Raw genomic sequence first — 121037 nt, 5'->3', positions numbered from 1 at the left:
ACAGAAACAAAAATAAAATCACCCATAATCTCAATACCCAGAAATAAACATGACTGACATTACGAATCTGCAGGTCCTGCCAGACTTTTCTATGCTTATGTGCCATCGATTTAAAAAAGAACAAAAGACCTCATATTTTTAGACCTTTTGGAAAAACCGATTATTGTAAAAGCTACCAAGTAATTATGCTACTTAGGAAATGTGATAGCAGGCTGCGAGGTGGTCCCCAATGATCCCTGCCCCCTGGCTGCCACATCTTAGTGCGCTCTTCTCCGTCATTGTACCAGGGTTGGTCTGTGCAGCCAATTAAAGGGAACAGAAATGGTGTGTGTCACTCTGAGATTAGGTTATACAAGACTGTGGCTTCTGTCTTGGTGTCTGTCCGTCCGGTCACTCACATGGGGGAAGAAGTCATGTTGCAGGCAGCCTCGTGGAGAGAGGCCTGTGTGGCACGGAACTGAAGCTTGCCAACAGCAACGGGGCTTGTGCAGTTATGTGGGAAGTGGAAAATGGAGCTAACGAATTAAGAGATCTAGCTAAATATATTCCCAACCAGATTATTGAAAATACCAGTGGTTTCTTCTTGCTGCTTATAGTAAAAATGTGAGAGCAAAGAGAGAAGTTAAAGAAGGGACTTAAAGAAGAACCAGGCTCACTGGTTTGCAAGATGCCAAATAATGCAAAATTAAATGCCTTCAGGGTGAAGATTAAATCAAGAGCACTCTTAGGAAAGCACAGTCTAAAGATTAAGCCAAGAGCGTAAATGTAAAATCTTTGTTAAGATCTGAGACAGATCAAAGGTGATGCCTCAGAATAAGACTCACAGATGATTCAAAGCTTAAAAAAATATATCAGCGGTAAGCTGGTCAGCTTGGACTGAAAGAAGTGAAAATGAAGAGAGGTCTTTGGACCCCCCAAATTCTACTGCTGGGAAGCAAGCTGAGAAAACGGCTTGGCTCCGTTGTAAACCTGTCCAGTAAAAGAATGACTCAGAAGGTGAGGCCAAGGCCTCCGAAGGCCGAGTCAAGGGCCGTTGGAAAGTCATTTCCTGGCAGGAGGACTGAGTTCTAGTCAAGGAATTTCTAACACTTGCCCAGCTGGATTTCAGAACTGCTCACCAACCAGTAACTTCTGTGTGCCGTTCATTTTCTGTCTTTCTGAGCAGGAATCGTGCTGTCTCATCAGCATTTATACTGGGCAAGGGAAGGGGGAATAACGTCTCTATTCACAGGCCTACAGATCTGGAGGAACTGCTTGTGAGCTGCGCTTACGAGCTACGTATACTCCCGTAGCCCCATCTTCGCCTGGACCTGATTTAGGTAAGATGCTGGACTTGGAGCTGATGCCGTAGTGGGTTGAGACTTTTGTGTCCCTTGGGAGGGGGTGGGCTGTGGAGCCAGCCTCCCAGATGGCCCCAGTGATCCCTTTGTCCTGGTATTCACGCTGTTGTGTTCCTGCTGTTCCCTCCTGCGATGTACTGGGGTTGATCATAGGAGCAACAGAATTAATCGGAAATAATGATATGTCCTTTCTTAGATTAGATGACAAAGGACAGCGCTTCTCTCTTGGTTCTCTGTCTCTGTCTCATCCGTTACTCTGACGGAATCATGCTGTTCGCAGCCTGGTGGAGAGGAGCCCGTGTCAAGCAATGGGAGCCTCCTGCCAACAGCTCTGCAAGCGAGCGTGGAGAGAATCCTCCAGCCCCAGTCATATCCAGAGACTGCAGGCCTGGCTGACACCTTGACTGCAGCCTAATGAGAGACCTAAGCTGCTCCTGGTTTCCGGACCCTCAGAAACGGTGGGAGAGGTAATACACGTTGTGTAAAGCTATAGTGTTTTGGGGAAATTTGTTATGTGGCAATAAATAACTAGTACAAGAAATATTCAGGGCATTTCTCCCAACAATATAAAGACGTCCTTAGGAATGACTTTTACTTTTCTGGATAGATTCTTTGGTTCCTCTAGGTGTTGATATCTCTTTATCAGGGTTCCTTTCAAAGACTTCTTTGAAATAGACTCAAATGCAAATAGAAATGCAAAAGAATAAAATCCAAACATTTCCGTATTTACCTGTTCTGATCAGAGGCTTTATTTTCAGTTGTCCATCCACATTCATTTCCAAGGGTATTGACTACAGAAAAGAATTACTGCCATTTTAAAAAGATCTGTGTTATCTTTTAAAAAGCTAAAATTTCAGTCATTAACAAATAGGTCCTAAAATTTGTGGAATAAAGGTTCCTCCAACCCCCCACTCCCCAATTTCTAACACAAAAACATTAGGGCCATTTCTTTGCCTGGCAATACGTTTTTCTTTAAGACAAAGAAAAAACACTATCAGTCATGTGTACAGGTAAAGGGCTAAAAATAGATGGTTAATTGTTTCCTTGGTGACAAAATCTAATTCTTGCTCTGAATTTAGGGAAACTACAGATGCCTTAAATCTTTAGATTCTTTGTTAATATCACTATTCTTTTATACTGTAGTCCTCGTGCAATGAGTTGGAAAAATTAGAAACATGATTAAGGAATTATTTTTTCTAGGTGTGATGATGGTATTGTGGTTGGGTGAGAGAGAGGACAGTATGTGGGGATATAGATGAATAAATATTAAAGCTAAGTAAAAGGTACATTGAGGTACCTTATACTCTTATTTCTACTTTTGTATCATTTTCCACGATAAGATGTTTAAAGATATCAACAGCTTAAGATAAAAAAGGGGACAGACTTGTAATTTGTCAAGTGATATATGAGAGAGGTGTGACTTAAGATAGCTTTAGATTTTTTAAAAGAATAGCCCCAGGGGCTTCCCTGGTGGCGCAGTGGTTGAGAGTCCGCCTGCCGATGCCGGGGACACGGGTTCGTGCCCCGGTCCGGGAAGATCCCACGTGCCGCGGAGTGGCTGGGCCCGTGAGCCATGGCCGCTGAGCCTGCGCGTCCGGAGCCTGTGCTCTGCAACGGGAGAGGCCACAACAGTGAGAGGCCCGCGTACCGCAAAAAAAAAAAAAAAAGAATAGCCCCAGGGAAGAGTAACTTGAATCCTATTTCAGCTTAGCCTGTTTATTATTGTTTTTAATAATATCCTTCAGTGAAGGAGTAATACTGAAAACTTTAGAAGCCCTACATCTTAAGTATACTAAAGAATATTCCGAGTGTCGACTGAAAAAAAAAAAAGCACGTTTGAGAGTTGTGAGTTAAGTTTTATTTGGGGCAAAATGAGGACTATCGCCCAGGAGGGAGAGACAGCATTTCAGGGAGCTCTGAGAACCTGTAACGGCTGAGAGGCGGGGGGAGGTCGGTGCTCCCCGTGACTTTAGTGACGGGGTGCGTGCAGTGAAGCACGCGTTTTGGCAGAAGCTTGTCAGGAGGAGCAGACGTCACCATCAGGGATTTCAGTGCTTTTCTAAATACGAGGAGATGCAAGAATTGGGCTCATAAAATCGTCTCCTGAAAATATCGAACTCTCTGAAGACCTGTTCTGCCAGTTTTTCCCAGAGCGCAGAGGGCCTCATCTGAACTCCTTTCAGGGGGTGTTGAAGGTCAGCCGCTGCAGCAGCACATGGTTTAATCCTTGTAGAGGTAGATGGCAAGTGCCGATTTGTAGTTGGCACGGGTGTTTAAAGATAGTGTGCAGTCAACGTGATGAGGAGTGCACTCTATAACCTGTTTATCTCTAGCACACAAGCCACTTATCCTTATTTAGAGAATTTCCCCTCCTTTTATTACTCTTCCTCTCTGTTCCTGCCTCACTTCGTAACTTTCTCCCTCACTGCCATGGACTGATGTGGGAGATCAATTGAGTAATTGGGTTTAATGATACAATGGATGCCTGTTATCGAAACAACCTATAAATGTCATTTCAGGCTGTTCTACTATTGACAGTGACACTAAGGTATATTTTGTTGTGGGGAGAAAAGAAAATAAAAAGCATAAAGCCATCTTTATTTGAAGGAAATTTTAAAAGAAATGTGACATTCCTCTTTAAAGGGGCGGGGAGTGGGGTGTAGGGGAAGAGACTAGCCTTAATGAGTTCATTGTTCCCTAGCTGAAATTGAGATCCTGAAAATAGCAAGTTCTAAAGCATACAGCAGTTTTGGACTTCCACTTAGGATCTGAAGAAATCTACTTAGAAAGCTGCAAAAAATGTTTCTCCCACCCTGACAAGAAACGGCTGGATGACAGACAAAAGCGTAACATTTTTGAGCCCTTAGGTGACTGAGGCTGCGAGGTAGACACAGAAACTGAATTCCAAAGAGGGAAAATCCACTGAGAGGAGAGACGGGGCACACAGACTCGCTTCTGTCTCACATCAATGGGAGAAAAGGTAGCTGCTATATAAGCAGGTAAGAAAAATTTAGCTAAGATTTTAACATTTGTAAAAGCCAAGCGTGGGCTATTGCATCACTTTGGAACGGGACTGGCTACTTAATTTGTGGGTCTTAGTGCAAAATGAAAATACGAGAACGCTTGCTCAAAAATGAAGAATTCAGGATGGTGACAGCAGAGTGTGAAACCAGACGCAAGGACCTTCTAAGCGTGGGCTGTTTGTGAGTGCACAGGTCACGTGCCTTGAAGCCAGTGCTCGGTCGCAAAGGCGGTTCCCACTCACCTGAAAGCTGTTCGCCCTCCGCCTTCACCAGGTGTCCGCGAGAAGGAGAGAGAGCACTGTCGACCTCCGTGCAAACGAGGCGGTGATTGGTGCCTGTGCAGGAACAAGCTCAAAGCCCCACTAGCTTCCCGGGATCCTTCTCCCCCGCAGAGCTGAAGTCTTAAGGTGCTGGGGGTGGTACACCCCAACAGGGGTACCACAGTACCCCTGTGGTACTATGGCCACAGGACACTGGCAGAGATTTACTGTTTCTAGAGAAACAGTAAAAGCAAAACCCACCTTCCTCTTCCAGGACGCAGGCGAAGACTTGTTGCTGCTGGGGGAGGGGCAGATACAGATACCAGATGAAGGCTGTCCTGCTATGGGTGGTGCAAAGAACAAGCACCCCAGGCCCACCACAGTTATCAGCCCGAGTTTGGAGGCCACAGGCAGGAGGAACAGGAATGCCAAGAAAACCTCACCCCTGAAGCCAAAGTACAAAGGGCCTGCCTGAGATTTGAGGCCAAATTGGAACAAACAGTGTCTCACCTGCTCGTACCATGAGTTTAGCACCCAGCCACAAGCAACAGCTGTCTACAACTGGGGACGGGGTCAGAGCGTGGAGGAGGACCCTCTCTCTGATACAGGTATGTGGGGACCATGGAAAGCTGAGGGGGGCACAGGGACACAAGGAAGCCTAACACCCAGCCCCTGCCCTGAGCACAAGGTAACAGCAGCCAGCCCACTGTTAGTGGAATTTGAGGCCTCCATAGGCCTGAGGCTCTGAGACTATGAGTGATACTGAATTCTATATCTAGTGAAAATATCTTTCAAAAAATGATTCATGGGCTTCCCTGGTGGCGCAGTGGTTGAGAGTCCGCCTGCCGATGCAGGGGACACGGGTTCGTGCCCCAGTCCGGGAAGATCCCACATGCCGTGGAACGGCTGGGCCCGTGAGCCATGGCTGCTGAGCCTGCGCGTCCGGAGCCTGTGCTCCGCAACGGGAGAGGCCGCGGCGGTGAGTGGCCCGCGTACCGCAAAAAAAAAAAAAAAAAAAAAAAGAATCATTTGGGAATGCCCTGGCGGTCCAGTGGTTGGAACTTGGTGCTGTCACTGCCGTGGGCCCGGGTTCAATCCCAGGATGGGGAACTAAGAGCCCACAAGCCATGTGGCATGGCCAAAAAAAAAAAAAAATCATGAAAAATTTTTTTGGCAGAAAAGAAAAAAATCAGAGTTCAGTTGCCAGGTGCAGTATTGGACATCCAAAAAGGCTGTCAGGCAGGAGAAGTATATTTTAAGACATACAAAAGCTGAAGGAATTCATCGCCAGCAGACTTGCACTACAAGTAAATCTTTAAGGCAGAAGAATAATTATACCAGAGCGAAATATGAATCTAAACAAAGACATGAGGAGCCCTGGAAATAGTCTATATCTAAATGACTAAATACATAAAAGTCTTAAAGATTTTTATTATTTATATCCCTTTAAATAATCTACTGTTTAAACAAAAGCAGTAATGTTCTATGTGATTTTTGTTTCTCATTAAAAAAATTTTTTTTTGTCTCTCTTCCCCCCATTCCCCTGCCCAGCACCACGCAGCACTGCACCACATGTGGGGTCTTAGTTCCCCGACCAGGGATCAAACCTGTGCCCCATGCATTGGAAGCACGGAGTCTTAACCACTGAGCCACCAGGGAAGTCCCTGTGATTTTTAATATGTGCAAAAGCATCATGTATGACAATAGCACAGAGTTTGGGCAGGGATAAACAGAAATATAAGGTTCTTATACAGTATGTGGCATGGTATAATATTACTTGAAGATAGACTGTGTTAAGTTAAAGGTATACCACAAATCCTAAATCTACCACTTAGAGTAACAAAACAGTAAGCTAATAAGCCACTAAAAAGATAAATGGAATACAAAATATTTAATTAATCCAGAAGAATTAAGAAAAAAATAATGTATGGGACAAATAGAAAACAAAGAGCAAGACGATAGACTTAAACCTAACTGTACTGATAATCACATTAGTTGTAAATAGTCTAAATACCCCCAGTTAAAGACAGAGTGTTAAATTGGATTTATTTTTTTAAATATTTACTTATTTATTTATTTTGGCTGCCCCGGGTCTTAGTTGTGGCGTGCGAACTCTTAGTTGCGGCATGCATGTGGAATCTTGTTCCCTGACCAGGGATTGAACCCGGGCCCCCTGCATTGGGAGCGTGGAGTCTTACCCACTGGACCACCAGGGACGTCCCTAAATTGGATTTAAAGAATAGCACCCAACTGTATGTTGCCTTAAAAAAACAGTGGTAATGGATAAACACCTCCAAAAAAAAACTACAGCTAATATGAAATATTGGTTGTCTTAGCTAATACAATGATGAAACATGTAAGAAAAGTCACAAAGCTTAGGAAGGAAGAAAAGAGCTTTGTATTCACAGACAACATGATTTTGTAATTTAAAAAAATCCAAAGTAATTTCTAAGTATAAGAATTAAGCGTCTTGGGCTTCCCTGGGGGTGCAGTGGTTGAGAATCTGCCTGCCAATGCAGGGGACACGGGTTTGTGCCCTGGTCCGGGAGGATCCCACATGCCGCGGAGCGGCTGGGCCCGTGAGCCATGGCCGCTGAGCCTGCGCGTCCGGAGCCTGCGCTCCGCAACGGGAGAGGCCACAGCAGTGAGAGGCCCGCGTACCGCAAAAAAAAAAAAAAAAAAGAATTAAGTGGCTTTAATATGGCTACTGGATACAAGCACGATACTTTAAAAATCACTTTTATTTTTATTTATTATCAGTAAAAAATTAGAAATTAAAATAGAATGGTATCATGTTTTACAACAGCATTTTAAAATCAAATAGGAGAGATAGGCAGAGAAACATTGCTGATGCAGTGAATCCCGGGAAACAGCAGAGAACGTGTTAATCTCAGGAAGGGGTGGCGGGTCTGGGGAGGGATCCCAGAGGAGACGTTCTGGAAGCTGAGTCTTAAAAGCCCCCTGCGAGGAGAAAGAGTGGGGCTTGGGGGAGGAGCTGTGGGCTACGTGCCCTGAGTCTGGGGTGAGACTGGACAAGCACCAGGACCGAGCTAGATAGAGTTTGGGCACAGAGGAGTTTGGGCACAAAGGTTTTGAGAACTTTTCCATGTTTCTGTTGACTTGGTCTAGGGACCACCTGCTCTGCCAACCCCGCCTGCCTCGTTCCTCCCAGGTGCTCCCCAGCTGGAGTCAAGGTACCAGGTGTCTAAGCCAGAAACGTGCGAGTCACTCTTGACCCCTCCCTTGTCCTCACCTCCATCCAGTTAATGATCAGGGCCTGCCCTATCTTCCTCCTAAACCCTCCCCAGGTTCACTGCTCTCCATCCCCGAGGCCACTCCCCTCCTCCAGACAACCCTCTTCACTCCTGAATCCAGTGGCTGGCAGACACTGGGTCTCACCACCTCCAAACTCTCACATTAGAGAAATCCTTCTAAAGCACATCTGACCACGTTCCCCCTCTGATTGAAAACCCTTTTCATCCATCCATTTAACAAATACTGAGCAAGAGTTTGTTACATGTCGAATTCTGTGGACACAGTGAAGAGTAAAACATAGAATTTAAAGCCGATTGGGGTGGCAGACATCAATCCAGTGATCCTCCACCACCAAAACAATATATAATTACAAACTGGGATGTGTGTCATAGGAGGGCCTGACCTAGTGAGGGAGGTCCTAGAATGCTCCCCAAGGTATCCATCTGAAGTTTGAATAGCAGTCATCCAGATCGAAGAGTCAAGGATGGGGAAAGAGCTGATGCAAAAGCCTTAGAGGTGCTTCTCTAAGCCTCAGTTTCCTCATCTGTATAATGGGGGTATTTAGAGTTGTGAGGATTAACTGAGTTACTATGTATAAAGTCCTTAGAACGGGTCCTAGGATGTAATAAGTTTGCAATAAGTGTTAACTATAATAATAACTACTAATTTTTTTTAAAGTAGAGCTGTTGGAAGCCTATCAGCAAAGGAGTTAAATGAGAAAGTCGCATTTTTTAAAGGTCATTCTGGCTTCAGGCAGCATGGATTAGAACAAGGAAAGAACAGGTTTGGGGGGTTTAATGAGGATTCTTTTGCAGGGGTCCACTGAGAGCCATGGGACATTTAAACTTAAGGAGGCAGAGGGGACTTGGAGAGATTTTGTCATTTAGGCAGAAGAAACTACTAACCTTGATGTCTGATTGGCGGTGGGCTGCCATAAGAGGTGGCAAGGGGCCTCCCAAAATTGTGGCCCTGGCAGCAGGGGGTGGTGGTGATGTTCTTCACACAGGTCAGGGGAGCCTGGAAGAGGACCGGGTCGGGGAGGTGCTAAGCCCAGTTCTGGACATGTTCAGATTCAGGTACCATGGGGCATCCAGGATGAGGGGCTGCAGAAGCAGCTAACTAGGTCTGGAGTTCAGAGGAGAAATTGTGGCTGCAGACGTAAGATTGAAATTGTTGGCAAATACATGAAAATTGGACCACAATCAACCCTTCTGGAAAAGGTGGGAGGAAGGTAATAGCTACATGATTTTTAAGGTTTCTCCTGGTTCCAACATGTGTAGGATTCCAAGTGTTGAGGTTGGTAGGACCCCAGAGACAAAAACCCCGCCAAAATAAATAAATAAATTAATTAATTAAATGAAATACGGTTAGATGGCAACATTTTTTTTTTTTTTTTTTTTTTTTTGCCGTACGCGGGCCTCTCACTGTCGTGGCCTCTCCCGTTGCGGAGCACAGGCTCCAGACGCACAGGCTCAGCGGCCATGGCTCACGGGCCCAGCCGTTCCACGGCATGTGGGATCTTCCCGGACCGGGGCACGAACCCGTGTCCCCTGCATCGGCAGGCGGACTCCCAGCCAGTGCACCACCAGGGAAACCCTAGATGGCAAGATTTATACCCCAAATAGTATAATCCGATGTTGAGAGAAATTAAGGAAGACTTAAAGGAGGTATATGCCATCTCCATGGACTGGAAGACTCCACGTGAAAACATCTATTCTCCCCAAAGTGACAGACACTACAATCCTGGTCAAAAGCCCAGCAGGCTTTTGTTTTTTTTTTCTCCTATGTGTGTGACTATAACAAGCTGATTCTAAAAAGAAAAAAAATTTATTGTGGTAAAATATACAGAATTTACCATTTTAACCATTTTAAAGTGTATAATTCAGTGGCATTAAGTACATTCACAATGGTGTGCAACCATCACCACCAGCAATTTCCAGAACGTTTTCATCATCCCAAACATACTACACATTAAATAGTAACTTCCCCTTCCCTCCTTCCCCCGCCCCTGGTAATCTCTATTCTACTTTCTGTATCTGTGAATTTGCCTATTCTAGGTACCTCATATAAGTGGAATTAAACAATATTTGTCTTTTTGTGCCTGGTTTGTTGCACTTAGCATGTCTTTGAGGGTCATCCATGTTGTAGCATATATCAGAATCTATCCTTTTTATGGTTGAATAATATTCCATTGTACGTATATACCATATTTTCTTTTTTTTTTTTTTTTGCTGTATGCGGACCTCTCACTGTTGTGGCCTCTCCCGTTGCGGAGCACAGGCTCCGGACGTGCAGGCCCAGCGGCCATGGCTCACGGGCCCAGCCGCTCCGCAGCATGTGGGATCTTCCCGGACTGGGGCACGAACCCGTGTCCCCTGCATCGGCAGGCAGACTCTCAACCACTGCGCCACCAGGGAAGCCCAATATACCATATTTTCTTTATCTACTTGCCGGTTGATGGACATCTGGGTTGTTTCCACCTTTTGGCTATTGTGAATAACACTAGTGTGACCATTGGTACCTAGTGTAGTCTTTGTAAGATTTAAATGAGTGATTCAATTTCTTTAATAGTAACAGCGGTTAGACTCCATTTTTTTTCCTTTTCCATTGTCGTTTATTACAGGATTTTGAATATACAATAGGACATTGTTGTTTATCCATTCTATATATAATAGTTTGCATCTGCTAGTCCCAAACTCGCAATCCATCCCTCCCCTCCCTCCCCACCCTTGGCAACCACAGGTCTGTTCTCTATGTCTGTGTAGACTCCATTTATTCTTTTTTTTTTTTTTTTTTTTTTTTCATTTTATTTTTATTTTTATTTTTTTTATTAGTTTCTGCTTTATAACAAAGTGAATCAGTCATACACATACATCTGTTCCCACATCCCCTCCCTCATGCATCTTATTCTTTTTTTTTTAAAGTAGCGTTTAGATTTCTCTTTTTTTTTTTAAATTAATTAATTAATTAATTAATTTTTGGCTGTGTTGGGTCTCCGTTTCTGTGCGAGGGCTTCTCCAGCTGCAGCGAGTGGGGGCCACTCCTCATCGCGGTGCACGGGCCTCACACTGTTGCGGCCTCTCCCATTGCAGAGCACAGGCTCCAGATGCGCAGGCTCAGTAGTTGTGACTCACGGGCTTAGTTGCTCCGTGGCATGTGGGATCTTCCCAGACCAGGGCTCGAACCCGTGTCCCCTGCATTGGCAGGCAGATTCTGAACCACTGTGCCACGAGGGAAGCCCTCCATTTATTTATTTTTTTAAATTTATTTTTTATTATTTTTATTTATTTATTTTTGGTTGCGTTGGGTCTTCATTGCTGCGTGCAGGCCTTCTCCAGTTGCGGTGAGCAGGGGCTACTCTTTTTTTTTTTTTTTTTTTCTGGTACGCGGGCCTCTCACTGTTGTGGCTTCTCCCGTTGCGGAGCACGGGCTCCGGACGCGCAGGCTCAGCGGCCGTGGCTCACGGGCCCAGCCGCTCCGCGGCATGTGGGATCCTCCCAGGCCAGGGCTCAAACCCGTGTCCCCTGCATTGGCAGGTGGGTTCTCAACCACTGCACCACCAGGGAAGCCCCCCTCCATTTATTCTTGAGTCAGTTTGATAAGGTCAAAATACCCTAGTAATTTGCTCAGTACTTCTTGTTTGCTCAGTTTTCAAATTTATTGGCAGATATTATTCATAGTACCCTCTAGACTTTTTAATCACTTCTCTTTTATTCTGCAAATTCATGCTTTTGTTTGTGCCCCTGAATGTTTTCCTTCATTTTATTAATCTTTTCAAGTACCAACTTTGGTTCTGTTGATATTTTCTTTTGAATCTTTTCTTTTGATATTTGCTCTTAACCTTTTAACTTTTATGGAATAGTAAACACTTAGCTCAATTAATTTTCAGCTTTTCCTCTGTTACAATACAAGCATTTAGTTATAAATTTCCCTGTAAAGCCTGGTTTGGTTGCACTGCACAAGTTTTGTTTCTGTAAACAGCTTCATTGAGGTATATTTTACATATGAAATATTCCCATTGCAAGGGTAAAGATTTTTGGTAAATTTACCAAAAGGTGCAATCATGACCATAAACCAGTTTTATAACATTTTCATCATTCTAACAAAAACCCTCATGCCCATTTACAGTTAATTCCCATTCCCACTGGCCAGGAAACAACATACATTACTTACTTAATTAATTAATTCAGCTAGCTGCAACAGGTCTTTAGTTGCCGCATGCAGGATCTTTCAGTTGTGCCATTGGAGATCTAGTTCCTTGACCAGGGATCGGACCTGGGCCCCCTACGTTGGGAGCGCAGAGTCTAAACCACTGGACCACCAGGGAAGTCCCAGGACTAATCTCCTTCTTTCTCCATAAATTTGCCTTTTCTGGGCATCTCATAGAAATGGAATATGTGTAGTTTGTCATGTCTGGCTTCTTTCATTAGCATGTTTTGAAGTTCATGTTGTATTATGTTTCATTTCACTCCTTTTTATTAATGCTGGTTTACTATTGTATAACATTTTTGTCTATCCATTGAACAGCTGACAGACATTTAGAATGTTTCCAGCTTTCAGCTATTATAATTAATGTTGCTGTGAACATTTGCATGCACATCTTTGTGTGAACATTTTTTTTTTTTTTTTTTTTTTTTTTGGTACGCGGGCCTCTCACTGTTGTGGCCTCTCCCGTTGCGGAGCACAGGCTCTGGACGTGCAGGCTCAGCAGCCATGGCTCACAGGCCCAGCCGCTCCGCGGCATGTGGGATCTTCCCCGACAGGGGCACGAACCCGTGTCCCCTACATCGGCAGGTGGACTCTCAACCACTGCGCCACCAGGGAAGCCCTGAACATGTATTTTAACCATCTACGCGAGTAACTGTGAACGAGTGGAATTGCTGGGTCATAGTTACTTTACGTTTAAGAAGCTGTCAAGTTTCCCAAAGTGGCTGCACCATTTTACATTTATCAATAGCAATGTGGGAGGGTTCCAACTTTTCCACATTCTCACCAATATTTGTTATTTGTTCATAAATAAGAAAGGCTTATTTATTATACCCTTTCTAATGGGTGTGAAGTGATATCTCAATTGTTTTTAGTTTACATTTCCCTAATGACTAATGATGTTGATCTTTTCATGTATTTATTAGCTGTTTGCATATCTTCCTTGGTGAAATGTCTTTTCACATCTTCTGCCCATGTTCTGATTGTCTTGAGTGGTAAGAATTCTTTTAAAATCTGGATACAAGTCTTTTATCAGATGTGTGATGCAAATATTTTCTTTCAATGTATGTCTTTTCATTTAATTCTGTCCTTTGAAGCACAAAAGTTTTGAATTCTTTCGCGGTCCAGTTTATCAACTTAAAATTTTTGTGTACCATTCTTTTGGTGTTATTTAAGAAATCTCTGCTTAACCCACGTTGTCAAAGGGGTTCTGTATTTCCCTGTTAAAGTTTGATCCATTTTTAGTAAATTTTTGTGTATGTTGGGAGGTAAGCATCTAAGTTCATCCTTTTGCATTTGCATATAACAATTTTCCTAACACCATTTGTTGAAAAATCCTTCCCTTAATGAATTGCCTAGCTATTTTTGTTGAAAATTATTTGACTATAAATGTAAGGATTTATTTCTGGACTTTCAAGTCTGTTCATTGATCTCTATGTCCATCCTTACATTTTGGCTGCGTTGGGTCTTTGTTGCTGTGTGCAAGCTTTCTCTAGTTGGGGTGAGCGGGGGCTACTCTTCGTTGTAGTGCGCGGGCTTGTCATTGCGGTGGCTTCTCTTGTTGAGGAGCACAGGCTCTAGGTGTGTGGGCTTCAGCAGTTGTGGCTCCTGGGCTCTAGAGCGCAGGCTCAGCACTTGTAGCGCATGGGCTTAGTTACTCCATGGCATGTGGGATCTTCCCGGACCAGGGATCGAACCCGTGTCCTGTGCATTGGCAGGTGGATTCTTAACCACTGTGCCACCAGGGAAGTCCTATACTACACTGTCTTGAAAACTGTAATTTTATAGTTAAATTTTGACATAGGGAAGTGAACGTGCTCTTTGTTCCTGTTTTTCAAAATTGTTTTGGCTATTCTGTTTTATCCACATAATTTTATATGTATTTTCATAACCAGTTTTTCTAAATTCTGTTTTACGGAAGTTTAAATTTCCTTTACTTCCTCTTTGACCCTTATTTTTGAAGTTTCAAAATATATAGGTATTTCTATAAATAATATTTTTGCTATTAACCTCTAAATTGCACCATAGAGAATGTCAGTTTTTTTTGTTTTTTTTTTTTGCGGTACGCGGGCCTCTCACTGCTGTGGCCTCTCCCGCTGCGGAGCACAGGCTCTGGACGCGCAGGCTCAGTGGCCATGGCTCACGGGCCCAGCTGCTCCGCAGCACATGTGATCTTCCCGGACCGGGGCACAAACCCGTGTCCCCTGCATCGGCAGGTGGACTCTCAACCACTGCGCCACCAGGGAAGCCCGAGAATGTCAGTTTTTTTAAAGTTTTTGAGACTTGCTTTATGGCCTAATAATTGCCAATTGTTATAAATGTTCCATATGAACTTGACAAGAATGTGTATTCTGTTAGGATACAGAGATGTATATATGTTTATTATATCAATCTTATTCAAATGTGTTGTTCAAATCTTCGTTTTTGTATTTTACTTTATAATAACAGAGAAGAGAGTTGAAATCTGCCACTGTAATGAAAACTTGTCAAGCTTTCTCTGCATTGGTAAGGCATTTTGTTTTTAACATATTTGAGGCTATTTTGGTATATGCATTCAGGTTTAGAATTATGAGATAACTATTTGTATTGATTCTATGCTCTTAAATTTTCTCTCAGTCTATTTTAATATTTATATAGCTACTCCAGTTTTCCTTTTAATATCTTTTCTTGGTCTATCCCATCTTCTAATTTCAACCTATCCAAGTCACTTTGCATCTGGTGTGTGTCTTGTAATCAGGTATATAGCTGGATTTTCTAAAAAAACAACTCTTACCCTTTGTTTTTTAACTAGAGAATACAGTTCACTTACTCTGATTATAATTTTGAGATGTTTATACGTATTTTTACCATCTTGTTTTTTTTTTTTTTTTTTTTTTTTTTTTTTTTTGCGGTACGCGGGCCTCTCACTGTTGTGGCCTCTCCCGTTGCGGAGCACAGGCTCCGGATGCGCAGGCTCAGCGGCCATGGCTCACGGGCCCAGCCGCTCCGCGGCATGTGGGATCTTCCCGGACCGGGGCACGAACCCGTGTCCCCTGCATCGGCAGGCGGACTCTCAACCACTGCGCCACCAGGGAAACCCACCATCTTGTTTTTTTATAGAAAGACAAAAGAGTTTAGTTTTCCTCTGTGTCTTCCATCTCCCCCCTGCAGACTCGGCATGTTCCCTTCTACATCTGGAATTCATGCTGTACATTTAAACAGCACTACTACTTGTACTAAACTCTATGTGGAGATTAATTTATTCTCATTTCTAGATCAAAAGGTAAAGATAAAATAACATTTTGGTTTTTAAAAGATTCTACCCAGCCATATGATATCCTACAGTTTTTAGCATATCATCCATAGTTTAAAATGTGAATAATACAAATTACCTAATGAAATGATGTTTAGAAATAAGAATGTCTTTCATGGCCTAAGAGTCATCAGGTACTCTTAAAAATTTTTTTCTTCTGAAAGTAAGTCCTAAACAAAGAACACTACATTTAAAGTACCTCAACACAACTATTTATTACAGGTCAAGAGATCTCATATGAAGTTACAAGAGTAAAACTTTCATTTAAAGTGTACCACAGTAAATCAACATGTTTTTGTTTAAAATGGAAGGTTTATTTGCTCAGTACACCAAATAGAATGCAAGCACTGTCATGACAAATATACAGAAATATGCAGATCAACATAAAATAGTAATTTAGTTTAAAGGAAGGGAAATCTCTTTAAATGTTATGACAACATACTCCCAAGAATCTTTTTTCAGTTAATTATACATTTCAATAAAATACACGGTAATGAATTAAGTGGAAGTTAGCTTGTGAATTTTTTTAAAAATAAAAATCCAACCCTATTAATCCATGCCAGTTAAACACTCTAACTAAAATTTCCAAGTAAGTGCAAAAGGAGATGGAGTTAGTTACCTTTTTTGCTTGAACAGTCCCAAGGAAAATGGTTACTACAAACACAGCAGGCAAACTGTTAAGACCGACCGATCTAGAACATAGTGTAGAACTAATTTCAGTCTCAAGTTGTGCTAAATGCTCATCATTAGTATGGCACAGTTTGGTCCATGATATGGTTTAATGCCAAGACAGATCCCAGTTTGTTACAGAAACACATAGATTACTGTTGCTTTTTTTTTGTTTTGTTTCTAAATATATATATTTTAAAAAGCCAGGTATACTTCCACATACAAAGGCAGGTTTTCCCAGGAGGAATTTACAGAAAGTAGTCTGGGGTGCGCCGGGTCACATGAGGCTCTCCACGACGAGGTGCTGGGTCAAACTGAAGGCTATAAATGGCAAAAAAGAAAGCAAATGGTTAAAGGATTTGACCCTGCAGGCAAACGAATCAATAAAGAACAAGACACCGAGGTAGAAAGAGCAGTCCTTGTCTCCCACCTTTTCTGTGTTGTTTATGACTGGAATGACCCTGGGTAGGTCACTGCAGGTGTTCTCTTTCATAAAACTATCTCACAGAGCTACGGTGAAGATTTAGGCAGACAAGATGTCTGGTTCATGTCTGGCATAAACGGTTTGTAGTATTACTATCAGTTGAATAGAAGTAAAGAGAGCAGACATGCTTGTTTTAGATTTTAGAGGAAAAGCATTCAGTCTTTCACTATTAAGAATGATGTAATTAGCTGTGGGGTTTCTGTAGATGACATTTATCAGGATGAGAAAGTTCCCTTCTTTGACTAGCTGAGTACAGCTGGCCCTTGAACCACACGGGGTTGGGGTCCCGACCCTCTGCAGTTAAAAATCTGAGTATAACTTAGAGCCAAGCCCTCTGTATACGTGGTTCCTCCCTACCTGTGGTTCCAAAGCCCCTGTGGTGCTGTAGTGTTTAGAGTACTAAAAAAAAATCCACATACAAGTGGACTCACACAGTTCAAACCCATGTTGTTCAAGGGTCAACTGTACTTTTATTGTGAAAGGGTGCTGGATTTTGACAAATACTTTTTCTGGCCTTAATGAGATCATGTGGTTTTTGTCCTTTATTAATATGGTTTATTACAAGAACTGATTTTCATTTTTGAACCAACTTCGCATTCCTAGGCTAAATCCCACTTGGTCCGTGTATAATTCTTTTTATATACTTCTGGATTTGGTTAATATTTTGTTGCAGATTTTTGCGTCTATACACATAAAGAGTATTGGTCTGTAGTTTTCTTAAAATGTCTTTGATTTTGGTATTAGGGTAATATAATCTTTAAAGAATTGGTTGGGAAGTAATCCCTCCTCTTCTGTTTTTTGTAGGTCTTTGTGAAGGACTGGTGTTAACTGCTTTTTAAACATTTGGTCAATTCACGAGTGAAGCCAACTGGGCCTGGGCTTTTCTTTGTAGGAAGTCTTAAAATTATTAATTTAATTTCTTCATTTGTTACAGGTTTCTTCAGATTTTCTATTTCTAACTGAGTCAGTTTTGGTAGTTTTTCTTTTTGTCTTTCTACGAATTTGTCCAGTTTATCCAGGTTACCTAATTTGTTGCCATATAGTTATTGTATTCCCTTACAATTATTCTTCTTTCAGTACGGCTTGTGGGGATTTTGGTAATGTGAGTCTTCACTCTTTTTTTTTCTTGGCCAGTCTAGTTAAGGCTTTTCAATTTTGTCAGAGAGAAACAGCTTTTGGTTCCGTTGGTTTTCTCTACTATTTCATTTTATTTCCACTGCTAATTTTCTTTCCTTCCATATGCTTGCACTGAGTTAAGTTTGCTTTTATTTTTCTAGGTCCTTAAGGTGTACAGTTAGGTTATGGAGGCTGGAAGTTGGAGATCAGGTTGCCAGCATGGGTGAGTTCTGGTGAGATCCCTCTTCTGGGTTACAGATTGTCAACTTCTAATTCTATCTGACTTTCAATACAGGCATTTACAGCTATAAATTTCCCTGCAAACACTGCTTTCACTGTATCCCACAGGTTTTGGTACACTGTGTTTTCATTTTCACTCATTTCGAAGTATCTTCTCATTTCCCTGGTGATTTCTTCTTTGACTGCCCCCCGCCAAACGTTATTTAGGAGTGTCTTAATTTGTACCTATTTATATATTTTCCAGTTTTTCTTTTGTTATTGATTTCTGATTTCATCCCACAGTGTCTGGAGAACATACTTTGTATGACTCCAATCTTCTTAAATTTTCTAAGGCTTAGAGTTTATAGCCAAGCACATGGTCAGTGTTGAAGAATGTTCCATGTGCGTTTGAGAAGACTGTGTTCTGCTATTGCCTAGTGGAGTGTTCTGCAGATGTTAGGTAAAGTTGTAGTGTTTTTCAAGTCTTCTATTTCCTTGCTGATCTTCTGTCTAGTTCTGTTACTGCAGGTGGCATAATAAAGTCTCCAACTATTTTTGTCTGTTTCTTCCTTCAATTCTGTTCATTTCTGCTCCATATATTCTAGGGCTCCACTGTTAAGTGCATATGTTTATATTTTCCTAATAGTCTGACTCTTTGTCATTGTGAAGTGTTCTTCTTTATTTCTAGTAACAGTTTTTGGTTTGAAATCTGTTTGGTCTGGTATTAGTATATCCAGTCCAGCACTTTTATGGTTACTATTTGCATGATGTTTCTTTTCTCACCATTTTATTTTTAACCTACTTGTGTTTTTGAATCTAAATTATGTTTCCTGTAGACATTATAAAGCTAGATATTTAAAAACAAAAACACCAACTTGATAATTTCTGCCCTTTGATTGCATTGTGTTGATGACTCATTCAGTGTTATTGATATGACTGGATTTATACCTGCCATTTTCTTTTCTTTTTTAAAATATGCCTTTCTTTGTTTATTGGTTCCTGCTTTAACTGCTTTCTTTTTAGTAAAATATTATTTTCTAACATAGTATTTCAATTCCTTTAATAACTTTACCATTATTTTTCTTTTTTAGTGGTTGCTCTGGAACTCAGAATACACAACTTATGAAATTCGACTTCAGATTTATAAATTCTAGTGATTTAAGAGGTATTTACTCCTAGATAGCATATAGCTCCTTTCCATTTCCATTCCCCATTTTTGGTATTGATGTTATACACAGTATATGTTACAAACCCCCAAAATTATTATATACACGTTTTAATATAATTACTATTTTATATACTCTTATGACCCTAAAGAAGCTGAGAGAGAAGGAGAGTGAGCGTATATTTATAGATTTTGTTAAATAACCTTCTCATTTTTATTTTCTTCATATTCTTCCTTTAATTCAAATTACCATCTGGTTTCACTTCCTTGCTTTAGTACAGCTTTGTTCCCACCCACCTCCTCTGTGCTGTTACTATCAAATCTACGACTGCATTTCTATATATTGTTTCTTTTAAGTTCAATTATACTACAAATATATCCTTACTGTGTTATGCAACTGGTTTTTAAATCAGTTAAGAAGGTGCAATTCTACCATCTTCTATTATTACTACCTTGTGTGTGCAGTTGACTTAACTCTCTGGTATCATTTGCTTTCAGCCTGAAGTGCTCCCTCTAGTATATCCTGTATGGCAGGTCTGCCAGCACTGAATTCCCTCAGTTTTTGTTTATCTGGGGATGCCCTTCTTTTGTGTTCATTCTGAAGTTGTGCTGGATAGGACCTTGGTTTTTTATTTTCAGCACTTTGAGTTTGTTTCATTGCCTTTCTGAGGAAATGTCAGCTGATTATTCAATTGAGGTTCCCTTTTGTAAGTCATTTTTCTCTTACTGCCTTCAAGATTATTTCTTCTAGACTCTCACCATTTTGACCACGATGTGTCTGACTGCTCTTGTGTGGGTACAGCCTAATACACGTGCACAGCTGTCTTGTCTCCCAGAGTTGACTGTGATGATCTCAGGAAAGCTCTTCTTCAGTATCTCTTTCCCTGGTTTTACCTGTTAAAGTTCTCCTTGCTCTCCTCTTTTGCTTGTTGCTACTAGTATCATGGGAGCTGAGAGACTTCTTCATTGGTCTCCACCATAATACCCACTGTCTTCAACAAAATACTTAGGCTTGCAATTCTTGACCCTCTGTTCTAAGTAAGGTCAGCCCCCTCAGGCAGAGGTGAGGAACTTTTTGTTCTTCATCTCTCTCTGAACAGAACTTCTATGCCACTGTTCCGGAGTTGCAGGCAGGTATGATGGCCCACTTCTTAGTGACATCCCCTGTTCTAGAGTAGGCACTGAGGCAAGAACTGGGGATACAGCATTCTCTGCCTGCCACACATGACTGGATCAGAGCCTCCACCCTAGGAGCCAGGGAGGGGAAGGGAGTCTCAGCCTGACCGACCACACCCACTGGGAGCAGAGCTTCTGTAACCCTGGACTGGGAACTGGGGGAGGGGAGAAGCCCCATCTTCTTGACCACACCCACCCAGGACAGAATGCCTGCAGTGTAGCTTCTGTACAGGGGATCTGGAAACAGGCGGGAACACTTGTGACTCAAATTCCACAGACTCTGGTGTTATACTGAGAGTTAGCAGATCCAGAATAAGTGTTTCTGTATTTGCTGTATACATTTAGGACAAATTCCAAACACTTGAAACAATTGTTTGAAATAACATTTTCCGGTCCAGTGTTTGTTCCTACTGGGGAGAGGGTTTGCCATGTTCCTTACTCCGCTATTCCAGAAGCCAAACTCCTCTACCTCTAACTTTAATAATCCACATTGCAATTTTCCTTCTGAAAGTGATTACATACAATTAAAACTTAAAGTTACTTACAAGGAATACTTCAAAGTGTCATCTAATTCCATGATAGCAGCCTGGTTCCCACAACGATAGCAGTAATTCGGCGCACTGAAAATGGTAACCACATTCCGATCGTGACACCAATTGTATCCCTGCAGCATTAAAAAAAAAAAAAAAATCAGTATTTCACCATAAAATCATAATGTTGACGTAGCTAAGTTGAGAAAACTAAACTCAAAAGTTACACGAGTATTCTCTGTGGAAATGCAGTCTTCTGTGTTACCTTATGTGGTATCCATCTTTAATATGTACATCTGCACTGAGATTCAGCTATGGAGCTCAGTAACTGTTTTTCTGCTTAATCTATGCTTGAGATCGTGGCTAGGATGTGTATTCAGATTTCTCCCACAATGACGGAAGATGTCTCAATTCTTCCTCATAAATTATGTCAATTTTTGCTTTATGTACTTTGACTCTATTACTAGGTAAATAAAAATTTAGAATTATTCTCTCCTATATAACTGGGCCACTTTTCATCAGCAAATACCTCTTTTTATTTCTAAATATACTACTGTCTTACAGCCTTTTCTGATTCATATTATTAACTATATTTTGGATAATTATCTAATTGATATACTAATACACCATTTTCCATCCCTCAATTTCTAGTCTGTGGTATCATCATGTTTTAGATTAAATCCCAAATAATGGGTGAATTTTTTGACTATTTATCCAATTTGAGATTCTCAGTATTTCAGGGAAGTAAAAATTTTTATCCATTCACATTCCTTACGATTATAATGAGGTTTATCTTTACTGTACAAATCTATGTTCTTTATTACCATGCTGTTACCTTCTGCCTCTGTTGGGTTAGTGAAGTTTTCTCTAACATCTTGAAGCCACTCCCTACTGGTTTGGAAGGATTATATTCTATTTATATTCCTTTAATGTTTAAAGAATAGTAACATCATGGTAGAGAAATGTGGCAGGCACCACCTTAACTAAGTGATCCAAATTAGTTAATAGCACGAGCACTGGGAAAGATCCCGTGACCTGATACGATGTGCCAAGAAGGACACATCATCATACTGTGATATGCCCGCCAAAAGTGCATAACCCGAATCACAAGGAAACATCAGCCAAACCATATAAATGAAGGCTATTTCTACAAAATAAAATTGCTTGTAGTCTTCAAAAATGTCAAGATTATGTAAAACAAAGGAAATCTGAGGAATTTCCACCTCCAAGGGGACTGAATACAGCATGATCCTGGATGAGATTATAGGTGCACACACACATTATTAAATTTTGCTGTAAAAAAATTTTGCTATAAAGGACATTGGTGAGATAATAAAAATTTGACTAAAGCGTTTATAGACTTTAAATTTTTTTTATTATTTTATTTTTTTGGCCGTGCTGCGAGGCTTGTGGGATCTTAGTTCCCTGACCACAGATTAAACGTGTGCCCCCTGCAGTGGAAGCACAGAGTCTTAACCACTGGACCGCCAGGGAATTCCCTGAATAAAGCACTTAGATAATGGTACTATATCAATGAAAATTTCCTGACCTTGATAACTATACTGTGGTTATTTAGGAGAAAGTCCTTATTTTTACAAAACACACATGGAAATCTGGATGTAAAGGAGGATCTCACCTGCAACTGACATTCCAACAGCTAAAAAAAAAAGTAATGTGTGAGGGGAAAGCGGAAAAGGAAGGGAGAGAGAATGATAAAGCAAATATGAAAATATTTCTATTTTAGGAATCTGAGTGTAGGACAGAAAGGAATTTTTTGTTACTTTTTTTTTTGCAATTTTTCTTGAAGTCTAAATTAATTACAAAAGAGATATAATTTCGCTCTGGCCAACTAGTACTTTCCCTACTTGCTAAAATCAGCCAAGTTTTTTCTCCTTTCATTTAGGTAATGGGGAGGAATGTTTCTGACAGTCTAAGTCATGAAGCTTTATTAGAGAGACATTTATTTGAAACAGAGATCGTCATCCTATAAGAAAAGGACATACCTCCATTACAAGTTGGTGAGCACGAGAAACCAGTGTGAGACCATTGGCATGATTAAATGTTTCAGAAATATCTTGTCCAAATGTGTAGCCAGCGCCGCGTGGTGAAATACCCCACCCACCACGATCATCTGGATCTGACCATAACAGATCACACATTGGGCCCTGGCAAAGAAAATGAAGTATGTGATGTAAGTTATGAGTACTCATATTTAACTAATCTAGGGTTACCACAATGTGGTTACATTTCTTTCTTTTTCATTAAAACTAAGTTTACCTCATGTGGAACTTCTTGTAAACGATCCAGGGCTCTTATATGATCCAGTGTATCTATGGATGGGGAGAGGCCACCATGGAGGCAGAATATCTGTTTATGAATTTAAAAAGAAAATGAATTTGTTTTATTAAATGCTAGAAGTTAATGGAGAGTAAATAATGGTTACCAACGTCAATCCTAGTAGCTTTTCTTTTCAAAATAGCATTTAATAATATTCACAGTGGAAAATGTATAATACACAATGGAAAAAAACAAAAAATGCATGATCAGAGACAGCTGTTAACATTTAAATACACTTCTTTTTTCTTTATAATCCTAGGTATTTTATATAGTATATTTCCACTTTCTCTAGAATGCGATTTCCGTGCTTGTGACGCACCATTAACTTTTCTGTTGGTTACTGCTGACATATAAAAATTTTAAATTTCTCTTACAGCAAAGACCCTACTGATTCCTGTTATTGGTTGTAATAGTTTTTCAGTTTTCTACGAGTTTTCTGAGTACATAATCATGTTTGCAAAAATATTCTTGTTATTTTGTTCTCAATGTTTATACCTTTTAATTATTTTTATTGCTCAGTGCACTGGCTAGGACTTCCAAAAACAAAATTAAATAATAAGATTTTCTTTGGGGGAGGAGGGGAGGGGAGAGATATTACTCCCAGGTCCATTCTCCAGGGATTCTAAGACAGAGATAATAAAGTTTTAGACGGCATTTTTCTCCTGATTTTGAGGAGAAGGTTTCCGATGTTTTGCTGATAAGTATAGTCAGTGTAAGTTTCTTCATCCAGTTAGTGTTATTTTACTCCTTAATTGAGGTTTCTTTTTTGCGGTACGCGGGCCTCTCACTGTTGTGGCCTCTCCCGTTGCAGAGCACAGGCTCCGGACGCGCAGGCTCAGCGGCCATGGCTCACGGGCCCAGCCGCTCCGCGGCATGTGGGATCTTCCCAGACCGGGGCACGAACCCATGTCCCCTGCATCGGCAGGCGGACTCTCAACTGCTGCGCTACCAGGGAAGCCCCTCCTTAATTGAGTTTTAAATAAAGATATAGGACTTTGTTCAAATGGTTTTGGTCTGATTTCATTCTTCTGTGCTTGATGTCTGGTTTGGCATTGGGGTTATACTAGCCCTACAGAGTGAGTTTTGAAGCTCTCTACCTCTTCCTAAGCTTTGAAACTCAGAAATGTTATGTTCCTTAAAGGTTTGGTAGAATTTGCCTATAAAACTACCTAGACCTGGTTACTCTCCAATTTCTTCTTAGTCTGATGGTCTACTTACATTGGTCTAATTTCTTCAAAACAATTTAATAATTAATATTCTGCTATAATAAATTTCATCTGTGTTTTCAAGTTTATTGGAATAAAGCTGCAACTGTTTTTGTGATTCGTAAGTGCCTCCATACTTAGAGTAATGCCTTATTTCTCATTCCCAATGTTTTATGTGGCCTCCCTCTCTTTTTCTAGATAAGTTTTGACTATTATATTTCTTTAATAGACTTTTCAAAAACTGCTTTGGGCCATATTGATCAACTATGTATTTTTGGTATCTATTTCTGCTTTTATTTTTAATTAACCCAAGTTTATTTTACTGTTTCATTCTTTGAATTAAATGTAATTTATAAATAAATGCATTTCCTTGCATTTCATCCCTTACTTACATCTAAAAGTTTTGGTTTATACTATACTTCCACTTGGTCATTTAGAAATGACTTCTATTTTATGAGTGTTAGTAGAAGACTGTGAAAGTTCCCAGGGAGGTAGATTTGTCCTACTACTCAGAATCAGAAATGGTCACTTAACACATAGTGTATAAATAGATATATCAATAGATGGAAAGGGAAGCAGGAAGATGGAGAGGATGAAAGGAAGAACTTGCTGGTCTCAACGTGTATAAAACTTACCCAGTTCCCTGTTCTGAAACTTTAAGTATAAGGGAAAGAGGCAGAAAAGGCCAAGGAGATGCAGAAAGAATGTCATGTCAATCTAGACCCTAAATTACTAATAGAAAATCTTTTCCTACTTTTTTTTTTTTTTTGGCGGTATGCGGGCCTCTCACTGCTGTGGCCTCTCCCATTGTGGAGCACAGGCTCCGGACACGCAGGCTCAGCGGCCATGGCTCACGAGCCCAGCCGCTCCGGGGCACGAACCCGTGTCCCCTGCATCGGCAGGCGGACTCTCAACCACTGCGCCACCAGGGGAGCCCCCTTTTCCTACTTTTATCTGTCCTCACATACATACCTGTCCATCTACTAAAGCTGTAAGTGGCAGATAGTCAAACAGATCTGTAAAGTATTTCCAAACATTGGCATTCCCATACTTTCGCAGACATTCATCATAAAAGCCATATACTTGGGTAATTTGTCGGCTTTCGTGGTTTCCTCTCAATATTGTAATACGTTCTGGATAACGCACCTGAAGGAAAAGGAAAAGAAACCCATGGAAGTATTTTTACTAGTGTTATGCTAAGCACATTAACCTCTGACCCATTTCTTTAAATGGTCCTTCAGTCTTCTAGTACATTAAATGTAAATTCTTTTTCAGAATAAAAAATTTTCTCATTCATCACCAGGTCCTCTTGATTAACCTTTGAAATTTTTTTTATGGCCATCCTCCTTCATACTATGTATCCATACTCCTCTCACTGGAATCCTTATTAACTGGTAACTATTTTATTATAATAAAATCGTATCTGACTCTTTGTCTCTAATATCTTTTTCATACTCAAATTATCACTAGTCTTCTTAGTCTTTCCAGAACACTATGACTTTTTAATGCTCCACGGACACAGAAGAGATCTGGACCCAAGACAAACTCTCTACAGACTAACTTCTCCCTCCCTTTTATTTCCCACAGAAGGATGTATTTGCCAACAGAACACAAAAACAGGCCCTGCCAGGCTGGAGATGAAGATGGTGAGGTGTAGGAAGGGAATGAATAACTTTTTTTGTATATATCTTTGTTATGCTTTAGTTCACTTCCTAGAACCTGTATATTTTACAGTATTATGTTGAAAACCAACTTTTTATGATGCACATGTATTGTTAAAATTTTTCATAAATAATTAAATATTTGACAATTTTGGGGAAAAAAGAAATTTTAGACATGTCAAAAAAAAAAAAAAAAAACAGGTCCTGCCAAAGGTGGGCAAGATTTCAAATGTATTTATATAGTTTCCTTTCCATAACAGAACATAGAGACATACTTTATGGCATACTTTTTGGTTAGCAGTGTGTCTGATAAGAAGTATAAAAAAGCATCAGATTCTGCAAACCAAAAAGCTGCAAATGCATACTTCACACATATTCAACTAAGCATCCATTATGTGTCCAGCACTAAGCACAGAGTTCAAATCTAGTACCAGGTCCACACAAATACATGAATTCTGCTGGTTAGGGACTAATTTCACTTAAGGAAGTATGAGAAACAGGGCAATAAACCACTATGTAACATAAATAAGGGATGGGAGAATACATTTTATGATAATTTAGAGTAGAAGGAGTAAAGCTAAGGTGGTTGAAGGCTTCATGGAAGAAGTAGGACTTGAGCTGAGTCTTGGCAGAAGGGGTAAGAAATCAGAGACAGAGTAATCGTTTGGGGAAATCAGGTAAATATTTGGAGATAGCCAGAGCACTGAAATACTCTGATCCGAGGCAGAGTTTATGCTACCAACTACGAGCAGCAAATTCAGGCTAGACAGTAGAGGACCAGCCGAGGAGTGTGAGCTCGATTCTGCAGGTAACACAGAATCACTGAAGAGTTGGGAACAGTGAAGTAACAAGATGAATGTTAAATGAGAGAGGTTTAATCTGGCAGCATATGCAAGGTAGATCTGGAGGGGTCAGATCCTGGAGGCAGAAATATTAGCTACCGCACTACTGCACTAATTAAAGTGTGAAGTGATGAAGATATACATTGTATGATAGTAAAAATAGAAAGACACAGGAATAACAGATTTTGCAAGACAAGAATTTTTTAAAAACTTATTAGTTGACTATACATGAGGGATAAGTTGACTAAAAATGATTCCAAGACTTCAGCTACGGATTACCTACAACAATAATTTACCAGAAGTAGGCAGGAGAGGTTTAATGTATCATTTTCATGTCTCTCTCTCAAGAGATGTAAAATGAAGTGTTATTTTAAGGGGCTATAAAGTGAATGGATCATAAACTAGAACATGGGATATGCAATGCCACCAATCTTGCCTTTTGCCGATTAAAGCTTGAAAAAATAAACGTCATTAACCATACCTTTAATGCCACAAGAAGAGTCACAGTCTCCACAGAATAATAACCTCTGTCTACATAGTCACCCATGAATAGATAGTTTGTATCTGGTGACTTCCCACCGATTCTAAAGAGTTCCATAAGATCATGGAATTGACCATGCACATCTCCACAGACGGTAACAGGACAACGGACCTCTTGCACATTTGATTCTTTTGTTAAAATTTCCTTAGCCTGTTAAAAAAAAATGAAATCAACAATTAAAAAAAAAATTCTATCACAAATTTTTTTTTTTTTTTGCGGTACGCGGGCCTCTCACTGTTGTGGCCTCTCCTGTTGCGGAGCACAGGCTCCGGATGCGCAGGCTCAGTGGCCATGGCTCACGGGCCCAGCCTCTCCGCGGCATGTGGGATCTTCCCAGACTGGGGCACGAACCCGTGTCCCCTGCATCGGCAGGCGGACTCTCAACCACTGTGCCACCAGGGAAGCCCCTATCACAAATTTGAAGGCATCATTTCCTGTCTATTAAAAGAAAATCTGGAGGAAAAAGCCACCTGAATGTGTATTATAAAATCATAAAACTAAAACCACAACAAGATTCCACTTTACACCTACTAGGATGGCTAAATAAAAAAGAATTACAAGTGATTTTGAGGATGTGGAGAAATTGGAACTTTCACACAGTGTTGGTGAAAATCTAAAATGGTACAACTGCTGTGGAAAACAGTCTGACAGTTCCTCAAGGTGTTAAACATAGAATTAACGTGTGGTTCAATTCCATTCCTAGATATATACTTAAGAGAAATGAAAACTTAAGTTTACACATGTTCATGGCAGCATTACAATAGCCAAAAAGTGGAAACCACCTAAATGTCTATTAACTAATGAATAGGCAAATATGGTATTATTCATTCAATGGACTATTATTCAATAATAAAAAGAAAAAGAAATGACGTACTGACACATGCTACAACTCTGAAAACATATTAAGTGAAAGAAGACAGTCACAAATGGTCATATATTGTATGACTCCATTTACGTGAATTGTTTAGAACAGACAAATCTACAGAGACAGAAGATTAGGGTTGCCTAGGGCCGAGGGGTAATAACTAAGGGGCATGGGATTTCTATGCCTATCCTCACACCCTATAGGCAGGAATGCACATCTTTGGAAAGCTAACAAAATGTAAACTGATCTGAGGCAAAGACCGCCTAACCTCAATATCCACTATCCCTTTCCTTCTCAATAATTAAACTCATTGTATTCAATCAGATAGTCATGCTCCGAGCTGAAAAACTACATTTCCCAGCTGTCTTAGTTCAGGCTGCCGTAACAAATAACAGACTAGGTGGCTTAAACAACAGAAATTTATTCCTCACAGTTCTGAAGATTGAGAAGCCGAAGATCAAGGTGCCGGTTGATTCGATTCCTGGTGAGGACCCTCATCCTGGTTTGCAGAGGGACGGCTTCTTGCTGTGGACGCCTTCTTCACATGGTATTAAGAGAGAGAGGTCATCTCTCTAGCGTCTCTTCTGATAAAGGGCACTAATTCCATTCATGAGGGCTTTACCCTCATGACCTAATTACCTACCAAAGGCCCCACCTCCAAGTACCATCACACTGGGGATCAGGCATCACCTATGAATTTTGAGAAGATACAAATATTCAGTCCATAGCACCAGCCTCTCATGCAACTACAAATGGCTCTAAGACTAAGTTCTGGTCTGTGTGATGTAAGGAGTGTTATGTGGGAACCAGAAAGTTTCCTTAAAGAGGGGGTGTGCCCTTTATCACTCTCCATCCTATTTCCTAGAATGTATATGTGATGACTGGGCTCCAGGAGCCACCTCTACCATAAAGAGGGGCTGCTCCCTAGTAAGAGCAAGCAGAGTGCTGGAAGATGTGGCAGGCTGAAAAAACACACTGCAAAGAGATACTCCCTTCCTGATCACCAGAACCTGTGTATATTACCTTGTACGAAAAAGATGTGATTAAGCATCTTGGGAGGGGGCACTTATCCTAGATTATCCCAACAGGCCCTAAATGTAATTACATATACCCTTATTAGAGAGGGAGAGGGAGTTTTGAGACAGACACACGGACAGAGAAGTCCATGTGAAGACAGAGGCAGATTGAAGTGATGTGGCCAAGGAGTGCCAGCTGTCTCCAGACGCTGGAAGAGGCAAGGAACAGATTCTCTCTTAGAGCCTCCAGAGGGTGCGTGGCCCTGCTGACACCTAGGTTTTGGACTTCCAGCCCCCAAGAGCTGTGAGGGATAAATGTCTGTTGTTTTAAGCCGCCCAGTTAGTGGTAATTTGTTACAGCAGCCCCAGGAAACTAACACAGCAAGATGTCTGGTTTCCTGATACCTCAGTGGAGTTACCACCCCTGGACTGCCTATCTCCAAGTTTTCCTGTACATGGAGAAATACAAACTGCAAGCTTGGTTAAGCCTTTATTATTTTGGATTTTCTGTTACACAAACCAAACCTAACACTAACTGATACATGGTTACACATTGGACCAAGCAACTCCACTTCTAGGCATCTACACTATGAATAAAATCAGATACATATGTATGGATATAAGTAAAGGAATGTTTGCTTTTAAGAAAAAAAAAACAAAACTATAAATGTACACTGGATAGTTATGAAAACAAATATGAAACATCCACAGAATGGAATACTAAGTAGACATTAAGAATGTTATAGAAGTATATTTGATATAATGGGTATTTGGTATATAAATGAAAAAGGCAAGTCACAAAACTACAAGATCACCTGTTTAACAAGAAAAACTGTCTAGGAGTTCCATACCAAGAAAACTGCTCTAACAATTTTCAGACATGATCATGTTAGGTTCTTCAAATAGCTCGTTCAGATCACAGGACCAAACTTTCACAGCAGAGTCATTCAAGTCAAGCCCAAAGCATTAATGCATTGGGGTTAAAGACAAAAAGTCCTTAATATAAGAACCAATTTACAGGGACTTCCCTGGCAGTCCAGCAGTTAAAGACTCTGCCTTCCAATGCAGGGGGTACGGGTTCAATCCCTGGTTGGGGAGCTAAGATCCCACATGCCTTGTGGCCAAAAAAACCATAAAAAACATAAAACAGAAGCAATACTGTAACAAATTCAATAAAGACTTTAGAAATGGTCCGCATTAAAAAAAGAAAGAAATCTCTGAAAAAAAACAAAAACCAATTTATAGAAGCCAAATCCCAAAGTTAAAAGGATCCTAGTATAATGGCTGAAGATTGAGAAAACAAGTAGCAGAGGTCTTTCAAGAGCAACATAACCTCCTGCAATGGAACTAACAACTGGAAAAAAGTCACGGCAACAAGCTTAAAAGTGAGTAAAATCATTATGTCATCTGCTTAGCAAGCATCAAGTAATTTGTTTTTCAAGTCAAATGGGAGCAAATAACCAACATTTTCCAGAAATATTTAAAACAGAATCCTCAAGTCATGTAACATTAAGAATTTTTAACAAGCTAACCCTACTTAAAGAACCTACTAAAGGAAGTATTACCAAAAACAGAGGAAAGATTACTTAATATATAGTTCCCACACAGGGCAAGTTAGGAGGCTAATAAACCATTCACTCTGATGTACACCATACACCTCAATCACGTGACATATCAAAATATTCCTGAAGAGTAAGGTTCATGTATCCATGTCACATCTGTCAAGTGTCTGTTACAGGCCAGGCACCAGAGATAAAAAGAACAGGTAAACTCTCCACCTCAAACATGCTGGCTTTGATGAGCTCAAACCAAACAAAATAAAAACTTCTGTATACAGAAAGAGATAAAAGAAAAAGCCTGGGGAATTATTTACAGCACACAGGATAACAGAATAATACTGACATCTGCAGTATAAAGATGTTTGTAGAATAAGTTACAATATGCCTCAAAAATAATTGATTCAGTCAATCCTAATTAAGAGGTCACATTTTTGAGAGGCCCAAGAAAACTATTTATATGAAAGCATTTGAGAATATAAAGCTCTGAATTAGCCTTCATTGTTTAAACTGTTAAATCAAAGAAGGTTTTAAACTATTTTTATAACAGTTGACTTAAAATGTAAAGTTATATTTTCTGTATTTTAAATCAAAAAGTTAATTTTTAAGTCTAGGTAGGGAGATTTTCTACATTGATGGCTTTTATTAGTTCCCAAACTTGTAATAGTGACACTATGAAGTTCTGTTGAAAAACTTTTATTCACTTACTATACTGATCTCCTTAAGTTTTAAGAGTAAAAAGGGGTCACGAGACTAAAAAGCTTGGAAATCATTATATTAATGCATCTGTTCTGTTGACCTACATGTAAGATGAAAGATAAGGGTAAGTCGGTTCACATTACTCCAAAGACATGTATCATTCACCTCAACTTGCTTTCAGTGACTATTTCATCCTATGACACCAGTCCAAAACACTGATGTTAGAATACATAAAACAAAATCCCAACAAAAGTCTGTATACACACTGTTAGAATCACAAAGTCAGTCTGCCTCCAGGTTCATCTATGCCAACTGGATGCACCTAGCCCAGACTTTTCATCGGAAGTGACTCTAAGCAGTAGGGACAGTGGCAAGTTCTACTCCCACACAGTGTTCTCTCCAGCGTTCTAAATCGTTTCTATGGTATGATTTTGGCTGTGGCTCCAATCTCTCTTTAATTTCTGCAAAATTTCCAAGCTTGGTTCTCCAGCTTGCCTTCTGATTCTAGGCTACTAAACGTTCTTCTGGCAAATGACATTTCTGCTTAAGTTAGCCTGGTAAACTTCCCAAGAGTCCATATTTTTCTTCTCTTTGCCTATAATTAGTTAGAATGAGATTATATGTGCAGAAGTCTTCCAGAAAAATGAGTTCTCCCATTTGAAATCTAACTGTGTAACCCTAAGACCTATATACCCTTCAGTTTCTTCACGGAGACTAGGTATCTGTGAGTCTGTGTCTCTCTAAAATGTGAAGTCTTACCTTCCACATGTGTAACGTGGAAATAGCTATGCTTTTCCAAACTCAAATTCTCTAAGGGTTGATTCTTAGCTCTGTGGCAAAATACATTATTTTATTATCATCATGTTACTGAAGTATCTTTTTCTCAGGGGGGAAGAGAAGACCTAAACTGTGGGTTTATTTTTCTCATGGAACAAGAAGCCTGGATGTAGGCAGCGCTGGGTTGGCGCAGCTTCTCAAGGGCCACTGGGGCAGCAGACTCTTTCCCTTCACCTTCTCTGCCATCCTTAGTAAACAGAATCACCATCTCATGGCCATAAAATGATGATGCATCTGTAGGCACTGCATCTGGTATCTTACTCAGCAAGAAGGGGCCAAAGGGCACATGCCGGTCTAGTCTATCCATCTCACAAAGTTTTCCCAGAATTCTCACTGGCCAGCTGAGACGCATGCTCCCTGCTGCCCAATCAGTCACTGGGATGGGGCGAGAACGGGGGCAGAGCTGCTACAAGGTGTAATTCCAATTAGAACCGAAGGAAATCTTAGAGATTATCAAGCATCTCCTTAAAGGTCTGGCAAATGGCCAGAAATGTCCGAGATCACAAATGAAACGGCATTTTTACCAAGTTTATTCATAAGATAGCTTTCCAATTTTGTTCAGAAAAAAAAATCAAACTGAAGAGCGTAAGTCATTAGAGCGTTCAATTGGACCCGATGTCTATTTTTGTGATTATTAATTAAAAAAATAATACTCAGCCGATGGTTCCAACTCTAAAAAGGAAACCTGCTTCATATACGAACATTATCATTACTGTCTCACTTTAAATATAGAAATAAAAAGCCTCAAAATGTAAATATTATCCAATTCAATAAAAAAAAATTTTAGTTTATTTATTTATTTTTGGCTGCGTTGGGTCTTCGTTGCTGTGCGCGGGCTTCTCTTGCGGAGCACAGGCTCTAGGCGTGCGGGCTTCAGTAGTTGTGGCACATGGGCTCAGTAGTTGTGGCTCACGGGCTCTAGAGCACAGGTTCAGTAGTTGTGGTGCACGGGCTTAGTTGTTCCGCAGCATGTGGGATCTTCCCAGACCAGGGCTTGAACCTGTGTCCCCTGCATTGGCAGGTGGATTCTTAACCACTGCGCCACCAGGGAAGTCCCACAATTGTTCTTTTAAGGACATATGGTTATCTTAACCCAGCACAGGTTTTATAAAACTATGAGGATGGGTTAAGATATGTGATTTACAGTGTGTGTGTGTGTGTGTGTGTGTGTGCATGTGTGTGTGTGTTTGCTTTACCATAATACTTCCTAAGCTTTTATCTACATAACAGTGAAGTACTTTGTCAGGCCAGAGCCAGGCCCCTCCAATATTTTTATCTTTACTGTACAGATTCCTGATGTCTCTAAACACTTGATTTATAGCTCACACCCTTTACTGTAAAGTGATCTTACTGTGAGATCACTCTGGCTTGCCTTCAAGGAAAGAATGTGCTGGACTGGCAGAAGTAAGTGTACAGTTCATCTGATACTTGGAATTCTCAGTGTAAAAACCCTTGTGTGTCAGGGGTCCCCAAGACCAGCCCCAGGTTTGGCAATGATTCACAAAAGAAGGTCCATACAACTCAGCACGTAGTTGTACTCGTGGCTATGATTTATTACAGCAAAAGGACAGAAAGCAAAATCAGCAAAAAAAAGGCGCATGGGGCACAGCCCTGAGTAAATCAAGCACAAGCTTCAAGAGTCCTGTCCCAGTGGAGCTGCAGAGTGTGCCTAACACCTGCAGCAACAAGCTGAAACTACACGTGTGAAATCTGTCAGTCACGGGGAAGCTCATTAGAGGCTCTGTGCCCAGGATTTGTAACGGGGAGCTGATCACATGGATACCCCCTATCATGTACCAAAATTCCAGACTTCAAAAGAAAAGCACGTGTTCCGCATAAATCACACTGTTTGCATAAACAGTGAGCCACACTTAACAGGGAAGGGTGGGAAGCCTCCCCAAATCCAAGTTTCCAGACACCCAAGACAACCTTGAAATGAGGCCTTTCTACATACAGCGGTCTTAGGACCGCTACACTAACTCTTTTCTGTGCACCGTGTAATTCTATCTCACGAGTGCTTTCTAATGTGACTTAGCACCCAAAGTTTAATTATCTCTAAGACTCTGACAAGGCCAAGTTTAAACTGCGAAGTGAAGGACTGTGGTGACGGTAAATGCCACCCGGCACAGACACATCCAGGCATAAAGCTTAACAGTATACCAGCAAGTTTAACGCATCGCTGTATACCTATCCATTCAAACTTGCTTCCTTTCTCACCCATTTAAAACATATTCTTTCTTGTTGCTATAAAGTCAAATCTATCTTAGGAAGAGAATTGAGAAAAATAAAGCTTTGGGAATGACATTCACATATAATACTTTATTTTTCCTCTACCCACATTTTAAGAATGCAGAATATGTAAATGTCAAGTCTCCCCAGCTTCTCAACAGGTGACATTCTATTTTTATTTTTGTGTTGGTGCCCACTGCCAGAGCCATAATCCCAAAAGGCTACCGTATTTGGTTTTGGCAGAGCCAGTATACAAGTTCTTTTCTTTCCCCTCTATTTACACATAAATAATCTGCTATAAAACATTAGAGGCTAGAGGCTCTTACTCCTAGACAAATTCATCTAAAGAAAGCCATAGAACAGAGTGATCTCCAAAACAGATGAGATCAAATGAAGTTCCAAATCCTACAGGGCTAGGTTAATGTAAGTAGGGTGGCCTGTCCTCCTACAGTTACAAGGTTCTTCCATAAATGAGAATCGACCTTTTTTTTTTTTTCCAATACAAAGAAATAAACGTTTTCTTTCAGTTCAACCACAGTCAAGAGTCTGTATGCCAAGCAGTGTCAAGCTTGGAAACACAAGAATAAATCCTATGGTCTGTTGAAATTAAGAAAGAATGAACTATATGTATGTACACAGGCCAAGACAGATTGTCTGGTTAAAAAAAAAAAGATTTTAGTATAACTGTGATCCCACTTTAATGAAAACAATACACCACAAACATCCTCCCTACCCCCAAAACCCATGTTTTTTGCACAGAGAGAACAAGACCTGGAAAACTACCTAATGTTTGCCTCTGAGGCAGGATGGTGGTGGACAGGGAAGGTGGGTGCAACAGTGGAGAGCATTTGCTTTTCCCCTACATTTCTGAGATGTTCAAATTTTTTAAAAAAACAAATATGTATTACTTTTTCAATCTGAAAAAAATAACTTTTTAAACTTCAAAACAAATTCCAGATGGCAATAACTTAATTATAAAGACAACCACAGTGCTATATTCATATAAGGGAATTTTATTCAGCCACTAAAAGGAATGAAGTACTGACACGTGCTCAGCATGGAAGAATCTCCAGCCAGACACAAAACATGACACATTACATGATTCCATTCATATACAATGTCTAGAACAGGCAAATCCATAGAGACAGAAAGTCAATCAGTGGCTGCCAGGGGATGGGGGGAAAGGAGAATGAGGAGTGACTGCTAGTGGGCAGAGGGTTTCTTTTCTGGGGTGATGAAAATGTGCTGGAATTACATGGTGGAGATGGTTGCAAAACTTTATGAATATACTAAAACCACTGAATTGTACACTTTATAGGGCGACTTTTATTGTATGTGAATTACATCTCAATTTAAGAATATGAGGAGGGACTTCCCTGGTGGTCCAGTGGTTAAGAATCCGGGCTCCCAATGCAGGGGGCCCGAGTTCAATCCCTGGTCAGGGAACTAGATCCCGCATGCCGCAACTAAAGATCCCGTGTGCTGCAACTAAAGACCCGGCGCAGCCAAATAAATAAATAAGTATATATATATAAAAAAAAATATATATATATATATATATGAGGAAAAACCCCAAAACTAAATGTGAAATGCTGTTGCAGCTCTGACTTAGCCTTCTTTGAAAATGACAGTGATTTTAATGCCATTTTTCTTAGAAAATCTAAGTTCAGAAATATAGTTTACATAGTCTAAAGTGCAGTGATTGTTTTGGCATTCATTTTATCTTCAATTTCTGGTATTTTGGTTTCCTTTCATCAAAGAGGACTTCATTCACCAAGTCCTTCAGAGCATTTGTCCTGAAAAAAACACTGAAGGAAAAATTTCTGCAAGATCTTCAAAGTAGAATAAAAGGCATATGTTGCAAATAAAACTACTCCACGTGAAACGTTTATAATGCATCTTCATTTTTTCTATCTATGAACATGATTTTACACATCATATGTAAAGTCGAGAAGTGATGAATTGATTTTAAAAGGTCTGTTTTCTAGTCATTAGCAGTAGTTCATGTTAGTCTAGTTTGCTTTAGTTTCTTTACCTGTCTGCTATGAAAGGTTGGCTTAGATAAGCACGGAAAATAATGATTTGTTCAGTCAGTAAAATTGGGTTTTAACCTCATATTCCTTGTAATCATGTCATTCTTTGTTATAGTAGAAAGAAACGAGCTACTTTCTATCTATGTTACTGCATTTTGAACTATATCAGTGGCCACTAGAGCTGGCACTAACCCTTGCTCAAGAGAAGTTAAAATGAAAGTTAATAGTTAAGCTTTTTGGCTGTTAAGACCACCACTTTTAGCTACAAACTATTAAAGAAAAGTAATCGAAAGAGTTTTCTCGACTCAGAAAAATCACTGATTTTTATTAGGATCTTTTTTTTTTTCTTTTTTTCTTTCTTTAGTATTTATTTATTTGGCTGTGCCCGGTTTTAGTTACGGCACGTGGGATCTTTGTTGCGGCATGCGGGATGTTTTAGTTGCGGCATTTGAACTCTTAGTTGCAGCATGTGGCATCTAGTTCCCTGAACAGGGATCGAACCCAGGCCCCCAGCATTGGGAGCGCAGAGTCTCACCCACTGGACCACCAGGGAAGTCCCCATTTTTAACCAGGATCTATCAATAATTTTCATTAAGATAGTTTTAGGCATTCAACAATTTAAGCATGCTATTTCACATTAATGAAGTAAAGTAATATCCTAAAGATACTTCTGCTTATTTCAACGCTGAGGCCAGGACCCAGGAACACAACCATTAGTCCAATGTAAAATTTACATATTTATCTACACAAACCTCAAAATTTTTCTAAGTAGGCACTGTATGATCATCAGCATAAAGATCTGCTAGCACACAAATAGGCTAAATTTCCCTCCCTACTTAGAATATCATCACCAAGGTTCTTCAGGATAAAATAAAGTTTATCAGGTCCAAGAGCCTAAAAACTTTATCTTCCTGAGACTCTACCAAACAAATGTTAAAAATAGTTCTAGGGCTTCCCTGGTGGCGCAGTGGTTGAGAGTCCGCCTGCCAATGCAGGACACACGGGTTCGAGCCCTGGTCTGGGAAGATCCCACATGCCACGGAGCAGCTGGCCCCGTGAGCCACAATTACTGAGCCTGAGCGTCTGGAGCCTGTGCTCCGCAACAAGAGAGGCCGCGATAGTGAGAGGCCCGCGCACCGCGATGAGGAGTGGCCCCCACTTGCCACAACTGGAGAAAGCCCTCGCACAGAAACAAAGACCCAACACAGCCATAAATTAAAAAAAAAAAGTTCTAGTATGGGCTTCCCTGGTGGCGCAGTGGTTGAGAGTCCGCCTGCCAATGCAGGGGACACGGGTTCGTGCCCCGGTCCGGGAAGATCCCACATGCCGCGGAGCGGCTGGGCCCGTGAGCCATGGCCGCTGAGCCTGCGCGTCCGGAGCCTGTGCTCTGCAACGGGAGAGGCCACGACAGTGAGAGGCCCGCGTACCGCAAAAAAAAAAAAAAAGTTCTAGTCACAGAATGTCCTTGACAGTGCCAGACTGGCTCTCCAGGCACACTATCTTTCTAAATCACTGTGCATACTGCTGTTGCAGAAACAAATGGCAGAAGCAATCTCTCTACACAAGTAAGACGAGTCAAATGTGCAATCAGCTCCAAAGCTGGACTGCTAATTTAAGTTCATGTTAAGAGCTAGTCGTCTTCTTGGAAGACATGCCTTAACTATTTTATGCAAACTGTTTTTCTCTAGACAGAAATTAATCTTGAAGGCCAGACATACCATATCATTCATACCCATATTTTGTGTAGCTGTTCTCCAATTGGCATCAGGATGGGTTTTATTTTTGCCACTACCTCAAAACAGGGCTTTTTCCAGTTCCACTTTGGTCTTAATTTCAGCTGACTCCTTCACGTCTTAGGCAATCTGAGTTAGAATAGGAATTTAATTTTGAGGGAGAAATCACCCTCACAATGATGTAACTTTCTATAGAATAGTATTTCTAACAGACTCCAAAAAAAACATGTTACTTAAAAAAAAAACAAACCTAAAATCTAGTCACAAAGAATTAAACAAAAAGATGATATTTACAATTAGATTTGACTTTTTATTGTCTCTTATATTCTTTCTATATGCCTGCCCCCAATGCAGGGGACACGGGTTCGAGCCCTGGTCCGGGAAGATCCCACATGTCGCAGAGCAACTAAGCCCGTGCGCCACAACTACTGAGCCTGCGCTCTAGAGCCCTCGAGCCACAACTACTGAGGCCACGTGCCACAACTACTGAAGCCCACGTGCTCTAGGGCCCGTGCTCTGCAACAAGAGAAGCCACCACAATAAGAAGCCCGTGCACCACAACAGAGTAGCCCCCGCTCGCCGAAACTAGAGAAAGCCTGCACGCAGCAACGAGGACCCAACGCAGCACCCCCCAAAAATAAATAAATAATAAAATTTTAAAAAGATGTAATGAAACTGCATTTTTCAGAGTTCTAGAACCACTATATAGAAAACCTCTTTTGAAGTACATTCTCCACAGAGAAGTCATATCAACACAGCTACTTATTTTGCATCTTTTTCCAAAAGAAAATCGGATGACATTTAAAACAAGATCAAATAGCTACTTTTATTTTTAGCTTTTCTTCATTTAATACTCATTGCTAATTTCTGGTCAGGACTTTACACCAGTAGTATCTTAATACAACCGCCCCAGGAGATCAGCAAGTACTATCATCCCTGTCTTAGATAAGGAGTCAGAGGTGCAGAGACTGGCAGCCATCAAGCTGTGGAGCCAGGGTTTGAACTCAGGCTGCCTACTAGAGTTTGCTATAAACAAACACTGCACTTGGCAGGAAAAAGGCGGGTAGAGGTAGGGAAATAAAATGGAACTTTAGACTAAGGTTAGAAGGCAGAAACTATACACCACAGAGGTTCACCACAGCTGCCAGAAGGGGGCTGCTGCACTAAGCACTGCTCAGGGGGTAGCGAGGAAGGGCTACCGTCACTCTTCTCCAGCCCATCGGCAACCCCATCAAAGGGGTGGAGGACAAAGATGAATGACAGGAGATTTTCACTTAAAAAAAATCATGCTTAGTGGAAAAGTACAAGTATACAAAGAAAGAAGTGGGTAAGATACCAGCTTAAATATACCTCAGAGGTCCTAGAGATGGGTGGTCCAATTTATTTAGGAGCTGAAGTTAAAATAATCTCTCTGAGCAAACTCAGAAAGCTTGCTCAAGTGATTAAGGCTCAAGTGTGACTGAGCCGGGGTACAACATTCTTCTCCAGGAAGACATCTTAAAATTATTAGAGAGTCAAAGGTAAAACCAATTCAACTACCAACTTTGCCCATTACTTCAAGTCTACATCTACTGTTCACAGTGAGGTTAACTGACTCAGCTACTTTCAGAACTGGATATTTCACCTGACACTAGAGCCTGAGAGATTGATTTAAAACATATATTCTAAACCATGAAATTATAGTTTATCCCACAAGAAAACTGAATGTCGAACTTGAAGCAGTAAGTAAACAATTTGTTTCAGAAACACAAAAATACCATTTGCTTGGCAGTTCTATTTACAGAACTAAATCCTCGAGTCAACATATAGTTATTTAATAGACTCACAGACACAGAAAACAAACTTATGGTTACCAAAGTGGATGGGGGGGCATAAATTAGGAGTTTGGGATTAACATATACACACTACTATATACAAAATAGATGAACAAGGACCTACTGTACAGCCCAGGGAACTATACTCAATATCTTGTAATAACCTTTAATACAAGAGAGAATCTGAAAAAGAATATATATATATATATATATATATATATATATATGTAAAACTGAATCACCTGGCCCTGAACCAAGATGGCGGAGTAGAAGGACGTGCACTCACTCTCTCTTGTGAGAACACCAGAATCACAACTAGCTGCTGGACAGTCATCGACAGGAAGACACTGGAACTCACCAAAAAAGATACCCCACATCCAAAGACAAAGGAGAGGCCACAATGAGACGGTAGGAGGGGCGCAATCACAGTAGAATCAAATCCCATAACTGCTGGGTGGGTGACTCACAGACTGTAGAACACTTACATCACAGAAGTCCACCCACTGGAGTGAAGGTTCTGAGCCCCATGTCAGGCTTCCGAAGCTGGGGGTCCAGCAACAGGAGGAGGAATTCCTAGAGAATCAGACTTTGAAGGCTAGCGGGATTTGATTGCAGGACTGGGGGAAACAGAGACTCCACTTTTGGAGGGCACACACAAAGTGGTGTGCGCATCGGGACCCAGGGGAAGGAGCAGTGACCCCAGGAGAGACCGAACCAGACCTACCTGCTAGTGTTGGAGGGTCTCCTGCAGACACAGGGGGTTGCTGTGGCTGTGAGGACAAGGAAACTAGCAGCAGAGGTTCTGGGAAGTGCTCCTTGATGTGAGCCCTCCCAGAGTCCATCCACCATTAGCCCCACCAAAGAGCCCAGGTAGGCTTCAGTGTTGGGTTGCCTCAGGCCAAACAACCAACAAGGAGGGAACCCAGCCCCACCCATCAACAGTCAAGAGGATTAAAGTTTTACTGAGCTCTGCCCACCAGAGCAACACCCAACTCTTCCCACCACCAGTCCCTCCCATCAGGAAACTTGCACAAGCCTCTTAGATAGCCTCATCCACCAGAGGGCAGACAGCAGAAGCAAGAAGAACTACAATCCTGCAGCCTTTGGAACAAAAACCACATTCACAGAAAGATAGACAAGATGAAAAGGCAGAGGGTTATGTACCAGATGAAAGAACAAGATTAAACCCCAGAAAAACAACGAAATGAAGGGAGATAGGCAACCTTCCAGAAAAAGAATTCAGAATAATGATAGTCAAGATGATCCAGGACCTCAGAAAAACAATGGAGGCAAAGATTGAGAAGATGCAAGAAATGTTTAACAAAGACCTAGAAGAATTAAAGAACAAACAAAGAGAGATGAACAATACAATAACTGAAATGAAAACTACACTAGAAGGAATCAATAGCAGAATAACTGAGACAGAAGAACGGATAAGTGACCTGGAAGACAGAATGGTGGAATTCACTGCTGCGGAAAAGAATAAAGAAAAAAGAATGAAAAGAAATGAAGAGAGCCTAAGAGCCCTCTGGGACAACATTAAATGCAACAACATTTGCATTATAGGGGTCCCAGAAGGAGAAGAGAGAGAGAAAGGACCCGAGAAAATATTTGAAGAGACTACAGTCGAAAACTTCCCTAATGTGGGAAAGGAAATAGCCACCCAAGTCCGGGAAGCGCAGCAAGTCCCATACAGGATAAACCCAAGGAGAAACACGCCGAGACACATAGTAAGCAAATTGGCAAAAATTAAAGATGAAGAAAAATTATTGACAGCAGCAAGGGAAAAATGACAAGTAACATACAAGGGAACTCCCATAAGGTTAACAGCTGATTTCTCAGCAGAAACTCTACAAGCCAGAAGGGAGTGGCACGACATATTTAAAGTGATGAAAGGGAAGAACCTACAACCAAGATTACTCTGACAGGCAAGGATCTCATTCAGATCCGACGGAGAAATTAAAATCTTTACAGACAAGCAAAAGCTATGAGAATTCAGCACCACCAAACCAGCTCTACAACAAATGCTAAAGGAACTTCTCTAAGTGGGAAACACAAGAGAAGAAAAGGACCTACAAAAACAAACCCAAAACAATTAAGAAAATGGTCATAGGAACATGCCTTTAGATAATTACCTTAAACATGAATGGATTAAATGCTCCAAACAAAAGACACAGGCTTGCTGAATGGATACAAAAACAAGACCCATATATATGCTGTCTACAAGAGACCCTCTTCAGATCTAGGGACACATACAGACTGAAAGTGAGGGGATGGAAAAAGATATTCCATGCAAATGGAAATCAAAAGAAAGCTGGAGTAGCTATACTCATATTAGATAAAATAGACTTTAAAATAAAGAATGTTACAAGAGACAAGGAAGAAGGACACCACATAAAGATCAAAGGATCAATCCAAGAAGAAGATATAACAATTATAAATATATATGCACCCAACACAGAAAGCACCTCAATACATAAGGCAAATGCTAACAGCCATAAAAGAGGAAATCAACAGTAACACAATAATAGTGGGGGACTTTAACACCTCACTTACACCAATGGACAGATCATCCAAAATGAAAATAAATAAGGAAACAAGAGCTTTAAATGACACAACAGACCAGATAAATTTAATTGATATTTATAGGACATTCCATCCAAAAACAGCAGATTACACTTTCTTCTCAAGTGTGCACGGAACATTCTCCAGGATAGATCACATCTTGGGCCACAAATCAAGCCTCAGTAAATTTAAGAAAACTGAAATCATATCAAGCATCTTTTCTGACCACAATGCTATGAGATTAGAAATGAATTACAGGGAAAAAAACGTAAAAAACACAAACACATGGAGGCTAAACAATACATTACTAAATAACCAAGAGATCACTGAAGAAATCAAAGAGGAAATCAAAAAATACCTAGAGACAAATGACAATGAAAACACGATGATCCAAAACTTATGGGATGCAGCAAAAGCAGTTCTAAGAGGGAAGTTTATAGCTATACAGTATAAGCCTACCTCAAGAAACAGGAAAAACCTCAAATAAGCAATCTAACCTTACACCTAAAGGAACTAGAGAAAGAAGAACAAACAAAACCCAAAGTTAGCAGGAGGAAAGAAATCATAAAGATCAGAGTAGAAATAAATGAAATAGAAACAAAGAAAACAATAGCAAAGATCAATAAAACTAAAAGCTGGTTCTTTGAGAAGATAAAATTGATAAACCATTTGCCAGACTCATCAAGAAAAAGAAAAAGAGGGAGAGGACTCAAATCAATAAAATTAGAAATGAGAAAGAAGAAGTTACAACAGACACCACAGAAATACAAAGCATCATAAGAGACTACTACAAACAACTCTATGCCAATAAAATGGAAAACCTGGAAGAAATGGACAAATTATTAGGAAGGTATAACCTTCCAAGACTGAACCAGGAAGAAATAGAAAATATGAACAGACCAATTACAAGTTAGGAAATTGACACTGTGATTAAAAATCTTCCAACAAATAAAAGTCCAGGACTAGATGGCTTCACAGGTGAATTCTATCAAACATTTAGAGAAGAGCTAACACCCATCCTTCTCAAACTCTTCCAAAAATTTGCATAGGAACACTCCCAAACTCATTCTATGAGGTCACCCTCACCCTGATACCAAAACCAGGCAAAAATACTACAAAAAAAGAAAATTACAGACCAATATCACTCATGCATATAGATGCAAAAATCCTCAAAAAAATACTAGAAAACAGAATCCAACAACAGATTAAAAGCATCATACACCATGATCAAGTGGGATTTATCCCAGGGATGCAAGGATTCTTCAATATACGCAAATCAATCAATGTGATACACCATATTAACAAATTGAATAAAAACCATAGGATCATCTCAATAGACGCAGAAAAAGCTTTTGACAAAATTCAACACCCATTTATGATAAAAACTCTCCAGAAAGTGGGCATAGAAGGAACCTACCTCAACATAATAAAGGCCAGATATGACAAACAAACATCATTCTCAATGGTGAAAAACTGAAAGCACTTCCTCTAAGATCAGGAAAAAGACAAGGATGTCCACTCTCATCACTATTATTCAACATAGTCTTGAAAAGTCGTAGCCACGGCAATCAGAGAAGAAAAAGAAATAAAAGGAATACAAATTGGAAAAGAAGAAGTAAAACTGTCATTGTGGGCTTCCCTGGTGGCTCAGTGGTTGAGAGTCCGCCTGCCGATGCAGGGGACGCGGGTTCATGTCCCGGTCCGGGAAGATCCCACATGCCGCGGAGAAGCTAGGCCCATGAGCCATGGCCACTCAGCCTGCGCGTCCGGAGCCTGTGCTCCGCAATGGGAGAGGCCACAACAGTGAGAGGCCCGCGTAAAGCAAAAAACAAAAAAAACAAAAAAAAACCTGTCATTGTTTGAAGATGACACGATACTATACATACAGAATCCTAAAGATGCCACCAGAAAACTACTAGAGCTAATCAATGAATTTGGTAAAGTTGCAGGATACAAAATTAATGCACAGAAATCTCTTGCATTCCTATACACTAACGATGAAAAATCTGAAAGAGAAATTAAGGAAACACTCCCATTTACCATTGCAACAAAAAGAATAATACCTAGGAATAAACCTACCTAGGGAGACAAAACACCTGTATGCAGAAAACTATAAGACACTGATGAAAGAAATTAAAGATGATACCAACAGATAGAGAGATATACCATGTTCTTGGATTGGAACAATCAATATTGTTGATATTTGTCCCAAAGCAATCTACAGATTCAATGCAATCCTTATCAAATTACCAACAGCATTTTTTACAGAACTAGAACAAAAAAATCTTAAAATTTGTATGGAGACACAAAAGATCCCGAATAGCCAAAGCAGTCGTGAGGGAAAAAAAATGGATCTGGAGGAATCAGACTCCCTGACTTCAGACTATATATACTACAAAGCTACAGTAATCAAGACAATATGGTACTGGCACAAAAACAGAAACAGATCAATGGAACAAGATAGAACGCCCAGAGATAAGCCCACGCACCTATGGTCAACTAATCTATGACAAAGGAGGCAAGAATATACAGTGGAGAAAAGACAGTCTCTTCAATAAGTGGTGCCAGGAAAACTGGACAGCTACATGTAAAAGAATGAAATTAGAACACTCCCTAACACCATCCACAAAAAAAACCTCAAAATGGATTAGAGACCTAAATGTAAGACCGGACACTATAAAACTCTTAGAGGAAAACATAGGAAGAACACTCTTTGACATAAATCACAGCAAGATCTTTTTTTTTTTTTTTTTTTTTTTTTGCGGTATGCGGGCCTCTCACTGTTGTGGCCTCTCCCGTTGCGGAGCACAGGCTCCGGACGCGCAGGCTTAGCGGCCATGGCTCACGGGCCCAGCCGCTCCACGGCATGTGGGATCTTCCCGGACCGGGGCACGAACCCGTGTCCCCTGCATCGGCAGGCGGACTCTCAACTACTGCGCCACCAGGGAAGCCTGCAAGATCTTTTTTGATCCACCTCCTAGAGTAATGGAAATTAAAAAAATAAACAAATGGGACTTAATGAAACTTAAGAGCTTTTGCACAGCAAAGGAAACCATAAACAAGACGAAAAGACAACCCTCAGAATGAGAGAAAATATCTGCAAACCAATCAACGGACAAAGGATTAATCTCCAAAATATATAAACAGCTCATGCAGCTCAATATTAAAAAAACAAACAATCCAATCCAAAAATGGGCAGAGGACCTGAATAGACATTTCTCCAAAGAAGACATACAGATGGCCAAGAAGCACATGATGAAAAGCTGCTCAACGTCACTAATTATTAGAGAAATGCAAATCAAACTACAGTGAGGTATCACTTCACACCAGTTAGAATGGGCATCATCAGAAAATCTACAAACAGCAAATGCTGGAGAGGGTGTGGAAAAAAGGGAACCCTCTTGCACTATTGGTGGCAATGTAAATTGATACAGCCACTATGGAGAACAGTATGGAGGTTCCTTAAAAAACTAAAAATAGAATTACCATATGACACAGCAATCCCAATACTGGGCATATAGCCAGAGAAAACCATAATTCAAAAAGACACATGCACCCCAATGTTCACTGCAGCACTATTTACAATAGCCAGGTCATGGAAGCAACCTAAATGCCCATCGACAGACGAATGGATAAAGAAGATGTGGTACATATATACAATGGAATATTACTCAGCCATAAAAAGGAGTGAAATTGGGTCATTTGTAGAGACGTGGATGCATCTAGAGACTGTCATACAAAGTGAAGTAAGTCAGAAAAACAAATATCGTATATTAACGCATATTTGTGGAACCTCAAAAAATGGTACAGATGAACCGGTTTGCAGGGCAGAAATTGAGACACAGATGTAGAGAACAAACGTATGGACACCACGGGCACAAAGCGGTTGGGGGGGCGGGTGGTGGTGGTGGTGTGATGAATTGGGCGATTGGGATTAATATGTATACAGTAATATGTATAAAATGGATGACTAATAAGAACCTGCTGTATAAAAAGGTAGGTACAATAAAATTCAAAAAAACTGAATCACTTTGCTGTATACTTGAAACTAACACACTGTAAATTAACTACACTTCAAAAAGTTAATACATAAAGGCCCTAAGCAACATTACACTTAGTTAAAAAACACTATTCTAACTACTTAATATTAGCTATTACTCCTCCATTCCTAAGATGCTTAATTTTAAGGGTACCCTATAAATAATAATGACAAAATCTTTCTTTCTTTAGTGCTTTTCTGGGGCATCCTGACTTCCAAACACAATCATGAAGAAAGTCTTACGGATTTTGGCTTAAAAAAAAACCCCAAAACCCAAAAACATTAAAGAATAAATAACTTCGTTACTCCTTCACATGGGACCTTTTTACATAAAAATTATTTAGTCCAAACTACATAAAAGATGAATGAGAAAGGTAAGATGGAGAGTCCGGAATAATTACAGTGGTTAAGAAAACAATGCACACAGAATTCAGAAAGTTGTCTCAGCTCACACTATCAAGAGCAACTGTAAACAGTAAACCACCTGCATATTTTATTACTTTCTGGAAATGAAAAAAACCTTACATATAATAGAAGTAACTTTCTGAAAAGTGCTAGCCTGCACGAAAAACACATACCCCATTAAACATCTCAGGCAAGCACTGTTGCCAAACTTAAGACTTGCCGTCTTGTTTCTGAAAATCAACAATTTTTTGCTTCCAAAGAGCCTCTCATCGTGAAGACCAGTCACCATCTGTCTCAACTAAAGTGAACTTCTATTTTAAAAATCACAGTCTGTCATCACACCCACCTCTCTACAAACAAACGCTTGACGCATACCAATTTACTGATTTTTGATGGGCCCGAGTCACCTGAGAAAAAGCCTGGGTGTATTACCCAGCGCGTTGATAGTCACAACACCCAGGTTCGTTTTCGGTGCATTTTCAATTTCGACACCGCACGAGATTCATCTGCCGGCCAGCTAAAGCGCCACGATTGCTAGTCCGCACGGGAAATGCTGGGGTGTCAGCAATCCCCCCACAAGAGCGTCGGCGACCCCAATCACACTCAGGGCGTGGATTCCGGGTGCCACAATGCCCCCGTCCACCTACCCCGGACCCCACAGGCCAGGACCGGGAGCGTCCGGTCCGGATCGTGGGCTGGGTCCCCGGGGGTCCTGGAAGCGCCCGACCCCACCCGGGGAAGGATGCCCAAGCCGGAGACGCAGCCCTGCGGGTTCCCGGACAGGCGCGCTGGACACAGGGCGGACATACCGGGAGGGGAGGGGAGGTGGGGGAGGGCAGAGAGAGGAGGGAGAGGGAGGAGGAGGAACGGGGTCCCCGCCCGCAACTCGCCCCTTTTCTCTCACCTTTTCGCACAGCGTCCGCACCTGGTTCTCGTTCAGTTGTTTACACTCGTTCAGCTGCTCGACCCACTGGTCCAGCTCTTTGGTGAACGCCTTGTCGTCCATGGTGGCCCGAGCCCCTCCCCCGCTGCCTCCCGCCCCCCTCCCCGCCCCCGCGCGCCCCAGCCCCGGGCGCCGCTCCCCTCGCCCGGCGCCGCCGCCGCCGCCAGCTCCCAGCGGGAGAGGAAGGAGCCAGGGAGTGCGACCCCGCGCCCCGCCCAAGCCCCGCGGGCGGCTCCGGGCGCAGGGCCTCCGGGAGACCCCTGGCCGCCCTGGCCCGTCGGGCCGCGCGCCCCAGGAGTCGGTGAAGGGCGCGGGGAGGTGCGGGGCTTCCACGCAGCTCCCGCCGGACGATGGGCGCCTGCCACCGCCGCCTCCCGCCCGCCAGCCGCTACCGGTTCCCTTGCCCCTTGTCTCTCGCTCTTTCTCTCCCCTCCCTCCGGGTGTCCGTCATCGCCCGGGCATTTCCGCCGGGAAAAGGCGAGCAGGCGGCGCCGCCGCGGCCCGGGACGCGGGAAGGGGTGCAGCGCCCCCGTGTGGCTCGGCGGAGAAACGGGCCGAGGGGCCGAGGGTTGCTCCGCTTTCTCGCTCTTCCACTTTGTGTCATCCTTTTCCACTTCGGGTCCGGACCAAGCGCTCCAGGTTCTTCCTTCACATCCTTTTCTCTGGGAATTCTGTCCCCACCTTACTCTCCTGAAGTGCTTTCTCTTTTCTCTCTCATTTTTTTTTTTTTTTAGCGCTCTGAGGGAATTGGTAAGCTTGTGTCTCTCCTCGACCGCATAGACCCGAGAGTCTAGCACTCTCCTGTAGCAGGCATTCCGTATCTATTAAATAAACAAACAAACAAATACTTTCCGGTCTTAGCTCTGTCATTAGCTAGCTGTGCAGCACTATCTCGAACCCTCCCTTTCAGCATCAGAAAGACGAGCCGATTGCTCTGTGGTATCAATGTGTCCCTTCCAACTCCAGCATTCTTCACCGCGTTTATGCAGTGTTTACTCAATTCTGATGATTTGTTCATTCAGCGAACATTTATCGAGCAACTGCTAACTGCCAGATCCCCTGGACCACAGGTGCTAACCAAGCATACTTCCTCTATCAGAATGTTGCCTGAACCCAAGTGGCAAGCAACATCCTGTATCAGAAGGCAAGGGCTCCCTCTTGGCATTGCCAGCCTCCTAGCCGTGTCCTTGGACAATCACCGGATCGCCCCCAGCCTCAGATTCCTCATTTGTTAAAAGGGCGCGTCAAGGCCTATCTTTTAAGTTGTGATGATTAAATTCTACAAGTGCTTATCCAATAGTGCAGTATGGGAGCCGTGTTCGTAGCCTAATCCTTCCTAGGCAACAGCTACCGAAAGCTTTAGAAAGGTGGCATTCGAACTGAATTTTGAACCTTCTCCCCAGGCAAAACCTTGAAGTTGCCTGGAGAAGAGGAAAGAAACTTTTTTGGAGGGTGGCAGAGGACAAATGTGTGAAAGACCGTGGTCAGTTTGGAAAGCTATAAATACTCCTAGCAACAGAAATAAGTCATATGGTGGGAAACAAGGTTGGAAGAGCTCCTGTTCTCAAGTGACTTGTAAATAGCAGCAAACCAACTGAAGGACAGGACATGAAAAGATGGTGAAACAGTACTGAACAGAAGGGGTACCTGCATGATTGCAACAGATTTACAGTCTCTGAGGAGGTTAGTCTGTACATGTGGAAAGGAGGCTGCATCTCAGCTAAACCTGGAAAGCTCAGAATGAGAATGAGAGGAAGAATGGTATTTCTGGAGTTCCTACAGAGGATGGACTGAGAACAGAAAGTATACCTTGAGGAGAAATGGGCACTACGAATAGTGTTTAGGGAGGGAGGTCCTTGATATAGAAGCAAATGTGTTTGGGATTAATGTGCAAGAACGCTCTTAGAGCTGGGAGCAGAGAGGTGAGTTTGCGAGAATAGGGCTTCTGAAATGTTTAGTCAGGTTATGCTGTAGAGCAAATAAGAATGCCTTTTTTTTTTTTTTTTTTTTTTTTTTGCGGTACGCGGGCCTCTCACTGTTGTGGCCTCTCCCGTTGCAGAGCACAGGCTCCAGACACGCAGGCTCAGCGGCCATGGCTCGTGGGCCCAGCCGCTCCGCGGCATGTGGGATCTTCCCGGACTGGGGCACGAACCCGTGTCCCCTGCATCGGCAGGCGGACTCTCAACCACTGCGCCACCAGGGAAGCCCAAGAATGCTCTTTTGAGTGTTTCTTATCTGCTAAGTGTTTCGAATGTATTTAGTACTTCAATAATCCTATGACCCAGGGGCTGTTGTTACCCTCCATTTTACAGATGAGGAAACAGAAACACAGAGGTTTAAAAATGTGTTCGCGTCACACAGATAGTAACTGGTGGACTAATGATTAATGCCCAAGTCTGTCTGACTTCCACTCTTGTCATTTGTGTTATGCGACCTCTGGACGGGAGTAGGGAAAGCTGGAGGTTTCTTGGTGATTATAATATCATTTTTCAGTATTTTGGTTATGAAGCCATCTTAATTAAAAATAAAAACTATAATTCTTAAAATCTTTCTTTCTTCACTCTTTGCTTCTGTTGTGTATGTATATGTGGTGTGTTTTCTCATGTGGAACATAACCATTATTCTCCAATCCTTGCTAATCGCTTGTCATGCAACGCTGCATTTAATCTTAGGTTTGCAGACCAGATCTAAATTTCTTTGTTTTCAAAGAAACAACCAGAAGTGTTTGTGTTTTTCTTTTATTTACCTCTTCCCTTCTGGTCACAGAATTCTTAAATCATTAATTCCAGCAAACCCTTTGCCTTAAAATTACATTTTAGATTTTGTTCCTACACAATTGTCTGGGTTATTTTAAAATATGTAAATATTGAGGGACTTCCCTGGTGGCACAGTGGTTAAGAATCCGCGTGCCAATGCAGGGGACACGGGTTCAAGCCCTGGTCCGGGAAGTTCTCACATGCCGCGGAGCAACTAAGCCCTTGCGCCACAACTACTGAGCCTGCGCTCTAGAGCCCACGAGCCACAACTACTGAGCCCACGTGACACAACTACTGAAGCCCACGAGCCTAGAGCCCTTGCTCCCCAACAAGCCACCACAATGATAAGCCCATGCACCACAATGTAGAGTAACCCCTGCTCGCCACAACTAGAGAAAGCCCGCACACAGCAACGAAGACCCAATGCAGCCATAAATAAATAAATAAATAAATAAATATTTTTTTAAAAGCCTATTTATCTAAAAGAAAAAAAAAGAGAAAAGAAAAAAAACCGAAATTGATATACGGAGCAGTGGTTGAGAGTCTGCCTGCCAATGCAGGGGACACGGGTTCGTGCCCCGGTCCGGGAAGATCCCACATGCCGTGGAGCGGCTGGGCCCGTGAGCCATGGCCGCTGAGCCTGCGCGTCCTGAGCCTGTGCTCTGCAATGGGAGAGGCCACAACAGTGAGAGGCCCGCGTACCGCAAAAAAAAAAAAAAAAAAAAAAAAAAAAGACAAAGTCAATTTGGAAATGCTTTCTTTGAATTTAAAAATTACAAATCACTGTTAATAAAAAGATCATAGTAGCTGTTCTCACCCTACTGCTCAAGAAACATGGTTCTAAAAAACCTTTTCAAAAGTATCAAAAAAGAATTTTTTTTTCTTTTGGCCACACTGAGCGACTTGTGGGATTTTAGTTCCAGACCAGAGACTGAACCTGGGCCCCGGCAGTGAGAGCAAGGAGTCCTAACCACTGGACTGCCAGGGAATTCCGAGATGGAATTATCTGAACATAAAGGAATTAGTGCAGATGTGATGTTCAATATTTTGTCCTTTTTTGTGGTTGCCCTCAGGAGGCTTGGTTCAAATTCCCTAGCACAGTGGAGTTCTTTACCTTTACACATTTTATACCTGGCTATTTATTATTTTTTTAATTAAGGTATAATTAGCATAGAACATTATATTGTTTCAGGTGTACAACATGATTTGATACTTGTATATATTGTGGAATGATCACTACAAGTCTGTTACCCAACCAAATTTGGGTCCTCTCACCCACACGCTATAAAGCCAACCTACCGACACTGGGTTGTGGTGAAGGTGTGTGCAGTGTTTACTGCAGGGCCAAGCAAGGAGTCCAGGTAGCTAGTGCTCAGAACATGTAAACTCTCTGATCGGTTTCAGGGAGGCATTTTTTTTTTTTTGCCATGCGGGATCTTAGTTCCTGACCAGGGATTGAACCCATGTCCCTTGCAGTGGAAGCACAGAGCCCTAACCACTGGACCACCAGGGAATTCACCAGGGAGGCATTTTTTAAAGGCCAGGTGAGGGAGGGGAGTTGCAGGGTATGTGATCAGCTCGTGCACAGTACTCTGAATGGTTGATGGTGAGGTAACAGGGTGGTGTCACAGGGGTTAACATTATCAATCAATACTCAGACTCCAATAGGTTTGGGGCTATGTTCTCATGGTCATCAAGTAGTTAACTTCTTCCATGTGGTGGGGTTTTAGCATCTGTAAAACAACTTGGGAAATGTGCATCAGATACTGCTATCTAAGTACTTCAGAGAGGAGGTAAAGCAGAGGACAAGGGGGAGGGGTCTGTCCCAGGAAGGCCCCATAGGGTCCTGCTTGATTACAAGTCTAGTTAACATCTATCACCACATGAATCTACAAAAATTTTTTCTTGTAACGAGAACTTTTAAGAACTACTCTTAGCAACTTTCAAATATGCAGTATAGTGTAAGTAACTATAGTCACTATGCTATACATTATATCCCCAGGATTTAATTATTTTATAACTGGAAGTTTGTACCTTTTTTTTTTTTTTTTTTTTGCGGTACGCAGGCCTCTCACTATTGTGGCCTCTCCCGTTGCGGAGCACAGGCTCCGGACGCGCAGGCTCAGCAGCCATGGCTCACGGGCCCAGTTGCTCCGCAGCACGTGGGATCTTCCCGGACCGGGGCACGAACCCGTGTCCCCTGCATCGGCAGGCGACCTCTCAACCACTGCGCCACCAGGGAAGCCCGGAAGTTTGTACCTTTTGACCCACTTCACCCCTTTCACTCACCCAAAACCTAGCTATTCTATATTTCGTGTCTGACAATGCCAACACTGCCATATCTTAAGTGACTAAAGATGTTTCTCTTGCTTCTGCTGACCTTACTCATAGTGGCTTGAACAGATCTGGTGGAAGTACCGTTTGCCTTCCTTGGGAGGCTTCCCTCTAGAAAGCTTGCTTCTATATCTCTGGTAGCCTTAACCCAGTGCCACTACAGCAAAAGTTGTGGCTCAGAATGAGAGTGTCAGTTCCCCCCCCTCACTGCTGTTTCAAGGTGCAGAGTCCCTAGAGCAGCATGTCTTTAGGAATCCAGCCTCAGCCAGCTCACTCATCTGGCTGCCATCCTGTGCAGTCAGGCTCCCTGCTGGTTCACCTCAGGCCTTGGCTCTTGGCCTCGTGGCCTCAGTTTCCAGCTGTTTTGTCCTTAGCATCCAGTTCTTCTCAAACCTTCAGATGGCTCAAGCCCCAGATTCTTTCCACTCTAGCCCCAGGTTTTCTTATTCTGGACTAAATTCACACTAGTTTATTTTTTTGGAAATCTATGGAGACCTATCCTACTTTTGCAAGACCACTGAAGCCTCAGAAAAATGTGTCCTGTCCTGGGTCTAGTTCTTTTGGAGCAGAAGTTCCCTTAGACATTTATAAAACTGGAACTGAAAGACCTGTTTTTTCTTTTTAAATTAATTAATTAATTTTTGGCTGCGTTGGGTCTTTGTTGCTGCGCGTGGGCTTTCTCTAGTTGCAGTGAGTGGGGGCTACTCTTCGTTGTGGTGCATAGGCTTCTCACCACAGTGGTTTCTCTTGTTTTGGAGCACAGGCTCTAGGTGAACAGGCTTCAGTAGTTGCAGCACACAGGTTCAGTAGTTGCAGCATGTGGGCCCTACCTAGGGCGCGCAGGCTTCAGTAGTTGTGGCGCAAGCTTAGTTGCTCCACAGCATGTGGGATCTTCCCGGACCAGGGCTCGAACCTGCATCCCCTGCATTGGCAGGCAGATCCTTAACCACTGTGCCACCAGGGAAGCCCTGAAAGACCTGTTTTTGTTTATTTATTTTTGGCTGCGTTGGGTCTTCGTTGCTGTGTGCAGGCTTTCTCTAGTCGTGGCGAGCCGGGGCTACTCTTTGTTGCTGTGCGCGGGCTTCTCACTGCGGTGGCTTCTCTTGTTGTGGAACACAGGCCCTAGGCTCACGGGCTCAGTAGTTGTGGCTCACGGGCTCTAGGTGCGCAGGCTCAGTAGTTGTGGCTCGCGGGCTCTACAGCACAGGCTCAGCAGTTGTAGCGCATGGACTTAGTTGCTCCGCGGCATGTGGGATCTTAGTTCCCCGACAAGGGAGCGAACCTGCATCCCCTGCATTGGAAGGCGGATTCTTTACCACTGGACCACCAAGGAAGTCCCTCATATGATTTTTTTTTTAACAATTTGTCAGATTGAGAAATCTTTCAATTTTTTTTGACGTTCATACTGTGTATGTGAATTGTGGTCACCATTTTACTAGCTTTCACACCCTTATTATTTCAGGCTGCTTGATATACATGTCAAATATTTTACAGTGTGTTACATGGATTTTATATGTCTGTAAGAGTCTTTCCATACAGAAGTTAAAAATTTTTTTTCCTAACACGAGTATTTATTGTCAGGCAGTATTCTAAGTACTTAGATTACTGCCTCGATTATTTGCTTCACTACAACCCTATGAAGTAGGTGCCATTATTAGAGTTTCAATTAATTAACTGAGGATACTGAGGTAGAGAAAATAAGTGACTGGCCCAAGTTCATTCATCTGGAGCTGGGAAATGAAGCCAGGTAGTCAGAGCTGATGGTCTCCAACTTCTGTAATACTCTGCCACCCATCCTGTCAATAACTTTGCTTAAGGCTGTTTAAAAAGTCTCATCTGCCCCAAAATTACATGGATATCTTATTATGTATTTTATAGACATACATAAATGACATATAGAACTTACTGTAAATTTTATACTAAAATTCCCTTGCAATACCATTTATTTGGGCAACTTTTATGTTGTGGTAAAACATTTACATTTTAACCATTTTTAAGCATATGATTCAACAGCATTAGGAACATTCACAATGTTGAGCAACCCTCACCGCTACTATTTCCAGGACTTCTTCATCATCCCAAACAGCAACTTGGTACCCATTTAAACAATAATTGCCATTTCAGTAGTTGTGGCTCGCGGGCTCTAGAGCGCAGACTCAGTAGCTGTGGCGCACGGGCTTAGTTGCTTTGCGGCATGTGGGATCTTCCGGGACCAGGGAATGAACCTGTGTCCCCTGCACTGGCAGGCGGATTCTTAACTGTGACACCAGGGAAGTCCCTGCTTATCAGTATTATCACCAGTCTTCTTTTCTACAGGACAATTGGTAAATCTTTGTCCAATATTAGAGTGTAAGATTTATCTTTCCACTTATATCTTTTATAAGCAACAGTGGTAATAATAAAGAATATATCTGGTCTTTGACCCTGCTTTCTGGCACAGAGCTTCCAAAACCCTTGGAATTTCAGAGTGAGAGGAGTATCTTTGTTATACTGATGAGGTAGGTGACTCAGGATCAGGGCTGGTCACCAGAAAGACCAACCCTGTGACTGGTCAGCCAACTTTGGGCCAGCCTGACCTCAGGGGAGGGGATAGGGCTGGAGATGGAACTCATCCATGTCATCAAGGATTTAATTACACATGCTTCTAACGAAACCCCAGTAAAAACTCTGGTCACCCCAGCTCTGTGGAGCTTCCCAGTTGGTGACCACATTGATGTGGTGGTGGGCTGGTGAGATGCCTGGATCCCACAGGAGAGGGCGCAGGACCTCTGCAGATTCCTCCACTCCTAAAGGATATTTCTCAGTTTGGTTGCTCCTGACCTGTATCTTTTATAGTAAAACTGTAATTCTAAGTATAATGTCTCAGTGAATCCTGTGAGTTGTTCAAGCAAATTACTGAACCTGAAAGGGTTGTGGGAACCCCCAAATTTATAGCCTAGTTAGGGTACACCTGAGGCTTGTGGCTGGACCCTCAAGAGGGGACAGTCTTGTGTAGGCCTTTGCACTTCTCTTGTGGGCTCTGTGCTAACTCCATGTAGTGTCAGAATTAAACTGAATTACAAGCACTCAGTGTAGAACAGTGCAACACACTATTTAAGTTTTAAAATGTCTTTTGTAATTTAAAAAAACTATTAAACAGTTTCTAACACATCTTTTGACAGCTGAACTTATGACATTTACAGTCTTGGTTACAACTATATTTAACTTATTGTCATCTTAACACTTTAAAAGATAAATTTTAAGTTGCCATAGTTACATGATAATTTTTTAAATGCATGGATATAATTTATATTCTTTCATAGTTTGCTATGGAAATTAACTCTCCACTTTCTTTTGAGCCTCAGATGCACAAGTATAATTAATCCTTTTATTTTATGGCACATTGTGAACATGTCTGTGCAAAAACTCGTTTTCCCCTCTCATCCCTGATACACAGTTTCATTTCTCTTCCTTGAAATGTATCCTCTAATGTTTTTGGTATATACACTTAAATTATCCATGTAAAATATATAGTATTATGTACTTAATATGCATAAAAATATATTCGTATAGTTCTGTACATTTCATTGTTTCTAACTTCTTTCACTAAATGGTGATTATTACTGTATTTAGTATTTGTATAAACAAGCTATCATGTTTAAATCTAAAATGCTTAAAATATAGCGTTCTGTTCACCAAACAATATGGTTTTAAAAAACATTAGCTCTGATTATAGTAGCATCTTCTTGTCTATCATAATCACTGTCTTACTTGCTTTGCTTCTTTCTCCACGATTTTCTTTAACGTGTTCTCATCTGGTATGGGACTCATAACACACCATGCATACCAAGGGCTACACATGAAACCTTAAATGTGGTGAAAAAGCCTTTCGGACAAACATACAATAGTTGAGAAAGGTTCACATTGAGTATTAACTGTGATATCAAGACACCTATCCTGTTTTTGACACTCGGAGCACTTTTAAAAATGTGAGGATTTCCCTGGCGGTCCAGTGGTTAAGACTCTGCACTTCCACTGCAGGGGGCGCAAGGTTCAATCCCTGGTCAGAGAACTAAGATCCCGCATGCTGTGTGGCCAAAAAAAAAAAAAAAAAAAAGTCTGTGATTGTAATGTAATATTCTATGTATTTTGACCAAGACTTTTCCTATACACCACGTTGTTAAAATGTTACATCAAGCTTGGGGGACATATTTTTCCCAATATTAAACTGGCTGAAAATATATCAAGGAATATATCAAAGCAGGGTCTTGAAAAGATATTTGTGCACCAATATTCACAACAGCATTATTCACAATAGCCAAAAGGTGGAAGCAACTCAAATGTCCATCAGGAATGAATGAATAAAAATGTGGTCTCTACGTACAACGGAATAGTTTTCAGCCTTAAAAAGGAAGGAAATTCTGACACACCCTACAACATGGATGGGCCTTGAGGCCATTATGAAATAAGTGAGTCACAAAAAGATGAATACTGTACAACTTCATTTATGAGGAGTCTAGAATAGTCAAAATCATAGAGACACAAAGTAGAATGGTGGCTCCCAGGGACTGGGGGAGAGGGGAAGGAGGCATTGTTGTCTAATGGGTTTACAGTTTGTTTTGCAAAATGTAAGATACAAGTTCTGGAGACTGGTGGCACAACAATGTCAATCTACTTAACACTCCTGACTGCACTGTTACAAATGGTTAAGATGGTAAATTTCAAGGCTCAAGAGGGAGGGGATATGGGGATATATGTATACATACAGCTGATTCACTTTGTTGTACAGCAGAAACTAACACATCATAAAGCAACTGTACTCCAATAAAGGTGTAAAAAAAAACAAAGATGGTCAATTTCATTTCACTACAATTAAAAATAAAAAATAAAAAGGGAGCCCTGCCAGGAATACCTTAACCAGGGATACATTCTGTGGAATGAGCCTGTACTTCCTTTCACTCCTGTGGCTAACCCAGGGTTGGGTCAAGGGATGATGCCAAGTCACTGCCCTACACTGACAGATGCTCAAGAATGTTAAATCTATCACGTCTGTCTCTCTTTTTTTTAAAAATTTATTTATTTATTTAATTTTTGGCTGCGTTGGGTCCTTGTTGCTGCGCGCAGGCCTTCTCCAGTTGCGGCGAGCGGGGGCCACTCCTCGCTGCAGTGCGTGTGCCTCTCATTGTGGTGGCCTCTTTTGCTGCGGAGCATGTGCTCTAGGCGCGTGGGCTTCAGCAGTTGGGGCACGAGGGCTCCAGAGCACAGGCTCAGCAGTTGGGGCGCTCGGGCTTAGTTGCTCTGCGGCATGTGGGATCCCCCCCGGACCAGGGCACGAACCCGTGTCCCCTGCATTGGCAGGCAGACTCTCAACCACTGCGCCACCAGGGAAGCCCCGTATCATCTCTCTTTATCAACTTAAATCATCCCACGGGAGGGGGGTGTGATGTATGTCCCTCTCACTTCCCCATGATACCTACACCCACAAATGCCATATCAGTAGAATACTTTGTTATATTCTCGTATGTGTTTCCTCCATCTAAAGACCTTATTCTCACCTTTCCAGCATGTGTAACTCAAACAGATTTTCAAGACTCACCTTAGGGTTGTCTTACTCATAAAAAGCGTTCCTAAATCCAGTTGGATTCATTATATGATTAATTATATGGTGATCCTCTTAAGACCTGTACACCAAGCACTAGCATCTGTCACACCTCACTTTATTTTCACGGTTGGTTTCTTGCATGCCCCTCTCACTCTACACAGATCTTCCAAGCGAGAAATGTCTCACTGATTTTTCAATTCCAAACGTCCAATCACACAGCTAAGCCCAGCAACAACAGAATGTGCTCCATAAACATTGGTTGTTCGTAACTTGGTACTGTATCTACATTGAATGGAATGGATTTTCACTTTTGACTTTATGAAAGTAAACAAACTATTGTCATTCTCACCCTCAAATCTTTCTTTGGATTTTTTTGACTCTGACTTGTATCCAAAAGAAACACTCATGATGAAATGTCATTCATTAACAGATTATTTTTACTTTGTCATTTGATGGATACCAGTAGATGGTTATAGGAAAAATTTTTTCATTATTGCAGGTTCCTGGGTCAAGAACCCAGAACGCAGGGTAAGAAAATTAGTTTTTAGTCTGACCTAATATTTTGCCCTGAAAAATTGGTGGAAGACCACAAAAGTAACCTAGCTGACTCAGCAGGTTCTATGCGTGCATTTTTCAACAGATGGCATATTTGAAACATTTTTTTATGGTTGACCTGTAAGAAAGGTTAAGAGGGTGGGTGTATCTCTAAGAAGCTGTCACAGAAATAATGGTCTTGAGATAGTTTTGAAAATAAGGAAGGAGGAATGGAAGGTAGAGAGCCTGCCTTTCACCAAAGGTTACTGGAGGATAAGCTTCAGGATAGCATCTGAAGAAAGTGGGAGCACAGTCAATTTTGAGAAAATTGTCCTTTTCATTAATATTCAGATGCAGTTGTAGAACACCCTGGTTGAGAATCAGTGGATTAGGAGTCAGTAGTTACTTGATTTAGCGTAACTCCCAATACGAAAAATGCATTCACTTCTCAATATAACTAAAATAATCTTAGCCAAGGGACTAGAATTATTTGTATGCACATAGAGACATTGTTTCTTAATCATATGTGAAAAATCTCAAATTACTGTATTGCTCTTTGCACATTCTATATGCAAAATTTAAAAGAAGGGATTATGTATCAGGTTCACAAGTTGATGGCTGGAATTTAAAAAGCAAATAACATGTCAAAGGAGAGAGATTAAGACAGATCTTATATTCTTTTCAAACCAACAATACTGGAAATATTAACTGATGTTCACAAAGATGACTTGAGGTGCAAAATATCTTTTTTTAAAAAAATATTTTATTTATTTATTTATTTGATTGAGCTGGGTCTTTGTTGTGGCAGGTGGGATCCTTAGTTGTGGCATGCGAACTATTAGTTGCAGCATGCATGTGGGATCTAGTTCCCTGACCAGGGCTGGAACCCTGGCTCCCTGCATTGGGAGTATGGAGTCTTATCCACTGGGCCACCAGGGAAGTCCCGAGGTGCAAAATATCTTGAAGGGCCTTCTGAATGAATGCATTCATAAAATAAGGGATTAACATTTTCCTTTATGGGGTTGATATAAAGATTAGTTGATACACACACAAGCAGAATAGCATACCTTTAGCACAAATCAAATCATATGTTCAGTAATTGCTGAGTGAATACAATCTTTGATTAACCATGCTCAATTAACTATACCAGATTTCTCAAAACATAGATTCTCACATTTAAAAAAAAGAAATGAAGGAATTCCCTGGTGGTCCAGTGGTTAGGACTCTGCGCTCTCACTGCCAAGGGCCTGGGTTTGATCCCTAGTCGGGGAACTAAAATCCCATTAGCTGCATGGTGTGACCAAAAAAAAAAAAAAAAAAAAATCTGTCATAGCTCTAAATTATTCTTACCTAACAAAGGAAAATAGACTTTAAAAATGAAAGGAATTACAAATCCTAAGATAAATGGAGTTTCCTGTGACAACAAATTAGAATGCAGTGTATTTTGAGATTTAAGTGTTCCACAGGATATTTCAAAGGAGACTTCTTACAAGTACCAGAGGGATTCTTTTAACGGTTAGAAGATTCAGAAACAAGATGGTAACAGTAAAAACAGACAGCAGATCTTTCACCCCAAGAAATGAGTAAAATTTATATCCTCACAAAACGTTCCTCTCTTAATCTCTATCTAATGAGTTCTTTTAAATCTTATTCCCACATGGCATTACGAATCAATGACCACTTACCTTCTCAGTTTCTCTTCATTAGCACTGCTAACTAAGAATTTGCAGTTACTTGGGGCTTCCCTGGTGGCACAGTGGTTAAGAATCCGCCTGCCAATGCAAGGAACATGGGTTTGAGCCCTGGTCCGGGAGGATCCCACATGCTGTGGAGCAACTAAGCCTGCGAGGCACAACTACTGAGCCCGTGAGCCTAGAGCCTGTGCTCTGGAACAAGAGAAGCAACCGCAATGAGAAGCCCACGCTGCAACAAACAGTGGCCCTCACTGGCTGCAACTAGAGAAAGCCTGTGAGCAGCAACGAAGACCCAATGCAGCCAAAAAAAAAAAAAAGAATTTGCAGTCACTGCTCCTAGAATTGTAACCATCAGATCTAGTTTAAAGAATGCTTGTCTTCTAAGAATAACTTAATTTTCTTCCTCCACAATCCTTTTTTTCAAACTGCACGGATAATTGGGAGTTTATCATGGTACTCAAGCAATATCAACATTGTATGAATTGAAATCAAACTATGCCTGTAAAAAATTTTAATAGCTTTAAAATACCACATAGACCTGAACGTAAGTTAATTTTTCTCCTAAAATTACTCCCATTGAAAAGAATATGGAGCCTTACTCTATTTTGAAGACTTAAGCCCATTACTTTAAGGAAGGTCTTTGGGGAGGAAATTAGCTCGAAATGACTTCAACCAAAAGTAATTTTAGATATGTTCACAGGTTTAAAAAGCATACATCTCAAAGAATTTAGAAGTGAGGATGATATGCTTTGGAAAACTCTGTCATAGGGCTCCAAAAAGGTCTGATGATGTCAAAAATGCACGAGAGGACACTGAATGAAACTGTTCTATGTGTTAAAAAAAAAAGAATTTAAAGTATTTTTATATAACATACAATTGAAATTTAAACATTTCATTTATATCTCTAAAAGTTTATATATTTCAGCTTACCACAAAACTTGTTTTGAGGAATCGTCTCATTGGGGAAATGGAAGTACAGCCTTACATTTGGCTAGATTCAGAACTCAAGTTTTAGAGGCACTTTTACATTATGCATATTAATAGAAGGCAGACTGATGTAACTAAAATATATGAATATGAAAGTTAGTTTGATTACCTCATCAAAGAGGCTCCCCTGAACATTTCAGCTTACGGGTCATCCAGTAATTCTCTATTACTTTGTTTTGTTTTGTGTATGTCACTTCTCACAATGTGAAATAAACTACTGTACTTACATATTTATTACTTGTCTCTCTTGACTGGAATGAGAACGGCATGAGGGCAGGGACTTTGGCTTGTCCTATGAAACTCCGGGCAGGAATGAAGTTTGTCAGAGTCAGGGGAAAGGAAAGAAGGAGATGAAGGTGGAAGCAGCTGGAGTGGATGGAGTGTCCCAGCAGTTTATTTAATCAAATTCAGTTCTTTGTGGACTCTTTTTCTTATAATGAGTATACGTATAAACAAAAGATTATACGTATATTTGCTCATTAGTCAAGAAACACAAAAGGAGAAAAAAAACCCTGAAACTAGAAGGACTAGAAGGAATTCAGCTTATTCAGATAATTCTTCAAGTTCCAAAACAATAATATTTACAGACAAGCAGGTAGTTTTAAAAATAACGTTCATGGGCTTCCCTGGTGGCGCAGTGGTTGAGAGTCCGCCTGCCGATGCAGGGGACACGGGTTCGTGCCCCGGTCAGGGAGGATCCCACATGCCACAGAGCGGCTAGGCCCGTGAGCCATGGCCGCTGAGCCTGCACATCCGGAGCCTGTGCTCCGCAACGGGAGAGGCCCGTGTACCGCAGAAAAAAAAAAAAAAACATTCACTCAAATTTTAATTTGTTCTTTTTTTTAATTTTTAGAACCAAGACACATACTTGAGGGGAAAAAACACTCCATTTTCCCATGTTCCGTTTCAAAGTGCAGATTTTAAAATATAACTAAATATTTACAAGGTTTTTTTTCATTATCTTTCTTTCAAGAAAATAAAACTCAGGAAATAAAAACATCACAAAGACAATATCAACAGAATCTGCAAGTTGTTTAAAGCAAGCATCCTTAATTAGAATATTTAACTTTTGGTTTACCTAATAGAAACATTGTTAATACTAAACCTGTAACATCTTTCCATAACCAAACATAAAACAAATGGCTGAGGCAAAGTCATTCTTTGAATAACAGTTGATATTACTTCTTTAATACCTGTTCAGGAGTTCTGATTTTTACAGAATATTTCCAAATAAAACAACTATCTGGACAAAAAAATATGTTATTTTGATATTGCTTTAATTCTGTAGTATTTTTCCTAATTCCTGTTTTGTTCAGTTGCAGTTCTTTGCTTGACTTTCCCCTTTTAAGATCTGTTTGTTAGAGAAGAACCCTAAAGTACTCTGGACTCCATCCTATTTGGTTAATGTGATTAATGAGGCTTATCCTGGGGGATCTTAGTGTTTTTCTAAATTGAAAAATTAGCTACTCTATAATAAATGTGGCTGAATCACACTCTCTTTGGATGCCTGTATTAGATAACATAAAAAGTTTGCTAACACAAAAAGGCTGCGAAAACACTGAAGCTTTGCTACCTAGCTGTTTAGATTTAGCCAATGCAAATCTCTTATCACATTTTAGAGCCCACTAGCACTTGAGAGTCTATCCAGTTGTGAGGGATCTTTCTGACTTGGATCTTACAGAAACCAGGAATGGTTGCTGGTGGGCAGAGAGGTTGCTGAAGACCACAGTTACACACTATAGCCCTGTTGTTTAACGATGATTATTACTGACACTTTTTACTTTCATGGAATGTTGAAAAGGAAAAAAAAAATCTATGATCACAGCATTAAAAAACTTGTATTTGTGCTACATTATTTAAATTACTGAAATACAACTAAACTAATGGCATAAGCTAAAGACATAATTCCCTATTATTTGCTATAAAATCACTAAAAGAACCGTTTAAATTGTAAAATACAAATACAAAAGAAATAATCTTGTGGAAAGGGCCCTTCTGGAAAAAGGTGTTAAAAGTGCTTTAATTTCAATATAATGATCTAAAACTGCTTCAAACATAAATATTTAAAAAATCTCTACTCAAGGACAAACACTGAAAATATGTAAACCTAGTTCCCTATTAAAATATATTTTGCAAGTAAAAATTAGAAAATATTAGGCTTCCCTGGTGGCGCAGTGGTTGAGAGTCTGCCTGCTGATGCAGGGGATACGGGTTCGTGCCCCGGTCTGGGAAGATCCCATATGCCGTGGAGCGACTGGTCCCGTGAGCCATGGCCGATGAGCCTGCGCGTCCAGAGCCTGTGCTCAGCAACGGGAGGGGCCATAACAGTGAGAGGCCCGCGTACTGCAAAAAAAAAAAAAAAAAAGAAAATATTGAAGTTAAAGGAATTTGTCACACTAGACACAGAATGGTAAATTACATAAAGTATCAGGAATTATAAAATTATTGGTTTAATGATCAATCTAAGTAAAAAAAAAATCCTACTTTAATCTAAGTCAAATGGCACAACACTACCGTAAACAATGCATCAAAAAATATCAGAGACAGGGCTTCCCTGGTGGCACAGTGGTTGAGAGTCCACCTGCCAATGCAGGGGACACAGGTTTGTGCCCCAGTCCGGGAAGATCCCACATGCCTTGGAGAGGCTGGGCCCGTGAGCCATGGCCGCTGAGCCTGCGCGTCCGGAGCCTGTGCTCCACAACGGGAGAGGCCACAACAGTGAGAAGCCCGCGTACAGAAAAAAAAAAAAAAAAAAAAAAAAAAAAAAAAATATATATATATATATATATATATATCAGAGACAAAAACCTTGTTTTGAAGATTTTACTATTGCTTACCCTCATATTAAATGTTACATTTACTCTCCTTATTCCATTAGAATAATCCCAAAGAAAATCTTATATAACTGTAATAGCTGTGATAGCAACATTTCAAAAACTAAATTTCACAATATTGTTAATGTTTCTGAATGCTAGGTAGGTACTGAAAAATAGCCTAGTACAGAGTCGCTAAAATAACTGCATGGAAATTATTTTGGTATTTTAGATGCCAGAAATTGATTTCCTATTGCATTATATGATACACTTTTGCATCTAAACATTTTATCAAGGGCTATAAGGTTCATAATTTACCACATTTACATTTATTTTAAAATGTTAAAATAAAAAAATATGTAAGTAAAAAATACTTGGAAAAACTTGTTAAACCTCTTTTATTTCAGTAGACAAAAGAACTATCTCGAATGTCCTGGCTGAAAGGGTTCTTGATACCATGGAACTGGAAGAAAAAAAAAAAGCACAAAGATTTGAGATGAATTAATGAAGCAGATGGATGGTACGTAATAGGATAGTGGAAAGAACCCAGTTAATTTAGAGCCAAAGAGATCAGAGTTCAAACTGCACATCTGCTCTTTACTAGCCATGGGATCCCAAGAAACTTAACAGTATTGCAGTATTTAAGGCTCTCCAAAGAGTAGTTTCCTCATCTGTAAAAGAGCAATAACATCCTTGCAACTCTCTCATGTATCTTGTGAGAATTAAACAGAATAAAGGATGTAATGTGGCCCGCACACAGGGCTCTCTCAGCCCTTCCTTTAGTTCCATTATGGTGCTGAATACAAGTATCATGAGCACAACAGTTGGAAGTGGGTCATAGGGATTTTCACATCTTCAGAAGGATGTAGTTCGTTGTAATACAACCAAAGAAATAACAATTAAAATTTTTGAGAACCAAAGCTGGATTTGATTCCAGATAGCTTTCTTAGCATCACAAACAGCTTAATTATTAAGAACAAAAGAAAGCTCAAACCACGAGACCTTTATGAAACAATTTCATTCAAGATTTCCTATTTCAAAAATTAAAATGTCTTTAATTTGTAGGTTTGCCACATCTATTATGCTTGATGCATTTATCATTACAGCAGCTACAGCAATATATTAATCAAAAAGGAAAAAGCAGTCATATACCCTGCCCCTGCTTTCTCATCTCCTTTATAGTTTTTCTTCAGGCTATGATTTAGCTGAAAATTTTTCAGTCCTGTTTAAACTCATTTAGTGGGGCAGGGAGGGAAGGAAAGGATACATAGATAATTACACCACCACAAAATACTCATATGTGAGAAATGCACACAAAAATACTGTGGAAGTAGAAGAGGCATTCTCACATGAGAAAACAGAGTAAGAAGTTCAATGTGGCTTGAATACAGAGGTGGAAGTGGTGGGAAATGCGGCTGTCTATGCAGGGCTGTCAAGGGCCCTGTGTTCCAAGCTAAAGTATTTGAATTTTATCCCACAGGTTATAGGGCACCAGTGGCAACTCCAATGTAGAGATGCTGCTGTCAAAAGGTTTCTTAATTAGAAATAGAACTATACTAACAGCCTGCTTCTTGTCCAATTCAGACTAAGGAATTAATTAATTCAATTAATTTTTTCTACTTATTAGTTTGTAAGATAACCCAGGACTGAGAAAGAACTTTTTAAAAAAATACAATTCAGCACATTTATTGAACTCTCTAAATATTTTAATGAATACAAAACCTTGTTGGTTTTAATAGGTTTTCTTCCTTCTTTTATACTGTAGTTAACACCAAGTTGAGGCAAAAAGCCAAATCAAAGCTTTAAAAATATTTTTTGGCTGAATTTGCATGTGGTGTTTTTCACCTTATATATATACAGACACACAACCTACAAAACTGATTTTCCTTGAGAAACAACTTTTCAATTTAAAGAAATTCCTTGCATTTCCCTGTTCAAGACATTAAGAGATGATTAACTTTATACACAGTACATTTTACCTCTGTTGGTAGAATATTTGGGTGCTAATGTAGTTTTTGCAGAATTAGTAATAACTTCTAAAATTTTGCTTTAACTATGGTAAATATACATGTCAACTTAATTAAAAATTATATTCTAATCATGATATTCTATAAACAGAATTGTGTTTCAGAGGAAAAATTTCAAGTCCCCGTGGCAAACTACCAAGTTGTTCTACTAACACATTTCAATTAACTCCATTCACTTATGCTACGATACTATATTAGAATACTGTTATTAGATACTATCTGATTGAAGTTCCTTTTTCCACCTATTTACTCTATTTTTTTCCTTCATTTATCAAAAAATGAATGTTCACAATATGAAATCTAGAAAATAATGAACAACACTCTCCACAAACTCCAAATTTTATCACTCACAGGGAGACAAGTTAAAATGTTAGTGTACTTTATTTCCGTATCTGTATGCATTTCTTTATTTATGTAAGTAAGTTTATACAATATAGTTTTAAAAACTGTCATTAAAAACTTTTATAAACCCTTCAATGGTTGCATCATATTTCAATAACTATAATTTACTTTAACTATTATTCCTTGAAGTTGGGTTTTATTGAAGGACATATTTAGTGATATTACCAATTCTTTTTTTCTCAGTCTTTGACAACTAGTTTTCCACTGACAATGTAATTCAACTCTGCCTGATTTTAAACAATTCTACAAGTCTACACAGAAAAATGTGCCATCTATCACCACTTGTTGTAAATTCCACTTACATAAATGTACAAAGGTAAAAGTGAAAACTCTACGAAGCAAGTACTGAACTTGTGAAACTCACCGTTAAGTCCAAGGAACTTTTGGAAGCACACCCAAATCAGGAGAGCAAGGGTATGCAGCGACCGGTTGATGGGAAACATACTGTGAAAAAATTGGCTGCTGAAAACTGTAAACAGGCATTTGAGATTGAAAATGTCCACTCACTGGCAAAGTCATTTGCCTGTCGTTCCCCAGCAAAGTAACCAAAATATTGACAGTACAAAAGATTAGAATGTGTATTTTGAACAGTACCTGTAACTGCAGTCAACATCCCAAAAGGAGGTGGCTGTACTTCATAGGATGTTATTCCCTGGTATGTCGGGGTAATGGAACTGCCACAGCTGCTGCTGTAACGATAAACACACCAAGCAGAGTAAGGATATGAAGTTCCAAATGACTGCTCAGAAGAATTATATACTGGGGTACATGCAGACTGTGGAATTTCGTTCCAATATGTGGCAGCATTCTGAGTTAAAACTTTTGAATTCTATTGTTCAGAAAAAGAGTATTCTACTGTTTGATTCACATTAAGGGTCACGTTCTCAGACGCTTGAACAGGTGTAGTACTGGAATTCAATGTATCCTTCTTATATTTTTCTTTTGACTCAGTTTTTGCAGGTTGTATTTTATTTGCAGAACAGGAATTTTGTTCTGGATATGTATGGGTTCTGGAGAACTGGTGCATTTAGAATTTTTAATGGATGAATTTAATATTTCATTATCTTGAGGTTCAAAGTCAGTGTCATTCATTTCTAAATTGGCATTGATATCCCTCACAAAATAGAAAATAGGCTTTGAGAGCACTGATGCATTAGGCAGAAGAGAAGCACCAGTTTCTGGTTTTTTTTTTTTTTTTTTTTTTTTTTTTTTTTTTTTTTTTTTGCGGTATGCGGGCCTCCCACTGTTGTGGCCTCTCCCGTTGCGGAGCACAGGCTCCAGACGCGCAGGCTCAGCGGCCATGGCTCACGGGCCCAGCCGCTCCGCGGCATATGGGATCCTCCCAGACCGGGGCACGAACCCGTATCCCCTGCATCGGCAGGCGGACTCTCAACCACTGCGCCACCAGGGAGGCCCCCAGTTTCTGGTTTTATGTCTGAGAGACAAGATTTCTCTGCAGGATCTGAGGAATTCTTAAGAAATTTCTGAGAAGGTATCTCCTGGTCTTTTGAAAATGTGCCATCTACACGTTTTTGGTCAGAAATTGCCAAAGGAGAACAATCTTATCACTTTTCGTTTCAGCAACACTAAAATTTACATTTCTTTCCTTCATGTTATTTAAGCTTCCCTGTCGTCCACTGAAATCTTCTGAAGTAGCAGATGAAATATTAGTTAAATCTATTTTGCCCTCTAACTTTGACATACAAGTGTCTTTTAGGTTCTTTAAAGGTAAAAGTGAGCCAGGTAGTGATCACTGAATTTCAACTTTTTTTGGAGAGACATGGTTTCTTTTCAGATTGTCAGATGAACTTGGTCCTGTTTCATTTTCACTTTCGGGATGAGATCTCATAGTCCTATTGAGTGTAACACACATACAAACAACTTTAAATATACAGAGTCACAAAATTTCAATATAAATATATATTTGAAAATTTTATTTAGGAAAAGAATTCTTAAGATTCACATTTTCCTCTTTGTATTGGCACTATACAAGAAACATATTTCTCCAGTTTTCCTCCCTTGGTTTGAATTTAGATACTTTTCTTGCTGAAGGTGATATATTCCACATTTCAAATATATTTCCAATACATCTGAAAATACTGAGTGCTGCCAATATTGTAATAAATTATTTTACGCTTTGGACACTTCCTGATTTCAATTTTTTTGCAGTAGTTTCTAATTCATATACCTCCAACCTATTGACAATATTCTTTACTTGCAAATGGCCATATACAGCTGGTGAAACCACTAGCTGTGACCCCTACCCCCAAAAGACTATCTTGTCACAAAGTACTGAGATATTTTGTCTGTTCACGGTCGAGAGTAGGAAAAGCAGACTTCGAAAATTTCTTGCCAAGTGAATATCCTTGGCATTCCTATCTAAATTTAGACAGTCTCAAGCAGGGTGAAGGAAGCATTCATTATTGATGGTCTAGAGCCAGACAGTTAACACAGGTCTCCAGGGCAATTATATGTTTTTGGTGTCTCATCAGATTCTTTGAATTACAAGTGGAAAAGAACATGTTGAAAGAAAAAAGGAACCATTCCTCCACAGTCAAGAGAAATTAACCTTTGGCCTGGAATCTGTATATCCCACTCACGAAACTAAAAGCCCCTATTTTACTTAATCCAGCCTCCTTAAAAGGCACTTGAATGACAACCTACATCATCATCCAACCCAACAGAATACTTGGACAGTTTCCAGAAAGGACAATTTTGACTTCATCACATTTCTAATGATGTTTCAGTGATGTCTCAGCCTTATAGACTGACAGCTGCCTGTATGATCTATCCTTTTACCCACTCTCTTAGAGGATGTTCTTCCATGACCATGGCACCTTATATTAACCTTATATTAGAATTCATTTTCCTGCTAGGTGAGGCACAGTTTGATTCTTTGAGCAGCAAATACTACCTATACTTGCAAAACTTAGTTTTGTAAACTAAGTAAAACAAATCATCTTAGTTACAAAACTAAGATGATTACAGAACTGGTTTATTTTATGCCTCTGATAGCCTATTCATCCTTATGCCACTACACAATTATTTAAAGAGTCATCTGTGCCAGGAAAAAGATTCTAGAAATGTAGTAAATTAAAGATCATATTTAATTTTTTAAAAAATTAATTAATTTATTTATTTTTGGCTGTGTTGGGTCTTCATTGCTGCGCACAGGCTCTCTCTAGTTGTGGTGAATGGGGGCTACTCTTCGTTGTGGTGTGCGGGCTTCTCACTGTGCTGGCTTCTCTTGTTGCAGAGCATGGGCTCTAGGCGCACGGGCTTCAGTAGTTGTGGCTCGCAGGCTCAGTAGTTGTGGCGTGCGGGCTTAGTTGCTCTGCGGCACGTGGGACCTTCCCAGACCAGGGCTGGAACCTGTGTCCCCCTGCATTGGCAGGTGGATTCTTAACCATTGTGCCGCCACCAGGGAAGCCCTAAAGATTAGATTTAGAGAAGCAAAACCAAATAAGACAGAAATGAGAATGCTTATCTTCTTTTAGTTCATATTATTCATTTTCCTTTGTAGGATGGAAAAAAAGATGGTAAAAAATGAAGCTTGTCATAAATTGAAAATCTTACAGAGTTGAATGAAACAAGAGATGGTCAACAAGTCCAGTGGTGCCACTTCATGTCAAAATGAGAAAAACATAAATAATGTAGTGGGTTTTTAATAAAAATAACTAATTCAAAAAGAATTTAAAGAATTAGCCTTTATTCTGAAATCATGTTCTTTCTATATTGTGGTGGTAATACATCCTTTCATGAAACAGTAGTATACTTATAATATGTGAGTGTGTTTGACTAAGCTCCCACTTAGGAATAAAACTTGTCAATTTTTACCTTGTTAGCCAGTCTTGAAATTTGACAGGTCTATAAAATCCACAAGTTTAAAAAAATCGAATCACTTGCCCCATTCTACGCCCTTTTTAGTAATAAGCCAGTTGCTAAGCCCCATCAATTCATTAAATAATGTCTATCAAATACGACTTTTACCTTCTTATTCTGTAAAGCGTCACTCTTTTCTAAGCCCTGGCTGACATACTACTTTTAACTGTACTTAGAATCTCCTTACCCTTTAAATCACTGTGAAAACGCATTTCACAGGATATTATCTTTCAATCCTTACAGAATGAAATTCAAACTCCTTAGGCCTTACCTAAGACACTGCATAATCTGAAACTTCTTCTCCCTCCTTAGCTAACTCTTCTCCCCTAAGTTACATGTATAACCCAACAGAGGTAATAAATAAAGGTTTTAGTCTTGTTCCTTAATATGTGCTCAATTTTGTTTAGTTTTTCTTCAGACAGGGATGATGGCAACTCCTACCTTGGATGCTTGAATGTTGCCTTTTCTCTGTTGATTTTTGTGACATCTTTCATGTTAACCTATGTTTAAAAAATACAGAGAAAAGCTACATTGTTGATGGTTTACAGTACAATATTTATTATTTTAATTATCAGACATTTGCAATTGCTTGTTCTGTCATCATCTAAAATGCACTGTCTGAAACTATATTCATTAATGATCCTCTCCTTCAAAACTCAGTGACTCTGCTGGACTTCCCATATTTCATAAATGTTTGGAGAAACTTTTTAAAAAAGCAATCTGCAACATTCTTTTTACCCACATCTTACAACACGTCTATTTATGACTGCTTCTTATTTTATGCCCTTTTTAATCAACCAGTCACTCAGTGCCACTGTTAAGTAATGTCTGTGAAGTATGGGTTTTCCTTTCCTATTCTGTAAAACAGCACCTCTTTCTAAGACCCAGATGACTTACTACTTCTAACTATACTCAAAATCTCTACTCTTTAAAATCACTGAGAAAACACAGTTTACAGGACACTACCCTTCAATATGTACAGAACGAGTTCAAACTCTTCAGGCCTCTATTTAGAACATTCTGTTATCTGAAACGATATGCTTCTCCATCTTTAGCTTACTTCTGTCCACTAAGTTAAAATGTTTGTTCCAGACTTAATTTTAAACCCATTTCTCAAATAATGTCAATAAGCATTGTGTCTTTGGTCACATTATTTTCCATAGCTTGGATACCCTCTTCATTTTTTTACCTTCATCTGATAACATTTTTTCCTTTAAGGAAAAGCTTTGATCTGTGTCCTTCTATGAAATCAATGAATAAATCTCTATTTTTAAAAGATTTTGCTTTTCTTCTCTATACTGACAACACCTTTTTAGTAATACCTTCATTTTACTCTTGATGTGGAGTACACAACTTGTGTTGTTCTTGTGTTTTGGAAGCATGTTTATAAACTGGTTGTTAATTAAGCATTTTCCCACAAACACAGTGCAATAAATGATTTGTTTCCTAGTCTCTAGAACTAGAGTTTAACTAACGAATACAATTAGAGTAAGCTGAGAAAGAATCCTACTTTTCATTTTGCGTATAGGTCTCTCTTTCTTCACTTCTGAAATGAGAAATTCTCAAAAAATTTTGAGTAGTCTCTGAGGGTGGAGTAGGGGCAGTTCTTAATACGGGCTCTGGAGCTAGGCTGCCTTGTTTTATATCTAAGCGCTTCCGTTTACTAACTTTGTGACCTTGGGAAAGTTATTTAACCTTTCTATGCCTCAGTTTCTGTACTTTTTAATAAGATAATAACAGTGCCTACATCATAAGCATTCTGTGAAGAATAGAAAAAGTTAATGTTTGTACATTCATTAGAACGCTGCCAAGTATTTAATAACTGCTATATAAAATTTGTTAAATAAAATGTACTTATGCAGGACTAACTCCTTCATAATCGTCTATTTTAAAATATCTGTACTATTTCTCTGTGTGGATGATAATGGTCAAGAACACAGACTCCACTGTCAATTTTTAATATCCACAACATTAAGTATAGCCTCATACAGAAGCTACTCAATAAATACTTGGTCACTTGCTTAACTCACATTCATAATATGGACTTTTCCTTAAGCCGTTATTAAAATTCACACCCTTCCAAGAAGTCTTTTCTAAATAAAATAATTAATTTGTAAGTTTAAAAGTAGACATTTGCAAGGCTATCTCTCACATATACAAATCATTCATATCATTTCATAGATAATATGGATTGTTTAATCCAATAGTTGTTAGTAAATTCATTTTGCAAGGCAGTAAAGCATTCTCAATTTTTACAATTCTGCAAACTACGTACTTGTTTGCTTAAAGAGTAGACTTGTTCTCAAAAAGAATACCTACATAGGTTTCGCTTAAAACATTTGTTACCTTTTGTTTTTTACAACTGGAAACAGTAGTATTTTCCTCTTGTTCCTCTTGAGGGTCTTCACATTTGTCTACAGTGAAAGGTCGTTTTTTAGAGGAATTTGAAACGTTTTTCATTATGTACTGTGAAATTGAGGGCACCTTCACACAAGTACTGGACTTGTTGATATTCTTCCTAGGTTTTACATGAATATTCATTTCTTCCTTTCTCTCCAGGTGGAAAGTCTTCTTTCTGTTATGTTGCATTTGCCACAGGATAAAGGAAATGGTTAATTTAGCATTTTTAGCACATATTATCTTCATATGTTCAATAGTTTTCATGACTTTCATAATATGGGCCATTTTCCCTAAGTCCTTCCGAGGGGCAGCCATCACATTTGTGAGCAGGGTGGAAAACTGATTGTAGTTGTATTCTAACTCTGTCACAGTGCTTCCGTAATTTATGGATGCTATACATGGCACAAAGTCAATGTATGTGGAAACAGAATACTTAGACTTCTTTAGAAGTGTTTTTATTTCTGAGAGTTCTTCAAGTTCTCTTGAGAGCAAATGAAGAGCATAGGAGCAATTAACAGCTTCATTATATTTGTAGATAACATCCAGATCTTTCTTATGTTCAGATATAGCAGTCTCTATCACTTTCCAAAGACAGTCTGCTGAATTATCTTTAAGAAATGAGAAAGAAGTCATTTTTTCTTGGCACTGAATCAGTTCAGGAAGAAGTGACAAATCAAACCAAAGCATACCTCGAAACCTCTGTTTGTCTAGTTTCTTCGCCATTGAGTTTTTAAGAAAGTGAACTGTTTCTGAGAGCATGACGACTTCAATATAGGTTTCAATGGCCGCAGGTTTTAAAATTACTGCCTCATGGTTGTCGTTTTTCACTATGTCCAAAACATTTTCTTGTGTGATAAATATATTATCTATGTTATCTTCTTGCAGCAACTGAAAGTATTTTTTTAAAATTTCTAAGTGATCGGTACATCTCAAAGTGAGTTCCCGTAGTTTTTTAAAGTCTGCAAATTCAGCTTGATCCAATATTTCACTAATACAACAGATATCTGGATGTGAAAGCAAAGTACTGTTAAACCTAGAGTTTTCTATGCTAATTGTTGCTTTGTTTACTAGAGCATTTGACTTTCTGGAAGTAATCTCAAGCCCAGTACTGGAAATGCGTTCACTGCTTAAATCTTTAGACAACGTATCACATATCTTCTGCAACTTAGAAAAAGCATGTTGATTCATTTCGAGTAGTATTTCTTTGCTGTTCTTTCCTGAGTATTTTTTGCAGAAAGACTCTCTCTTTTCTTTCCAAACGAGACTTTTTGCAGCATCAAAAAAGATATGTTCCAGACCATAAAGAGATATTTTAATACTTACTGCCTCATTGTTCTTGATAAAATTAACTTTTGAGGAGATCATTTCTATAATAATCCATAGATGGTCTTGTTTTCCTGGACAGGAATCATTTTGGGGAGAGTCCGCATATATACTGATCAGATTTAATGTACTTTTTCTCAAGGATTCTAGGTCTCCTAAACTATCTCCAAAGTTAACTCCACAGGTAAATGGAACAGAAAGAGAAAAGTCAAAGCAATCAGAACAATGTTTCATTATTGCCTCACACTCATTAATCTGTCGTTTGTATTTTAAGAACATGTAGTATGAACTGATTTTCCTTTTGGTTTCTTCAAACACTTCAACCAACTGATCATGATAGTTTTGCAACTCACAGAATGCAAGATATTTTAACCTGCTTTGAAAAGCAGGATAGAAATTGGATTGTTGTTGAAACCCACGTGGTCTGCCAAGCAGCTCACTGTACAATGTCTCATCATACCAAAGCAAGCTTCGGAATGTTGGCTCACCTCCTAAGAGCCTTGTTTTGTTTTCAATGAACTGAATAGTTTCCATCATCATTTGGAGTTCTACCAAGGAGTCAAGAGCACACGGTTTTAATTTGTGTCTGCAGTTATTCCACAGGTTTTGTTCTACCAACAGGTCTCTTGATATCAAGATTTGTTTAAATGAACATTCTTGTTTTCTTTCAAAAGCTTCAACAAATAAAGGGAGAATATTTTGACAAACTTTAGTTTCTTCCTGTAGAATCTGCAAAGATGATGCTTCATCTGCCCTCTTCAAAATTTGAGCTATCTTAGCTATAGGAGCCAAATTATTAGTTAAGCAATGTTCTTCTTTTAATTCATTCATGTATGATGTAGGCATCTTTGGAGGAGGAGAGATGTTGGAGGTTTCAGAGTGGGCATGTAGAAGAGGCATATGATTCATTCCTGTAATGCCTGGTTTGGAATTACAGGCTCTTCCTGAGTGCATTGTGGAGTCAGACTGAGAGTCATGACTGACTTTTCCCTCCTCTTTCTCTCTTTTGTTAAGCTGATTAGAAGCAGTGTTACTCAAAGAGACTGCCTCAGTAGCATCTTTAATGCTCAAATGAGAATCAATCAAGTTGTTTTTAACTGTTTTCTCACTTAAGTAGGAGAATTCTTCTAATGTCTTATTCTTTTGATTTTTGTACTCAGTCTTAACACTTGATCCTTCATCCATGTTTTTGTGAAATGAATCTTTTGCTTTCTCTGCTTGTTTATCTTTCCACATTTTTCTGTCCTGAATGTCTTTCTTTGCAGTACATTTTGGGGAAGAAGAACCCTTTATGTTATCTTTTAAGAGCAGAAAACTATCATTGGAAAATAGTTTCTTCATCATATTGTCCTTACTTTCTTCAGTTACTGATGTGAAATCCAACTCAGAATTCTCAATAACATTTGTTCCATTCCCGTCTATGTGGAAGCAATTACTTGAAGAGCAATGTTCTGTCTTTAGCAGCTCCTTTCCAGCACATCCTTGTTGACAGTGTGGTACAATGGTAGACACTGCTGAAGAATCTACAGCAAAAATGCTCTGTTTATTCAGGTAAGATTGTGAAGATTCTTCCTCAGTGTCTGTCACTAGAGTGGCTGATAACGATTGAGGAATACTGTTACACTTTTTGCTTTTTATCAGAGTTAGATTTAATGGTTCCATAAGGAAGTTTCCTGTAATAATGCCTGGTTTGGAGCTCTCATTAGGATCTGTCCATTTTTCTATAGGAAAATTTACTTCCAGGTTTCTTGTACAACCAGATAAAATAAGGTTATTTGGTTTGTTGATATCAATGTTAAAAACATGCGTCACACTTGATTCTAAGACTGCAATAGTTTTTACCTTTGTGTGGGCTATACAAGTTGCATCATAATTTTTGTCCATGCTAAAATTTACGTTGCTTTCTTTTATGCAAGTTAAAGATACTGAATTCCTTTTACTTATTACTTCATTAGCTTCAGAACTGTTTTCTTTTGTTGTACTCTTAATATTACCATGTGCTGAATGGTTCTTAAGCTTTTCATGTTTACTAACGTTAGATAAAAACTCTGCATCGATTTGATTTTCTTTTTTAGTTAGTTTCTCATCTGGGCAGTCTGGGGAAGAGAGACACCCAGTTTTTCTAGAAAAGGGCTGAAGTTCTGATGATCTGGGATTTCTCAAACTGCTAGTGCTATAAGCTGACTGACTTGTCCTTTGGGACGTGGAGCAGAGGGCGAACTGTGATTCAGGACACTCTCGATCACAATATCCTCTCATGAGAATAGTGGTGGGACTTCTGGAGACACCGGACACATTTTTCTCCGAAAGGCACTTTGTGACTCTCTCTCCACTTGTTTTATAAGACTTGTGGTTTGATACATGAGTTAATGATTTATCAACTTCAAATCCCAAAGCCCTTTTCTCTCCAGGTTTGTTGTATTTTCTTTTTGACAAAAATTGCTTAGTGGAGTAATATCTTCTTTCAGACACAGAACTATAACCTCGAAGGTCACAACTTTCCCAGAAATTATTGCATATTACTGCGTAAGCTTTTGGTAAAGGGCCCTTTCTTTTTTCTCCCACTTTAGCTATAAGCTGCAAAGACGTGTGAACTCTTCTATGAGCTTTTTTTAAGTGAAGAACAGCTCTGTCAAGTTTTCTGGAAAGACATCTGCTTTTGCATAAAGATGCTTCGCTAGCTAGAATATCCAGGGCACTCCTAATGTGTTTTTCTGACCGTGAAAAGGTTTCAATTCGTCCTTGGGATAATGAAGAAAAACATTCCAACAAGTCCTGACTGGTTAGCCTCCTCCTATTCCCACAAATCTCGTGATGTCTTAAATCTTTATGTGGTATATTCTGGTCCCTAAAACGTGTATGTGGCTTTCTTTTGCTAATTCTTGATTCTGTGTCCTTTTTACTTCTAGTATCATTACAATCGTTTTTTGACTTTGTAAAGGAACGCCTGCTTTCGTTATTTACTGTTGTGACATTAGAAGGTTCAGTAAGCAAAGGTCCCTTGTTTTGCTTTTCAGGCACATGATTCAAGTGTGTATTATGACTCAAGTCAAAAGAAAGTGAGGTTTCAGATTTACTTACTAGTCCTGATTCTTGCCTTACATTACCAAATTCACCTTCAGATGGATGATGTGAATTTTCACCAGAACACTGGGAATGAATTTCAAATCGTGGAACTTCTTCCTCCTCCTCCTTTATTTCTGATTTTATGGCTTCAGTTCTATATTTGCAGAAATTATCTTTCAATGCAAGGGATTCAATAGCAGGACTGAATCCTTGCATAAATACATTAGTAATCCTAACGTCTAGATCAGGAAGTAAAATTGGGTTGAAGAGCTCTGCTTTGTTTTTTGCTGTAGAGAAGTAAAAACTACTTTCCTCAGAGCAATGCTGATCGCTATTCTCCCTCCTTGTGGTGCTTTTCAAAACTTCTGTCTCCCCATTAGTGCTTCCTAACAGACCTTCCCAATTCATGCGAGACTTCAGAGCCTCGTATGAGGCCCCGAAGTCTTCATAGAGTACATTTCCATGGCTATGAGCGTCCTGTTGAGATAGAAAAGCATTGTCACTCCGTTCTGATCCTACTTCAATCTCATTATCCAATTTGATGCTTTGAAGAACTGAGTTGTCACTTACTGACTGATGAAATGAGTAGTGTAACTGATTTTTATCCATATCTGTTTCACAATCAGAAACTCTATATTTTACTAACAAACCAAAATCTGGACTCTCAGAAGAAGAAGTTTCTTTAAACTGGTATCTTCGGTGATCTTCGAGATTTATGCCTAACGCAGGCACTGGAGCATCAGCTATCTGAACCACAGCATGTGAGGCTATATGCCCTGAAGAACCTGCAATTTTGGGAAATGCTGTGGAAACCAAATGCTCTATAGTCCTTCCAGTATTTTGAATATCTTTTTCTTTTATGGCAGTTACGGTATCTTCATTTTCTAATAATGTAGATTCTGTGGACACATATTTTTTTCCCCGAGTCAAATTAAATGTAGTAGAAAATTCTTCAGAACTCAGAATTTCTATGCTATTGTAATCTTTATTCTCCCTCCTTTCATCTACAGTGGTAAAATTTTTGTTTGCATGAAAACTCTGCTTCTCATCTCCATGTATATTCCCTATGTTGTTTTCTATAGACAAAGCAATGTCTTCCACTTCAGCCTCATTCTGGCTTTCTTTATCATTATCTCTCTGTTCTCTGCAATCAATATTCAGGTGCACATCACTGTTCAACTGTGAATTACAGAACTGAGTGTGATCTTGACCTTTATTGTTAACTTGAGAATTTTCTTTGCAGTCTCTTTCACTGTTCTCTAAGGACACTGGATCATTTCCATTTCTCCTTTTAACACATATATGTTCTCTAGCTGTGTTGCAATTTGCATTATGAGCTGTTTTAATGTCATGAGATGAAGTAACAGCCAGTAGTTGTTTGGCCTGGGGAATGTCTTTTGCTTCCTGGAAAGCATCAGTCATAACGCTAACACAGTTTCGATCTGGTTTTTCCAATTTCAGTTCCATTCGTTTTTGAGAAATGGTAAAACTTGTATGAATGTTATCTTTGTACTCTAAAGAGTGCTGAGGATGCTTTTGTGGAAGGTTCTCCAGTCTTGGAGTAAGATGATTTTGTACTTCCAATACTAGGTGATCTAGCTCATACTTCTCCTCTGTGGTAGATGAGAAAGATTTTGGCTTTTCTAACCCTTGAGTAATTAATATTTGATCACAATTTTCCACCAAATAATCAAGATTCTCATTCTCTTTGTTGTCTTGATGCAAAGAAATGTAACTATCTACTGGACTGATTTTTGTTTTATTAGTAAAAGAATTATCACTTTCTTTCCATAAATTTTGCTTTTCTTCATGTTTGGAATTGTCTTCTGGCCCAGTGAAGTTTCTCATCTTTCCAATATCTTGAATGTACTCATGTATGCTTTCTTTGCTTTGGAGTGGAAAAAGTGTAGGCATTTGGTGACCAGTCTGATATACAGTTTTAAAATTAGAAGACTGTGATTCTGGAGAGATGTGACTATTATACCCTTTTGTACAAGTATTCACTGATTCATAAGAGTCATGTGGCTCACTATTTTGTTCAATTAAAAGTGGAATGCTGCTCCTCTGCTGGGATCTCTGAGCTTTTTTCCCACTGTGTTTTTGGGTTTCAACTTCTGAGACTACATTTGACACACACATTGGGAAGGAAAAATTATCCTGGCTCTTACACTGTTCTGCCATGGTAATTTTATTGGGAGCTGTACAATCATAGGTCTTAGAGCCCATGCTGTGAGCCTGGGTTTGTGAATCATTCAAAGAAATTTTGAAGCAAGGGGCATCCAAATAATTAGTAAGAACAGTCTGATCACCAGGCATGACTTCAGATGACGAGGCAGGATTAGTTGGCATAGATGATAGGTTTATTTCTGAATTAGCAAAATCTAAACTCTTCTCAAATGGCAAAATCTCATTTAAACCTGTAATAGTATTATGTTTTCCCATGCTTTCTTCTCTCTTCATCAGCCTTGGGTCTTTGAGGAGTTTTGAAGTAATAACTGTGCTTGAGCCAATATTGTTATGAAGGGGAAAAGCAGCAGCAAGATCACTTAAAACATCTTTAAGATGTGTCAAATTTAAGAGGTCACCATTATTAACACTTTCTCTGGTATCACTGGGAATAAATGAAAGACCTGAATCATATGCATGTACTTGAGAAGTGTCTCTACATTCTGCTGAACTGTGCTCCATCTGTCCACTGTATGCTTCAAGTACAGAAATGTTTTCATTTTGCACATTTCCATAGGAGTTAGAAATATTTGAGTTGTAAGGATTTATCTCTGAATTTAGTTCACTGCATGAACAGTTTTCCTGAACAAATGGATCTATAGGTTTCCTGAAATGCTCAAAGATGACAGTAGCATCTTTTCCTTTTCCAATTCTTTTGGCCACCGTACAGTTATTCAGAGACCGTGTTCTTTCTGTGGAAATAATAAGAAAATAAGGAAAAACAGGAACAAAAAGTGTTTCTTCAGGCAACTCTATTAATGCAAGTAAACTATGTCATAAGCGGTTTTAACTGAAAGTCCATCAAATAACCTAATAATGATTAAAGTATGTTCTCAGCAGAAGAAGCAAGAAGAGAAGAGGAGGGTAACTGACCAATAAGGTATAAATGACGTAGCATGAAATTCTGCCCTATAGACCCATTATAAGTATTTGCCATAAAAAATTTGAATTTTGACAAATACTAAGAAATAGAAAAATTAAATAGGAATAAAACCATGTTGCTCACAGACTAGGTGTTTCTTATATTAATTTCCTATATGCAGATATTTAATAATAGAATCTATACATTATTAGGTAAAATTGTCTCCCTCTACCTACTGTTAACTTGCTTCTTTTCCCTCTACCACAGGAGAACAAAAATGGAAAGGAAAGAGGAATAAGGTAAAGAAACAGGGCGGGGGGGAAAGATCAAAAAGTTTGCACAAAATCCTTCCCAGGAGCCAAAGCAAACCACTACCTCTGTTCCATTATGAAATAAATATTCTGGCAAATAATAAACATAAATAAAAACCAGGAAAATAGAAGCAAATTTTCTTTTTATAATTATAGAGATTTATTCCTAAAATTTCATAAAGCACTTCATGTAATAACAAAGGAACTTATAAAAACACATATTTAGCAAGTAAAATGTGCACAAAGCATTCATAGCTAACTAATACCATGAAAATACCATTGTTAAAACAGATTATTAATGAGGAGTTGCTCATGAACAATATATGAAGTTATAATCATATCACTGGGAACGTACCATGAAGTTCTTTTTCACAGAATGTTAAAAAATAGCTCTGTTGAAGATTTCTAAATTATATAACTATTGTGATTATCCTTTTAATTACAGTAAGCTATAGTGGAAATATGTTCGAAAATAGAGATGTGGGACTTCCCTGGTGGCGCAGTGGTTGGGAATCTGCCTGCCGATGCAGGGGACATGAGTTCGAGCCCTGGTCCGAGAAGATCCCACATGCCACGGAGCAACTAAGCCCGTGCGCCACAACTACAGAGACTGTGCTCTAGAGCCCGGGAGCCACAACTACTGAGCCCACGTGCCACAACTACTGAAGCCCGCGTGCTAGAACCCGTGCTCCGCAACAAGTGAAGCCACCACAGTGAGAAGCCCGTGCACCGCAACGAAGAGTAGCCCCCGCTCGCCTCAACTAGAGAAAGCCCACGCGCAGCAACGAAGACTCAAGGCAGCCAAAAATAAACAAATAAAAATAAAACTAAAAAAGAAAATATAGAGATGTAGTGCTTAAGCTGGAGTGGACAGAAAAAAAGGAAAGGTGGATCCCTATACCTCCTTATACTGAAATAAAACAAAATTCATTAAAAAATAAAGCCATAAAAATACTGGAAGAAAACATGGAGGGATAGTTTTATAATCCTGGGGGTAGGAAAGTACTTTCTAAGCATGGATGGAAGTCAGAAAACCAAAAATGAAAAATGATGTCAATTACATACAAATTAAATATTTTAATAGGTCAAACCCATGATAAAACTTAGAAAAATAAACTGGTGAAAAGAATATTCTGAATGAGACAAACTTCGTACATAATTACACATATATTGGAATACATAAAGAATATACAGATATCTTCAAAAGGTTAATAAAAAGACTATGCAATAGATAGTTGGGCAAAGTACTTAAGAAAATCACAGGTTAAGTAAAAATTGTCAACAAACACAAAAAGATGTCCAACCCCACTAAATACACAAGAAGATTCATATTAAAAAACCTTTTAGATGGCAAAGATTCTGAAGGATAAGTAATTACCCTTTTCAAGATAAAAACACTCAACAAACTGGGAATAGAAGGGAACTTCCTCAACAGGGTAAAGGACATAAAAAACCCCACAGCTAACATCGTATTTATTGGGGAAAGATGAACACTTTATCCCGAGGTTCAGGAACATGCTATATACCTGAGAGCAAAGAAAACACATGTCTACACCAAAACTTGTTCAAGAATGCTCTTAGCATAATTACTCATAATTGCCAAAAGGTGGAAGTGACCCACATGGTCAACTGATGAATGGATGAACACAACATAATGTATCCATGTAACAGAATATTTTTCCATAAAAAGGAATGAGGTTCTGATACATGCTGCAACATGCAAGAAGCCTGAAAACGCTGTTAAGTGAAAGTCACCAGTCATGAAAGGCTACTATTTATGACTTCACTTAATGAAATGGCCAGGCCAGGCCAGGCTAATATATAGAGACAGAAAGCAGATTAGTGACTGTGTAGAGGTAGTGGGGGGCTTAGGGGAAAAGGGACATGAGAGCTTTCAATGGGTAAAGAGTCTCTTTTTTTGAGGTGATAATGATAACATATCACACTCACTAGGCTGGCAGAAACATTTTTTAAATTTAATTTTTATTTTATACTAGAGTATAGTTGATTTACAATATTGTGTTAGTTTCAGGTGTACAGCAAAGTGATTCAGTTATACATATAAATATACCCATTCTTTTTCAGATTCTTTTCCTGCATAGGTTATCACAGAATACCGAGTAGAGCTCCCTGTGCTATACAGTAGGTCCTTGTTTATTATCTATTTTATATATAGTAGTCTGTATATGTTAATCCCAAACTCCTAACTTACCCCTCCCCTTTCCTTTCCCCTTTGGTAATCATACATTTGTTTTTGAAGTTTGTGAGTCTGGCAGAAACATTTTTTTAAAAGTATATGGGGCTTCCCAGGTGGTGCAGTGGTTAAGAATCCGCCTGCCAATGCAGGGGACACGGGTTTGAGCCCTGGTCTGGGAAGATCCCACATGCCGCAGAGCAGCTAAGACCGTGCGCCACAACTACTGAGCCTGCACTCTAGAGCCCGTGAGCCACAACTACTGAGCCCGTGTGCCACAACTACTGAAGCCTGTGCGCCTAGAACCCCGTGCTCTGCAACAAGAGAAGTCACCGCAAATGAGAAGCCCGTGCACTGCAATGAAGAGTAGCCCCTGCTCACTGCAACGAGAGAAAGCCCACTTGCAGCAACAAAGACCCAATGTAACCAAAAATAATAAATAAATAAATAAATTTTTTTTAAAAAAGAAGTATACGTACTGGCAATGATGTAGAGTAATTAGGTAACCTGACACAACCACTTTTGAAAACTGTTTGACATTGGCTTTGGATTAAGTTGCACATTCCTAATGTAGATGTATACGCTATAGAAAAACACTTGCACATATGCACTGAGATACATACACGAACGTTTAAAACAGCAATACTTGGAATATGAAGAAAACTACAAAATGTCAAAACATCTCATAGGAATAGTGTATAGTCACAAAATTCAATAATATGGTGTGTGTGTGTGTGTGTGTGTACACAAATATATGAGTGAAAATGAGGAAACTACAGTTATACGTATCAGCGTGGAAGAATCACACAAACATAACACTGAGCAAAAGAAGTAACAAAAATAGCTGCAATGGGCTCCCCTGGTGGCGCAGTGGTTGAGAGCCCTCCTGCCGATGCAGGGGACACGGGTTTGTGCCCCGGTCCGGGAAGATCCCACATGCTGTGGAGCGGCTGGGCCCGTGAGCCATGGCCGCTGAGCCTGCGCGTCCGGAGCCTGTGCTCCGCGACGGGAGAGGCCATAACAGTGAGAGGCCTGCGTACCGCAAAAAAAAAAAAAAAAATAGCTGCAATGTGATTCTAGATATATAAAATCGAAAACAGGTAAAGCACAACTATTTTGTTTAGATATTCATAATGTATTAGAAAATCATATTCAGAAGCTGTAAGACCACCACAAATGTTACTGAAGTAGAAAAATATATGTATCTTACCAGCCCTCTTAGGAAGTCCTGTTGAGAGGCATCTCAAAGATGTCATAAGGTGTCCATTATCTACTTTTTGACCAATAAATTTTACTGTTACTATTGCATATGGAAGACACTGCCTAGGTTTATCTACTGGCTTTGAAAGATTATTATATTCATAGAAGTATACCTAAAAGATAAAGAAGGAAGAGAACATTTTTATGCTGATTAATTTTTGCAGACTTGAATAAGCTCCTATTTAAAAAAATCTAGATACTGCATGTTGTTATTTATTAATCAGCTTCCATACAGCCCCGCTCTCCCTGCCTTCTTCAACCCTAGTTTTCCTGAAGAGGAATTTTTTTTCCCCACAGCATATTTTTTCCTTGATAGGCTTCCAATATCAGCAGAAACAGACACAATCTGTTTTTTAAATAAAAAAGTATTTTTTCATTAAAACTTCAATGTTTTGCATATGCTGGGAACCACTATATTTTATTTGGGAGGAAAAGTCAATTAGAAAAATAACAATAGCTTAATACATCTTACATGTGGGAGCATATATATATTTCTAAAATATTTATCCTCATTTAATCATATATATGATTATATATAGTATGTATTACATAATTTAATCTTCTATAAAAGATTAAAGGTCTACTAAGTGTCTCAGTAACATATGACAGAAAATTACTGTGTACTAATTAGTCTACCATGTAATGACTAATACATAAGCCTTTTCTCCTTTTGCGAAGATCAATAACATTTCAAAGTAGCCTTTTTTGTTTTGCAAGTTAGGAATTAATCTACAAAACATCTAAATAAAAGCAGCCACTGTACTTAGAATGAAGTTAAACGTAAATCTGGAAGCCTCTTTATTAATGTTCTGAGATCGCAAATATTAAAGCAGCTTTTACTATCTATTTATTTAGGTCATATTATGGTGAATGAAGTAAGAGATTTCCATTTAATATTTTGGGCAGTTGTTTTAAGGCTTGTATCATACAGTGTGAGGCATGTGACCTTCAAGTTGGCAAATGAACCAAAAAGTTAACATACTGCTGAACTGTAGGCTTGTAGTTCAATGGTATCTTTCAAAGAGGGTAAACTTCTTGACATATGGCAGTCAAAGTTAGGAGAAGGATCCAAAGAAACTTTGTTTTTATCCACTGAAGGCTGAATTTTCTTTACTTTTCCAAAAAGAACCTGGAAAAAAAAAAGGCAAAAAGAAGGTAAATAAAAATATACCGAAACACTTTAAACTCTCATACTAGGAAAGTAAAGCTAGCTTCTTTTTTAAGGAAAGAAGTTCCAATGGAGAGATAATCCATGTCCCAGATAATGGCATGACTTATTGTAATTATGTCAATTCCCCCTTAAATTAAACTCAAAGACTATAGTAGTTTCAATAAAAATTTCAGAAAATCCATTTGTAGAAATGAGTTTTAGTTTAAAAACTTCCCTGGAAGACTAAACAAGAATAATATATAAAATTTTGGAAACAATTTTTTGAAAAAAAATTTGGGTCAGAAATAGAGAATGATGGAACAGGAAAGGTGACATGCACTTCCAGATATTACTTTTTAAAAGAATGGTACTACCACAAAAAAAGGCAGAGAGGGGGAAAAAGCCGCACAAAATAAAAAGCCCAGATAAGTCCAAGCACCTATAAAAATATGATATTAAAAGCATCATTTGAAATAAATGAAGCAAAACCAGATTATTCAATAAATGGTGTGGACTTGAAAAAAATTAAATTCCTCTCAACCTATAAACCAAAATAAATACCTAACAAGGTAAACATTTAAGTAATATAAACACTGTAGAAAGAAATACAAGCAAATATTTATCTAACTTCCAAGTGAGGATTCTTTTCTAAGCATATTGCCAAAAAAACATGAACTAAAAACAAATTTCACTGTAAAATATTCCAAAACTTCTGTACATCAAAAACAAATGAGTATAAAAATTAAAAAAAACATGAACTAATTAAGTGATAAAAGGTGGGGGGAAAGTGCAATTAATATGAAAACAACTACAAATTTTATTTAAGTCAGCAATTCTATTACTTTTATTTTTTAATATGCTAATAATTCATTCAAAATTGAAAACAATACTAAATGTAATGTGGTACCCTGTACTTGGATACTGGAAGAGAAAAAAACATTAGTGGAAAAACTGGCAAAAGCTGAATAGTCTGCAGTAAATAGTACTGTATCAATGTTAGTTTCTTTTCATTTTATTTTATTATTTTTAAAATTGAGATATAATTGACATACACGCTGTTAGCTTCAGTTTCTTAGTTTTAACAGAGGTGCCATAGTTATATGAAATGTTAACATTAGGGGAAGCTGGTTAAATTGTATACAGGACCTTTCTGTACTACCTTCATAATTTTTCTGTAAATTTCAATTTATTACAAAATAAAATGTTTATTTAAAAAAGAAAACAATAAGTGATAAAACATTATACACAGAATAGCCTAGCTCTCAACATTCACTTTAATGAATTGATAATGCTTATGAATCAACTAGAAACAAAGAAAGGAAAAACCAAGAATCTAGCAAAGGATATTAATAATAGGCAGTTCACTAAATACTGCCAATGAATATACGCAGAATGTTAAGCTCAGCAATAACTATGAAAAAGAATAAAAAACTGAACCAACAATGAGAAACTATCACATATTAAAACTGGCAAATATCTTTTAAAAAATATAATACACAGAGTTAGTGATGATGTGAGATAACAGACATCCCCCACAGGCTGTGGAAAGGAATGTCAATTAGTACAACCTTTCTCAGGACAACTGGGCATTTCATATCGAAAGCTGTGAAAGTGTACACATACCTCTGACTCCTAATTTGACACATAGGAATTAATCAATTAATTCTTAGCAAATAATCACAGGTGTGTGTAAAATGTACCTACATGAATAATCAAAGTAGTATTTAAAAGTACAAAAATAAGAAAACCAAGTAATTTATATTCCAACATTAAAAAATGTGTTGCACAAATTTATGGTAGAGTTGTACAGGGGAATACTATGTAGTCGTTCAAAAGTATATTACAGAAGAATATTTATTTAATGACATGGAAAATGTTGATTTTACAATCAATGAAAAAAGCAAGTTACATAATATATAAAGGATGTATTTTGGGGCTTCCCTGGTGGCGCAGTGGTTGAGAGTCCGCCTGCCGATGCAGGGGACATGGGTTCGTTCCCCGGTCCGGGAAGATCCCACATACCATGGAGCGGCTGGGCCCGTGAGCCACAGCCGCTGAGCCTGCGCATCTGGAGGCTGTGCTCTGCAACGGGAAGAGGCCTCAACAGTGAGAGGCCTGTGTACCAAAAAAAAAGAATGTATTTTAATGACCATTATACAATGTATATCCATATATATGAGCAGAAGACTAAGTATAGGTATACAAAAAAATTGTGTCGTTATTAATGGGCTTTTTGGAGCTTCTTAGTAAGTTCCAAATTTTCTAAAATCAGTATGTATTATTTTTTAGTATGAAAATAAAAATAGGGCTTCCCTGGAGGCGCAGTGGTTGAGAGTCCGCCTGCCGATGCAGGGGACACGGGTTTGTGCCCTGGTCCGGGAAGATCCCACATGCCGCGGAGCAGCTGGGCCCGTGAGCCATGGCCGCTGAGCCTGCACGTCCGGAGCCTGTGCTCCGCAACGGGAATGGCCACAACAGTGAGAGGCCCACGTACCACCCTCCCCCAAAAAACTAAAATAAAATAAAAAATAAAAATAAATTATGCTTTATGAATTTGATAATACCTGAGGTCTAAAAATAATTAAATTATACCAAATGAACCGTTGGTTTTATGTGAATGTACACACATCCGAAGTTACACAACTGAGGATCCTGCCTACTTACTGTGATTTTAGTAGTTCTGGCAAAGCTGCAATTAACAAAAAAGTATATCTTAACCAGTTTGTCTGTTGATGCTTACAATTCTACTGTAAGATTTTTTTTTTTCAATTTTGAGTAATTTTAGACTTTAAGAAAAGATGCAAAACAGTTCAGAGATCCCATATACCTCTATCCTGTTTTTCCTAATGTTAACATCTTATATAAGCATGGCAAAATTATCAAAACAAAGAAATTAATATTGTGTAACACTATTAAGTAAAATAAACAGTAAGAGTGTAGCAACTTTGGCTTAAGTCAGAATTATTAATACCAATGTTTTGAGGAAAGACACTTAGAACACTCTGGTATTAATTATAGTCTGAACAAAAGAGAGAAAGATAAGAAGGTCAATTAGGAGAGAAAAAATATACATTAGGAAAACCAATATGATAAAGGCTGCCTTTGTTTACTTGAAGACTTTTATGCTGCACACCCACTAGAGTCAAAAATAGGGGAGGGCTTCCCTGGTGGCTCAGTGGTTGAGAGTCCCCCTGCTGATGCAGGGGACATGGGTTCGTGCCCTGGTCCGGGAAGATCTCACATGCCGTGGAGCGGCTGGGCCTGTGAGCCATGGCCGCTGAGCGTGCACGTACGGAGCCTGTGCTCCGCAACGGGAGAGGCCACAACAGTGAGAGGCCCGCATACCGCAAAAAAAAAAAAAATAGGGGAAAATTTTAAATGATGATGATGATAGTAATAAATAATTAATATTTATTTTATACAATGCAACTTTAAAACATTAATAATTCATATTGAAAGTAAAATACATTTAGGTCAATTTAAAGCAAACTGAATATAATATTTAGTATTTGTTTTGTGCTACCAACCTTAAAAATTATAATACTTTCTACAGTAATCCTTCTACTGTGAGCAAAATTCAAGGCCACATCAACATGTCTAAATATATAAATTCCAAGAAGAGGGTTGCCTAGTATCTTCAATGTAGATGTTCTGGTACTTATTCCATTCTGATATATCTCAGCCACATCACTCTGAGGAAGTGCTAAAAAGCAGAAATGTTCTTCAAGTTCTCTGTGTCTTCCACTTCCACGCATCTCCGACCTAAAGCAAACAGCGTGTAATTAAATGAGAACATCAACAGAATTTTCAAGGAGAAGATGAATACTTGAGTTAGCTTGCTACAGTTATGGTAACTATCCTATGGTAACAAGTTAGGCTGAAAAATCATCTAAGGAAAGAATTCAGAAAATAGTTCAATAACTACTTGTGTAGGCCAATGGAAATAAGGGCTAACATTTCCTGAATGCTAATATCCCCAGCACTGTTAAGACTTAACCGTTACAGGCATTTTGTCATTTTGTTCTCAAATCCCCAAGAACTGAATTACTGCTATTATTATTATTACTTATTATTGTCATTGTTACACACATTTTTAAAATGAGAAATATGAGGTTCAGAGGGTTAAAACTTGCCAAAAGAGTAAAGTGACAGAGTCGGAAATATATATGCCAATTCTTGTCCATTAAGTTCTGGAGCCAAAGTTCTTATTTGTGTCACAGAGGGAAGGACATGCATTTCTTAAATATACACAGAGAGAGACACATACACAATACACTTATACATGGTCAATTATTAGGGCCATTCTCTATTCTCCAGGGATCTAGGTCACAGCTGGGAGAAGCACGCTAGAATTTGTTTACAGGTTCCTATCTTGGCACTATGAAAATTATGAATCATTCTCAGAAAAGGTTATAATCTAAAGTACAGACACTGTTGAACGTTTACCCACATTCCACGAGAATCACTGAAACATATAAAACACCTATCCTTCTCCTCCAATTGGTGCACCGGGGAAGGGAGTTCTACATGGCCTGCTCAGGAGCAGCAGCAGTGGCAGCAACTGCCACAGCAGGTGATAGCGACAGAGAGGTTCAATCACTGGGACAGAAGTGTGATTCCAAAAGATTATCAGCAATGGAGAAGCTACAGAATCGAGAAAGTGGTGTGCATACCACAAAAGGAAAACTGCTCTTGAAAACCACGTGCTACCTATATTTGTTATTTCCTGGAACACCACTCAAAGAATTTGTGTAAGTATACTATGCACATTCATGTATTAATATTTATTTGCAAAAATAATTCACCTTTAACAGTAGACAGGCCCATGGCAACAAAACACATGGCAACAATAACAAGCAAGGCTCGCCGATGAGATCATGGCCATTTCTCTCAGTTCTGGAAATGTCAGCCTTAACTTTCAACTCCACCATCATCATCTCCTGCTCTTGTTTTTAGCTTGATGTTAGACTCTGTAAACCACTAAGATCTCTATGTCGATTGTTAAGGTTTAATTCTCACAGAAGAATTACAATACTTTTTTCTATTTTCCTAATTTCTCGTGTGGTTTTTCTTAGGATCTGGAAGAACTCCCACAACAAAAGCACAAAGCATGAGAGGGAGGTTTCGGAAATCAAAATATATTGTTGTAAGGTTCTTACAGCACACATGAATCACATTATGTGAAGGTGTGTTGTGATAAAGATGTATACAGGTATACCTTGTTTTATTGTACTTCACTGCATTGGGCTTCACAGATATTGCATTTTTTATGAACTGAAGGTCTGTGGCAACCTTGCGTCAAGCAAGTCTATTGGCACCATTTTTCCAGCATTTGTTCACTTTGTGTCCCTGTGTCACATCTGGGTAATTCTTGCAGTATTTCAAACTTCCTTCATTATTATTATATTTGTTATGGTGATCAATCTGTGATATTTGATGTTACTACTATGATTCACTGAAGGCTCAGATGATGGTTAGTATTTTTTAGCAATAATGCATTTTTAAATTAAGGTGTGTACATTGTTTTTTTAATGCTATTGCACACTTACACTATAATGTAAACATAACTTTATATGCACTGGGAAGCAAAAAAATTTGTGTGAATCTCTTTATTGTGGTCTGGAACTGAACCTGTGATACCTCCGAGGTATGCCTGTAATGTAAACCCTAGAGCAGTGGTGCCGTTGACATTCTGGACCAAATAATTCTTTGTGTTACCTAGTCACCTTATTGGCTGAACATTATATCCTGTTAATGGACTGAGTAGAATGAAAAAAATACAACTTAATAAAGATCCTAAAACCTTTATAAATTCAAGTAGAAACTATTCCCTGGAGGTTTGTGTTAGTAATAATACTGTTAAAAACTTTGTACTTTTCAATGTATATTCAGAATTACACTTGAAAAAAACTTAGGACTAAATATGATTTACACAATCAAAATTACCAATTAAAAATTAGCCTTTAGAACTATTTCTAGATCTAAAAACGTTTGTAAAAGGTTGACTTTCAAAGTTATTCAGACACTAGGATCTATGTTAACTTGTTAAATGACAGCGGCTCTGAGTTTCAACAATTCCATTTCAGAGACGATAGGTAAAATGAATCCAAATAGTCTTCTGTCTTTTTTTTTCTTTTTTTGGCCGTGCCACCGTGCATGCCTTACAGGATCTTAGTTCCCCGACCAGGGACTGAACCTGCACCCTCGGCAGTGAAAGCACGAAGTCCTAACCACTGGACTGCCAGGGAATTCCCGTACACAGAATATTTTCAATCAATATACAGTTGGCTCACTGTATCGGTTGGTTCTGCATCCATGGATTCAACCAACTATTGACTGCAAACTTAATTTACAATCCATGATTGGTTGAATCTGAGGATGCAGAACTCGTGGATATGGAGAACCAACTATGGGACCTGAGCATCTGCAGATTTTGGTATTTGGGGCAGGTCCTGGAACCAATCTCCCATGGGTACCAAGGGACAACTGTAAATGTAAAAGACTTGGATAAAACTCATATTGATGAAAAGCTATATAAGTTAGCAAAGCACAATGAATGAGTGGTAGAACTGTGCACTTACACCTGTCACCAACCTAAATTCCTATGTGTACACCATGGCAAGACCCTGCTGATAACCAAGGCCCTACAGCAGCATGTAGGCCCAGATCCAGCCCTGTCCTCTGTCACTGGCCTGCACCACTAGGCTCACCTGCAGCTAGCCCTTCCACAGTGATGGATACCCCTGGCCCCCATCAGGCCTCCACAGCTACATGTCCACGGCAAGATCCAGCAGTCACAGTAATGCACACCAACAGCCAGCACCCCCCAAAAGCTGTCAGTGCACCTGCCATTGGCACTTGCCTTGATATCTGCCCTGGCCCCCACTGCTACATGTGTGTTCATTTGATTTTTTTTAAATCATAGAATCCTAAGTATTTAATCACATTTTGAGATAATCGTTTAGTTACAGTAAATGCTTTTTGCTTCCATTTTCCTTTCTTTATTTTATTCACTGTAAGTTATCTTACTGTTCCCAAGAGAGTGTAACTTTAAAATGAGTTAACATGTTACATTACATTTTCTTTTCCAACATGAACTTTAATTATATGGCATTTAATTCACGTAAGTGTTCATCTAACAAGTGGATTCTTACATATTTTCTGAGTTACTAAGAAACAGAACTTCTCTTTTCCTCTTTTCCTTTCCTTTTGCTCCTCTTCTTCCTTATTCCTCTTTTTTCTCAAATAAATTCCTCAGCATTGTCTTCTGCTTGCAGATTCACAAAGCTGAGCCCACTAGAGCTGGAAGAGGCTGTAATGATCCTCCTGTCCATGAGTTCCTGACCTGGGGTTCACTTACACAGGAAAAGTCCCAGGTTGGCTATTGTGGGGAGCCCAAAAACCTTAAAATTCTGTGCAAAGCTCTGTGTTCATGTGCACTTCCCTGGGAAGAGGGGCTATAGCTTCATCAAATTCTCAGAGGGGTCCCTGACCCCAAAGGTTAAATAAGTATCACTGATGAGAAAAACAATGGCCAAGATGTCAAAATAGCTCATCCAGGATCACATAACAATGTAGTGGCAGAACCAGGAGTAGAAATTTGGTCTCTGGCTTCTAGTACAAGGCTTTTTCTGCTACACTAAGAAAGCGGGCCTAGCTTCAATTTTTATGGGATTGTTGATATACAGTTTAATGTCTTCTTTTTTTTAAATTTTTCTTTCTTTTTTTAAAAATTTTTATCAGAAACAACCTTAATGTCCATCAATAGAGGAACGGATAAAGAAGATGTGGTACAGATACACATGGAATATCACTCAGCTGTAAAAAGGAACGAAACTGGGTCATTTGTAGAGACGTGGATGGACCTAGAGATTGTCATACAGAGTGAAGGGAGTCAGAAAGCGAAAAACAAGTATCGTATATTTGTGGAATGTACGATAATGCATATATGTGGAATGTGAAAATATTGGTACAGACGACCTTATTTACAAAGCAGAAACAGAGACACAGATGTAGCGAACAAACATATGGATACCAAGGGGGAAAGGAGGGGTGGGATGAATTGGGAGATTGGGATTGACATATATACACTATTGACACTATGCATAAAATAGATAACTAATGAGGACCTACTGTATAGCACAGGGAACTCTACTCAATGCTCTGTGGTGACCTAAATGAGAAGGAAATCCAAAAAAGAGGGGATATATGTACATAATAGCTGATTCACTTTGCTGTACAGGAGAAATTAACACAACATTGTAAGGCAACTATACATGTGTGTTTATAACCAGCCCTGTCACAACTGAGGCGCCTGCAACTGGCCCGCACAGCTGAGTGTGTGCATACAAACCAGCTTGGGCCACTACTGCTGCTTACTCTGGTCCTCTCCCTAGTTTATGGACCTGGAGGTGCTGCTGAGAACCCCAACAGCCATTGTAACCTCTGCAGACCCCTGGCAGTGCTTGCCAAAGACCACACAAATTGTCGATGTTGTGGAACCCAATGGCCTGATCTACTGAGTTACACCACAATCCCCAAGACATGTAGCCACCACATGCCCCTCCACTTGGCACCCTGCAGCACTAACCCAGGGTCACAGCACTCTCTGGCATGTCCCCACCCCAGGTGAAGGTCTTTTCTTAGCAAAGTAAGTCCATAAAGTCTCTTCTTTAAATGTGCAGACACCTATGCAAGGCTAAAGGACCATGAAGAATCAGGGAAACATGACTCCACCAAAGAAATACAGTAAACCTCCAGTAAATGGCCCCCCAAAAATGGAGATACAGGATTTGCACTACAAAGAATTCAAAATTGGGCCTCCCTGGTGGCGCAGTGGTTGAGAGTCCGCCTGCCGATGCAGGGGATACGGGTTCGTGCCCCGGTCTGGGAGGATCCCATATGCCGCGGAGCGGCTGGGCCCGTGGGCCATGGCTGCTGAGCCTGCGCGTCCGGAGCCTGTGCTCCGCAACGGGAGAGGCCACAGCGGTGAGAGGCCCGCGTACCACAAAAAAAAAAAAAAAAAAAAAAAAATGCCCATGCTCACACCGAGAAAGGTCAATCCATCTCACAAAAAGGGAACAATCCAGTCTCATCGAGTTACTGCATGTAACTTCAGATTAATGATGTGAGTAATACGCCTTCCCTTAAAGTGGGTCTGGAGGTAGGCTCATATAGCCAACATCCATTTAGGCAGCATATGGTTACACGGTTAAGTTACCTACACGAAAAATAAATTGGTGAAGAAAACGTAGGGTAATCACACTTAAATTTAGAGAAGTGAAGAATGACACAATGGTCCGTGTTAACTGGCCCTTAGCACAGAGTATATCCTTCTAGAAAGAAATAGCTGGGATTCTTGGCCCTCAAATTTCCAAAGGCTAGGAACCACACAGCATGATCCTGTTTAGACAATGGTTGTTATTAGGAATTTCAGTCTCCTGGCAACAAGCCTCTGAGACCCTCCCATTTCCCAAGGCCCTGAAGTTAGAATGGGCTTTACCCACTGCATTACAATTTGAAACTATCCATTTCTTTCCGCAGACTGCATTTAAAATATATCTTTAGGGGCTTCCCTGGTGGCGCAGTGGTTGAGAGTCCGCCTGCCGGTGCAGGGGACACGGGTTCGTGCCCCGGTCCGGGAGGATCCCACATGCCGCGGAGCGGCTGGGCCCGTGAGCCATGGCCGCTGGGCCTGTGCGTCCGGAGCCTGTGCTCCGCAACGGGAGAGGCCACAACAGTGAGAGGCCCGCGTACCGCAAAAAAAAAAAATAAAATAAAAAATAAAAAAAATAAAAATAAAAATAAAATATATCTTTATTGCATAAAGTTGAGTAGTTCCATTTACCAGGTAGAAAATGCTTAAAAGGAGGTATCTGGGAAAGGCTGAAGGCAACAGATTTGTGCTTCATACGTACTTCAGATTTGCCTCATACTTATCTCTTGTTAAATCTCCTTTCTTTTAAACCCATATTCACACTAACTTTGGAAAAGATGAATTCTTTACTTCAAGCTAATCTTGCAAAGCTGATCTGTGAAACTAGGCCATAAGTACAAAGGATTTTTTTTTTTACCAAATCTGAAATTTAAAGGCCTCTTGGATTTAAGCAGGAAATGGGCAGGGCACTTCAATATCCTGAATTTCTTTTGTACAAGTTCCCCCCAAACCACAGCCTCATAAAATATATGGTCTGTGCCCCCACGTATCACCAACTTCCCATTTAGGAACAGTGAGACGTCCTTACTGCCCTCTTTCCAAGTTAAATCCATATCTTAGAATCTTCCACTAGCAAGTGGAAGTACCAAGTTCAACACCAGTACCAAGTTCCTAGTACCAAGTTCAATACCAGTTTAAATGCTATCGACTTCAAGTATGGAAAACCATTCAAACTGGCTTAAAATTGAGTTTCTTTTTTTTAAATAAATTTATTTATTTATTTACTTATTTTTGGCTGCATTGCGTCTTCGTTGCTGCGTGCAGGCTTTCTCTAGTTGCAGCGAGCGGGGGCTACTCTTCGTTGCAGTGCGCGGGCTTCTCATTGCGGTGGCTCCTCTTGTTGTGGAGCACGGGCTCTAGGCTCATGGGCTTCAGCCGCTGTGGCACACAGGCTCAGTAGCTGTGGCGCACGGGCTTAGTTGCTCCGCGGCATGTGGGATCTTCCCAGACCAGGGCTCGAACCCATGTCCCCTGCATTGGCAGGCAGATTCTTAACCACCGCGCTACCAGGAAAGTCCCGAGTTAACTTCTTACAACAAGAAATTCAGAAATCAGGCAGCCTTTATCAGTTGACCTATTCCACAGCTCCAGATGTTTTCAAGGATTCAGGTTTTCTCCATCTCTCTGTTTTGCCATCATCACCTCGAGGGTCATCCAACTGGTGTCGTCATTATTCCAAGAGTGCTGCCATCAACAGGTTGAGCAACATGCTTCCTTGTTCACAGCAGATTGGCTTCTCTTTTCCAGAGACTCCCCCCGCCCACAAGCCAATCTGTCCTCAGTGAGTCACTGGCCCAAACTGATTTAGTTCTTCACCCTCTCCCCGAACCAATCATTGATAAAAGTAGATGAAATTAAGCATGGATGGCTCGGTCTACTCATCTGGGGTAGAATGTAACCTGAGATGCCAAGTACAAATTTAACCACAGTGTCAAGATAGATAATGACAATTTTTAAAATTATACCCTTTCACATAAATTTGAAATGTTTAAAGGTAAGTTACCTTAAAACAAAACAAAAAAGGGTCAAACTGATACAAATAGCACAATATACCTAAGAAGAAGTGAATTCAGTTCTCTTTTATCCATTAAGACCAGCTCAAGTTCTTAACTCTTCAGAACATCTCTCAAGACTCTTACGAAGAATACTCAATCCCACATCTACGCACCTACCTCTTACTATAACGTTATTTTATATTTAGCTGTATGTCTTCTCCACTGGAATGTAAACTCCTTAAGGCTGAGGAGAAAACATTCATTTTTCTCTGAGGGTAACAAATACAACATCTGACACAGTAGGCACTCAAATGCTCGATGAATGACTTAATACACAGATGTTTAGATGATTAATGTGTTTTTGCTGATTTCACACTTAAGAAGTGGTAGATACAATGTGGATAAAAAGTGGAGACTGGGGAGTTCCCTGGTGGCCTAGTGGTTAGGATTCTGGGCTCTCACTGCATGGCCCGGGTTCAGTCCCTGGTTGGGGAACTGAGATACCGCAAGCTGTGCAGCACGGCCAACACAACAACAACAAAGAAGTGGAGATTGGTATCTTTCTGGAGCTACTTGCTTTTGCTGAGATCACAGATTTATAAACTCCTCTAAGGGGAAAAATAAAAAGAAAAGCTAGAGGCAGTCAATGTTATTAATACTTTCTCTTTTCATCTCTCCATCCTATTTTTCTCTTCTGCTAACCAATTCTGATTTTTCCTTTTATTTTTTTTCACCGGTGCCTTAAGGCTACTTAAGGGTACTTTCTACCTTCATTGATTTAAAACAATGAAATAAAAATGTAACTTAATTTAAGTTAAGTGCTCACTGTGTTGCCAGACTCGGTTCCATACTATGGACACAAAAAACAAATAAGATAAACTCATAATGTAGTAAGGGAATCAGACAAAACCAACATAGTGTGGTAAGTAGTGTAAAACGAGTGCAAAGTACTATGGGAGATAAATGAGTTTGTCTAATTGGGCAAATACCTAAGAAACCAATAAATCCTATACCCATTAGTCATTCAGAATGTTCTATCAAGTCTTGTATTGTTGGGTAGTTGTTCTAACTTTTCTGTAATGTTAACAGGGAGAAATAAATGGTTGAAAATTAAGTGTCAGGGGGCATTATGAAAAAGGACACAATTTAAAAATGCCTAATATAACCAAAATAAAGGAACAATGCAGGATTTCATTTTTGATCAAACTACTATTTCAATCTGGAAGGAGCAGTGTATAGCCAGTCCATTCTACTTTTGCTCAAAACTGTGATTTTTAGATGAAAAGATATGCCATCAACTAATTCTGTCATTCTCACCAATTCTCCCCAACAGACAACAAGTGGGGTAGCATGTCTGAGTCAAGAGGAATTGATTCTAAAACAAAAAAAAAGAGACCAAAAACATTCCAAAATGAGTTCTAAGTGTGGGTCCATCAAACTATAGTTATGTTCTAAGTTAAAAATGCAAAATGGTGAAGGAGCCAAGTTCAGAAAATGAAAATGCTAAAACTGTGTTCACACAAGATCTAAACGTATTAAATACAAAATGTTTACAATGAGAACTCTGCATGTGCTCTTATTTTTTCTTACTAAGATAACATAATGGGGCTTCCCTGGTGGCACAGTGGTTAAGTATCTGCCTCCCAATGCAGGGGACATGGGTTCGAGCCCTGGTCCAGGAAGATCCCACATGCCGTGGAGCAACTAAGCCCGTGCGCCACAACTACTGAGCCTGCGCTCTAGAGCCCACAAGCCACAACTACTGAGCCCACGTGCCACAACTACTGAGGCTAACGTGCCTAGAGCCTGCGCTCCACAACAAGAGAAGCCACCACAATGAGGAGCCCATGCACCACAATGAAGAGTAGCCCCCACTCGCCGCAACTAAAGAAAGCCCACGCGCAGCAACGAAGACCCAACGCAGCCAAAAATAATTCATAAATAAATAAATTAATTAATTAACTAACATAATGGAATGTGCCTTCCCCAAAACCAGAAGGGGTACTTTTTAAAAGTTAAGTGTCAGAAATTGTGGCTCTAGTGGAGTAGGTGGAAATAGCCAGATACAACTCCGCCAAATTAAAACATCAACTCAGTCTCTGAAGGATTGAGTCAAGAAAAAAAATTCCATTCTAAATACTTTAAGTGATATTTTATATTATGCAGGAGGCACAAGGATCTACAAAATGGCTCCTTAATAAATGTGCTGATGTATGCTTCTGAAAAACTTACAAAGATTAAAAAAATTAGAAGGGAGTGTCTGAAGTCTGGCTACATTAATGTGCAGGACTTACTAACCATATCTCACACTTAGCTTTGTACTATTACAAAAGGCTATGAGATGGCAACAAAATAAGGAATAGAACACCTCTGTACTTATTTTCTTAGTAATACTTATCAAATCTCAAATGGTAGAAATAACAGATTCGTATAAAACCTCACAGCAAAAACAAACAAAATCTCAAACTTCCTTAGGTCACAGTAACTTACCTCTTAGAAGTAAAATTTTTTTCCAGCTCCTCATTGTGAATCAGTTTTGTATCTCCGAACTGCCATGAAGACTGCAGATCACAGCTTACATCAAGCCGGCACTGATTAAGAGTATCGTGTATGAAACTATACTCTCTAGTATTGGTGCAACAAGGTGACAAGTAAACTAAAAATAAAGAAAAGGGCAAGTGGCTATTTGTGTTTAAAATGACATCATTGGGACTTCCCTGGTGGCGCAGTGGTTAAGAATCTGCCTGCCAATGCAGCCAACACCGGTTCGAGCCCTGGTCATGGAAGATCCCACATGCCATGGAGCTACTGAGCCCGTGCGCCACAACTACTGCAGCCTGCGTCTCTAGAGCCTGTGCTCCACAACAAAGAGAAGCCACCACAATGAGAAGCCCGCTCGCTGCAACTAGAGAAAGCCCGTGCACAGCAATGAAGACCCAACGCAACCAAATAAATAAAATAAAATAAAATAAAATGACATTATTGTACATCTGCACAATGACAACTGTGTATCAATATAAGACACAAAATAAACAAATATTTGGAATTTTCTTTAACCATCTGGAGGCATTTATATTTAAGATTCTGTAACAGTAATACAGACTTTCTATACCTGGTACAAATGAAATTATGAACCTTGTTTTTCTCCACTACCTATTGGGAGTTCTTAAAAGTTGACGCAGATATACTAGATAGTACTAGAATTCAGGTGACTTGGTTTCAACTTAAGATGTACAGACTCTACAACATACAGTGCTACACAAATCTGGTAGCTACTGTTAGTGCATGAATATTTCTTCAATTTCCCCCAAATAAGGCAACCTATATACTAGTAAACTGGTTATTTTGACTTGCAAAAATACCAGAACATCTCTGTAAACTCTTGGCTGACGTGGTGGCATGACTAAGAGGCACACTCTGAGAAGACAATAAGCAGCGTTTTAAGCATTGCTATATTAAGTAGATGCATAAAAGAATAAAACCCTCAAGGAAGAGGACTCGGAGGAAACTGGGGAATACAGTTGATTCTTGTTATTTGGCGAAGGTATAGTCTATTAAAGCTGCTGCCAAGGGCTTCCCTGGTGGCGCAGAGGTTGAGAGTCCGCCTGCCGATGCAGGGGACACGGGTTCGTGCCCTGGTCTGGGAGGATCCCACATGCCGCGGAGCAGCTGGGCCCGTGAGCCATGGCCGCTGAGCCTGCGCGTCCGGAGCCTGTGCTCCGCAACGGGAGAGGCCACAACAGTGAGAGGCCCGCATACCACAAAAAAAAAAAAAAAAAATGAAAAGCTGCTGCCAAGAGTGAATTAGTGAATACTCAACTATTAATCTTAGGAGAAATACAGGGTTAGGTTCCTGTCAGCCTCTGGTCACATTTTTGACAACTGGAATGCCATCTGCAGTAAGTTTGTTTGCCAACATCCCAGTAAAACAAGCCAGTCTCATCAGGGATGGAAACTTGCCACATAACCTTTTCCTGCTTAACACTTAGCAGGTGTCTTTAAAATTCTCCCCCAGCCTCCTGTTCTGCAGAACCTGCCTACCTGCATCCCTTATCACCTTTTGAAGTGTGTGAGTCAGCCAGCACTAGCCAAGAGGGACCTAACATTTTCCTGCCCTGGGGACCATGACTGTAAGTCTCTTTGGCTTTTTGCCTCACAACAGTGCTGCCCACAAGCTATTTATTTACTTATTTATTTGTGTGTTGGGTCTTTGTTTCTGTGCGAGGGCTTTCTCTAGGTGCGGCGAGTGGGGACCAATCTTCATCGCGGTGCGCGGGCCTCTCACTGTTGCGGCCTCTCTTGTTGCGGAGCACAGGCTCCAGACATGCAGGCTCAGTAGTTGTGGCTCACGGGCCTAGCTGCTCTGCGGCATGTGGGATCTTCCCCGACCAGAGCTCGAACTCGTGTCCCCTGCATCGGCAGGCGGACTCTCAACCACTGTGCCACCAGGGAAGCCCCGCCTGTTTAGTCTTTTAAGAAACCATCAAACTGTTTTTCAAAAAGTGGCTGATCTCTCTTACCTGACCATCGGTTGCATGACTGATTTGGCTTCTCCATATTCTTCCTAGCTTTTGGCATTGCTATTCTTATTTTAGCTGTTTTAACAAGCATGAAGTGACACCTTGCTGTGGTTCTGATTAGCATTTCCTTAATGGCTATGATGTTGAGCATCTTTTTGTGTGCTTATTTGCCATTCATACCTCCTCTTTAGTGAAATGGCTGTTCATGTCTTTTGCCTGTTTTCTGCTTGGATGTAATGCTCTCTTTCCTCTTACTATTGAGTTTTGAAGGTGCTTTATATGTTCTAGATGAGAGTCCTTGGTTAGATTTATGATTTGTAAATGTTTCCGCCCACTCGTAGCTTGTCTTTTCACCTTCCTAACAGAGTCTTTCACAGAATAAAAGTTTTAAATTTTGATGGAGTCCAATTTACCACATTCTTCTTTGGGACTGTGCTTCTGGCATCACGCTAAGGACTCTTCATCTAACCCTAGATCCTGGAGATGTTTTCTTCTAAAAGTCTTACAGCTTCACATTTTCCATTTAAACCCGGGATTCATTTTGAATTAATTTTTGTGTGAAGTTAGGGTGAAATTCTTTTTTTTTTTTTTTGCCTATGGATAGCTTTCAATTGCTCCAGTGACATCTGACGAAAAGACTACCTTTCCCCCACTCAATATACCCTTGTTAAAAATCAATTGAAAGGAAACCAATTGAGCATATTTGTGTAGGTCTACTTCTGGAATCTCCATTCTGTCCCACTGATTTAAGTGTCTATCCCTTTGTTAATGCCACAGTGTCTTGATTACTGTAGCTACACGGTAAGCCTTAGTATTGGCTACAGTAATTCTAAACACTTCTATTTCAAAATTGTTTTCGCTATTCTAGTTTCTTTGTCTTCTCATGTAAAATTTTTTAAATTTATTTATTTTTGGTTGCGTTGGGTCTTCATTGCTGTGCGTGGGCTTTCTCTAGTTGCAGTGAGCGGGGGCTACTCTTCCTTGTGGTGCACAGGCTTCTCATTGCAGTGGCTTCTCTTGTTGTAGAGCACGGGCTCTAGGCGTGCAGGCTTCTGTAGTTGTGGCTCGTGGGTTCAGTAGCTGTGGCTCGCGGGTTCTAGAGCGCAGGCTCAGTAGTTGTGGCACAGGGGCTTAGTTGCTCCGCAGCATGTGGGAATCTTCCCAGACCAGGGCTCGAACCTGTGTCCCCTGCATTGGCAGGAGGATTCTTAACCACTGGGCCACCAGGGAAGCCCCTTCTCATGTAAATTTGAGAACAAGCTTATTTGTTTACAAAAGGTCTTGCTGGGATTTTGATAGAAACTGCCAATAAATCTACAGATAAATTTGTGGAGGACTGACATCTTCATTATGTTGAGTCTTCTAATCAATAAGCACAGTATACCTCTCCAATAACTTAGAATTTCTTTGATTTCTTTCATCAGTACTTTGTAGTTTAAAGCATAAAAATCCTGTATATATTTTATTAGTTTTATACATAAGTATTTCATATTCTGAGCTATTAGAAATGGTATTATCATTTTGATTTTCATGGGTTCTTTGCTAGTATATAGAAATTCAATTTATTTTTGTATTTTGATTTTGTATTCAGTGACCCTGCTGAACTTGTTAGTTCCAGGGTTTTCTTTTTTTTGTAGGTCCCTTGGGATTTTCTATGTAGACCATTGTGTAACCTTCAAATAGGAACAGTCTTATTTCTTCCTTCCTAATTTCTATGCTCTATGCTTTTTATTTCATTTCCCTGACTTTCGTGGTTAGAATTTCCAGTACTATGTTGATAAGAGTGGTGAAAGAGAACATTCTTGCCTTCTTTCCCTACAGAGAAAACATTCAGTTGTTCATCATTAAGCATGATGTTAGCCAGGGGTATTTTTTATATACTTTTTATCAAGCTGAGGAAGTTCTCTATTCCTAGTTTGTTGAGTCTTTATCATGAATGATTTTTGTCAAATGCTTTTTCTACAAAAATTGATATGATCATGTGATTACTATTATTTATCCTGTGAATACAGACTGACTTTCAAATACCAAACCAGCCTTGCATCCCTTGAATAAAACTCTCTTAGTTATAGTATATAATTGATTTTATACATTGCTAAATACAATTTCCTTATATTTTGTATAGGATTTCTGTGTCAAGGTTCATGATGGATATTGGTCTGTAGTTTTCTTTTTTTTTTTTTGTATTACATTTATTTAGCTTTGGTACCAGGGTAATACTGTCCTGATAAAATTATTCTCTCCTCTGCTATTCTGTGGAAGAAATTGTAAAGAATTTGTATTAGCTCTTTTCTTTAATGTTGAGTAGAATTCTCCAGAGAAACCACCTGGGCCTGGAGATTTCTTTTCCAACAGTTCCTGTGGGTTACTTGAACATTTTTAAAATGGCATTTTGATTTATTTATCGTGTTTTTATAAAAAACTTTTAATTCTGAGATAACTGCAGATTCATATGAAGTTGTGATGTATAATAGAGAGAGATTCTATATCCTATATTCACCCAGTTCCCTTCAATGGTAACATCTCACTTTATAATTGCCTTAAATACCTCCTCTACATATACCAAGAATCACATTGAAGAATGTCATACTTTTTGTTCCAACTGTCTAACATAATTAAAAAACTCAAGAGGAGGACTATTATATTTCCCTATATTTTTACTCTCCTTCGTTCTTCCTTCATTACAAATGTTCCCAGCTTCTTTCGTCATTTTCTATTTGGAGAACTTTGTTTAGCCATTCTAAACTAAGATCTACGAATAAAAAATTCTTAGTTTTACTTCATCTGAGAATGTCTACTTCAGTTCTATTCCTGAAGAATATTTTTTCTGGGGACAGTTCTTTTCTTTCTGCACTTAAAAAATGCTGTGCCACTTCCTCTGGGCTCCATGGTTTCTAATGAGCAATCTCCTGTCATTCAATTTTTTCCCCTATGAATAACATTTAGTTGCTTTCAAGATTTCTTCTGTTCTTAGTTTTCAGAAGTTTGATTATGATGTGCCTTGTCATGGACTTCTCTGGGTTTATCATGTTTAGGGTTTATTCAACCTTTTGATTGTACAGGTTTATGTCTTTTGCCAAGTTTGGGGAATTTTCAGCCAGTATTTATTCAAATACTCTTTCAGCTTTATGCTCTCTTCTACTTCTGGGGCTCTGAGGACAAAGACATTAGGTCTTCTATTATTATTCCACAGGTTCCTGAGGCTCTGTTAATTTGATGTGTTCTCTGTTGTTTAGGCTGGGTAATTTCTGTTATTATATCTTCAAATCCACTGCTTCTTTCCAAAGTCTTCTTGATTCTTCTCTGGAACCCATCCAATCAGTTTTTTATTTCAATTATTGTATTTTTCAGTTCCAAAACTTCTACTTAATTCTTTATTACATTTTCCATTTCTTTGTTGAGATTTGCCATTTTTTCATTTGTTTCAAGAGTGTTTGTAATTGCTTGTTGAAACATCATTACGATGGCTGTTTTAAAAGCCTTGTCAGATAATTCCAACATCTGTTTTATCGTGATGTTGGCATCTGTTGATTCATCTTTTCTCATTTGAGTTGGGATTTTACTGGTTGTTGGTACGATGAGTGATTTTTTTAAATATCTTGGTCATTTGGGGTATTGTTAAGAAACTCTAGATCATATTCAATCTTGTGGTTTAACAAGCCTCTACTAAAACTAAGCCAGCAAGGGACTGTGCCAGTAGGGAAAGGCTGGGGGTGGGGAAGACTCTGACTCTTTACCACCAGGACGTCCTGGCTCTCCACAAGGTCTCCACAGACACCCTGGGGGGCGGGTGGCTGTATTGTTACCATGAGGAAGGGGTACAAGTCCATGCTCCTGACTCAGCCTCCACTGACACTGTGGGAGAGGGACAGACGCCTTGTTACTGGTGTGTGTGACAGAGTCTAGGCTTCCCACTGAGAAGAGGCAACTTATCACCACAGGGCAAGAGTGGAAACCCACTGACACTGAAGGGGCACAGGATAGCACAGAAGGGAACGTATGAAGTTCCAAGAAGGGGAGAGGCACAGGTGGAAGGGGAGAGGCAGAGGTGGAAGTCTAGGCCCTCCATTTAGCCTCTGCTGACAAAGATGTAGGGCCTATTTCTTTTTTATCCCCCTAGTGTTTTGCAGGAATAGCATGTTCACTGTCAAATAGGTTTCTGTCATTCTAGGATACCCCATTCCCAGTCCCTGGAAAGACAGAACAGACTTTTCTTAGGGCTTTTTGTGTCTGTAAAAGTTGGCATTCCTGGGTTGTGCTCACCCAGTCTGAGACATGGAGGAAACAAACAGAAAATCCAGAGAACTTAATGTGACATCACTCCTTAACTCCCAGGGTCCCACACTGATCCATCTTCTTCTCTCCACCTTTCAAAGTCTTCTTATGTTTATGTATGATGTCCAGTGTTTTTAGGTGTACTTAGTGGGAGGGATAGTAGACATGTGTCTATTTTATTTTGTGTGGAACCAAAAGTACATGTGTATTTAAGGAATTAAAAGCCTGACTTAACCTAATTTTATGTAGAGTCAAAAGAGAAGATGAGCATAAACAAAGAATCAGAGAAATGTAGTAACAGTTATGAAATAATCCCATCTTCCATAGAAATATTACCTTTCCCAGCTGTCCTCCTGATCTTGGGAATGGTGAATTTTTTCAAGGGATTGACATCTATACCAGTAACAAATAAAGGTTCAGTAGTTGAGTTCATTTTCCATAGCATCCTGTATTTAGCAATCTCTTTCATTTCCATTTTGCTGGTGGCCTAAAATCAACCCAAAGTTATTAAACAAAAGGTCAGTAAATACATAAGAGGCAATGGCAGTAAAACTATTTAAAAGTTCTTACATGAAATTGAATAAAGATATATTTTTGGTCACACTCACAACAGATTTCAATCTCAATTTGGCAGGTTACCCTAAAGAATTTTGGGTTTTATATAATATAAAAATATTTATTTTGTAGTTTCTAATATACATTTTCCTTGCAATTTAAAGCCTGTGTGTTTCCGAAAAGCTTAATAACATCTAAACAACAATTTCTGTTAACATTTGGTTAAGCTCTTGCCAAGTATCTATTTTTTAAAGTGTTTTTCCTATACACGTCTGTGAATTGAATGACATTCTCTAAATTAGAATCTTTGGCTTGGGGAGAAACTTATGAATGTTTTAAACCAACTATTGCATGGCTATCCCTACAACTGATAGCCTAAAACAGTCACCATCACTCACTGGCTATTGTTCCACAGTATTACTACCAATGGATTAAGACATCATATATTGTTATATTACTAGTAACATATTCCTTTTCCTTCCTCCTCCTTTCAATCCTTTTCCCCAAACATACATATACATTGATTAACCTTTCAAGTAGAACTCATACTGGATATCAAAGGAAAGCTATGGTGCCCACACACTGAGAAATATATGCAAAGATATATTTTTCATGCCATTTCATAATATGTTTCCTGGGCCTCCTGATACCTATCAACTGCTTAGTTCAAGCATTAGATCACAATCCAAATTAAGAGGTGCCAAAATTCTACAGAAGGGTCACAAAGGAAAAGATTCTAGCGAAGGTTCACAAAGGATTATTCCCCACAATCCCCACTCACCCTTTATGAAAGGTGATCTTGCAATCAAACATGGATCAGAACAGGGAACGGACCAAGACCTCTAGAAAGAGAAGAAAATCAGCCTTTCTCTCATCCAGTCACGTGGACAGACACTAGTGGTGTAGCCTACTAACAAGAATACCCTTAACATATACTAGCTCCAGAGATATTTGTCAAGACTGCCATGTTCGTGTGGAAGTTTAATAAGGTGGAAAAGGGAGAAAAATTTACTTAGAATAACTTTTATTACAAAAACGTCTTCAATTCATCATGTTCTATACCTACTGCACGCAAAGGTATACAGCCATCAGTTAAATATACTTTATACTTGAAGAGTCTCATGCTGTGACAATCAGTATTTTCTTTAACTACAGTAAGATGGGTGATATTTCAGCTATATGGTTCCTTAAAAAATGTTTCTCTAGTAGAACTTACTAATAAAGTAAAGACTTCTGAAATTGACTCATTTTGTTCCTCAGTGCTCAGGATAATACTCAGCCACAAAGTAGCTATGTTAAAAATCGTCTGATGAAAGATGAATATTCAGGGAACAATGTATTCAATGTCCTTCATTAAGTAAGTTGTACCCAGCCAGTTTTCAAGTATAATCTTTCAAGTAGGAATAATACCCCTTTTACTTCAGTCCAAACAAATCAGCCACATTAAAGTGGTAACAAATTTATATATTTCTTCATGCTTATAGATCACAGTCCCAGAACCACTTATTTCTGTTATTTATTTTTATATACATGTGCAAAAATGTTATATATTGCAAAATATATACAATAGTCCTATAACCATTATCTATGTATTTATATATATTATTTATTTTTCTATGTATAAAAATGAAATCACAAAGTTTGAATCCAGGGAGTTCATGCTATGGCTGTGCTATGGGGTCCTGGATTATTCTAGGTGACAGTAAAGAGAAAAATCAATAATACTAAAAGCTTCAAGAATAGTTAATGCACAGGACACTGAACTTAGTAGGTCCTTAACAGATACTAAAATGGATGAATGAATTAAAGATCAAACAAAGAAACCAAAAACAGAAAGCTTCCCCAACAACTAAAACATCTATTCATATAGGTCCTAAGAGTACGAATATTATGAACAACTATAAGTCAATACATTTAAAGATTACACAAATAATAAATTCCAGGAAAAAATTTACTAAAGTTGATTCAAGAAGAAATTAAAATAATGCATCATCCTATTACTACTAAAAGGAAGTTAACTTAGTAGTTACAAATTGATTCTAAAAATAAAAACAATGATATTACTATATCATAAATAAGCCAAGTACATCCCAGAAATGCAAGAGAGATTTAATAACAGGAAATGGGTATATTTCATTTACTACATAAACCTATAAAAGGAGAAAAAAATCAAGTGATTATGTCAACAGATGAAGAGAAAGCACCTAATCAAATTCCAAATTCACTTATGATTAAAAAAATAGTCTTAGTAAAGGAAACATCCATAACTTGATGACAGGTATCTGCCGAAAATTTCTAGCAAACTGGTAAATGTCTGATGCACTACCTTTAAAATGTAGAATAAATCAAGGATACCACTATCTCTGCTTCCTTTTAACAGTGTCCTGGAGGTACTCACAAGGGCAGAAGACAAGAAGTAATAGGTATAAAGGAACTAAAAAACTAAAGGGGAAAGGAAAAGGGCTTGGGAATTTCTGGGAGTGACAGAATGAGTCTAAGCTTGGAAGAGAAAGCTTAGACCCAAATAACAGATGAAGAGTGAATTTTACTTAGGTAAAAAATCATAATGATTCAAATTCTCGTTCTACTATTCCTTAACTATGCTGTTAGGCAAAATATCTAACTTCTCTGAGACTAACAGTATCCATACCTCACATGATTGCAGAAGCCGGTAAAAAACAACTGCACACTATGAACTGTTAGTGATATCCTGAAGCCTATCATGTGGACCCAACTTACAGAGTTTATCCAGAAGCAGTATTGTAAAGATAACTAGGTTAGAAGTCAAGTGATATTGGTTCTAATTCTCGATCTGCAATTAACCAATTAACCTTAGTTAATCAACATGTCACTAACTTCCTTTGCAGTGCATTACTCTGCTTGCATTATGAATGCTAATACATTCTTCAGAGGCAGGTTAGCAGCAAAGGAATAAATCCCTTTTATGTCAAATAGCCAGTCTAAAGACTTAAGCCTCTTAAAGTTTATCTTAAAAGAATATTTGTACTGAATTTCCTAAAATTATCATTAAAAATTAAGGACCTGAATGCTTGAGACCACTGGTTATGGATTAGAGATTACTAAATAAACCTGCAAAATCTTTTACCCGCTTACTATCAAAAAATCTTTAATAACAGAACTTGGTGTTTCAGTTGAACAACTTAGAGAGCCCTAGAATTTCTTTAATGAGACTCAACTGCTATCAGTTATGAAAAGGTTTCCTAGTATAAGGCAACTCAAGATGACTGTAGCTACATGAAGCATCAGTGAGAAAGTTTTTTTTCAGTTCTCTTGCAAACTTCCACATTAATCCGCTTGTTGTTAACTTACCTTTAACATCTCTAAAAGTTTGCTAATCTCTTTTTAACAAAAACAATGACTCAGTTTCAGGATTTTCTGGCAAATGACACTGCTCTGTTTTATTTTTACAATTACCTTTGATTTGTTCCAAATAATACCGATTTTCTACTTATTTTCCATCCCAAAATATACCTAAGTTAAAAATAAGTCTATTATAAAATATTAAAGACACTATTCTAACGGTGATATGCAGATATGGCAAAGATCATCCCTCTTCCAGTAATCTCAGTAAAGAGTTCCTGATGAATAAATAAATGAGGAATAAATAATGTTCTTGAAACCTGAGTCACAAACACATAAATTCTAAGTTCTTCAGCAGAGTTCTAAATGGTTAAGAGTAAGAATTACTTCTGATAAAAGGTTAAATCATATCATACATATGATAAACTACATACACATTTAATGAGATTAAGTCAAAAATCCCCCAGTTAATAAAAACAGAACTACCATAGGACCCAGCAATCCCACTACTGGGCATATATCCTGAGAAAACCATAATTCAAACAGAGTCATGTACCACAACGTTCACTGCAGCACTATTTACAATAGCCAGGACATGGAAGCAACCTAAGTGTCCATCAACAGATGAATGGATAAAGAAGATATGGCACATATATACAATAGAATATTACTCAGCCATAAAAAGAAACGAAATTGAGTTATTTGTAGTGAGGTGGACGGACCTAGAGTCTGTCATACAGAGTGAAGTAAGTCAGAAAGAGAAAAACAAATACCGTATGCTAACACATATATATGGAATCTAAAAAAAAAAAAAGGTTCTTATGAACCTAGGGGCAGGACAGGAATACAGACGCAGACGTAGAGAATGGACTTGAGGACACAGGGAGGGGGAAGGGTAAGCTGGGATGAAATGAGAGAGTAACACTGACATATATACACTACCAAATGTAAAACAGCTAGTGGGAAGCTGCTGCACAGCACGAGGAGATCAGCTCAGTACTCTGTGACCACCTAGAGGGGTGGGATAGGGAGGTTGGGAGGGAGACGCAAGAGGGAGGGGATATGGGGATATACGTATGAATATAGCTGATTCACTTTGTTATACAGCAGAAACTAACACAACATTGTAAAGCAATTATACTCCAATAAAGATGTTAAAAAATAAAGGCAAAATTAAAAAAAAAAGAATCCCCCAATTAAGACAATATGATGTCAAAATGAAATATATTTTAGTCCAACTTTTCACTTCATAGATCGGGGGTTGGCAAACTATAGCCTGTGGGTCAAATCCAGCCCATTACTAGTATTTGTAGGGCCCACAGCTAAATGACTTTAAAAAAAAAAAGGAATAATATTTCATGTCACTTGAAAAATTATATGAAATTCAAATTTAAGTGTCTGTAGTAAGTCTTACTAGACTATAGCCACACTCATTCATTTACCTATCTGTCTATGGCTGCTTTCCTATTAGAATAGCATAGTTGAGTAAATATGACAGAGACCCTATGGCATACAAAGACTGAAATATTTACCATCTAGCCCTTTACAGAAAAAGTTTGCCAACCCCTGTTATAGATGAAATAACTAAGTATCAAAGAATTGGAACAATAAAAACTAGGTCTTTTTTTTTAATGTCTCAAGTTAATCTTTTTTTAAAATATTTATTTATTTATTTATTTATTTTTGGCTGTGTTGGGTCTTCGTTTCTGTGCGAGGGCATTCTCTAGTTGTGGCAAGCGGGGGCCACTCTTCATCGCAGTGCGCGGGCCTCTCACTATCGCGGCCTCTTGTTGCAGAGCACAGGCTCCAGACGTGCAGGCTCAGTAGCTGTAGCTCACGGGCCTAGTTGCTCCGCGGCATGTGGGATCTTCCCAGACCAGGGCTCGAACCCGTGTCCCATGCATTGGCAGGCAGATTCTCAACCACTGTGCCACCAGGGAAGCCCAACCTAGGTCTTACGATTTCCACCTTGGGGCTTTTTCTTCTATACTCCCACTGTCTCAATTATCTCTCCACCGTATTCTGAATTTCATTCCTACCCACTTTGCTTCTCTGTATCCAGCCCTACAGCACTTAAACACACTCACACCTGATCAAGTAAAAAGCAAAACAGACAAAACCTGCCAGGGTCAGACAGATTTGCCCTTATCTACATCACCTCCTACTTCCTCCTCAATCTATTTTGATTTCCACCTTCATTACTCTACCTAAACAGCAATCTTTGTCACCTATGATCTGCACGTGAGTCTCTCATCCACATAGTACGTTTCTGGCTCATAACTTACTTGGCCTCTCTACCTTTGAAACTTGTGAACAATCTCTTCCTGAAATACTACACTGACTTGAAATAATGCCCTGACTTCTGTGACATCATAATCCTGATTTTACAGCTACTTCTCAGGTGGTGTTCTCTTAGTCTCTTAGCAACCCATCTGTTTTAACCTGACCTTTATTATTATTATTATTTTTGTGTGTGTGTGTGGTACACGGGCCTCTGCACACACTAGAAAGCCCATGTGCAGCAACAGAGACCCAATGCAGCCAATCAATCAATAAATAAAATATGGCCATTAAAAAAATGCATGCAGAAAAGTAACTGCCTGAGAAGAGCCAATATCCTTAACTGTTATTAAAATTTATTATAATGTTACTATAATCAAAATGATGAAGTATTGGCTCAGGACATATATAGACAGCAGGACCAGAAGAGAGTCCAGAAATAAATCTAAGTATCTGTGAAAAATTAATACATAATAAAGGTGTCAAATTGTTAGGAAAGAGATGGCTTATTTATTAAATGGTGCCAACATAAATGGTTATTTTTAAGGAAACAAGACTACATCCCTAATTGAGAACATAATATAAAAAAAGTCAAGTTGGATACAGTAGAATTAATCATGATACTCTCTAGCACTGCTAGGCATTTCAGGGGAAAGGAAATCTAGAATGTTAGGAAAATTATTAATGAAATGGAATGAGTGACCATGGGCAAACCCAGCTTTAATAATGATACAAAGTATGCCAAGAGGCTGATAAAAAATACAACAGTGAGGGCTTCCCTGGTGGCGCAGTGGTTGAGAGTCCGCCTGCCGATGCAGGGGACGCGGGTTCGTGCCGCGGTCTGGGGGGATCCCGCGTGCTGCGGAGCGGCTGGGCCCGTGAGCCATGGCCGCTGAGCCTGCGCATCCGGAGCCTGTGCTCCGCAATGGGAGAGGCCACAACAGTGAAAGGCCCGCGTACCGCAAAAAAAAAAAAAAAATACAACAGTGAAAGGGGTAGAGATTATAGTGAAGATAAAAAAGCAGCAGGGGAGAGATGCAATGGGAGGCATGGAAAAAAGAGATTGTAGTCAAAAAGGTTAAGAGAGTGTCTGCAGTCCCAGAAGAGTGGCAGTTTCTGGTAATGCGTTTCCAAGCAGAAATGAAGCACTACACTGAGGAGGCCAAGAGCAAAAAGATCCAGGCCCATGGAAAGGAACTGGATGATGACAGAAAACTGGAAGGAGAAATCCCTTCTGATGTCACAATAAACAAATACAACACTAAGAGGGAAAACATGAATACTGGAGGGTTTTTAGAAGATCTCCCACTGGTCAGGTTGAACTGATCATTAGAGAGTAAAGGATTATGATCTGTATGATGAGAAGGAAAAAGGCTCGGAGGAAAAAAAAGTATAGCTTAATGACTCAAAGGTTAACTCCTAACTTCATACAAACAGATTTTCAATAAATGTCTCTTGAACTGAGGTGGGGGGAGTTAGAGAGGTAAAGTCAAACAATACACTGTTTGTCTTGGGCTGGGAAACTTGAAACCAAGTTTTGTTGAAGGGGCAGAGAATGCCCCTAAGCTGCTATCAGTAAAAAACCATCTGTTAAATAATTGCCTTCTTTCACTTAAAGAATGTTATGGACCTTTATTTGTCCATTAATTTGGGCAGGAGCAACTGGTTGAGCATCAGACCATTTGTTCTTATTGATTTCAGATTCAACATCCATGAAACCATTATTGTGTGTCACATAGCGCATTAGATATAGTTAGAGATTATTCAAAAGGTTTAATGTCAACACTTTGTGAACATACACATTTAAAGAAAGCTCGACTTCATTGTAGTAACTTAGAAAGTTCTATTCTTAGTTCTCTCTCAAGTTCTTTAACTTGAGGTTTAGCTACGGGTGACCTGGAGCTCTGGAGGAGAGAGGGACATGTGGAATGCCTAAATGCAGAACAATGCTAATCATAAAGTTGTTGTGTTTTTTTAAACTGCCCCTCAGTCTTATACACAGAAGGTGGAAGTTATTAAATAAAAAATGTTTCTGGATCATCTCCATCCTCTTCACATAAAGTTAACAGAAAACTAGAAATAAAATAGCAAAGGAGGTTCAAGAATAGTTTTATTTTGCTTCTAATTTTATTAAACATGGCCATTGGGACTATCTTATCATTTCTTTTCCACTCATCATGTTTACTTTGCCACTGCCAAATCTCAGAATCTTTTAGAAAGAGCACCATGTGGAGATGATCAAATCCTTTTGGAGAAGCCATCTGTTGAGTCCGAGTTCCCTGGAGGGCATTATTCTAAATCAAGACAAGGGCTTTTAACAGCTACACAGTAATTCTAGTAGGTACCTGGACTCACTACCGAAAAAAAACAAGGAAGATTAAAAAAAAGAGAAGAAAGAAAAGACAAAGCAACAACCCCCAAGAGAACAGCTCTGCTCTTCTCATACTTGTTTTACTTAGGTTTAAAAGATTTTAGACAAGCAGGACTGTGTGCTTCTGAAATCAGTGCCCATATCAACCACTTCCCCAGAAAGACATGCTGTATCAAAAGAAAATACCTTACATTAGAATGCACTACACCTTTAAACCCTTAGAAATTTAAAATAAAACGTTACTTACTTGAACTATTCAGGGAGAATAAAATCTTACTACCTTGGGGTGATCTTAATAAATATATTATGGAATGTTACCAAGTAAAAATCCCAGAGAAGCTCTCAGATTTGTTCTGAAGACTTTACTGAGATTGAAAAAGCAATTTGTCCCCCAATGCAAAGAAGTCTAGAACGAATCACAGTGGCCAGTTAAAATATAAGGGAAAAAAACCTAAATTGTCAGCCCCAGTTACAAGTAGCTGAGGGTAACCTGGCTAGAGAGCTCACCCTCTTGTGACTTAATCCAACTTCTCACTTTCCTTCTACATTTTATGGAACTGGTTTGAAAATGAATTTTTTCACCAGTATTTATGATATAGTACACAAGATATCAGTAGACACGGGTTTCCTGTCCTGATTCTACCACTCACTCAATGTCTGCTCCTAAGCTTTACTCTTCTCATCTGTGTTTCAGTAAGGCTTAAGGCTATATTGTAAACTGTACTACCTACCCTTCTCTCTACCACTTTCAGGCTCTATTTATTTACATTTTCTCTGTAGTTCCATGTATATGCAAGAAATTGTATACTGTATGCAAGCTGATGCCATTAAAGTTGGATAGCTTCATAAGTTAAACAGCCCTGATCCCTCCTCTAACTTTCAAGTGACTAAGAAAATGTATTTGCCTAGAGTACTTCTGTCTATGACTATGGCACTTTTGTTTTTTTAAATGTCAACAGTTGGTTCAATTTCTATCCTCTGAGATGTTTTGTTTTTAGAATCAACTAATCATTTAAAACCCATCTGATTAGTATGTGGGTGACCAAATGTGGCAATGCCACTTTTGATTAAAAATACATAAAAATGAAAAAATCTGGATACCAAATAACTGTTTCTCATTCTGCGTATGTACTGGTTCAAAAGACAATTCCAAACTTTGTTTACCACAAATGTTCTAAGCAATATTTGCATACTGGCCTGACTTGCCAACTGATTCAAAAATTCAATACTTATGCTAAATTAAGGTCAGTTTTGTATGGGCCAGTCTTCTCCACTGGACTATATTACCCATTTTTCTATCTCCAGCACCAACTATATAGTTCCTTATAAAGTAAGTGAAAAAATACACAGATTCTTCAGGCATTTTTTTATTGCCAATTATTTATGTCAATCATAAAGCAGAAGAGCTTACCCCAGGTGGGTTAAAAAAAAGTAAATACTATAAGTAATAGCAGTAGTGAAGCCATTACCTGAAATACTTACCACTCTTCAATGGAATGTACCATCATATGGTTATGATCAGGACTCAGTCCATACATGAAAAATGACAAAGGAATATCTACAAAAAAACAAAAAGGCAGAAATATGTAGAGAATTACGGTCAGAAGCTCCTTCCAGAATCACCTCTTCATCGTCCTCTTCATTCACTTTTTTCTTCCTGATTTCTGCTGGCCTTTCACTCCTGTTTCATTTGGGGGGAAGGAGGGGTTGATTTTCTGCATGTCTCAGTGACTTCTCTCTTACACCCTTGCACTCTCTTCTCCTCTCTCATTCCTCTTTTCTCACTTAAGTCTTTCTCTTTCCCTTCAGTATTCTCATCTGTTATTCAGAAACAGCTCACCACTAGCCACCTAGTAGGGAAAACGACACTGTGACACAGCAGATGAGCAGGCTCTTGGATTTCATATACAGCACAAAACACTAAACAACATTGCTAGTTTTATACCAAAATTTTAGTTAACAGTCATTGTAAACAGTTGTGATACATGCCATGCTCTGTGTACTTTATATACAGCATTTCATTTAATTTTCACTGATTGTAGTATTATTCCCATTTTCCTGATGAGAAAACAGAGACTCAGAAAGTTTAAAACACTTGACTAAGGTTACCCAACTGTGAAGTTGGTTTTCAAGTCCAGGCATGATGTCTGGATTCTAAACCACTACGCTATCCCAACCAGTTCTTAAGCTTCTTTCTAGAGGCATTTAAACCTTAACTCTGATTAAATGCACCATTATGATTAGTCCAAATCTTGGTACCTTGTTATAATTAGCTTCACGTTTATATGTTGATTTCAGGATACTACTACTTATGCCCTCATTTCAGGATATTACTGAAATATTACTTATGCTTTGACTTCAGGATAATACTATTGATTACATGGTAATATCTATATGTTACTAAGCCATACATTAAAATGCTGCACTTTTTTTTTTTTTTTTTTTTTTTTTTTTTTTGCGGTACGTGGGCCTCTCACTGTTGTGGCCTCTCCCGTTGCGGAGCACAGGCTCCGGACGCGCAGGCTCAGCAGCCATGGCTCACGGGCCCAGCCGCTCCGCGGCATGTGGGATCTTCCCGGACCAGGGCACGAACCCGTGTCTCCTGCATCAGCAGGCGGACTCTCAACCACTGCGCCACCAGGGAAGCCCAATGCTGCACATTTTTTAAGATAAGGTACTTTTTATTAGTGAAAACATCCAGCAAAATTTTGGACTGACCTCAAATTCTAGATTTTTTCTTTTCTCCAAGTTAAACATTCAAGAATATAAAAAAGTATTTAAAATAGACATTGTAGATCCATTTTTGAAAATACCATTACTACACATTTTAAAAGTCAGTGTATAAACAAAAGAAAATCTTATCCTTTACTAATTTGCCTATGTTTTACTCAAGTGCTTTAATGAAGTGTCACTGCCCAAGAGACCCAATAAATAAAAGGAGACAATATAAAAAAACAGTCAGGGGTAAGCATAGTCATGTAGTATCAAGGTAATAAGGAACAGAGACGGGTGTATAAAAATGAAATGCCAAATAATTTAGGAAGTAGAAATTCTGAGCAATTTGATAGTGATGGTTCATCCTATAATGTGAGCTGGCAGTCACATAAGAATATCAAAACTGGGACTTCCCTGGTGGCACAGTGGTTAAGAATCCACCTGCCAATGCAGGGGACACGGGTTCGAGCCCTGGTCCGGGAAGATCTCACATGCCACGGAGCAACTAAGCCCATGTGTCACAACTACTGAGCCTGTGTGCCACAACTACTGAAGCCCGTGTGCCTAGAGCCCATGCTCGACAAGAGAAGCCACCGCAATGAGAAGCCTGCGCACTGCAACCAAAGAGTAGCCCCCGCTCGCCGCAACTAGAGAAAGCCTGTGAGCAGCAACGAAGACCCAACGCAGCCAAAAATAAATAAATAAATTTATTTTTTAAAAAATATCAAAAACGGTATGAAATATTTCGTAATACTTATATGGATAATATGTATATTTGGAAGTTAATGATTAGTGGCATCTGTATATCTACTATAATTACAGTAAGTTAAAATATAATTTTTAAGTCAATACATCAGTAAGAATCTGAAGCAAACTTGTAAGTTAATTTGACTGGCGTGTCTAAAAAACAAGTATGTATGAGAATATAAACATTTCCAATTTTCTTTTAATTTGATCATGAAAGTTGCTCAAGGAAGGATGTTAACATAAAGACACCTGCAGAGCTGATCCAGGCTTTCTGGAATAGCAAAACAGTGGCAAACAAAACCCCTGGAATAGGGGGAAAAAACTGGTATGGGGACAGTAAAATTATTGAGCAACACCAACCACAGGCTGTAACAAAGAAGGTACTGATCTGGTAAGCCTTTCCACAAATTCACGGGAGATACTCTATTAAGAGAAAAACTAGATGCATCTTCAAGCTTTTTTCCTCTACTAGAACCTATCTAGTATAGAAACTCTGACTTGAATCTGCAGAGGATGTATGCATTTGATCTGTGTGGGTATGGCTGAAACATTCAATTGAAGTTTCTATTAAACTTAAGAATTCTGGGGAATTCCCTGGCAGTACAGTGGTTAGGACTCTGCACTCTCACTGCCAAGGGCCTGGGTTCAATCCCTGGCTGGGGAGCTAAGATCCCACATACAAGCTGCATGGCGTGGCCAAAAAAAACAAAAACCAAACAAAAAAAAACCCCAACAACAATAAACTTAAGAATTCTGTATTCGTTGATCTATTTCAGATTTTCTTCTTTAGAACAATTTAGCAAGAAAAAATGGCTTATAAAAGAGTTGGGGGAAAAAAGCCTGAGTTCCATTTCATTTTAATCTGTTTCAGGAGATGCTAAGAACATGTCGTGTAAGAATTCAAGTGACAAGGAGTCAAGTCTAGAAAACTGTGTTTAGTTGTGAGAAAAAAATCCGAAAGCAATGTCAACTTTCCCATTCTCTAGGAAGTTGTATTAGAGAACAGAAAATAGAGGAACAAACATCAACTCCAGAAGATAAACAAGCAACACATGTTTGGGTATAAAATTACTTTGGAAAACTAGGTAAGCTTGTTATGAATTTGTCAAATTAACACTTACTAAGTGGAGCACAGGGTGCCGGGTGGTAAGCCAAGGTTCAACAACAGATCACAAGAGGAAATGAAATAAAGAAGTTTATTATTCACAGGTCCTAACAGAAGTACTTGACACACCTCAAGAAACCACATGGGGAGGTCAAGGCAGAGTGCAGACAGAAAGAAGCAGGACCTGAAGCACACACCTTTATTAGGGTAGGTGTGTGAAGTGCTTTGGGGTTCCTGGGCTAAGCCTGCATTGATCAACTCAAACCAAAAGAGCAGGGTTTTGGTAAGCCACACGGGCACAAAAGGGGAAGGCAATGGAAGGCAATGGGGACAGGTGACTGTCTGGGCAGTTCTATCAGAAACCTGCATGTGCTTGTGACTCTGAGGGCTACTGTTTAGGGCATGCACTTGCATGAGGGGGCTAGTGTCAGTTTAAGGTCACTGCAGGCTGCTTGGCCAAACAAAATGAATGCCGAGGCAGCACTACCATGCAGTAGCTTAGCTAAACTCTTGACAAATCGTGAGATGAAAAGCAGAGAAACGAAGCGATCAGTGTGGCAAGATTTGGGTAAAGAATCTATTCCACTCAATTAAATTCAATTATTTAAGCAGGTAAGTTTTAAATCAGTTTTTAAAGAAGTCTGAAAAAAAAGTCTCATGTTGAGAAAGAAGACCTAAACAGACACCTCTGGAAAAAAAATATTATTCAGTAAGTTTGCTATCCAAGTATATATACTTTTCAATTACAGATTACAGATCATTGGTATGCAAGCACCAGGAACTAACATTCACATTCATGAAATTACCTGTATTTCTGGTCTTGGTGAGCCAAGGGCAGTGGTTCTCAAATTACAGTCCGTAGACCAGCAGCATCAGTATCCCCTGGAAACTTACAGGCAATGAAAATCTTCTGGCCAGATCCTAGACCTACTGAATCAGAAACTCTGCGAGTTGGGACCAGCAATCCATGATTGGACAAGTTCTCCAGGTGATTCTGATGTAAGCTAAATTTGAGATCTACTGGCAGATAATGTTGAGGGAAGCATCCAATCAGCTACATTAACAACCGTTCCTTTCTTTCACTTTTTCTTTTTTTCTTTTTAGTATTAGCAATCTCTTTCAACCAGTGTCACTATTAGGAGAAAGAAATGCTCTTAACTGGGAACCTCACTTTCAGACTTAATGCTCCTGCAGAGAAAGAATCCAAAAGAAATTTTAAAAGAATGTGGTTTTGCTTTCTGGGAAGGGAAGGGAGGCAGTTATTCATTTAACAAGTATATAACCAGCAGCTACCTTGTTCCAGGCACTCAGCAGGATGAAAAGACAAGGAAATAGAAAAGAACTCTGAAAGCCACCAACAATTTTATTTTGGGTACCATTCAATGTAATACTAATAACACAAACTGCCTATTCTTGGAGTACACATAGGCAGTAATACCCACATGAGAAATTGGTATTTATATTGAAGCAATGGACTACCAAAGCAAAAAAAACATGTTATCCCTGATGATCTAGGAGTAGTGGTTCTCCAGCTTTTAACATATATCAGAATCACCTGGTCGGCTTATTAAAACACAGATTCCTAGGTCCCATCTCCAGAGTTTCCAATTCATTATGTCTGAGCTGAGGCCCCCAAACTTCTATTTCTAATAAATTCCCAGGTGATGCTGATGGTCCAGGAACCACATTTTGAGAACCCCCAATCTAGATGGTCAGGCACAATAAAATTTGGGCACTCCACAAAGGGAAAGTCTAAGGATTACCAGCACATTTCTCAAGACTTACTCATTTATATTTATTGCTCGGATTTAGTCTGTCGCCCACGGCAAATAGAAATAACCCACGATCAGTTGTCTATGTTGGATCAATGAAACTCCAATATGAGGGATTTCCTAAACTAGAAGCAAAAACTAGTCCTCAAACATTTCCATGATTTTGTTCTGACTCAGAAATCTGAATCTTGTTTTAATATTCTGTCCCATATGGATGGATTTCTCTAAAAATTTGGGGCAGGCTCTCCCTCTGGGCCCAAGGAAAAGCCTGTATCTACCTAATTATACACAGTCAAATGACAGTAAAG

At 39.5% G+C, this 121037-nt stretch overlaps 2 protein-coding genes across 2 annotated transcripts; both read right to left on the bottom strand.

Moving 5' to 3' along the window:
• Window positions 1-15572: 15572 nt before the first annotated feature.
• On the bottom strand, window positions 15573-48118 carry PPP2CB (protein phosphatase 2 catalytic subunit beta; the record flags this gene model as incomplete). Its single annotated transcript, XM_079726843.1, has 7 exons — window positions 15573-16366; window positions 20751-20869; window positions 22739-22900; window positions 23013-23102; window positions 25250-25423; window positions 27262-27471; window positions 48017-48118. 7 exons carry the CDS (start codon window positions 48116-48118, stop codon window positions 16294-16296), a joined length of 930 nt encoding a protein of 309 aa, XP_079582969.1. The 3' UTR covers window positions 15573-16293.
• Window positions 48119-67549: 19431 nt separating this feature from the next.
• TEX15 (testis expressed 15, meiosis and synapsis associated) lies at window positions 67550-106338 on the bottom strand (the record flags this gene model as incomplete). Its single annotated transcript, XM_079726643.1, is given in 9 exon segments — window positions 67550-67697; window positions 67699-67872; window positions 71507-71565; window positions 73412-80772; window positions 84658-84820; window positions 85690-85836; window positions 89385-89619; window positions 99559-99724; window positions 106200-106338. Coding segments are annotated over 9 exon segments (8592 nt in total).
• Window positions 106339-121037: the final 14699 nt, after the last annotated feature.

The sequence above is a fragment of the Hyperoodon ampullatus genome (assembly GCF_949752795.1).
Source record: "Hyperoodon ampullatus genome assembly, chromosome: 20".
Classification (NCBI taxonomy): Eukaryota; Metazoa; Chordata; class Mammalia; order Artiodactyla; family Ziphiidae; genus Hyperoodon; species Hyperoodon ampullatus.
Note: the sequence above shows the minus strand (reverse complement) of the source record. Positions and strands in the feature narration are given on the sequence as shown.